The 144,179-nt window shown below is 43.8% G+C and overlaps 1 protein-coding gene across 1 annotated transcript; it reads right to left on the reverse strand.

Moving 5' to 3' along the window:
- Window positions 1–4,001: 4,001 nt before the first annotated feature.
- BTC (betacellulin) lies at window positions 4,002–113,166 on the reverse strand. Its single transcript, XM_040418112.1, has 6 exons — window positions 112,997–113,166; window positions 34,427–34,525; window positions 21,521–21,638; window positions 18,929–19,075; window positions 7,240–7,341; window positions 4,002–4,691 (listed from the first exon to the last, which is right to left on the reverse strand). The coding sequence occupies exons 1-5, from the start codon at window positions 113,031–113,033 to the stop codon at window positions 7,242–7,244; spliced, it is 501 nt and encodes a 166-aa protein (XP_040274046.1). The 5' UTR covers window positions 113,034–113,166; the 3' UTR covers window positions 4,002–4,691; window positions 7,240–7,241.
- Window positions 113,167–144,179: the final 31,013 nt, after the last annotated feature.

Raw genomic sequence — 144,179 nt, forward strand, 5'->3', positions numbered from 1 at the left:
AATGATAGGGGGGGCCCCTATGGCTAGTGGCACATGATAGGGGGGGCCCTATTGCTGGTGGCACATGATAGGGGGGGCCCTTTGGCTAGTGGCACATGATAGGGGGCCCTATGGCTAGTGGCACATGATAGGGGGGCCCTATGGCTAGTGGCACATGATGGGGGGGGCCTATGGCTAGTGGCAGATGATAGGGGGGGCCCTATGGCTAGTGGCACATGATAGGGGGGGCCTATGGCTAGTGGCACATGATAGGGGGGGCCCTATGGCTAGTGGCACATGATAGGGGGGCCCTATGGCTAGTGGCACATGATAGGGGGGGCCCTATGGCTAGTGGCACATGATAGGAGGGGGCCTTATGGCTAGTGGCACATGATAGGGGGGCCCTATGGCTAGTGGCACATGATAGGGGGGCCCTATGGCTAGTGGCACATGATGGGGGGGCCGCCTATGGCTACTGGCACATGATAGGGGGGGGCCACCTATGGCTACTGGCACATGATAGGGGGGGCCACCTATGGCTACTGGCACATGATAGGGGGAGCCACCTATGGCTACTGGCACATGATAGGGGGGGCCGCCTATGGCTACTGGCACATGTTGATGGGGGGCTCAGGCTACTGGTACATGATAGGGGGTTCCTATGGCTACTGGCACATGATAGAGGGGGCCGCCTATGGCTACTGGCACATGATAGGGGGGGGCGCCTATGGCTACTGGCACATGTTGATGGGGGGCTCAGGCTACTGACACATGATTGGGGGGCATCTATGAGGGCACATTTTACTGGCACATTATTGGGGGACATCTATGGGGGCACTTCTTACTGGCACATTATTGGTGGCACTATAGGGGCATCTACTGAGGCCACAAAGAACGGTTATTTTATATGGGGGCTCTGTATAGGGGCATTTTATACTGGGACACATTATGGTGGGTACTATGGGGAAGGGGGGAGAGGACTACTATGGGGTCATCTACGGGGGCACTGAGAAGGGGTATTTTATGCTTACAAATTATGAGGGACACTGAGGGCATCTACTGGCGCACTATATATCGGGCATTTTATACTGGTACATTATGGGGGCACTAGGGGGGAGAGGAGCACTATAGGGGCATTTACTGGGGTCACTATATAGGGGTATTTTATACTGGCACATTATGGGAGCACTATGGGGACATTAGCTCAACTGGGGGCATTACAAGGGGGTATTTTTTGCACTGTCACATTATAAGGAGAATTATTTCTACTGGGGGGGTTATGGTGGGCTTCATTACTCCCCCATGGTATGACCCCCTAGTAGAAGCACCAGCCTCTCTCTGCTCTGCTATCCCTCTGCCCCTTCTCCAAATTATTATTATGAAATCTTTCTCATTAGGATAAAACACAACATCAGCTCTGCTGAGCCCCCGGCCAAAGTGTGGAAGTGGCGTCCGAGATCCCCAAGGGCCAAGCCAAGTAACTGTAAGTTTTCATATGAATTATGTTTATGTTATACACATATAGCCTACACTGTGCCCCACAATATACAGTATACCGCTACACTGTGCCCCAAAATATACAGTTTCTTCTGTAAAAGTCATCAAGTGTCATGGGGGGGGCCCCTTATTGTTTTTCGCCCCAGGGACCCATTTCACCTAGAACCGGCCCTGGTTAAAAGGGTACAACACCTTGTGGACAAGTCGCCGCTGAAGCCAGTCATTGGCTGCAGCAGAGCAGTTGATACCGTGCAGAAAGGAAACAAGCTGAGGATCGGAAGATTATTATGGTAGCATCACATAGTGCAATCGACTGTAGCTCTGTCAATTGACTACTGATACTAAAAGTCCCATTATGTCACAGTCCTGCATTTAGAGGTCACCATTTAAACAGACGTGTATATTTGTGTTTCTTTGACAGTAATAGGATTTAATAGGCAATGGATTATCAGATATTCTGTATTGTTTGACACAGATTCAGTCTTATTTGTTATAGAAGAATATAAAACACTAAGGAAAATAAATTCATGGTTCATTTCTAGAGCAGTACAGTCCACCAGGTCCAGTAATATTCATTCAACAGGATATCATTCCATAACTAGTGATCACACCGTATAAAATAGGTGCTTGAGCCTCCACACAGCATTTGTGTACTGACAACCGAATTATGAACAGATAACAAAAATATGGTGACGTTAAATACCTTTTTTCTCTCTAAAAACTGTGCTGAATAAAGTCAAATCAGCAGCCTATACCATGTCTGCCATATGTATAAACATTTAATATACTTCCCATGATATATTATAATATACAGCCAATAAGATACTAAAACATATACTGAATGTTACCACATGCCTACTATACAGAAATAAATAAAATAAAATAGTATCTACAAATAATCAAATAGGTGTACGTATGCTTTTCTATCAACTTGTGATGAATACAATACCTCATATTTAGAAGCGGCAATAACTAAACATTGATATAAGGAGTATAATTTTATAGATTCCACTTACGAGTGAAAGGGGTTGTCCAGGCTTTTACTATTGATGACCTATCCTCAGGATAGGTCATCAACATAAGATCGGCAGGGTCCGACACCCGGCACCCCCGCCGATCAGCTGTATGAGAAGATGGTGCGCGCAGTGTTCACCGCTGCTGTCTATGGCAAAGACCATTGACAGCAGCAGTGGACAGGAAGAGAGAAGGGAAATGGCACGTGCACGTCTCCTCATACAGCTGATCGGCGGGGGGGCCGGGTGTCAGACCCCCACCTATCCTATCCTATGAGTATAGGTCATCAATAGTAAAAGCCCCTTGAACTCCATTTTTCACTAAATAGTAAAAAAAAATATGCATTTTTAGTACTTCTATTAGCAGTTTTACACCACTGATAGGAATGACATCAAAAGTGCATCATTAAAGGGGTTTTCCAGGACTAACTTATTGATGATCTATCCCTAAGGATAGGACATCAATATCAGATCAATAGGGATCCAACTCAAAACAGTCCCACTGATCAGCTGTTTACACAAGCTCTGACGCCTTTACCAGGCACCAAAACGACACAGCTCAGTACACTGGCAGCAGCGCTGCAGTAACCAGGCATAGCCACTACAAAGTGTACAGAGTGGTTTCAGCACCAGAGCACGTGTAAACAGCTGATAGGAGGGAGTGCCAGGAGTTTGATCCGTGCTCATCTGATATTGATGACCTATCCTAAGGATAGGCCATCAACAAGTTAGTACTGGTAAACAACTTTAAAACCAAACTCTAGTCAGAGGGTCACTGTACATGAAATTGTTGGGCATTGAGAGTTATATTCAGCCCTGATATTTTACCTACTAATAAAACAGTAGCTTGCTGCTTTCTTTGGGACATACTGTAGGGGTTGCCAATACTTTAAATTACCCTAATCAACCATGCTGGCTCCTATTACTATACATTAGTAATGACTTTGGGCGCACATTTATTAAGACCGACATTTTAGATGCCGGTCTTAATAAAGGCCCATAGCTAGTTGTGGATCCGCCGAAGTTATGAAGAGGCGCAGGCCTCTTCATATGTAAATTCAGCGCATCCAGCGCAAGTTCTAAATGTAACAGCTTCTGAGCTGTCTTACATTTAGACAATTTTCTACGCTTAAAACAGGCATAGAAAATTATGAATGGGACAGGCCTGGCGGCCGCCCCCTTCACTGCCCACACCACTCCCACAATTTTAGACTTGGCGTGAGCGGGGAAATGTTGCAGATAGCAGCGCAACTAACTAAAGACAAGGGGGCACTGCCTTTAACTGGAGAAGAAAAAGTTCAGTCTCTAGAAGCGTCAAAGCTTCTTTACTGTAAGAAGTGTGAATCTGTGGAATAGACTTCCTCAAGACGTGGTCACAGCAGGAACAGTGGACAGTTTTAAAAAGGGTTTAGATGAATTCTTAAAAGTAAATTACATTAATGCTTATGAAAATGTGTAGAAATCTGAGTCTCACTTCCTTCTGGGATTCACGTCCCCACCTATCATTTGGTTGAACTTGATTGACTTATGTCTTTTTTCAACTGTATTAACTATGTAGCCGTTGCGCTGACATCTGCGCCTGAAATACACCTACATTAAGCGCATTTCAGATTAGTAAATGACGCCCTTTAATTTTGAACACAGGGGTAGAGAAACGTGGTATTTTCACTTGTGTCTGCTGATACTACTGTACATACTGTAGCATTAAAAGCATGAAAACATGTCTACCAATGCAAGCCAACAGTATTTGTTGGCTCACACATGTCTGAACCAAATCTTTCTGTCCAAGGATAACGTTACCCGATGGTTTGTCTTCCACTTCCGCAGTACAGTACAGAACTTTCTAAATATTACTAGTCACACATACAAATAACATATTGGTCAAAATATAATTGGAAGTTATCAAAATCTTATATTTTCTATATACACATTCCCATCGTCCATCCAAGTGAGGATAAGTTGAATGCATTAGACATATCTTGGGCCATTTTGTTATAGAAATACTTGCCATAGTATTTGCAGTACACATCAGTTTAGCAGAAAAATGATTCCATGGTGTAAATTTTATAGAAAGTTTGTGCTATAGTCCCAATGAATGGATGTACCATCCGTTTTCCTTCACCATTATCCAAGGGTGCAGCATATTCTCTTTGGTAAAAGTAGCATGATACCTGCCTGCAGGTGTAGTAGCTTCATTGCAACCTGTGTGAACACATCAACATTGGTTATCAAGACATATGGTATGTAGATTTGGAAGCTAGTAATGATAAATTGAAATTCTTTTCATTATCTGACTTTTATGTTGTTAATATTGTCATCTATGTATGAGTTTATACTATATGGTCATACTATACACTCACCTAAAGAATTATTAGGAACACCTGTTCTATTTCTCATTAATGCAATTATCTAGTCAACCAATCACATGGCAGTTGCTTCAATGCATTTAGGGGTGTGGTCCTGGTCAAGACAATCTCCTGAACTCCAAACTGAATGTCAAAATGGGAAAGAAAGGTGATTTAAGCAATTTTGAGCGTGGCATGGTTGTTGGTGCCAGACGGGCCGGTCTGAGTATTTCACAATCTGCTCAGTTACTGGGATTTTCACGCACAACAATTTCTAGGGTTTACAAAGAATGGTGTGAAAAGGGAAAAACATCCAGTATGCAGCAGTCCTGTGGGTAAAAATGCCTTGTGGATGCTAGAGGTCAGAGGAGAATGGGCCGACTGATTCAAGCTGATAGAAGAGCAACGTTGACTGAAATAACCACTCGTTACAACCGAGGTATGCAGCAAAGCATTTGTGAAGCCACAACACGCACAACCTTGAGGCGGATGGGCTACAACAGCAGAAGACCCCACCGGGTACCACTCATCTCCACTACAAATAGGAAAAAGAGGCTACAATTTGCACGAGCTCACCAAAATTGGACTGTTGAAGACTGGAAAAATGTTGCCTGGTCTGATGAGTCTCGATTTCTGTTGAGACATTCAAATGGTAGAGTCCGAATTTGACGTAAACAGAATGAGAACATGTATCCATCCTCTGATGGCTACTTCCAGCAGGATAATGTCACAACCAGACAGCTGAGAAGCTCTGACAGAAGCCTTTCAGAACCTCCTCCTTGAGTTTTCTTTGTTTTGGTTTTCAGTTCCTCATCTCGTTAGTCTCTCTCAGCTGTCATGTAGTTGGACTGATTGCATCCCTTTAAATTCCTCCCCATAATGCATTAGTGTGCGGCTTATACAACTTCCTGGAGTGTGTGTGCATGCTGTTCCTATTTCCCAGTCTTCTACAAGATAAGTGCTGTACATTCATTTGTGATTTTCTGTTTGCTGGATCCCAGATGACCCTGACTCCCTCTGTGTCTAGTGTAGGGAGCCGGTGGTCGTGTCCCCTCACTATTGTAGGGTGTTCAGGTATTATATAGTCAAGGTACGGGGATATGTGATCATCCACCTTTGGGGTGTTCGCATAGGCTGAGCAGTCAGGGAGAGTGCCAGGTCTCATGCAAGGGTCTCCCTTTTGTTCCTTAGTTTTAGATCCAGTGAGTCATAGATTCTTTTGCATTGTCTTGTTTCCTGTACACCTTCCGTGACAGATAATGCACCATGTCACAAAGCTCGAATCATTTCAAATTGGTTTCTTGAACATGACAATGAGTTCACTGTACTAAAATGGCCCCCACAGTCACCAGATCTCAACCCAATAGAGCATCTTTGGGATGTGGTGGAACGGGAGCTTTGTGCCCTGGATGTGCATCCCTCAAATCTCCATCAACTGCAAGATGCTATCCTATCAATATGGGCCACCATTTCTAAAGAATGCTATCAGCACCTTGTTGAATCAATGCCACGTAGAATTAAGGCAGTTCTGAAGGCAAAAGGGGGTCCAACACCGTATTAGTATGGTGTTCCTAATAATTCTTTAGGTGAGTGTATATGGGTATGTATTTAGTAAATAGGTTTATACCACAGTTACAGGATTGAAAATCTAGGTTTTCAACCTATGGCATGTGCATGTCAAGGTACATGTACAGTAGACCTCAATTGGGGAGATTCGTCATTTGAATACTACTTAAATGCTACTTTTAGATGCGTGAAAATGTCGCAAACTGCTTTTTTTCAGCTTTTTCAACAGCACTTGAGCTGTATTTCTTCTCCGGGCTCGCCACATTTCTGAAAAGGGCTGGGATTGGGAAGGGCCATCAGTCCCGCTACATTTAACATTTTCTAGACCAGTTTTCTGGCATAGAAGAACAGTGAAATCTACGCCTGTCTGGAGCTGGCCTAGATTTCCGTTTAGGCATACAGACTGCCGGATGCTGCAACTAATTTATGATGAGGCATAAGCCTCGTCATAAATCAGGCGTAGCATTCGGCAGCGCGTCTGATCATAGTCTAGTGTACGCCACCAGGCTATGATATATCTGCCCCACATGCCTTGTATATGTGGACTGTCCCTGCATTGTGCTTTGATGTCATTTATTTGAGTAGGGGATATTTCACTAGAAAAAACACAGAAACATTAGCTTAGAAGAGAAGTTCTTTCCAAACAAATCTAAAACCAAAATAAGATTGGAACAGATAGGAGTGGCCACAAAATCAGCAGATGCAAATATATCCTAAAATACCTACAGATACGCAGTACCTTGGAAGAATAGAGGGAGTACTGAGCAGAATAAGCTTTATCCACAGCTATCTAGTGAACATTTAGAAGATGAAAGGAAAGATAAAGACCATTCATTTACCTTTAGGTAAAATGGGTTTCCTCCATTTTCCCTGTGGGATCATTACTGAGGCTTTCCACTTCCTTTCCTTTCATTTTTCTTATGTGTGATTTTCTGTAGTGACTGTTACAAGAATGTATTATATTAAAAGGCAGCTCCAACCACAATGCATCCTTCTCATCAAAATAACGTACATCACATTGCTAAGATAATTCTAAATATCGGATAAGCCCCAAAATTGACTAATATATTAAAAAAAAAAATCATGTTCAAGTCACCCCTTACAAACTGAAGAAGTCATGTGGCGCTATACGGATCGTGACCGCTGCAGCCAATCAGTCCTCTGGTGCAGTGGTCATGTGCCATATACCGCCATGTCACAGCTGCAATTTGTAAACAAGCAGTGGCAGAAGGACCATCCTGGTGGAACACAGAGGGCACTGGAGAAGTGAGTACATTGCGTATGACTAGATTTTTTATTTTAGCCAATTCGGGGGGGGCTTGTCTGAGGTGTTGAATTATCTCATTAATGTACCACTGTGGCAGATTTTCAATATATAAATTAAACAACACTAATAGCTATTTAATGTATAATGATGACAAACATGCTCAAAGCCAAGTCTACTAGCAGTATGAAAAAATAGCAATATTATTCAAACCTTTGTGCTTATAAGTTTAGATACCCTAAGGCAGAATTTGTAAGTGTACAATTTTTTCGGAGGTCAAACCATAAACTTTATTTAGATTCCTTCTACAGTGGCTGAAGAAGGTTGGGGTGCATGTACGGTATTAAATAGGATTGCATGATCCCTGCATATTATGTGGACTCATACAACACACTGGTGCAGATAACAAGGTGTCCAATGCTCAGAATTTTCACAGCTGGTGGGGAAAGGATTAATATGAGGGTTGTGGAAAAAACTCTTGACCCCAGGGGAATTTATTGGTTTGGATCCATAGGTGCTCATAGGCTATGAACTCTAGGTGCTGCACCTTCAGGTATGTGTTCGGCATACAGTGGGCCATGCTGGGCAGTGCCACTATAAATTTCAGGCTCTTCCAGGTGCAAGTTGCATCTCCATGCCCAAATACAGGCGACTCTGGTTTGCCGCAGTATGACCAAGGATATCAGAGACGCAATGGCGTCATGATGAGTACCATTTTTAGAAAATATGAGATCCTACAAAACATCAATGTTCATTTAGGTACCGTATATTGGTCAGCATTGTGGCTGTACTTTAGTAATTATAATGATAACCAAAAGCACACATATTTCCTTGATCATAAGTTTACATACCCTTAAGAGTGGCATGCCAAAGAGTGACACCAAGTTGGTATGGTTCACAAATAAATTAACTGGTTGTTGAGTGTTACTGGCCATGCATTTAGGTCTTGAGGTATCCACTTTGCAGGTGTGCTTATAATATACGCTCAAGTTTACAAACAGTTTGAGATGAAAAAGCATGGTATGTAGTCACACCCAGGTCCTGGTTCATCAAATTTAGTATCTGTGCATAAATAGTCCTAGGTTTCTTGTACCCTTGTACATTTCATCCAGGCTACACTGACTTTGCTGGTGACGTAACCTTACAACCACCAAGCGCCATACAGACAATGAGTGACTAGTTGCTTTCCCATGCTGAAAGAAAAGGAACCTGTCAATCATCATCCAAAGGTGGAGAAGGCCGGGGGTAGCGAGTGGCATTAGAACCATCTACAGCAGAGATCCCCAACCATCGGGCCGCAGACCAGTATGGGGCTGTGGATCATTTGGTACTGGGCCGCCGGAGTTAAACAGCGAGGACTGGAACCATTGGCTCCTACGCTATGCCGATCAACCTAGAGTTTTTCAGCCTATGAGACAGTGGTACGGTGCAAGATGGTCACAATGACTTCATTGCAACCTCCTGTGTTGGATCACGGGCGGTGTGACAACGTCATCATGCCTAGTGCCTTACGGATGATGACATTCGCGACTCCCTGCGCCATGACGTAAGCAGCCCAGGTCTGCAGCATGAGTGAGGTATTTTATATTTTACTTTTTTTTGTTTGTGGACACTATTGAGAGCACTATGGGGAGGGGTTGGGCATTATATGTACAGAGGGTGTTAACTGTGAAGAGGCCAGGGGGGGCATCATGTAAAGAGGCCACTACTGGGAGGGGATTATACGTAAACAGGCCACTACTGGGAGAAATTATATGTAAAGATGGCACGACTGGAGGGCATTATATACCGTGTACAGGGGGTACAATGAGGGGGGGGGCATTATATGAACAGCGCACTACTGGGGAGCATTATATGTACATATGGTACTACGGGGGGGGGCATTAAACAGGGGCCTAAATGAAAATTACTACTGAGTGGGACTGTGGCCTAAATAGGGATCATTACTAAGTATGGAGGCATTATTACTAAATAAGTGTGTTCTGTGTGTCAAAATATAAGAAACGGAGGAGACATCAGAGTGATCTGTGCAGGGCTAAGAAAAAAAGAAAAGAAAGAGAATAAATCCAGTCAGAGGAGACATCATCTGGAAGTCACTGAGTGGGGACCTAAATGGAATTATTAATGACTGCTCCACCATGGTCATGGTGGTGTATTATTATCTGGCCTTTATATAGTGTTATTATTGGCAATGTTGGCCACTGAACCAGCGCCGCTTCTAAATGTAAGCCAGCTTCCTAGCTGTCTTAATAAATTACCTCCCTTATTTCTAAATTACTAAAAGGTCATAAACACTTTCTTAAGCCAATTTCTAAGATAAAAATTGAGCTATATTAGAACCAGAAAAAGCTTTTATTCTGGCCCACTCACATGGCTTCAGCCGTTGCATTAAAATACAGGAGAACTCGTATAAGTTGTTAACCCAATGGTATAAGACACCTGAGTTCCTTCATAGACTCAACCCGGAAATCCCTGAGGTCTGCTGGAGGTGCGGAGCGGGCATAGGTTCTCTATCACATATCTGGTGGAATTGCCTAAATATACGCCCCTTCTGGAGCCAAGTGGAGAATTCAATTAACAAAATTTGTTCCACATCCATAGTCCTGGATCAAAAATTGATCCTACTCTGGTGTCCTAACCCATCACTCACTCCAGCCAAGTCAGATTTACCTACTATACTCATTACAGCCGCCAAACTTCTAATTCCCCTGTTGTGGAGACAAACTCTATCCCCTACCATTTCAAGATGGATGGAAAAAATAGACCAATTGTATAGGTTTGAGGAGCTGGCTCACTGGGAGTCGCATACTCGCACGAAGTTCTTCAAAACGTGGCTTCCTTGGAAGAACTTCAGATATCCTGACAACTAGAGCAGAATTCCCCCCCCCCCCCTTCCTCCCCTTCTTACCTTTGTCTCCCCATCCTTCCTTACATTATTTGTATTGCTGAGTCTCTATTTTATTTATTATGACAATGTTCATGTGCCTGGCTAGAGATGACATTTTTGCTCGTCTTTTTACCATGCAGACTGTTTTATATGGTCAACATAATGCGTTTTACTTTTGCTTATCATAATGCACTTTTTGTGTTGAACACTGTAAATGTATTTTGTCTCAATCTGCCTATGTCTTTTTATGACATGACCAATAAAAAGAGATTTGGTTAAGAATAAAAAAAAAATTCAAAAAATTGAGCTATATTGATTGTTTATAAAGTCAGAGATCAGAGATAAGGAGCCCCTCAGAACAGAGTGAAAATTCAGACACTACTAAAGAAACTCAAGACTGTTCCTGAAAAAATGAAAGTACCTCCACACTGCCCTGGTGAGTGGCAAGTAGCTACCAGCACAAGCGCTCCCCATTCTGGGTTGAGAGCTCGCAAGCAGATTACCACATCCATTACTACACCGCAATCCAGGTGGTAAGAGAATTACTGAGATGTACTGCCTGAACAAGCAGGTTCAGTCATACCTAGAATGTGGCCTCTCTCCAGTGCATACCCCTGACCCCATGCATTTCTGGGTAGGAAGACTGAAACAGTGGCCAGAACTGGCCCAGTCTACTCTCTTTGTGATCTCTTGTCCAGCCGTCAGTGTCATCTCAAAGTGTTTTCAGTGTGGTAGGTGGTGTTGGTAGCAGGGAGATGGGTCGGCACTGCGGTTTGTAAGTGTCCAGGGAAGGCGTCCCAATAGTATATAGCGAAGAAGGACCAGCACTCACTTTCTTGACGATATGAAGAAACTTTTATTCAAAGCATAATAGCATCATCAGTGACACTGCTTTGAATAAAAGTTTCTTTATATCGTCAAGAAAATAAGTGCCTGTCCTTCTTCTTAGCTCTATATTTGTAGGTGGCGTTGTCACACCCAAACGAACAAACTTGTCCTCTGCCAAAATATCTAATTTGTCAAACTAAAGGAGATATGAATCCATGAGGATTTTCACACACGTCTGGTTGAGGCTGATGAATAGATCTGCCATTGTTGATGGTGGCTACTGTCCAACGGCCTCGAAATGCCACAGCCGCTGTCTGCCTGCCTACAATCATGTTCTGTATGGCTGCTGCCACCACTGCAGCTACTACTCCCCCTACTGCCACTACTGCAAACCCTACCCATCCGCCACTACAACTACTATTATTATCCATACACAGCGGCACGAACATCTATTTCCTTGTCTGTCCCATGCTGTGCTGCTACTGTTCGCACTACTTTTGCTGCCCCATGACACTATTACCTCTACATACCTTAAACCTAACCCTTCCATATCCACACTGTACTGCTGCTGCTCCCAAAAAAAGTTAGCAGCAGCAGTACAGCAGCAAGTCTTGTTCATAACAATATTGTCACGGCCTCGGTGTGTGCCGCGACATTTTCGCCGCGCATACTGGTTGCCGGTGGCAACTTGTTTTTATGCATGTGTGTGCGCTTTCCCTTTTAGGATGTTTCCTTTGCCTTCTTTGGTGTGCACAGGGTTAAGGTGTGCTTGGTAGGTGTGGTGGGTGTGACCTCAGGCCTCCTATATGTAGGTGTGGTGGAGCCTGAGTGTCAGTTTGGTTGTTTGTCAGCTTGGTGTGGAGCTCTGCTCCTGGGCTGAATGATACTGTCTGTGTGAGCTATCCTTATTTGTTATTTTGTATTTCTTTCTTTGTCTGTTGTCCCCTCCGGTGTGTTTCTGTCATTCCTCCCCCCACCTGGTGTATGTTGTTATGGTGCGGCTTTTGCTTGGAGGTTTGATTGTTGTTTGAGGCTCCGAAAGGGGCGGGCTTTCACGGAGGGGTTTAAGCGAAGACTCGCCTGTGGGCTTTTCCAGCTTGGAGCCACCTTCCATTATGGCTACGGTAGGTAAGTGAGGATTGCATAGTTCTGTTACTGTGTAACTTACCTGCCGTACTGTTTAGCCCATGGCCTTCTATCCTGCTTGCCACAGGGCCGTTTGAGACACCATTCATCTGTGGTGTTGGATGAATGGGTGGACTCTACCCTGTCATTAGGCCTAGAGCTTTGTAGGGATAGTAGGGTCAAAGGTTGGAGAGCATGAGCCCCCTTACCTTCTGAGGCGGCTCATGCGGTAGGAGTCTAAGGTGAGTTCAGGGTTGCGCTAAGTGGTGACCTGCTCCCTGTTCCTTCCTATCTGGCATTGCAGTCTCTGCCTTTGCACGGTGGGGGGTTTTCCCCACTCCCCGGCGTGACAAATATGCTGTTTCTTCCAACACTACAATCTGTGTTTATAAATGGGGCAGGAAGATGTCCCTGTTAAAGAGAATCTGCCCCCAAATATATCTCAATAAAATCAGCAGACATGAGAGGGGAGCTGAGAAATTCGTAATTTAATAATATAAAAATGAGCCCCTAGGTGCAATGAAGACAGTGCCACTGCATTTGTTGCACCCAACTGCATTTGTTGCTCCGCTCACTTTCTTCCATGGTCGCACCCCCACCACTGACCTGACTGACAGGGCGAGGCAGTGAATGGCCCCGAAGTCTCATGCCTACATCATGCTTCAATGTTTGGCACAGGCGTAGTACATAATCTATCAGCCAAGGCACTTCTGTACTGTACTGCACCTGCGCCGAACACTAAAGTTACCGCACAGGCACAAGACTTTGGGGTCAGGTGTGATTACGTCTTCACTAACTGGCCCTGTCAGTCAAAGAGGTGTGGGAGCTTCTGGGTGCAATGAGATACAAGGCACCGCCTCGTTGCAACTAGAAGCTCATTTGCATGTTATAGAGAAAATGTATTTCTCAGCAATGCAGGCACATAACAAGACTGTCGCAACAGGGGATAGTGAGCCCTAACTCTACCCACACCATTGTCCCAACCTAACTGCATGATCCGTTCTAGGTGACTGCCCATAACTGGACGCCTGTACCTTCCTGACTAGGTGCTGAGATCCAAGGGGAAAAGGCAAGGAGAACATAATAAACAAAGTGACAGACAGGAACACTGATAAAAGAGATGCGATGCCAGAATAAAGCTGAGTTGGATGGACCAGTTCAAAACCAAGAGAGTACATTCAGAGCAAAATCAGAATCAAAGAGAAGTATACCGTAATACCGAGCTGAAGTCAAACACGAGCGGTCAAGTCAGAGTTCAAAACATCAGACGAAAGGCAGAGCAAAATCCAAGCAGAGGTCAAACCAGGAGAAACAATCAAGCAAAGGGTAGTCAGGGAAAATTCAAGATCCAAGAACCACAAAAAAGCAGTCAGTTTGCAGGCTAGTGAAGTGTAGAGACATTAGTCACAGGAAACTATGGCCTGCAGTTGCCTGCTCAAATAGGCCACACTTGCAGGTCACATGGGGCATCTACTATCATGTGACTTGCATGACATCAGGGCACCAGACATTACGACGTCGTCTCTGATTGGCTGGGGCCTCGGAACGTGCAGTCCCAGCCTGGTAACCAGGAAAAAAGAGGACACCAGCCGTGGTGCCAACAAGATACAAGACTAAAAAAAAAATTTTTTAGGAGATCCCAAAGTGTCATATACCAATTTTCAGGCCAATCGGAACACATTCAATTGGGTTAGAATCGATTCAGCTACAAATTGAATTTTTTTTAAAATTTGCCAAACCAGACATGAAATGGACAGGGTGGGTCAAAAGTCTTAGGACACCCTTTTATTTCAATTGCCGCAAAATCTATCCTTGATTCAATATAGTGGCTTTGAAGATGGAGGCCATGTTCCGGACATAGCCTTAAAGATAGGCCCCCTCACTCAGTATTCAGATATTTCATTTTCCATTTTGTTTCTAAAAGGGTGTCCTGACTTTTGACACCCTGTATTTCAAGAAGTCTGCTGATCTCTAATTTGGAATCCTCTGCAGCCTTCACTGGGTATCCCACTTGCAGACCCAAAACAGATTGCCTAATTGCCATATACCACAAATACACAGAATTTACATACAACTACACACAGTACAGAGTATTTATGTGTACCGTCAATTACTTTTTCACAGGCCTCCTCCTGCTGTACCAGGGCAGCCTATTGTGGCTACAGGTAAATCAGTACTCATGGGAAAGTATTTGCACATTTAAGACTTTGTCTAGTCTTGTATAACAAATAATATATACCTAACTCAAAATAGGTCATCAAGATCAGATCCGTGAGGGTCTGACACACCACACCCTCACTATCAGCTGTTTAAGAACGTCACTACAATATAATGGGAGCTGAACTGCAGTATGCCAGCGCCAGAATCTATACAGTCGACTGAGCCTTCTGTCCACTGTATCATTTCTGGCACCAGAAGCTGTCCGATACAAGTAATCAGTGAGGGTGTTGTGCATTGGGCCCCCACCATTCTGATACTGATGACCTATCCGAAGGAGATGCCATCAAAATCTAAGTACCAGAAAAAAACCTTTATCACATTATGTGATGGTATATCGCTAGCATATGCCATACTTTTACGACCAGTGAAGGTGAAGGTACAATCTCTGGAATCCCCACCAATATTGAGAATAAAGGAAGCTTTGCTGCATTTCCTTGCACAGCCAGATCTGTGGACCATTCATTTTCAGAATAGGTGGAGGTCCAAGATGTCAGACCTCCTCAAATCTCAGAGATGGCATAACCTAGCAACATGAGATGGGAATAAATGTTTAACCCTTTCGCTACGGCGCTGGACCGATGGAGCCCGCTCGCACATGCAGTGGGCGTCATGGCCGGCAGGTCTCTGCTGTTTGAAACCTGTGGCTAATTACTGCAACCGGCAATAATACAGTCCAACATAAGAAATGAGCAATTCTCAGTAATAAATACATTTTAAAAATACATGATTGTTCAAAATTTAAAAATTAAAAATGCATTTTGTACGCTAATATATGAGCTTCAAAATCATTACAAAAAGTTTTAAAAAAAACTTAAATAAAAATATATAAAAAAAATTAAAAATATTAAAGTTTAAATTTCCATATAATAAAAAATAAATACCTAAATAACAAAAAATATAAACATCATGGGTATCACTGCGACCGAAAACGCCCATACTATTTAAATACTATTTAAATATAAAATAATAAATATTTTTCCAATTCGGCGAATAGTGTAACGTAAAAAAGGGACAAAATGGCCAATTTGCCATTTTTTCATTGCTTCCCTTTCCCCAATTATTTTTTATAAAATGTGAAAAGTCACACACTCCAAAATGGTATCAATAAAAACTACAGATTGTCCCGCAAAAAATGAGCCCCCAAACAGCTCAGTAGATATAACTATAAAAAAAGTGATGGTGTTCAGAATATGGTGATGTAAAAGAAAATTATTTTTTTCAAAGTTTAAGGTTATTTTTACACTATTTAGACATAAAAAATGTATACTTATGTGGTATCGTTGTAATCATACTGCCCCAGAGAAGAAGCGCATGGGTCAGCTTCACAGCAAACGGTACGCCGGGGGAACAAAACCGGTAAAACGGTGGAGGAATTGCGTTTTTTCCAATTCCACACCATTTGGAATATTTTTAATCCTCCCCATACATTGTATGCCATAAATAATGGTGGCATTAGAAAGTACAACTTGTCTCGCAAAAAATAAGCCCTCATACAGCTATCTGAACGGAAATATAAAAAGATTATGACTCAAGGAAGATAGGGACTCAAAATGAAAACGCAAAAATGAAGAAAAACTCTGGTATCCTAAGGGTTAAAGAGGTTGTCCGGGTTCAGGGCTGAACCCGGATATCACCTCTTCTGTATTCACTTAGTATGTATGAGGGGAGCATTGAACCGGTTACGTACCAAGCTTCACAACACTATGCTAAGCGGAGGCTTCTGTCTAGGAGTAAGCCTGGTGACGTCACCGGCATAAATAAGCAGTGTATAGCGCTGCACTAGGCCCTTTTGGAGGCAGTACTATGCAAAGTGGCATAATGCCTGCCTCCAAAAGAGCTTATGGCAGCGGTATGCACCGCCCATCTGTGCCGGTGTCGTCACCAGGCTCACTCCTAGGCAGAAGCCTCAGCTTAGCATAGTGTTGTGAAGCCTGATACATCACCGGCTCACAACAAATAGGGGCTCACTCTGCGCGATGCAGCCAGGCAAAGGGGAGCATGGGAGCAAGGAAATGCTCCAATGATCCTCTCATACATACTAAGTGAATACAGAAGAGGTGATATCCGGGTTCAGTCCTGAACCTGGACAACCCCTTTAACTGTATGGATGACAATACCTGAAGAAACAAGAGATCTCAGTTTCACATGCCAAGGAGAAGGTTCACTACTTGTTTGTTCCTCAAACACTCTCTTATTTGTGAACTGAAGGGTTAAAAGATAAAGTGAACCTGTCATGTTGAACCCTCTGTCCTTTGTGCCGTATGTTGTAGAACAGTAGGAGCTGAGCCAATTGACATATAGTTTAGTGGGAAAACACTGAATATGAGTCCAGAGGGTAGACTGACTGTGCTCGGCAGTCTTTCCTGGAAGTAAGCATACAGAGACAGCTCTAAGTCACCTAATTGGATCGATCACTGGAATCATAAGACCAGCAAGAGCAGGGAATTGCTGTAAATGAAACGTTCTGCTAACAATCTGCACTATAACATGCTGGCCACGGATAGGAAAAGCAGGTTCAACGTGACAGATTTGCTTTATGTTTTAATCGTCAAATTCACAAACAAACTGTCTAAGGGTCACGTGAATTGGAAATACCTCAGTACATTCTGTACATTTTTAGTACATTCATAAGCAACCAACTAGTCATACTTAACATCTTTGTTAACAGGGTCGTACCTTGCATGAAAGCAGATCATGCAACAGCTATGGGGCATGTGGTGGAAGGTAGACCCAGCAATGACTTGCTTTCCCAACACAATTGCCACTAGGGGGAGCTCACCACAAGAGGTGCATACAGCTACTATTGAGTTCTAATCGAATTGTATAAATTCTTATGTATTAAGCAGCCATCCAGAGTTTTAACATTTACAATTAGAAGCAAAGCAATAAATATTTAGAGCTCAGTGGGGTAGAAAAATTGCATAAACACATTGGAAAATATACCGTCTGGGCTGAACACCATACTTTTTCCAGTATGTGTAACTGTGTCACAGAAGTGTTAACAATCTCTGTCAGTATAAAGGTGATTTAACATAGATTTAAAAAATAAAATAAAATAAATAACCACGTTTCAGGAAAATATAAAACATTCTACAAACAGTGCATTTTTTGGGACATTTTTCTTTGCTGCATTTTGGGATTTTTTCCAAATGTATAGTGTTTTCATGTGCAAGGCTTCTCTATATGACTAAAATAAGGACGTAAGAAAATAGTGAATAAAAAAGCGACCTAAAAACCACATGAAATTCATGATGTTCTCTACACCAAAAAAGAAACACAGAAAAATAACATGGGATGTGACGGAAAACAATGCCAGATCCAACTACGCCACATTAACAGACATTAAAGGGGTTCTCCGGGAATTAAGAAAATGTAAATACTTAAATATTACTTTAGTATAAATATATTCCCAAATACCATTCTTTAGTTATAATGGCTCATTTTGTCTAGGGAGCAATCATCAGGAGAATTAAAATGGCCACCGTCCTATTAGTACACACAAAACTTGTCCTAATCACACAGCAAGACAAGTTACTTCACAACATTGAGCGAAAGAGCTGCCTCATCCTCCTCACTGCTCTACTTGTCAGGGTTTATGATCCTGAATACAGATAAGATGTTCAGCTCAGTCTGTGTAGGAATGGAGTTCATGATGAGACATGAAGTACAGAGAGGACGGACAGGCTGTTGTAATGGAGACTGCATACAAGTGCTGCTGCTCATCAGCCACAACCCCACCTTCTCTCTGTACTTCATGTCTCCTCATGAACTCTATTCCTACAGAGATTCATCTGAAGATCATATTAAACTGTATTCAGAATCATAATCCCTGACAAGTAACAGAGAAAGATGGTGCAGCTCTTTAACTTGTCCTCATGTGTAATTAGGACAGGTTTTGTGTGGACTAATAGGACAGCGACCATTTTATTTTCCCTCATGATTGCTCCCCTGAGAAAACGAGCCATTATAACTAATGAAAGGTATTTGGTAATATATTTATAATAAAGTAATATTTAAGTATTTTCATTTTCTTAATTCCCGGAGAACCGCTTTAATTTTGAGGTAGAGCCCATTTGAAATTTTGATATAGGGCCCTAGGATTTCTGTGCACATCGCTGTCCGTCAGTATATTATTTCCCTATCCCTTTTAGTGAACAAACAAAAAAATTAAAAAAAATGATGAATTGGAGAACAAATATCTTACTGGGAGCAAATGCATATACAAATGATGACAAGAATGAGAGCCACCATGGCAATGATTAGGCCAATCACAACAAGTTGTCCCCTGTCTTCTTTTAAGTAAAACAGGTCCAGTCTTTCACATCTTGCCCCAGTATAGCCTTTTTCACATCTAGAAAAGAAGACAGAAAATAAGTGACTGCTATTATTTATAATGAACCTGCAAATGACTAAATCTACTCCATACAGTCATATGCTCGACCTATTTGCATGCCAGATAGTATGAGTCCTGCATTCTCTGTACAGTAGAAATAGGTCACAACTTCAAGACATCATGTTCTACCATCCAGACAGCATTAAAGAAGCACTTCCACAAACATTTTTATTCTCTGACCTGTTATAAATGTAATTTTCTTACCAGTGACTGTAAATTATAACCTCCCTTATGATCCTTGGTTGTGCAATGTGACCAGCACTATGACTTTCCAAATAACACAGCATCTTATGTGTGGGCAGGCAGCCAGTTTCTCTATGTATTCCTATGGGAGCCTCAATGTCAGTCTCATATGAATGAATAGAGAAGTAACTGACTTCCTGTCCTGTGTCAGTTGGAGATCAGAGTACTGGTCACACGACACAGCTGAGGATCAGAGGGAGGTTATAACTCAAAAATACAATCAATGATGAAAAGATTACCTTCACTACAAGTTACATCATGTAGCTTTCTAACAGGTCAGAGAATAAAAACGTTTGTGAGAGTGCTACTTTAAAGATAAGACAATTTTTAATAAGCAATAGCTGTCACTTTCTTATTAATACTGCAATGATATAATGCGTCCACCATCAGCTTCCTTGAATTGGGCAATTCTTCAATTGCTGCATTACTATTATGCAGCTAAATAGGAAAAGAAGAGAGCACATCTGGTCAGGGCCCACGTGGATGAGCTCGCAGCCTGTGTAAGTGAAGCAGAGATGGCAACATAAATACTAATTAAAGGATCCTTCTTCCAGAGGACTGATTTCCTAAAATGCCCAGAGAACCCCTTTAAGGCATGTCGTGCAATTCAGCGATCCCCAACCGCCGGGCCGCGGCCCAGGACCGGGCCCTGGAAGATTGTTTGCTGGGCCGCGGCGATCAGGGTTGTCTTTAACGTGGTACTAATGAAGCGCTTCCATAAGCGCTTCATTAGTACAGGAGGACCAGGAAGCGGTGAAGGATCTGTACTCACCGCTTCCTGGTCCTCGGTTCGGCTATCGGCTGTGCAGGGCTGCACACAGCGTGAGGTCGCTTTGTGACCTCACACTGTGCGCCGCGATACACAGCCGACAGCAGAATGAATAGGATCGCAATGGTGACCATGAGCAGGAGAGGTAAGTGTTTATTTAATTTTATTTGCACTGGGGGCTGACATAATGGCTGATGGCTGACCTGGGGGCTGACATGGGGGCTTATGGCTGACATGGGGGGCTGAAGGCTGACATGAGGGGCTGATGGCTGACATGGGGGGCTGATATGGGGGGCTTATGGCTGACATGGGGGGCTTATGGCTGACATGGGGGGCTTATGGCTGACATGGGTGCTTATGGCTGACATGGGTGCTTATGGCTGACATGGGGGGCTGATGGCTGACATGGGGGGCTGATGGCTGACATGGGGGGCTGATGGCTGACATGGGGGGCTGATGGCTGACATGAAGGGGTTATGGCTGACATGAAGGGGTTATGGCTGACATGGGGGGCTTATGGCTGACATGAGGGGCTAATGGCTAACATGAGGGGCTGATGGCTGACATGGGGAGCTGATGGCTAACATGGGGGGCTTATGGCTGACATGGGGGCTGATAGATGGCTATAGGTTGGGGGTCTGATCTGAGGTCTGATTAACATTGGGGGTCTGATTGCTGGTCTGACCTGAGGTGTAATGAAAAATATATTTTTCTTATTGTTCTACTCTAAAACCTAAATGCATCTTATAGGGCGAAAAATACAGTACAGTGCAGCAGAGACCAGTGCAGCAGAGACCAACGAACACATGCGGGTTGCCATCTTAACTCACAAGTCCGGCGATGCTCAGGTAAGCCCTTACCTGTGCCTGTGTCGGGAGCCGGTCTGAAATCAAATGCGGACACCGGGAGCAGGCAGTTCCAAGAACAGCCGCCGGGGGCCTTCATCGGGCTGTTCTCGGAACTGCCTGCTCCCAGTGACCGCATTTGCTTCAGACCGGCTCCCGACACAGGCACAGGTAAGGGCTTACCTGTGCATCGCCAGACTTGTGAGTTAAGATTGCAGGCCGCATGTGTTTGTTGGCGAACACTGCGAACTGGCCATCACTGGCAGAGACCAGTGCAGCAGAGACCCTAGTAAGTTTATATAGTCGTTATATAGTGTTATATATTTTAATATGCACCTTGTGTTTTGGTATGCGCGTGAATCAGTCAGCGCCGACTAGCACCACCTAAGCCCCACCCACCCCCTAAGCCCCGCCCCAGACCCCCCACCACCACCACCACCACCCGGTCCCTGGGAAAATTGTCTTGCATGAAACTGGTCCTTGGTGCAAAAAAGGTTGGGGACCACTGGTGTAATTGACATCTTTATAAATAAAAAAGCTACTTACATACATGAAGGCTCCTTCAAAACCCTTACAAAACGGCATTTCCCCTTTATGCAGTAATGTCTATATGACTTTGGACATCGGGAAAAATGGCCTCTCCATTTTGCTGGCTCAGAGATTCCTGCAATTAAGATTGACTGGGCATCAGTCTCCAGGCAGAAGTAATCTAACACATATCACTTTCTTTGGTAGCTCCATTATTTTTGCTAACCGTTCACAAGTATACAGGAGGGAGCAAAGAGTGCTGAGGAAACAGGGAGAAGTAGAAATGAAGCACTGGATGCACTCTATCGTTGACACTGGTTGGTGAAGGTGGACAATGTTGCCCAGACTGTTAGGATGCACTGGGGTTGGCACCAATTGGATGCACTGTCTGGCACTGCATGGGGGCTAGCAATGTTTTGGAGCATCCATGGTTGGCTCTATAGACAATTTATAAGTAAACTGAGTCTGGATATGTAAGTAAGGAAGCAATAGCATCTACAAATCAGCTAGCATGAAGCTTCCCTTCTTCTCCACAAAGATCTTCTGAGGCAGCTGAGTTATACATTATAAGGACTAATGTACCCCTACTCTAAATGATTTTATAAGGTCTCAGAATTTCTTGAGATTCCTTGCAATTTACTCTAATACAATGTAAAGAGGATGTATCAAGAATAGCTTGGAGTTCTTAATGCCTCTAAGGTGCAGTCTCCCACTGCTGATTCCAGCCCAACGCAGAGAAGACAATTTCTGGACATTTAAATGAAGGTTTTGCTAATGATGTCAGTTGTGTAAGGAGTTGCTGCTTCCTATGATGTGCAACCATGTGAGTCATGGAAGAACACACTTCATTGTAATACTAGCTTCTTCTCCCTTGGCGGATCCTCTTCATGTACATTTTCTGTAGAAGTCATTCAGTAAAACGTTTTTTTTTTTTTTTACAGATGAGCAAATTGTCATACAGTATCAGATACAAAAATTCTCAGAACAAAAATAACTTTTACAAGTTGTTAAACGGGTTGTCTTAAAGGGCATCTATTAGCAGATTTGTACCTATGAAACTGGCTGACCTGTTACATGTGCGGTTGGCAGCTGAAGACATCTGTGTTGGTCCCATCTGGGTTGCTCCTAGAGGCTCATTTGCATATATTAAAACTTATTTTTCTCACATATGAACATAGGACCAACACAGATGTCTTCAGCTGCCAAGTGCACAAGTAACAGGCCAGTCAGTTTCATAGGTACAAATCTGCTGACAGATGCCCTTTAAGATGTGAATGAATATGCTCATGATAGAAAATAAGTAACTGATTGGTGGGCGTCTGAGCTCGGAGTATGGAAATACAGAGTTCACCAAATGGATGAGCATCTCGTTCTTGTAATCAGTGGTTGGACCCCAATAATCAGATACTTATCCCCAATCCCATGAATAGAGGATAACTTTATATTTTGGGACAACCCCTTTAACAACTTTGGAGCATTTGGATGTAATTAAAGAGGTTTTCTCTCTATAGTGAAGTGTTATGCAGTTTTCCAAGTTAATTTCTGTATCAGTTCCTTATTCGTTTTAAGATCTCTGCTTGCAGTCATTCAGTAGGTGCCTTTATGTATACTTACAGTGTTTGATGGTCAAGTGATGGGGCTGTGTCTTCTAATCTAACAAGCCGTGTACAAGTATTCCACCACATGACCCAGACTGATTTATATCCACTCAAAGTAAAGGTTCCTGCAGAATATTATCAAGCAAGATACTATATACCGTAGAGCAGGGATGGCCAACCTGCGGCTCTCCAGCTGTTGCAAAACTACAACTCCCAGTATGCTCAGTCTGTCTACAGCTATCAGCCTACAGCAGGGCATGGTGGGAGTTGTAGTTTTACAACAGCTGGAGAGCCGCAGGTTGTCCAGCCCTGCCATAGAGAGTATAGGGGATATTTATCAAACTGGTGTAAAGTAGAACTGGCTTAGTTGCCCATAGCAACCAATCATATTCCACCTTTCATTTATCACAGCTCCTTTTGGAAAATGTAAGGTGGAATCTGATTGGTTGCTATGAGCAACTAAGCCAGTTCTACTTTACACCAGTTTGATAAATCCCTCCCTATAATGTTTTATTATACCAAGTATATATTTACTGAAACTAAAACAACCCTTTAATTTTTTTTGCAAATGACCTGCCAGCTGATATCTCCACTTAGCCAAGCTTCGTTGATTTTTTTTTACTGGAGAAAACACCAATTCAGATATCCATGGGCACGCTCTCTGCCAAATGTCTTTTCTAAAGTTTCTGTTGGCAATTATATCAAGTGATGAGTCACAGGGAATTCCCAGTATGAAAGGGCTGACCACATTATTCTCACAGACTTGTTTGGGTTTCATCAAGTCCGTAGCATACTCCAATAGTTAATATTTCCATCAACTCACTTTCCATGGTATGGACAGTAAAGGAAGATTAATAATAATAATTTTTTGACTATTTTTATGAACCTTTTTTATGATGTATTGGTGAAAAGAATGGGGGCTTTTAATACAACACTACAAAGTATGCCTGAAAAACAGATTTTTGTAAAGGGTTTTACAGGATGATAAAATCTGGCTCATTTTTCAGGGAGCTGACCAGAAGGTTGTGAAACCTAGGTCTTGAGAAGAGATATGCCGGGTTAATGTGCATGATAAGTGCATGTTTTTACTACTACAAACCACTTTTTATTTCTCCTTTGGAAGGCAGTTTATGCCATTTTCCTCCTGCTCCTTGCAGAGTGATCTTCTGCAGTGAAAGCATGGTGTTGATGGCCATCGGATAGATCCATCCGCTGTACAGTCTTATTACAAGCGTGTTTGTGTGCTACAAGCTGTGTGGAACCAAATCCATAAATGTTTCTGCATGGTGTGAACAAGGCCTCTTTCACACGAGCGTGTCCGGATAAGGTCCGGATGCGTTGCGGCAAACCCGCGCGAGTAGGTAAGCAATTGCAGTCAGTTTTGACTGCGATTGCGTTCCGTGGTTCAGTTTTTATCGCGCGGGTGCAATGTGTTTTGCACACGCGTGATAAAAAACTGAATCTGGTACCTAGACCTGAACTTCTTCACTGAAGTTCAGGTTTGGGTTCAAGGTTGTGTAGATTGTATTATTTCCCCTTATAACATGGTTATAAGGGAAAATAATAGCATTCTGAATACAGAATGCATAGTACAATAGTGCTGGAGGGGTTAAAAAAATAATAATAATAATAATTTTACTCCCCTTAATCCACTTGTTCGCGCAGCCGGCATCTCTTCTGTCTTCATCTGTGAGGAAAAGGACCTGTGGAGACGTCACTGCGCTCATCACATGATCCATCACCATGGTAAAAGATCATGTGATGGACCATGTGATGAGCGCAGTGACGTCATCAAAGGTCCTATTCCTCACAGATGAAGACAGAAGAGATGCCGGCTGCGCGAACAAGTGGATTAAGGTCAGTTAAATTTTTTTATTTTTTTAACCCCTCTAGCCCTGTGTTCAGAATGCTGTTATTTTCCCTTATAACCATGTTATAAGGGAAAATAATAATGATCAGGTCCCCATCCCGATCGTCTCCTAGCAACCGTGCATGAAAATCGCTCTGCATCCGCACTTGCTTGCGGATGCTTGCGATTTTCACGCAGCCCCATTCACTTCTATGGGGCCTGCGTTGCGTGAAAAACGCACAAAATAGAGCTTGCTGCGATTTTCACGCAACGCACAAGTGATGCGTGAAAATCACCGCTCATGTGAACTGCCCCATAGAAATGAATGGGTCCGGATTCAGTGCGGGTGCAATGCGTTCACGTCACGCATTGCACCCGCGTGGAAAACTCGCCCGTGTGAAAGGGGCCTAAAGGGATTCTGTCATCAAGATTTTCAATATGGAGCTGTTCATATCATCCTCTCAGTCTTCATTATCTAATAAAAAATATACTAGTTTTACCCCCACCTGTCTTTTCATTTTTGATAAAAATAGGTTTTATAAATATGCTAATTACCTTATTAATGTGCCCAAGGGGCTGTCCCTCCGGCCGTTTGTGCCCAGCCGCGCCCCTTATCTCGTAGCCCAGCGCCGCCCCACTGCTAATTATGCACTACTCTCATCGCCGATGGTGCGCCGTAAAACGGATCCGTCCCGTTTCTGTTATGCAGGAGAGGACTCTCCTGCATAACGGAAACAGGACGGATCCGTTTTGCAGCCCACAGACTTCTATTATGACGGAATGAATAACGCAATGCCTCTAAAGGCATTCCATTATGCATTTCGTCATAGAATTGCGTAATGATCCGTGGTAACGGAATCCATGACGTAATTCACCTTTTACCACCAAACGAAGCGTGAACGAATTTTTAAAATATGAAATTCGCTCATCTCTAGTTATAATGATGGAGGAGCTGAGCAGATTGAGATATAAACGTGAAAAAAAAGAAATCAGCGTAACTTGAGATTTCTTCATTTAAAACCTACTCAATTCTGGGTTTAGGACGTGGTCTTATCAGACACTGACAGTTTTTCCTGCATTAAGGGCTCTTTACATGGGCCAAGAATCCACTATATAATTGCTAACGAGTGTTCTTAGGAATGCCCGTTAGCGATTATCTGGCAGTGCAAAGGTGTCGCCGATTACCCGATGAACAAGTGAAACGCTTGCTTGTCAGGTAATCGGATCGTTTGTGCAGGCACCTAAATCGTCGTTTGCCGGCAGCAGATCACTCTGTCTAAACAGCCGGGAAACGAGTCTGCATGGGGGCGATCGATGGCATTAGCGATCGCTCCTCATCATATTGTGGTGGAGATGGCTGCATGGAAATGCAAAGGTCTCCTTCATTGACGAGCAAGTGCTTGCTGGGAAGGAACGTTTCCTTCCCAATAATCGTCTGCTGAATTGGCCAGTGTAAAGGGACTTTAGTGTACATTGAGAGATAGCTGTCAATCACTCATTAGGGCCACTAATTGCACTCCTAATACAGATTATAGAGAATCTTTTCTTAGAAAACTATCTATCAACCTGCTCAGCTCCTCCTGGTCTGTAAAATAATGCTGGCAGATGAGACTGATTTTCAGATCGACCAGTCCCTTTTCAGACTTTGTGCATGTTCTAAGTCTGTCCTTGAAGCTCAGGTGAAATTTTGGTCCATCACAATTTTAAAGGGCATCTGTCAGCAGATTTGTACCTATGACCCTGGCTGACCTGTTACATGTGCGCTTGGCAGCTGAAGGCATCTGTGTTGGTCCCATGTGTATATGTGCCCACATTGCTGAGAAAAATGAAGTTTTAATATATGGAAATGAGTCTCTAGGAGCAATGGGGGCTTTACTGTTACTCCTAGAGGCTCTGATCTCTCTGCAACTGCTGCTCCCTCTGCACTTAAACAAAGCCAGGATGTGTAAACGTGATCACGCCTGGCCTTGTTAATCGAAGTGGAGAGAGTGCAGCAGCTGCAGAGAGCAGAGTCTCTGGGAGTAACGGCAATGCTCCTGTTGCTCCTAGAGGCTAGTTTTTCTCAGCAATGCGGGTACATATGAACATAGGACCAACACAAGCCTTTAGCTGCCGTGTGCACATGTAACAGGTCAGCCAGTTTCATAGGTACAAATCTGCTGAGAGATGCCCTTATTCATCTGTGTGTAACTGTCGTAAGGGGCACTCCACATTGTTTACACAAAATTTACTATACTATTTATATTATTTTTACTATATTATTATTTTTACTATGCTTACATGGTTTTAGTCGGTCCCTTCTCAACTAGCCTTGTGTATCCAGGTTCTTCTATCCGGAGTACCCATTATCCTTACTCCACGCTAATGCTTTATGATATATTTTGTGCAACATAGTAGTTATCACTGCAATTGGTGCCTTCTACTCCTATTCCATTTTTTATTTTTCAACTGTTCTTTGACACAGGGTTTGGCGCTCGTTTTCCCTCATTTTGTCTTTGGGGTCTATACTGCAAGTGTTTGACTCTGTTCAACACGGTAGATATATCACCCTGCACACGCATATACTATCTTGTTAAGTGTCTGTAATCACAAACACTTTCTGGAGCTGCCTTCCCCTCCCTCTCCCTCATATTCTCTTTCTTCTTTTTTTCACCACCCCTGTCGGCGCCCCCGATTTTTCATTCCTTTGGGATACTCCGTGATCCCTACGGGTCTGAATTAACTTCCCCTTTTTTCTCTGTTCTTTATTCCACATGGACCGGCATGGGGACCCCCCCTTGCCGGGGCTTGGAAGAGCGGCAGACGCAGGGTGGGATTACTTCAACATGGATGCGACCAAGCTTACGCATAGAATAAAAAGAGAAATCAAAAGTTTTCTTCTCACCAAAGACATTGAAAAACTCAAGGAAACACCTAATGGAACGTGGGTGGACACTATAGTGGATCAGAGTAAGAATTGCTCCAAGGATTCCACAACCACGTTGCGAACAGAACTTAATATCCTGAGACTAATGAAAGACTTCATCCGCAACGAGGTAGATGGTTATTTTTTGACGATCTATCTCTCCTTAGGCATTATACCTAGAGGCCTAAGGTCACCAATGAAATCATCTTTTCCGGATGATATATCATTTACTAGGAACTGGCTGAAAATCAGTGATGAACTTTCCTTTAAAATGATTAAATTATTAATTACTAAACGGAAATTAATATGTTCTGACCTGGTTATACTCCTCAAAAAATTACTGTCTGGAGAATCAAATAAACAATATATAAATTATCCCCTAAAAGGAAAAAGGGAAGAGCTTAGACGCTTTGAATATGATGTCGTTAGGGAGAAAGGCAAGAAGCTCCTAAGAGATCTAACAGATTATTCCACCAATAAGATTAGGAATTGGGAACGGACTAAACTCCGCTCCCTTCGAACCCACAATAGGAATCATGATTACACTCATCATGATCCCTTATTATATTCTGAGACCCTTAAAATACCCCAAAAGGGACTTATCTTTTTCAATAGAAATACGATAAGGGACCCTAAGACGAGGATTTGTAGACCCGCCCCGCCTAGACAAATGGATTATTCAACAACATATTCTAAACCAAATCATATCACCCCACTAGGACATCCAAACCAACCGGTATCGCTGTCTGGTCCTAAGTCACGTCATGAATTAACTCCTCCTCAAATAATATCTGTAGCGGATACACATATACCAGCTTCTCTCTTACCCAAAGTAAATTCTCTTAAATCAACATCAGCTGACCAGTCTGATATTCTGCCAGTTATCAATAATCATATAGCTGAGGAACTATCCACCAATGCCAAAATTAATGCTTCACCTGACCCCGAGATCAGTTCATCACTGCCCGATACCGAATGTACTGATTTAAATTTTTCTACTCATTCTTCAACACCCACTGAATCTGACCAATTCCTAGCTCTTCCATCTAATCTGACTGAGGACACTTTTTTAGACAGAGTCTCCCCCACAATCAGAACCCCGAACCCCACCCCGCCGTCCAGAAAAATTCTTACCAGTATCCTATCCCTGAGTCCGTTCATCAGACCACTAGAAACACCACTCCCCAGCACTCCCTCCACACCCCAATCATTGAAAATAACCCACTTCTACACTCCGGTATCAAGCTTAAAGAAAAAACGACCAAACGCAGACTGAGAGGATGCAGAGGAGGCCGAAATAAATGCACCACTAAACAAGAAACCCAAACCAAAAAATACAGACAAAGTACAGAACCCTACACTAACTTGAATACTTTTGAGAAATCGAAGGGTATTTTCAACCTTTCTAAATACACACTGAACCGTAATGAAATTGAACTCCTTGGTAAAGGTTTATCATTCTGTCCTACTAACAGTCCCGATCTTTTTGAACTATTTGTAGACCTAAATCAATTTACAAGGAAACTCACATTACATAGACACTTCTTCACTAAAGCTCAAACACAACTGACTAGCATTATCGCCACTCCTTTTAACACCAACCCAGATCCTGCCACCTCCGCTATCTTAGAATCCGTTGGATCGACACCGTCTCTGATCACAACTATCATTCCATCCAATATCCAACCTAAATCCAGTTTTTACCCCATTACTAGTAGAGGCTCACATGTAGAAACATTCTACAATATGGTTCTAGCAGATCTCAAACAATACCTCTCAACCCCTGGCCTCCCGGGGGCCAATAATCTTAGCCCCAAACAAAGAATGGCCACAAAAACACTAACGGAAAATAAAGATATTGTCATTAAAAGTGCGGACAAGGGAGGGGGGGGTAGTGGTTATGGATAGTAGCTACTATATCTCTGAATCCCTCCATATACTATCTGATGAGACGTATTATATACGTTTAGCTACAGACCCTACAGCTACATACAAGAAAGAACTATATAACCTCATAGATGAAGGTTATTCCCTGGGCATTGTCGATAAGAAAATAAGAACATATCTGAAAATACCCCACCCAGCCATGGCAAAATTTTATTTCCTTCCCAAAATTCACAAGTCTCTGGTTAACCCCCCGGGTAGACCTATTATCTCGGGTATAGGTTCACTGACTACAAACCTTTCCGAATATATTGACGGTATATTACAAAACTATGTTATCCAGTTACCATCATATTTGAAGGACACATCTCATCTACTACACACTTTGGAGATGGTGAAGTGGGAAGACAAATACCAGTGGGTCACCCTAGATGTTGCTGCTTTATACAGCAATATCACACACTCCTTAGGCCTTGAAGCTATTAGAGCAACCCTCAGCTCTGACCCCAAAATGCCACCATCACAATGTCAGTTCCTAGTTAAATCTATCAATTTCATCTTACAACACAATTATTTCTCCTTTATGGACAAAATTTATCTCCAGCAAAAGGGTACCGCGATGGGGACGAAATTTGCCCCATCGTATGCTAACCTTTTTATGGGTCACTTTGAGGATAAGATGGGACTTCTCTCACATCCCAATATTCGATTATACAAACGGTATATAGATGACATTATCTTCATCTGGGATGGTGATGCAGGAGATCTATGCACTTTCGTGGAAACACTAAATAAAAACAGCTGGAATCTCTCATTCTCTTTTGAGTACAGCCAGAGAGAAATAACCATCTTGGACCTTCACTTGAGTGCAAAGGATAACTGCATCACGACCAGAACACACTTTAAGCAGGTCGACACTAACAGCTATCTCGACTATAAGAGCTGTCATCATTACCGTTGGAAAAATAATATTCCATACGGTCAAATGCGTAGAATACAGAGGAATTGTTCCGATAAAAAAACACTACAGGGACAACTAGAGACGATAGGGAAGAGATTTCTGGAAAAAGGCTATCCAAAAGGCCTTATTGCAGATTCAAAAAGACGGACCCTTGAGACCAGAAAAGAGCCTGTCCCCACAACCAATGTAGATGGAGGAAAGAAATCCACACAATTTCCTTTGAATTTTATCACTCGATACAATTCACAACACCTTGCCATCAAAAACACCTTCACGAAACATTGGCCGATCTTGTTAAAAGATCCGATTATTGGCAAAAGTATCCCTCAGGCCCCTATATTGACATTTCGGAGAGCCAGAACATTGAAAGAAATTTTAGCCCCCTCATGCCCTAAAATTGGTGACACAGACAAACTAACAACAATGGAGAGGTTTTTGGGAAACACTACCCACCCTAGCAAGGTAGGGTCTTTTAGATGTGGGAAGGCTCGGTGCAAATGTTGCGCTATGATTTCTCATAACACCAAAGTGTTATCCCTTGCCAAGTTGGAGGGTACAATCTCCTTGCGGCAAGAGATGAACTGTGGCACATCTTTCGTTGTATATTTATTGTACTGCTCTTGTGATATATACTATGTGGGTCGCACCACACAATCTTTACGCGAACGGATGAACGAACATCGTTCGAATATCCATCGCAAAGTGGTCACCCACAGTGTTTCCCGGCATTTTTCTATCTATCACGACGGGGACTCTAGTTCACTTCGTGTCACGCCTTTGGAGTGGGTACCCTACTCATACCAAACCCTCTGCCGCAAGGAGATGTTTTGGATTTTCAAATTAAATACCCTGACCCCTTTCGGGTTGAATGAATCTCTAGAACATTCCAATTATTAAAATTCCACTATCGAAATTGCGTGTTACTCGGATAACTAAAATACCGAAAACCAAAATACCAATAATAAAAATAGTTATGGATCCACTATATTCCTGTGATTTTTTGCATCGATACACTGTGTCCGTTACTCAGACCTACTGCCTAAAGTAGGTATAAATACCCAAATACCCAATGCAGAGCGCCACCCTTTAGTAAAGAAATGATAATGTGACCCGACTTTTATTCACTTATTTGTACATGTTATTAAGTTTACTAATTTTATACTTACTAATTAATTCTTTATTCATTATCCATTAATATGTTATTAAGTTTACTAATTTTATACTTACTAATTAATTCTTTATCCATTATCCATTAATATCTTATTTTTTCCTTTTTATCATTTTATTTTAGATTTCATCAGTGTTTCATTTACTATTTATTAATTAATTATTCATTACTAATACTATTATTATTATTATTTCCACTTATATATTTTATTTCATATGTATATATATACGTATATGTATATTTTTATAGAAAGAGTCTTTTATACCTACTTTTATATATATATGCATGTTTCCATGCCCATTGTATACCATATTATTATATCTGTGCATTACTGGCATTTTTATATGCCACTTTCTTCCTTTGGCATCAATTGCTAAACATCATGGGTCTTTTTTGACCCGCACTGTGCGTTCCGCCGGAGCCTTGATGTCACGGACCGGAAACCCTGGCTCCTGTCTCTGTTGGAGCGCATTAGGTGCGTTCCACAGAGCGGAAGTCGGGTACACTTCCGGTCCGGACCGTCCTGTCCCGACGCAACAATTCACAGGACTTTTGAATATTCCGGCAAGTAATCCCCACGGTTAGATAGAGGAACTTGTAGTATTTGTAGATATTGCCACCGGACCCCTGTCTCTGGTCCCTGGTGGAGCGCATCTCTTTGCGGTCCACAGAGCGGAAGTCAGGGGCATTTCCGGTCCGATATATCTGAGTTGCTAGACATAGTTCTTCCATACAAAGGGCAACTCTGGATATATCTAGCTCGTTTTGTATTACACACTACATTACTTGATGTTTTACCACTATTATTCAAGATGCTTTATTTGTATATGGTACGCATATGCGTTCCAAATACCAGAAGCGGCGTCATACCACTTCCGGTCTTTTGAAAAACGCGCCCTTTTCAGGGTTATCAAGGTATAAATTCTTTTACTTTATTGTCATTTGGTTATGTAATGCTCCTGAGGAAGGGGAATTGTTGTCCCCGAAACGCGTCGAGCCACATATGCATATTAAAGGTGATTGATCAGAAGCACTGGATTTTTGCTGCCTTCCATCACTACGATTCTACATGCGATCCTGGCCGGGGGGGTTCAAGTCACAGGTGTATTATGCTTATCCTGATGACTACCCCCCAGTGAAGTGAGTTTTATTTATTCATCTGTGTGTAACTGTCGTAAGGGGCACTCCACATTGTTTACACAAATTTTACTATACTATTTATATTATTTTTACTATATTATTATTTTTACTATGCTTACATGGTTTTAGTCGGTCCCTTCTCAACTAGCCTTGTGTATCCAGGTTCTTCTATCCGGAGTACCCATTATCCTTACTCCACGCTAATGCTTCATGATATATTTTGTGCAACATAGTAGTTATCACTGCAATTGGTGCCTTCTACTCCTATTCCATTTTTTATTTTTCAACTGTTCTTTGACACAGGGTTTGGCGCTCGTTTTCCCTCATTTTGTCTTTGGGGTCTATACTGCAAGTGTTTGACTCTGTTCAACACGGTAGATATATCACCCTGCACACGCATATACTATCTTTAAATAAAAACACACATGAACCGCACACACAAAAATAAATATGTGTGGATATCCCTATTCAGTATATAAACATATGTAAGTGTCACTGTCATGATGAGGGAGGAAATGTGATGACATAACAAAAAAGCTATACTTACAGGGGTTTCAGGGATTTTAATATTGATGACCTATCCTCAGGACATGTCATCAATATCAGATTGGTGGAGGTCTGACACCCGGCACCCCCGCCGATCAGCTGGTTGAAGAAAAAGCCGTGTTTTATGCTAGCGCAGCCTTCCCTTCATTGTTTACCTGCTCGCCGTCGACACCCCAGCGGTAAAAAGCTGTAATTACAATATGTCCCATTCACTTCTATGGTGCAGCTTGTTCCTATACACTTGAATAGGAAGGAGCCATCCCATAGAAGGGAATGGGACATATTGTAATTACTTTGTACACGTGCTCATCGCTGCGCTGTCGACTGCGAACAGGTAAACAATGAGGAGAAGGCAGTGTTCGCACAGAGCGTGGCCTTCTCTTTAACCAGCTGATTGGCGGGGTACCAGGTGTCGGACCCCCGCCATTCTGATATTGATGACCTATGCTGAGGATAGGTCATCAATATTAAAATCCCAGAAAACCCCTTAACTGTTAACACTCCAGCACCGGAGTTCCAGTGCCCGTTGTTTATGCCTGTATACTCACATGACGACTTCACCCAATCACTGGCCATAACAATCTTGTGCTGAATCCAATGATAGGCTGCAGCGGATCACGTGAGTATACAGGCACATCATTGGTACAGTGAAATAAACCGAAGTGACAGCGTTGGAGTGGAGGGGAATTTTACAGGTAAGTGTAACTTCTCTTATTATTTTATCACATTTGCTTCCTTTGGTGATTTTTTTTTATTGTCTCAGAAAACAGTTTTCAGTTTTTGGTCCACCTTAAACATTTTATAAATGTTTTCCCCATTCACTCATCTGAATATTATTGTCATTTAGACACCAGGAAATTCCAGTTAAATTACCTGAGCAGTTTTCTATGTAGTCGCGGCATGGAAAACTTCTTGTTTCAGGTTGTGAAGTTGAATTTCCACCTGAACTCATCCACGGGAAAACGATAAACCCTTATAAAAACGAAACAAAGCAGAAAGACAGCATTTTACTTCCAGTCTGAACTACAGGATTCTTCATTTTACAAATAGGTTAAAGGATCCTGATATCGATTACCAATCCTCAGGTCATTAATATCCAAGCATGGAGGGTCTTATCCCCTGCTCCCATACCAACCAGCTGTACCCTGCAGCCTCCTGCACTCTGAATGATACAGGAAGCACTGCTCCATTCAAAGTGTAGTGGCCATGCGGGGTTACTGCAGCTCAACTCCCATTCACTTGAGTGGGAGCTTACGCTGCAGTACCCCAGCATGGCCACTACACTTTGAACAGAGCTGTTCTTCCTGTTTCATTCAAAGTGCTAGTTCCAATGCAGGAGTTTGCAATGAACAGTGGGGATGCGGCCTCACCAATCAGATCTTAGTGACCTATCCTGAGGATCAGTAATCAATATTAATGTTGAGCGCAAATATTCGAATAGCAAATTTTTATTGCGAATATCGCCACTTCAAGAATTCGCAAATATTAAGAATATAGTGCTATATATTCATTATATCGAATATTCAGAATTTTCTTCCATCTGAACACATGACTCCTCTCTGCTTCTTGCTTGTGGGCAATGAGAAGGAAGCAATGTCAAGTTCACAACAATACATAGTGCACCAATCAGTAATCTGTAGTCAGACTTGCTAAAATGTGAAGATGCACGTAGTGCGATAAAATATTCTAATCACTGCCGATTAGCGCAATCGCGAATATATTGGAGCACTTGCATGAGGCCTTAGGGATATAGTGTTTGTCCACTTTAAATGTTGTAGTGGTGTGTAATATGACGTTTCTGATCATACTGTATTCAGTGCAGTGTTTATATGGGGGCGATAAATTACTCACTGGTACATACGAGCCAAAACAAAATGATGTCCACTCATGTCACATGGCTTTCTATTTTTGTGGCTCTGCTAAGTAGTGAGTTTGGCAGCTGTTTTGTGCATCAGTTTCTAAAAGTAACTTCGTGATTATTAGATCTCTTCTAGTAATACAGACTGACAGAAAGATGGCAGCATTATTTACTGCACATGAAGTCGCTGGGAGAGGAAGTCATGTCTTTGCCTTATCTTTCTCGCAATAAGGGAATATTATTTCAACCAGGTTTTTATGATAAATATGTTTTTAAAGGTTTTTCTTTTTCATTATATGACTGTCCTTAGAAAACAACTATGAAATTTGACCAGCTAAGAGAGGCCATTAGCTTCACTAACTGGGACAATGTCCTCAAAAATAAAAATGCAGCCACAAAATAGGATATTTTTAAAAGCATCCTTAACTCTAATTGTGAGTGGTAGATACCTTATGGGAATAAAGGGGTGAGGAACAAGAAAAAAACTATCTGGATAAATAGAAAATGTAAAGGAAGCAATAAATGACAAAAATAAAGCATTTAAATCACTAAAACAGGAAGGTAGCGAGGATGCATTGAAAAACTAAGGAAAAAATTGAATATGTAAGAGACAGATAAAAGCAGCCAAGATGGAGACAGAGAGACTTATTACCAAAGAGTAAAACTAACTCTAAAATGTTCTTCAATTATATAAATGGTTTAAACCTGAAAGTGTTGGCCCAAGGAGTTGTAAAGAGCGATGAGGAGAAAGCGAATCTATTATATATTTTTTTCTCCACCGTATTCACTGAGGAATATGAACTGGCAGATAAAATGCAGAGTGTAAAAGTAAATTCACCATTAAAAGTGCCCTGTCTGACCCAGGATGAAGTGCAGCAGTGTCTCAAAAAGATGAAAATAGACAAATCACAGGACCAGATGGCATATGCCCCTGTTTAATAAGAGAATTAAGTAATGTCATAGACAGACCCTTATTTCGGATAGTTTTCCACAGAAATAGCGCTTAGCAAATCTGGTGCCAATATTAAAAAAAGGGGTCACAAACAGAGCCTGGAAACTATAGTCCAGTAAGTTTAACATAAGTTGTGGGTAAACTGTTTGAAGGTATTCTAAGAGATGCTATCTTGGAGTACCTCAATGAAAATAAGTAAATAACACCATATCATCATGGCTTTATGCGGGATCTGTCATGTCAAAGTAAGTTCTAGACTTGACCGCGGAAAATCAAAGGATGTCATATATCTTGACTTCTCCAAAGCATTTGATACTGTACCACATAAAAGGTTAGTATATGAGAATGCTTGGACTGGGAGAAAATGTCTGTATGTGGGTAAGTAACTGGCTCAGTGATAGAAAATAGAGGGTGGTTATTAACGTTACACACTCAGATTGGGTCACCGTCACCAGTGGGGTACGACAGGGGTCAGTATTGGGCCCTATTCTCTCCAATATATTTATTAATGATCTTGTAGAAGGCTTGCATAGGAAAATTTCAATCTTCGCAGATAACACTAAACTGTGTAAAGTAATTAACACTGAAGAGGACAGTATACTGCTACAGATGGATCTGGATAGATTGGAGGCTTGGGCAGAGAAGTGGCAGATGAGGTTTAACACTGACAAAGGTTAAGCACATGGGAAGGAATAATGCAAGTCACCGGTACATACTAAATGGTAAAACACTGGGTAACACTGACATGGAAAAGGACTTAGTGTCAGGCAGCCGCTGCCAAGGTGAATAAGATAATGGGTTACATCAAAAGGGGCATAGATGTCCATGATGAGAACATAGTTCTGCCACTTTACAAATCACTAGTCAGACCACACATGGAGTACTGTGTACAGTTCTGGGCTCCTGTGAACAAGGAAGTCATAGCAGAGCTGGAAAGGGTTCAGAGGAGGGCAACTAAAGTAATAACTGGAACGGGTGGACTACAGTACCCAGAAAGATTATCAAAATAAGGGTTATTCAGTTTAGAAAAAAGACGACTGAGGAGAGCTCTAATTACTATGTATAAATATATCAGGGGCAGTACAGAGATCTATCCCATCATCTATTTATTCCCAGGACTGTGAATGTGACGAGGGGACATCCTCTGTGTCTGGAGGAAAGAAGGTTTCTACACAAACATAGATGAGGATTCTTTACGGTAAGTGCTGTGAGACTATGGAACTCTCTGCCTGAGGAGGTGGTGATGGTGAATTTGCTAAAAGAGGGGCCTGGATGTATTTCTGGAGTGTAATAATATTACAGGTTATAGCTACTAGAGAAGGGTCATTGATCCATGGAGTTATTCTGACTGCCTGATTGGAGTCGGGAAGGAATTTTTTTCCCCTGAAGTGAGGGGGATTGGCTTCTATCTCACATGGTTGTTTTTTTTGCCTTCCTCTGGATCAACTTGCAGGATGACAGGCCTTACAAACTATTGGGGTCATTTATCAAACTGGTGTAAAGTAGAAGTGGTTTAGCTGCCCATAGCAACCAATCAGAGTCCACCTTTCATTTTCCAAAGGAGCAGTCAAATATGAAAGGTGGAATCTGATTGGTTGCTATGGGCTGGCCCGGTGTTTTGCGGATCTGTGAATGGACCCTAAGGAAAGATCGGTGTTCTGTAGATTGTATTATTTTCCCTTATAACATGGCTATAAGGGAAAATAATAGCATTCTGAATACAGAATGCTTAGGCCTCATGCACACGACCGTTGTGTGCATCCGTGGCCGTTGTGCCGTTTCCGTTTTTTATTCGCGGACTTATTGACTTTCAATGGGTCCGTGGAAAAATCGGAAAATGCACCGTTTTGCACCCGAGACCGTTATCCGTGTATCCTGTCCTATTTTTTTGACGGACAACGGTTCACGGACCTATTCAAGTCAATGGGTCCGTGAAAGAACACAGATGCACACAAGATTGGCATCCGTGTCCGTAATCCGTGGCCGTAGGTTACTTTAATACAGATGGATCCGAAGATCCGTCTGCATAAAAGCTTTTTCAGAGCTGAGTTTTCACTTCGTGAAAACTCAGATCCGACAGTATATTCTAACACAGAGGCGTTCCCATGGTGATGGGGACGCTTCAGGTTAGAATATACTAAAAGAACTGTGTACATGACTGCCCCCTGCTGCCTGGCAGGTGCTCTCAGGCAGCAGGGGGCAGCCCCCCCCCCTGTAGTTAACACATTGGTGGCCAGTGCGGCCGCCCCCCCCCCCTCCCTCCCCTGTAGTTAACTCGTTGGTGGCCAGTGCGGCCGGCCCCCCTCCCTCCCCTGTAGTTAACTCGTTGGTGGCCAGTGCGGCCGGCCCCCCTCCCTCCCCTGTAGTTAACTTGTTGGTGGCCAGTGGGCCCTCTCCCCTCCCTCCCCCTCCTAATTAATATCTCCCCCCCTATCATTGGTGGCAGCGGAGAGTACCGATCGGAGTCCCAGTTTAATCGCTGGGGCTCCGATCGGTAACCATGGCAACCAGGACGCTACTGCAGTCCCGGTTGCCATGGTTACTTAGCAATTTGTAGAAGCATTATACTTACCTGCGAGCTGCGATGTCTGCGTCCGGCCGGGAGCTCCTCCTACTGGTAAGTGACAGGTCTGTGCGCGCATTGCTTAATGACCTGTCACTTACCAGTAGGAGGAGCTCCCGGACGGATGCAGACATCGCAGCTCGCAGGTAAGTATAATGCTTCTACAAATTGCTAAGTAACCATGGCAACCGGGACTGCAGTAGCATCCTGGTTGCCATGGTTACCGATCGGAGCCCCAGCGATTACACTGGGACTACGACCGGTACTCTCCGCTGCCACCAATGATAGGGGGGGAGATTTTAATTAGGAGGGGGAGGGAGGGGAGAGGGCCCACTGGCCACCAACGAGTTAACTACAGGGGAGGGAGGGGGGGGGGCGGCCGCACTGGCCACCAACGAGTTAACTACAGGGGAGGGAGGGGGGGGCCGGCCGCACTGGCCACCAATGTGTTAACTACAGGGGGGGGGCTCCCCCCTGCTGCCTGGCAGCACCTGCCAGGCAGCAGGGGGCAGTCATGTACACAGTTCTTTTAGTATATTCTATATTCTAACCTGAAGCGTCCCCATCACCATGGGAACGCCTCTGTGCTAGAATATACTGTCGGATTTGAGTTTCACGATCTAACTCATATCCGACAGTATATTCTAACATAGAGGCGTTCCCATGGTGATGGGGACGCTTCAAGTTAAAATATGCCATCGGATTGGAGAAAACTCCGATCCTTTGGTATATTAACTCCTGACTTTACATTGAAAGTCAATGAGGGACGGATCCATTTGAAATTGCACCATATTGTGTCAACGTCAAACGGATCCGTCCCCATTGACTTGCATTGTAATTCAGGACGGATCCGTTTGGCTCCGCACACGGCCAGGCGGACACCAAAACGATCCTCCAAAAATCAAGGAAGACCCACGGACGAAAAAACGGTCATGGATCACGGAAAAACGGAAACCGTTTTTGCGGACCGCAAAAAAATACGGTCGTGTGCATGAGGCCTTAGTAAAACAGTGCTGGAGGGGTTAAAAAAAAAAATAATAATAATTTAACTCACCTTAGTCCACTTGATCGCGATTCCGTCATCTCTTTCTGTCTCCTTTGCTGAACAGGACCTGTAGTGAGCGTCCATTACAGGTCAAGGACCTTTGATGACGTCACTCTGGTCATCACATGATCCATCACCATGGTAAAAGATCATGTGATGGATCATGTGATGACCGGAGTGACGTCATCAAAGATCCTGTTCCTGTATTTAATGCTCACCACAGGTCCTATTCAACAAAGGAGACAGAAGGAGATGCCGGGCTACGCGATCAAGTGGACTAAGGTGAATTAAATTATTTTTTTTAACCCCTTCAGCGCTGTTTTACTATGCATTCTGTATTCAGAATGCTTTTATTTTCCCTTATAACCATGTTATAAGGGAAAATAATAATGATTGGGTCTCCATCCCGATCGTCTCCTAGCAACCGTGCGTGAAAATCGCACCGCATCCGCACTTGCTTGCGGATGCTTGCGATTTTCACGCAACCCCATTCACTTCTATGGGGCCTGCGTTGCGTGAAAAACGCAGAATATAGAGCATGCTGCGATTTTCACACAGCGCATAAGTGATGCGTGAAAATCACCGCTCATGTGAACAGCCCCATAGAAATGAATGGGTCGGTATTCAGTGCGGGTGCAATGCGTTCACCTCACGCATCACATCCGCACGGAATACTCGCCCGTGTGAAAGGGGCCTTAGGGTTTAACCCAAAGCAAAACCAGTTAGGCTACTTTCACATATTAAACTATCTGGCACAGGAACAGCCTGACAAGTTCATCATATCTGACATAGCCCTGACACCGCCAAACCCCATTTACTATAATATGACACAGTGGGGATACAGCCTGTTTCCGGCATTAGTGGCGTGATTCAGCCGGCCAAAAAAACAGAGTTTGCACTAGTTTTTGTCCAGACAAATCCCAGCAGTAATGCCGGAAACCAGCTGGATCCCCAGCAGTTCCCATTATAGTAAATGGGCTCTGGCGGTGAACGACATTATGTGGCTATGCCGGATACAATGAACTCCAGCAGGATGTTCGTCTGCCAAAACATCCTGTGGGATAGTTTAAACGCATATGTGAAAGTGGCCTTAATTGGCACAGTGGATCCATACCCACTGATCCATGACAACACTAACCCCATTCACACGTCCTTTGTGAATTGTGGATCCGCAATACACATGGGCCGGCACCCCAATGCCTATTCTTGTCCGCTATTGTGGACAAGAATAGGACATGTTCAATTTTTTTTGGGAGTCGCGGACCGGAAGATCGGGGCCGCACACCGGAAACGCGGATGCGGACAGCACACTGTGTGCTGTCCGCATTTCTTCCGGCCCCATTGAAAATGAATGGGTCCGGATCTTTTCCGCAATGTTGCGGAACAAATCCAGACCCATTATACGGAGGTGTGAATGGAGTACAAGTATTTCACCATTCCTATATTTTTTTTTACTGCCTACTGTTTTACTGCCTAACCCTTTAAATTGATTGCTGAGAAACAATGAAGAGTATTGTTATATAATAGGGAGAGACTTCTAATAAAGAACAGATAATTGTAATGTATGTTTATCTTGGCAGACAAGATTGCCTCAAGCATAGTACATGTGAAAAAGGTCAACACATCCAAATATATTTCATAGGGAAAGCTACTACTATAAAATATAACTGGCTATATGTATGCAAGAAAGTGTTGTTTAGCCACATTAAAGAGGTCCTGTCACCAGTTTTTTCTTTAAAAAAACAATACCTCATACTGTAGTCTAGGTTCAGGAGATGCCATCTCAGTATTGTATTCCATCATCCGCTCCTCTGTTGCCTCACTATGCCCCCTGTTCGGTTTTGGCGCCTGTATTGTAAGGGTATTTTTAAGTACTGATAGTTTCTGTCCCCTTTAATTTTGTCTCTTTTATATTACTTTTAGTATTCTGTGTAAGATATTCCTTGTTATATAGTGGGTCAGGGATACCCCCCCCCCCCCCCCCATTTTGTTGATAAGACCACATTCCTGAGTAGTGATCTCAGAGACACATCTCAGGACATGCGTGATGCACGCTGGGGGCGGGGCCGAGGTGTATAACTCTGGTTACGCACATACATTAGTGGGGACTCCACTTGGAACTTCCTCCTAGGTAGGATGCAAGTATTGATTTGCCCTATCTCTTGTACACCCTGGGGTGTCGGTCATGTGTACAGTCATGGCCAAAAGTTTTGAGAATTACATAAATATTGGAAATTGGAAAAGTTGCTGCTTAAATTTTTATAATAGCTATTTGCATATAGTCCAGAATGTTATGAAGAGTGATCAGATGAATTGCATAGTCCTTTTTTGCCATGAAAATTAACTTAATCCCCAAAAAACCTTTCCACTGCATTTCATTGCTGTCATTAAAGGACCTGCTGAGATCATTTCAGTAATAGATCATAAGATTTGGTTAATCTCGCAAGAACAGGCTACTGTATGTAAGTGAGTACAGCAAGTACCATGCTCACTTACATAGTCTGTTCTCGTGAGATTTACCAAATCTCATGAGAACAGCTCCTGGACAGCGTCACAGTCAGGGAGAAGGAGACGCCCACTGAGAAAAGCTGATGTCTCCTCTTTCCTGTATTATATTATTTAGCATATCAGGCACCAAAACCAAGTGAGAGGCATAACGGCACAACGGAAGAGAGGATCATGAAAAAAAAACAGCGAGATGGCATCTCCTGAACCTGAACTACAGTATGAAGTATTACTTTTATAAAGAAAAAAAATGGTGAAAGGTCCTCTTTACATACAGATGTAGCAGAGTTAACAGTCACAGTCATAACGCGTTAACTAGATGTGATAACTCACCAAGAGTGTGTGTTTATTCTGCTGTATTTGTATAGACTTGCATATTACTTTATGAAACATATGAATGAAAAGCACGGACCCAAAAGTCCATGAACGCACTTCCGAGTGTTTCTATGGGCTTCTGATCCGTGCCTCTGCTCTGCAAAAGATAGGATGTGTCCTATCTTTTGCCAAACTTTGCGGATCGCTGACCCATTCAAGTCAATGGGAACGCATCAGCAGCACAGAGTTCACACGGCCGGTGCCATAAGGTCGTTTAAATAAGCCCTTAGGTTATAAAAAAAATATCCCAAACTCACAGAAGCATACCTATAAAAATATATTTTTATTGATATATAGATATAAAAAACATCATAAGTCTAATTTTATAATTCACAAAAATAATTGCCCCTAAACATAACATTACCCATATCTACAATCGTAGTCAGCTAACCCCTTGAAAAATAGGAGATTACTAACTTGAGAATTGATTTGTCTCATAGGTTCCAGGTTTTATTTTTTGTACGTATTTTTTGCACTAAGTTTCTCATTCGGGGTTAGCTGTAGATTTTTGTTGTTGTTCAGCTATATTGGCAGCTTCCTGTCCGTATACCACGGACCCGTGACTGCAAGGCTAACCAACGATTGTAGATATGGGTAATGTTATGTTTAGGGACAATCATTTTTTTAACTTTTGAATTATATTTAGGACTTTTCTATATCTATGTATCAATAAAAATATATTTTTATATGTATGCTTCTGTGAACTCCTGAACTAGCTAAAGGTAAATATATCCGTATTCAGTCATATCTTAATGGAAGAGTGGCAAGAAAGCCATTTTTGAAAGCAAGCCACAAGAAAGTCCCATTTGCCAAGCCATGTAGGGGATACAGCAAACATGTGGAAGTAGGTGCTCTGGTCAGATGAGACCAAAGTTAAACTTTTTGGCCCAAATGAAAAATGCTATGTGTGGTGGAAAACTAACACTGCTCATCACTTGAAACACAACATCCCCACCGTGAAACATGGTGGTGGTAGCATCATGCTGTGGGGATGCTGTTCTTCAGCAGGTCAGGGAAGCTGGTCAGAATTGATGGGAAGATGGATGGAGCTAAATACAGGGCAATCCAGGAGGAAAACCTGGTAGAGGCTGCAAAAGACTTGAGACTGGGGCGGAGGTTCACTTTCCAGCAGGACAACAACCATAAACATACAGCCAAAGCTACAATAGAATGGTTTAGAGCAAAGCATATTTATGTGTTAGAATGGCCCAGACCTAAATCCCACTGACAATCTGTTCAAGGTGTGAAAATTGAGGTTCACAGACGCTCTCCATCCAATCTGACTGAGCTTCAGCTATTTTGCAAAGAAGAATGGGTAAAAATGTCAGCCTCTAGTTGGGAAAGGCTGGTAGAGACATAACCCAAAAGATTTGCAGCTGTAATTGCAGTGAAATGTAGTCCTACAAATGCATGCCAAACTTTCCAGATTTTTATTTATTAAACTACCGTATGTACCATTTCTCTTCACATCACACATACTGCCTACTTTGTGTTGGTCTATCACATAAAATCCCACATTTAAGTTTATGGGTGTAATGTGAAAAAATGTGAAAAAGTTCAAGGGGTATGAATACTTTTTCAAGGCACTGTACATATCTCTCCACCTACTCATTCATAGACAAAAAACACTTTGCTTTTTGGCCTATGTCATGGGCAAGAATGAACAATGAGCAGACAGTGTGGGCAGCCTACTGTGCTATTGGATAGGGAGAGGGAACTCATTTAAGACTGTAAGGCCTCTTTCACACTTGCGTTGTCCGGATCCGGCGTGTACTCCACTTGCCGGAATTACACTCCGGATCCGGAAAAACGCAAGTGTACTGAAAGCATTTGAAGACGGAACCGTCTTCCAAATGCTTTCAGTGTTACTATGGCACCCAGGACGCTATTAAAGTCCTGGTTGCCATAGTAGGAGCGGGGAGCGGGGGAGCGGTATACTTACAGTCCGTGCGGCTCCCGGGGCGCTCCAGAATGACGTCAGAGCGCCCCATGCGCATGGATGACGTGATCCATGCGATCACGTGATCCATGCGCTTGGGGCGCCCTGACGTCACTCTGGAGCGCCCGGGGAGCCGCACGGACGGTAAGTACACTGCTCCCCCGCTCCCCACTACACTTACCATGGCTGTCAGGACTTTAGCGTCCCGGCAGCCATGGTAACCACTCTGAAAAAGCTAAATGTCGGCTCCGGCAATGCGCCGAAACGACGTTTAGCTTAAGGCCGGATCCGGATCAATGCCTTCCAATGGGCATTAATTCCGGATCCGGCCTTGCGGCAAGTGTTCCGGATTTTTGGCCGGAGCAAAAAGCGCAGCATGCTGCGGTATTTTCTCCGGCCAACAAACGTTCCGTACCGGAACTGAAGACATCCTGATGCATCCTGAACGGATTACTCTCCATTCAGAATGCATTAGGATAATCCTGATCAGGATTCTTCCGGCATAGAGCCCCGACGACGGAACTCTATGCCGGAAGACAATAACGCAGGTGTGAAAGAGCCCTAAGAGGTTTTCTGGAAGTACAATATGACCTATCTTCAGGATAGATCATCAATATTTGATTAGTGGAGGTCCGACACCTAGCACTGCCACCGATAAGCTGTTTATAGAGGCTGCGGTGCTCTGGTGAGCGCTGTGAGCTCCTCACAGCACATCAAGCACAGGTTCGTACATTGTATAGCGGCTGTGCTTGATATTGCAGCTCAAACCTATTCCCTTAAATTGGACTGCACATACATAGTAACATAGTAACATAGTAGTAACATAGTACATAAGGCCGAAAAAAGACATTTGTCCATCCAGTTCGGCCTGTTATCCTGCAAGTTGATCCAGAGGAAGGCAAAAAACCCTGTGAGGTAGAAGCCAATTTTCTCCACTTTAGGGGAATAAAAAATTTCTTCCCGACTCCAATCAGAATAACTCCCTGGATCAACGACCCCTCTCTAGTAGCTATAGCCTGTAATATTATTAAGCTCTAGAAACACATCCAGGCCCCTCTTGAATTCATTTATTGCACTCACCATCACCACCTCCTCAGGCAGAGAGTTCCATAGTCTCACTGCTCTTACCGTAAAGAATCCTCTTCTATGTTTGTGTACAAACCTTCTTTCCTCCAGACGCAGAGGATGTCCCCTCGTCACAGTCACAGTCCTGGGGATAAATAGCTGATGGGATAGATCTCTGTACTGACCCCTGATATATTTATACATATTAATTAGATCTCCCCTCAGTCGTCTTTTTTCTAAAGTGAATAACCCTAATTTTGATAATCTTTCAGGGTACTGTAGTTGCCCCATTCCAGTTATTACTTTAGTTGCCCTCCTCTGAACCCTCTCTAGCTCTGCTATGTCTGCCTTGTTTACAGGAGCCCAGAACTGTACACAGTACTCCATGTGTGGTCTGACTAGCGATTTGTAAAGTGGTAGGACTATGTTCATATCACGGGAATCTATGCCCCTTTTGATGCAACCCATTATCTTGTTGGCCTTGGCAGCAGCTGCCTGACACTGGTTTTTGCTGTTTAGTTTGCTGTTTATTAAAATTCCTAGATCCTTTTCCATGTCAGTGTTACCGAGTGTTTTACCATTTAGTATGTACGGGTGACTTGCATTTTTCCTTCCCATGTGCATAACCTTACATTTATCAGTGTTAAACCTCATCTGCCACTTATCTGCCCAAGCCTCCAATCTATCCAGATCCCTCTGTAGTAGTATACTGTCCTCTTCAGTGTAAATTACTTTACACAGTTTAGTGTCATCTGCGAAAATTGATACTTTACTATGCAAGCCTTCTACAAGATCATTAATAAATATATTGAAGAGAATAGGGCCCAATACTGACCCCTGAGGTACCCCACTAGTGACAGTGACCCAATCTGAATGTGTACCATTAATAACCACCCTCTGTTTTCTATCACTCAGCCAGTTACTTACCCACATACAGATGTTTTCTCCCAGTCCGAGCATTCTCATTTTATATACTAACCTTTTATGCGGTACAGTGTCAAATGCTTTGGAGAAGTCCAGATATACGACATCCATTGATTCGCCGCTGTCAAGTCTAGAACTTACCTCCTCATAGAAACTGATTAAATTAGTTTGACATGACCGATCCCTCACGAAGCCATGCTGATATGGCGTTATTTGCTTATTTCCGTTGAGATGCTCTAATATAGCATCTCTCAGAAAACCTTCAAACAGTTTACCCACAACAGATGTTAAACTTACCGGCCTATAGTTTCCAGGCTCTGTTTTTGGCCCCTTTTTGAATATTGGCACCACATATGCCACGCGCCAATCCTGTGGGACATTCCCTGTCAGTATAGAGTCTGCAAATATCAGAAATAAGGGTCTGGCTATGACATTACTTAATTCCTTTAGGATACGGGGGTGTATGCCATCCGGTCCTGGCGATTTGTCTATTTTAATCTTTTTAAGCCGCTGATGTACTTCTTCCTGGGTCAGACAGGACACTTTTAATGGGGAATTTATTTTTGCATTCTGCATGTCATCTGACAATTTATTTTCCTCAGTGAATACATTGGAGAAAAAAATATTTAACAGCTTTGCTTTCTCCTCGTCGCTCTCTGCGACTCCCCCCTCATTACTCTTTAAAGGGCCAACACCTTCAGCTTTATACTTTTTAACATTTATATAATTGAAGAACATTTTAGGGTTGGTTTTACTCTCTTTGGCAATTAATCTCTACGTCATGTGACTAATGAACTTGATGTCACTGGCCTAGGAAGAGATGATGGCACACCGATCAAACAGCTGATTGGTAGGGGTACTGCAGTCATGCCCTAACCGATCAGATATTGATGACTACTTCCAGAAAAGACATTTAACCCCTCAAAGGTTTTTTCTGTTAATCTGGTATTGATGGTCCATCCTTACAGTATGCCAATAATATCAGATTGGTAAAGGTCCAACTCATGGCACCTGCAGGATCAGTTGATTGTAGGGGCAACATTGCCCCAAAGAGTGCTGCATCCCCTTCTTTTATGGATGTAAATTTTGTAGCTGCTGTGCCTAGCACTACAGGTCTTTTCAACTCAGTCTGATTCAGGTTAATGGCCCTGAGCTGCAATACCAGACACAGCTGACACCCAACGCAGCTATGGGTACTTTCACATTAGCATTATTCTTTTCCGGTATTGAAATCCGGTAAAGGGTCTTAATACCGGGGGAAAAAAGCATCAGTTTTGTCCTAATGCATTCTGAATAGAAAGCAATCTGTTCACTATGCATCAGGATGTCTTCCGTTCCGTCCCTTGTACAGTATTTGACCGGCCAAAATACCGAAGCATGCTGCAGTATTTTTTCCGGCTAAAATCCCGAAACAATACCGAACTTGCCGGATATGGCATTAATTTCCATAGAGATGTATTAATGCCGGATCCGGTACCAAGTGTTCCTGGAAATTGCCAGATCCCGTTTTCTGGTCTGCGCATGCGTCGGGACATAGGAAGAGCTATTTTTTGCTTTTGATCTTTGAAAAAAATGAAATACCGGATCCGTTATTCCGGATGATACCGGATGAGACGGATCTGGTATTTCACCTAATCCGTCTAACGGATCCGGAAAAAAATCCTTTCCGTTTGTACACTGCTTGCCGGATCCGGCGGTCAGTTCCGTTGCCAGAACTGCCTGCTGGAATCAAAAAACGCTAGTGAGAAAGTACCTTTAGACTGGTGAACAATGAAAGGGGTGCAGCTTTTGCCAGAGTGCAGCAGATCCTTTAATGAGCTGATCTGCAAGGGTGCAGGGAGTAAAAGACACCCACCAATCTGATACTAATGAGCTATCCCAAGGATTAAGTTATCAGTATCAGACTCCACGAAGAGCCCCTTTAAGGACCCCCTCACAGAGTCTTTTGGCACTGATTTTGGCATGTTTTTCATTATTAGAATCAGCGGCAAAAAAAGACTCCAAGCAGTCCATTCATTTCAATGAAATGCAGCACTTATTTTGGGGCAGAATTCACTCTGAACCTCTCATTGAGAAGATTGGCGCCAAAAACGGCTAGCTGTAAATGTAGTTTTGCATTGCAGTATACACCGCTCAAAATCCACATGTCCAAAACGCGCAAAAGACATGCTTTTAAAATCAGTGCGGATTCAATGCTGATTTTGGTGGCAGATTTTCAAAATCCATCTTCTCAACATAACTTAAGGATACTGTCTCTCTGGCGTTCTGTGTCCATTGGGCAGGCGCATGCGTCGCTCTCTCTGTGTGAATTAGGATTAGAGCTATGTGAAGTTTCCTTCAGCACTTAGAGAGTTAAAGATTTCCCCCTGCCCCTGTCCAGGTGCTGGTTAAGTTGCTGATCAGCCTCCCTATTTAGCTGGGCTGTGGTTCCATCTCCTTGCCTGAGCTTTGAGGTTATTCCTTGCCAGTACCAATGAAGGTGATCTCATCTGGATATCCGTGTACCAAACCTTATTTGTCTTGCGATTCTGATCCTTGCTGCCTGCCCCAACCTTGGAGCTGTGACCTGGATTATGCATGTACTCATAGAATGTGTCGGCAGATAAGAACCATTTGGCCCATCCAGTCTGCCCAATATACTAAATACTATGGATAGCCCCTGGCCCTATCTTATATGAAGAATGGCCTTATGCCTATCCCATGCACGCTTAAACTCCTCCACTGTATTTGCAGCTACCACTTCTGCAGGAAGGCTATTCCATGCATCCACTACTCTCTCAGTAAAGTAATACTTCCTGATATTGCTTTTAAACCTTTGCCCCTCTAATTTAAAACTATGTCCTCTTGTAGCAGTTTTTCTTCTTTTAAATATTCTCTCCTCTTTTACCTTGTTGATTCCCTTTATGTATTTAAAAGTTTCTATCATATCCCCTCTGTCTCGTCTTTCTTCCAAGCTATACATGTTAAGGTCCTTTAACCTTTCCTGGTAAGTTTTATCCTGCAATCCATGTACCAGTTTAGTAGCTCTTCTCTGAACTCTCTCCAAAGTATCAATATCCTTCTGGAGATATGGTCTCCAGTACTGAGCACAATACTCCAAATGAGGTCTCACTAGTGCTCTGTAGAGCGGCATGAGCACCTCCCTCTTTCTACTGGTAATGCCTCTCCCTATACACCCAAGCATTCTGCTAGCATTTCCTGCTGCTCTATGACATTGCCTGCCTACCTTTCAGCCTGTCCTGAACTTGGAACTGCTATTTGGAATACGCAAGTACTCAGCCTTCCCCAGACTACGCTTTTGCCTGTATAGACAGCCAACTATACCAGGACTACTCCAGGAGGTAGCAGCCTGGTTGGTTGCCTGCAGAAAAGTCTAGATCCCTGTAAAGGAGTTAAAGGGTGAATACCAGGGAAATGCCAGGACAATGCCCTAAGGTTTAGCCCAAAGCCAAACTGGTTAGTTGGCACAGTGGTCCTACACTCACTGTACGTAACAGACACAACCTATTAAGGCTCTTCATTATGCGTTTTTTTTTTACACAATTCTCACTGTATGTTAACTTTCTTCAGTATGATTATAAGGACACTAAAACAGCATCACTTTTAGGCCTCATGCACACGACCGTTGTGTGCATCCGTGGCCGTTGTGCAGTTTTCCGTGGACCCATTGACTTTGAATGGGTCAGTGGAAAAATCGGAAAATGCTCCGTTTTGCAGCCGCATCCGTGTTTCCTGTCCGTCAAAAAAATATGACCTGTCCTATTTTTTTGACGGACAACGGTTCACGGACCCATTCAAGTCAATGGGTCCGTGAAAAAACACGGATGCACACGAGATTGGCATCCGCGTCCAAGGCCGTAGGCTACTTTCACACAGACAGATCCGCTGATCCGTCTGCATAAAAGCTTTTTCAGAGCTGAGTTTTCACTTCGTGAAAACTCAGATCTGACAGTATATTCTAACACAGAGGCGTTCCCATAGGGATGGGGACGCTTCTAGTTAGAATATACTTTGAACTAGGGCTGCAGTAAACGAATATTTTAGTAATCGAGTATTCTATCGATTATATTTCTCAATTCATCGAGTAATCTAATAAGAAAAACCTTCTTAAAATAATGTATTGCTTTATAAAAATGTCCCCCTTTCCCAGTGCCATCAGTTCAGCAGCCCCTCCATGCCATGTTCCCCAGTGCCCCCATGATGGCACTGCCATCAGCCCCTCCATCCAGATTGCCATGATGTCCCCCTTCCCCAGTGCCTCCTATGCCATACGCCATGTCCCCCAGTGCCATCAGATCAGCAGCCCCTCCATGCCATGTCCCCTAGTGCCCCCATGATGGCACTGCCATCAGCCCCTGCATCCAGATTGCCATGATGTCCCCCTTCCCCAGTGCCTCCTATACCATCCACCATGTCCCTCAGTGCCATCAGATCAGCAGCCCCTCCATGCCATGTCCCCTAGTGCCCCCATGATGGCACTGCCATCAGCCCCTGCATCCAGATTGCCATGATGTCCCCCTTTCCCAGTGCCTCCATGCCATCCACCATGTCCCCCACTCCCCCAGATCAACCTTCCGAGTGCCTAATCACAGGTGCCCCCCACCAATACTTTTATACATGGCAAATCATAGGTGCTCCCATTAACCCCTCTAACGCCAATAACTTTATACATGCCAAACCACAGATGCCCACATTTCCCCATGCCAAATCACAGGTGTCCCCGTTTTCCCCAGCCCATGCAAATACACAGGTGCCCCCATCTCCCCATGCCAAATCACAGGTGCCACCAATTTACCGCATATTTCGTCAGTGCAATACTTATCTATGCCTGTATATTTATGGCACTGCAGTATTATTTTCCGACTGCCAAATCACAGGTGCCACCAATTTACCGCCGCCACTCCCCCCTCCCCCCGCTAACTTTATACTTACCTTTCAGTGCAGAGTGCGCCGACACACGGAGTCCGCAGGAGACGCGTCTTCATCCCAGCATGCACTGGGGACCTGACGTCACACACAGCGTCATCCAGCGCGCTGACGATGTGTCAACGCAAGGTCCTGCAGCGCAGTGCCGACGGGAGGCCACGGAGCGGTGAGTGAGAAGCTTAATTTCACTCACGCTCCGTGGTCATGTGATTTAAACGAATCCTCGATGCAGAAAAACTGCATCGAGGATTTTTTTGCCTAGATTACATCGATTAAATCGATGAATCGTTTCAGCCCTACTTTGAACTGTGTACATGACTGCCCCCTGCTGCCTGGCAGCACCCGATCTCTTACAGGGGGCTGTGATCCGCACAATTAACCCCTCAGGTGCTGCACCTGAGGGGTTAATTGTGCGTATCATAGCCCCCTGTAAGAGATCATGTGCTGCCAGGCAGGAGGGGGCACACCCCCCTCCCTCCCTTGTATTTAACACATTGGTGGCCAGTGCGGTGGGCCCCCCTCCCTCCCCTGTAGTTATCACATTGGTGGCCAGTGCGGCCGGCCCCCCCTCCCTCCCCGCTCCGATCGGTAACCATGGCAACCAGGACACTACTGCAGTCCTGGTTGCCATGGTTACTTAGCAATTTTTAGAAGCATTATACTTAACTGCGAGCTGCGATGTCTGTGACCGGCCGGGCGCTCCTCCTACTGGTAAGTGACAGGTCTGTGCTATAAGCAATGCGCCGCACAGACCTTTCACTTACCAGTAGGAGGAGCGCCCGGCCGGTCACAGACATCGCAGCTCGCAGGTAAGTATAATGCTTCTAAAAATTGCTAAGTAACCATGGCAACCAGGACTGCAGTAGCGCCCTGGTTACCGATCGGAGCCCCAGCGATTAAACTGGGATTCCGATCGTTACTCTCCGCTGCCACCAATGATAGGGGGGGAGATTTTAATAAGGAGGGGGAGAGAGGGGGGGCCCACTAGCCACCAATGAATCTACAGTACTACAGGGGAGGGAGGGGGGCCGCACTCGCCAACAATGAGTTAAATAAAGGGGGCAGTCATGTACACAGTTCTTTTAGTATATTTAGTATATTTTAACCTGAAGCGTCCCCATCACCATGGGAATGCCTCTGTGTTAGAATATACTGTCGGATCTGAGTTTCACGATCTAACTCAAATCCGATGGTATATTCTAACATAGAGGCATTCCCATGGTGATGGGGACGCTTCAAGTTAAAATATACCATCAGATTGGAGAAAACTCTGATCCGATGGTATAAAAGGAACTCCTGACTTTACAATGAAAGTCAATGGGGGATGGATCCGTTTGCAATTGCACCATATTGTGTCAACGTCAAACTGATCTGTCCCCATTGACTTGCATTGTAATTCAGGACGGATCAGTTTGGCTCCGCACGGCCAGGCGGACACCAAAACCACTTTTTTTTTCATGTCCGTGGATCCTCCAAAAATCAAGGAAGACCCACGGACGAAAAAACGGTCACGGATCACGGACCTACGGACCCCGTTTTTGCGGACCTTAAAAAAAAAACGGTCTTGTGCATGAGGCCTTATAGTGTACAAAAGCTATTAATTTTCGACTTTTTACACCTCTCGCCACTTTTGAAAAGTGGCGGGACAAGTGTGCAGGGTTTAGCAGGAGTGGGTGGGCCCTACTACGGGCCGACAGATTGCTATCATGGCGTAAATTATAGCATAAGTCTACTGCATTTTACATTATTAAGTGAAGTTATTAATACATTTTGGGCATTTTCCTTAAACATAGTATGAATTGGAAGATTGGAATGTATAACAGTCTTAAAGTCTGTCACCTCCCTCAAGCACTGTTAACTGCAGTACTGTAGTACTACTGACAATGATTCCGAATCTCTAGTTTGCATGAGTAAACTCCCCCACCTCCCTGGCAACTCCGTTATGCTGCTGTAAACTGCGCTTGCGTTTTGGAGGTCCTCTCCGTTATGTGCGCAAGATTCACCAAACACTGCAAGCTAGATCAAGAATACTCCACAAGACCTGCTGTTTTTGAGATGCTCTGGCCCATCACAATTTGACCATTGTTAGAGTTGATAAGATCCTTATGTTTGCCAATTTTTCTTACATAGAAACATAGAATGTGTCGGCAGATAAGAACCATTTGGCCCATCTAGTCTGCCCAATATACTGAGTACTATGGATAGCCCCTGGCCCTATCTTATATAAAGGATGGCCTTATGCCTATCCCATGCATGCTTAAACTCCTTCACTGTATTTGCAGCTACCACTTCTGCAGGAAGGCTATTCCATGCATCCACTACTCTCTCAGTAAAGTAATACTTCCTGATATTACTTTTAAACCTTTGCCCCTCTAATTTAAAACTATGTCCTCTTGTAGCAGTTTTTCTTCTTTTAAATATTCTTTCCTCTTTTACCTTGTTGATTCCCTTTATGTATTTAAAAGTTTCTATCATATCCCCTCTGTCTCGTCTTTCTTCCAAGCTATACATGTTAAGGTCCTTTAATCTTTACTGGTAAGTTTTATCCTGCAATCCATGTACCAGTTTAGTAGCTCTTCTCTGAACTCTCTCCAAAGTATCAATATCCTTCTGGAGATATGGTCTCCAGTACTGAGCACAATACTCCAAATGAGGTCTCACTAGTGCTCTGTAGAGCGGCATGAGCACCTCCCTCTTTCTACTAGTAATGCCTCTCCCTATACACCAAAGCATTCTGCTAGCATTTCCTGCTGCTCTATGACATTGTCTGCCTACCTTCTTGCTTCCAACACATCAACTTCCAAAAAGACCTATTTGTTGGCTTCTGAATATGTCCCTCGCTTACATCCCACAAGAAAATGTGAGTGCTCAGCCTATTATCAGTGATTGGCTGAGTGATCACATTCTGTGTTGAGAGGGACCAGGAAAAGCAGATACTGTCAAGAGACATGGAGACATCAGAGAATCAGTCAGTATTACTTTTTAAGACATTCAGAGCCATTGTTCTACTGTTCATCGACCCCTGCACAAATTTGGCATTCATGCAAGAGTCATCAGAAGAAAGCCTCTCCTGCATCCTCACCACAAAATTCAGCATCAGAAGTTTGCAAAAGAACATCTAAACAAGCCTGATGCATTTTGGAAACGAGTCCTGTGGACCGATGATGTGAAAATAGAACTTTGTGGTCACAATGAGCAAATATTTTTGAAAAGAACACCTCTCCCAAAGGGGTTATCCAACGTGTAAAACATGCCCCCCAATGCCCGGGCCCCTCAACCACAGCACTGGCTGTGTAAGGAAGAGGAGCTTTGCGGGTGCTGGGTAGGGGGGTAAGTATAATTTGTGGGGCCCAGGCATTGGGGGGCATGCTTTATATGCTGAATAACCTCTTTAAGTATGGGAGTGGATTAATAATGCTATGGGGTTGTTCTGCAGCCAATGGCTCAGGAAACATTTCACGAGTAGAGGGAAGAATGGATTCAATGAAATTCCAGCAAATTCTGAAAGCAGACTGTCACGGGGGGAACAAGTGAACCCTAAATTCTATGTGCATCTCTGCGCCTGCCTACTTGCACGACCACCATAAGTGGCAAACCACAACTGGTTGACGGTCCCTGCTTATTTACGTGCTAGGCGAGAAAAGGAAAGCAGAGGGGAAAAAACAAAGCAAAGCAACAGGCAGGCACACAAAAACTGAGAAAAACCCAGAACCAAAGTACTCAAAGTCAAACGTACTAGATCCAAACCAAGAGAGAACAATGAAGCCAAATCAGAAAACAGATCACTAAACAATACCATGTCAAGGTCATACACAAGCAGTCAAGTCCAGGTCCAAATATATCAGGCAGAAGTGAGCCCAAGAACCAAGCCAGGGTCAAACCAGAAGATGCAGAAAAGAATCCAAGAATCAGTGTCAAGAGGAGTAGCCAAAGTCAGAAGTCAGGAGGTCAAAACACTAGTGAGGTATATTGAACCTCAATTTGTGACCAGCAGATTGCCTCTTTAAATACTCTGCACTTCCTAGTCAAGTGATGCACTGCTTGGTCAAGTGACACGCCCGGCTCATGCGACCTATGATGTCAGAACACCTGACGTGGGAGATCAGACTGTCTTCCTGGCAACTGGCTGTCGGCAGGTTCACAAAGAATCGTGTCTGCTGGCGCTGGTAGTGACCCAAACATAACACCAACTGTAAAAAAGCTGAAGTTAAAAAGAGGATGGCTTCTACAAATGGATAATGATCCTAAATACACCTCAAAATCCACAATCCCACTACCTCAAAAGGCAGAAGCTGAAGGTTTTAGCATGGCCCTCACAATCCCCTGATCTGAACATCACTGAAAATCTGTGGATAGACCACAAAAGAGCAGTGCTAGACAGCCCAGGAATCTCAAAGAACTGCAAGACTTTTGCAAGGAAGAGTGGATGAAAATCCCTCAAACAAGAATTGTTGTATACTTGCCAAAAGGGGTGCTACTAGGCACTAGCCATAGAGGGTGCCCAAACTTTTGCTTTGGGTCCTTTTCCTTTTTTGTTATTTTGAAAATGTAAAAGATGAAAATAGACATAGAGAATGTGTCATCTTTAACGTTATGCCTTTTGGAGATAATTTCATCTTCAACTTGCTTAACTGTTCACAGTAACAGTAGTTTTGACCAGGGGTGAGCAAACTTTTGTATGCCACTGTAGCTTTGCAGTCTCTCTTTGTCAATGCCTGCCAGTTTCTGCTCACTTCTCCCCCTCCCCTCTACATAGACTTGAACTGACATGTGTAATATGTTTCTCCTGCAGAGACGGTCCATCCTGATCGGTGATAAGGGTGTTGCCACGGGCATAGGTAAGCAGGGTAGGTGGCTGTTACAGGTAAACAGCTGGTAACAGGAGAACTAGACATTTCTGTCTGAGAATACATATTAGACAATATTACAGAAGAAATATTACAAAGTTTACTGTGGTCGCTTGTGCTATCGATTTATGCAATCAATTTATGTTTTGTAACCTGTATGCCTCTGCTGTGACCTATGACTTAAAGGGGTTGGCCCATCTCACACATTGGTGGCATATTATAATAATCTTTATTAATATTGCACCAACATATTCCAAAGAGCTTTACAATTCAGGAGTTCATGTACAAACAGTCATACATAGCTTAGCAACAGACAAGTCAATAATTAGAACAAGAGGAATGAGGGCCCTTCTCGCAAGAGCTTATAGTCTATGAGGAGATAGGGGTGACACAAAAGGAAAAAGTGCTTTTTTTGTGCCATGGCCCAGCCATGTTGGGAAAATTTGGGAGTAGAAATAAAGCTGCATAAGCCAGTCACCAGGCGATATTCATATGTATTGCTTCTGGGTGCATGGGTGTGGTGGAGAGTTTGGTGAAGGATCAGGTTCATAAAAATTATGATAAATGGGTTATATATGGAGAGAAGTTAGATCAGGTGATGCGATAGGCCAAAAAAATCACTGAAAAAAGATACTAAATATCCTGCACAATATGATAGTAAATATGCGGATGTGTATGGCTACATTTATAAAGTCACGAAAAATAATGCACTAAAACAATAGATGCAAACATAATACAAACCGGATTCCAAAAAAGTTGGGACACTAAACAAATTGTGAATAAAAACTGAATGCAATGATGTGGAGATGGCAAATGTCAATATTTTATTTGTAATAGAACGTAGATGACAGATCAAACGTTTAATCCGAGTAAATGTATCATTTTAAAGGAAAAATACGTTGATTCCAATTTTCACGGTGTCAACAAATCCCCAAAAAGTTGGGACAAGTAGCAATAAGAGGCTGGAAAAAGTAAATTTGAGCATAACAAAGAGCTGGAAGACCAAATAACACTAATTAGGTCAATTGGCAACATGATTGGGTATAAAAAGAGCTTCTCAGAGTGGCAGTGTCTCTCAGAAGCCAAGATGGGTAGAGGATCACCAATTCCCACAATGTTGTGCAGAAAGATAGTGGAGCAATATCAGAAAGGTGTTACCCAGCGAAAAATTGCAGACTTTGCATCTATGATCATCAACTGTGCATAACATCATCCGAAGATTCAGAGAATCTGGAACAATCTCTGTGCGTAAGGGTCAAGGCCGTAAAACCATACTGGATGCCCGTGATCTCCGGCCCCCTAAACGACACTGCACCACAAACAGGAATGCTACTGTAAAGGAAATCACAGAATGGGCTCAGGAATACTTCCAGAAACCATTGTCAGTGAACACAATCCACCGTGCCATCCGCCGTTGCCAGCTGAAACTCTACAGTGCAAAGAAGAAGCCATTTCTAAGCAAGATCCACAAGCTCAGGCGTTTTCACTGGGCCAGGGATCATTTAAAATGGAGTGTGGCAAAGTGGAAGACTGTTCTGTGGTCAGAAGAGTCGCGATTCGAAGTTCTTTTTGGAAATCTGGGACGCCATGTCATCCGGACCAAAGAGGACAAGGACAACCCAAGTTGTTATCAACGCTCAGTTCAGAAGCCTGCATCTCTGATGGTATGGGGTTGCATGAGTGCGTGTGGCATGGGCAGCTTGCATGTCTGGAAAGGCACCATCAATGCAGAAAAATATATTCAGGTTCTAGAACAACATATGCTCCCATCCAGACGTCATCTCTTTTAGGGAAGACCCTGCATTTTTCAACAAGATAATGCCAGACCACATTCTGCATCAATCACAACATCATGGCTGCGTAGGAGAAGGATCCGGGTACTGAAATGGCCAGTCTGCAGTCCAGATCTTTCCCCTATAGAGAACATTTGGCGCATCATAAAAAGGAAGGTGCAACAAAGAAGGCCCAAGACGATTGAACAGTTAGAGGCCTGTATTAGACAAGAATGGGAGAGCATTCCTATTTCTAAACTTGAGAAACTGGTCTCCTCGGTCCCCAGACGTCTGTTGAGTGTTGTAAGAAGAAGGGGAGATGCCACACAGTGGTGAAAATGGCCTTGTCCCAACTTTTTCCCTTAAAATGGTACATTTTCTCAGTTTAAACTTTTGTTCCGTGATTTATGTTCTATTCTGAATAAAATATTAGAAGTTGGCACCTCCACATCATTGCATTCAATTTTTATTCACGATTTGTATAGTGTCCCAACTTTTTTGGAATCCGGTTTGTATATGGAATAAGCCCTCACTCTAATGATAAAATCTGAGCTGCTCCTAGTTACCTCTGTGTACACCAAGCAACCAATGAGAGGAGGAACACACACCTATATGTACCACCTTAATCAATGGAATGGAGGGTGAAGGAAAGATATCACTAGGATATGCCACCAATATCAGATATGTGCAGGTCCCACCTCTGGGATCTGTACCTATCTCTAGAACAGGGCCTCTGAATTAAACCAGTGCGCACTGCACAAGCGCGGCCACCCTTCAGTCACTTGTATGGGAGTAACGCAAATAGCCAAGCTCTGAATGGAGAGGTGGCTGCACTTGTGCAGTGTGCTCTCCATTTACTTCTATGGGACTCAGCCCAGAGGTGAGTCCTGCACCTACAAGACATATCCTAGTGATTTGCCATCAATGTGTGAGATTGGCCAACCCCTTTTTCTGTTATATACTGTATAAAGGAGCATAATTCTTACTATTCCCTCCCTCGCCTACATGATCCAAAAGAGCTACAGATTTGCTACTGCGGCTCCAAATCGGCAGTGTTTTGCTGCAGCATAAAATGACCTGCGGTGCGGATTTAAACATTTGCAGCATCAACTGACATGCTGCAGCAGCAAATCCGCATTAAAATCAATCACAAATCCACAGGTAACACGCGCAGATTTGTGCTGCAGATTCGGTATGGATTTTGCATGAAAATGCAGCAAATCTGCAGTGGAACTTCGGCCCCATGAGGCTGTACCCTTAGGCCTCTTTCACACAGGCGTTGCGGGTGACGTGCGGGAAAATGCTTGATTTTTTCCCCTCGCGTGCAAAGCGTTTTTTTTTTGTTTGTTTTTTATTTTAAAAATGTCTATTTAAGTAAATCATCATACAAATGAATAGGGAGGATGCAACCTCCTAGTGAAGTAATTAATAAACATAAACGTCACATTGGAAAGCAAGTCTTAATGCAGGACTAACAAATTTTTTACAATATGTTGTCGGATGGAGTCAGATCAATGATGAGGCAGGAAGGATGCAGCTAGTGTACGAAGGGGGGGAATGGAATGGAGTCCTGTCAAGGACTATAAATGTATATAGGCTGGGGAGAGAGTGCAAAGCGTTTTAATGCATTTTGCACGCGCGTGAGAAAAATCGGCTTGTTTGGTACCCAGACCCGAACCCGGACTCACCTCATCCACTTGTTCGCGCTGCCCGAGTGTGCTTTATAGTTTACTAGTGCCCACCATATAAAGGGCTTGTGTCACCTCAGACTTTGCTAGGATATGCCAGTAATGTCAGGTGTGAGTACTACCTCTTTTACCCGCTCCTATTTTAAACAAAGGAGCCCCCAAAGTGAAAGGACCATGTTATAAGGGAAAATAATAAAGATCGGGTCCCCATCCCGATCGTCTCCTAGCAACCATGCGTGAAAATCGCACCGAATCCGCACTTGCTTACGGATGCTTGAGATTTTCACGCAGCCCCATTCACTTCTATGGGGCCTGCGTTGCGTGAAAAACGCACAATATAGAGCATGCTGCGATTTTCACGCAACGCACAAGTGATGCGTGAAAATCACCGCTCATGTGCACAGCCCCATAGAAATGAATGGGTCCAGATTCAGTGCGGGTGCAATGCGTTCACCTCACGCATTGCACCCGCGCGGAAAACTCGCCCGTGTGAAAGAGGCCTTACTGTGCCAAAAGAGATAAACCAAAAAGGTCTTCTCTTTATGCAATACAGCTACTCCAGGTAATACTCTATGTTCCTTTCCATAATCAGACTGGTATACTGTTATCACACATTTCTTTTTTTCACTGGATTTCTCACAATTTTTCATTTTGGGCCAAGAGTGAGAAGTCACAGTCACTAGTAATGGTCAGTGATGCATTTGATGTACCACAGGACCCATTTTGGCATTGTCATCCCACCTCACCCTAATTTTACCAGCTGGCTCACATTCTTATTGTTAGAGCCTTCCATTACGATCAGAAATCTGTTCTCCAAATCCACATCTTGAAGGGCTTTACATTAACACATTGGTTACAGAAAGATACTGACGTCTAGCATGTCCTCAAATGTTCATAACTCTCCAGCAATTACAGCATGACAGTATAGACTTCACAGCTGAGTCTTTTCAGCAGAGACAGATGCATCATAATCATATCAGATTATCTCACCCATGCAGTCATCGTATCCACTAACACCCAGAGCACGAAATGAGTATACGTAAAGAAATCTCTACACACCCTTGTATTTTCCACTGACATATTTGATAAAATGCCCACAATTTTTGTAGGCTCACCCTCCTGACTAAGGGAAGTAGATGTTAACAGGGATTTTGTGTGGTCCAGAAGAAAAATGCTTAAAAAATTTGATGCATTTGAAGTATACAGATTCCTGCAAAGCCCTATATCCCACTGCTAATTAGAAAAGAAAGGAAGATTTTCATTATTTAAATTCCTTTTTTTCCAAGATTCAATATATATTGTATGTTACCAGATACAACTAAAATCCACATTGCGTAGTGTTGAGCAAGAACTGCAGTCAACTGGCCCTAAAATCTGAACATTACTGGGTAACATGTATGAGAAAACTGAGTTAAAGAGGACCTGTCACCACTCCTTACATGCTTATTTTAATTGCTTCATGCATTCCCCGTGTAATAACAATTCTGGAACATCTATTCTTATGGCTCTATGTTGTGCCATTCCTTTATTATTTCTACTAGAAGTTATGAATGAAGTGCTAGCAGTCTGCAGTAATGGTACAGAGGGGAGGTAACCAGTTGGGGGTGTGTACCTGCACAGTCTGAAAATGGTAGCACTGATTGGATAGAGTGAGTCTGTGCAGGGACACACCCCCAAGTACACCCCTCTGTACCCTTACTGCAGACTGCTAGCAATTAATTCATAACTTCTAGCAGGAATAATAAAGGAATGGCACAACATATAGACATAACAATAGATGCTCCAGAATTATTATTACATGGGGAATGCATGAAGTTATTAAAACAGGAATGTCAGGAGTGTTGAAGGGTCCTCTTTAAGAGGAGTTACTTTGCAAGGGCCTCACAGTGAAAAACCTATGGTCACTGGTTATTTACTTTCCTTTGAGGGAATCTGTCAAATTGCGGATCTGCAATACACCCGGCCGGCACCCCCATAAAAAAAGCCTATTCTTGTCCGCAATTGCGAACAAGAATAGGACATGCTCTATTTTCTTGCGGAGCTGCGGACCGGAAGATCAGGGGCGCTCTCCGGAAATGCGGATGCGGAGAGCACATTGTGTGCTCTCCACATCTCTTCCGGCCCCATAGAGAATGAATGGGTCCGCACCCGTTCCGGATAATTGCCGAACGGATGCGGACCCATTCTACGGAATTGTGAATTGAGCCTAAAACAGCTATTCTGCGGTTCTCCACAGTAACCGTGGAGCCACAGTTATAAAGGAAAGCAGCTCCTGTCTCCCAACTTTGCCAGGCTGAAAGGCCACGACTGCCATATGTTCGTCGGGCCAATAGAAGCAGTGACATTGATACTTTTCAGTACAGATACCACTTAGTATGATACAAGCAAAGAACAAACCAATGAATGAAGACAGGATGTACACAAGCAACTCCTCATGGAGTCATAACATCATTCATACAGCTCATGTGTTTCTGTCCTGTCAGGATGTTCTGATGAACGGCTATGCAAGAGTGTTATATTTTTTATTCTTGGCATAAAGAGGTTATCCCATCAGGGAGCCTGCAGGGCAAATGATCAGCCGATGGCAACTTCCTCCAGCAAAATCACCTGTTTGCCAAGGATCATGGGAGCCTTTTACATAATAGGCCCAGGCCATTTACCCCCTTCCTGACCAAGCCTAATTTTGCGAATCTGACGCGTCAATTTATGTGGTAAGAACTGTCTAATGCTTTTACTTATCGAAGCCATTATGAGATGTTTTTTGTGACACATTGTACATCATATTAATGGTAAATAAGAGTCAATATGTTTTACTTTTATAAAAAAAAAAGTTTACTAAGAAATTGGAGAAATTCACTATTTTTGAAATTTGAATCACTCTGCTTTTAAGATAGATAGTGATACCTCATAAAATAGTTATTCATTAACGTTCACCATATGTCTAATTTATTTTGGCATCATTTTGATAATTATATTAAAAAAATTTAGGATGTTAGGCTTAGAATTTTAGAAGCAATTTTTTAAATTTTCAAGAACATTTCCAAAATCAACTTTTTATACATCAGTTCAGTTCTGAAGTCACTTTGAGGGGCTTACATAATAGAAACCAACCATAAAAACCCATTTTAAAAACTACACCCCTCAAACTATTCAAAACTGATTTTAGAAATGTTCTTAACCCTTTAGGTATTCCGCAGGAATAAGAGCACAATGGAGGTGAAATTTCAAAATGTCAAATTTTTTTGCAGATTTAATTTTTTTTTCCAGTAACACATCAAGGGTTAACAAAAAACAAACCTCAATATTTATTACCCGATTCTGTAGTTTACATAAATACCCCATATGTGGTTGTAAACCCTTGTATGGGCACATGGCATGGCGCAGAAGGCAGGAGCGCCATATCGTTTTTGCAAGGCAGATTTTGCTTGAATGGTCTTTGGTAACCATGTTGTATTTGAAGAGACCTTGAGGTACCCCTACAGAAGTATTGTAATGAATTGTAAAGGGGATCAGACCCCCAAAAGTTGAAGTGCCAGAGTGGGAGAAAACAAAAAGTAAAAAAAAATAAAAGTAAAGCTTTAAGTAAAAAAAAAAAAGCATCCTTTTCCCCAAAAAAAGTAAAAAAAAAAATATTTGTAAAAGAAATAGGGAAAAAAAAGAAAAGTAGACATATTAGGTATCGCCGCATCCATATCAACCGGCTCTATAAAAATATCACATGACCTAATCAGATGAACACCGTCCCAAAAATAAAATAAAAACTGCAAAAATATTTTTTTTGGTCAACTTACATCACTAAAAGTGCAACACCAAGCGATCAAAAAGGCGCATGTCCCCCAAAATAGTACCAATCTAACCGTCACCTCATCCTGCAAAATATGAGCCCCTACCTAAGACAATTGCCCAGAAAAAAATATATATATATGGCTCTCAGACTATGGAGACACTAAAACATGATTTATTAAATTCAAATATGCTTTTATTGTGTAAAACATAAATAAATAAATAAAAGTATACATATTAGGTACCGCCGCGTCCGTAAGAACCTGCTGTATAAAAATATCACATGAACTAACTCTACAGATGAACACCATAAAAAAATAAAAATAAAAAAAGTGTAAAAAAAGCTATATTTTGTCACCTTACATCACAAAAAGTGCTATAGCAAGCGACCAAAAAGTCATATGCACCCTAAAATAGTACCAATGAAACTGTCGTCTCATCCCGCAAAAAATGAGCCCCTACATGACAGTAACCCAAAAAAAAATAATATATGTCTTTCAGAATATGGAGACACTAAAAAACTTTTTTTCCAAAAATGCTTTACTATGTAAAACTGAAACAAATTTGGTATTGTCGCGTCCGTAACAACCTGCTCCATAAAAATAGCACATAACCTGTCAGATGAACGTTGTAAATAACAAAAAATAAAAACGGTACCAAAACAGCTATTTTTTGTTACCATGCCTCACAAAAAGTGTAATATAGAGCAACCAAAAATCATATGTACCCTAAAATAGTACCAACAAAACTGCCACCCTATCCCGTAGTTTCCAAAATGGGGTCACTTTTTTGGAGTTTCTACTCTAGTGATGCATCAGGGGGTCTTCAAATGTGACAAGGCTGCTTAAAATTATCCCAGTGAAATCTCCTTTCCAAAAACCATATGGCGTTCCTTTCCTTCTGCACAATGCCGTCTGCCTGTACAGCAGTTTACGACTACATATGGGTTGTTTCAGTAAACTACAGAATCAGGGCAATAAATATTGAGTTTTGTTTGGCTGTTAACCGTTGCTTTGTTAGGCCTCCTGCACACGACCGTTGTGTGCACCCGTGGCCGTTGTGCCGTTTTCCGTTTTTTTTCGCGGACCCATTGACTTTCAATGGGTCCGTGGAAAAAACGGAAAATGCACCGTTTTGCAGCCGCATCCGTGATCCGTGTTTCATGGCCGTGAAAAAAATAGGACCTGTCCTATTTTTTTCACGGCCAACGGTTCACGGACCCATTCAAGTCAATGGGTCCGTGAAAGAACACGGATGCACACAAGATTGGCATCCGTGTCCGTGATCCGTGGCCATAGGTTAGTTTTTATACAGACGGATCCGAAGATCCGTCTGCATAAAGCTTTTTCAAAGCTGAGTTTTCACTTCGCGAAAACTCAGAACCGACAGTATATTCTAACACAGAAGCGTTCCCATGGTGATGGGGACGCTTCTAGTTAGAATACACTACAAACTGTGTACAAGACTGCCCCCTGCTGCCTGGCAGCACCCGATCTCTTACAGGGGGCCGTGATCAGCACAATTAACCCCTTCAGGTGCAGCACCTGAAAGGGTTAATTGTACTATCATATCCCCCTGTAAGAGATCAGGGCTGCCAGGCAGCAGGGGGCAGACCCCCCCCCTCCCCAGTTTGAATATCATTGATGGCCAGTGCGGCCCCCCCCCCCTATTGTAATTATTCGTTGGTGGCACAGTGTGCACCCCCCCCTCCCTCCCTCTATTGTAATAATTCGTTGGTGGCACAGTGTGCGCCCCCCATCGGCCCCCCCCTCCCTCTATAGCATTAACAACATTGGTGGCCAGTGTGCGGCCTCCCATCCCCCCCCCCCCCATCATCATTGGTGGCAGCGGAGTTCCGATCGGAGTCCCAGTTTAATCGCTGGGGCTCCGATCGGTAACCATGGCAACCAGGACGCTACTACAGTCCTGGTTGCCATGGTTACATAGCAATAGTACAATAGTAGAAGATTCATACTTACCGGCTGCTGCGATGTTCGTGTCCGGCCGGGAGCTCCACCTACTGGTAAGTGACAGCCTCAGGTCTGTGCGGCGCATTGCTAAATGAACTGTCACTTACCAGTAGGAGGAGCTCCCGGCCAGACACGAACATCGCAGCTCCCAGGTAAGTATGAATCTTTTACTATTGTACTATTGCTAGTAACCCGCTGCCACCAATGATCGGGGGGGGGATAGGCCGCACACTGGCCACCAATGTTAATGCTATAGAGGGAGATGGGGGGGGGGGCACACTGTGCCACCAACGATTTATTACAATAGAGGGAGGGGGGCGGGGGGGGCGCACACTGTGCCACCAACGATTTATTACAATAGAGGGAGGAAGGGGGGGGGGCGCACTGGCCACCAATGATATTCAAACTGGGGAGCGGGGGGTCTGCCCCCTGCTGCCTGGCAGCCCTGATCTCTTACAGGGGGATATGATAGTACAATTAACCCCTTCAGGTGCGGCACTTGAGGGGTTAATTGTGCTGATCACGGCCCCCTGTAAGAGATCGGATGCTGCTAGGCAGCAGGGGGCAATCATGTACACAGTTTGTAGTATATTCTAACTAGAAGCGTCCCCATCACCATGGGAACGCCTCTGTGTTAGAATATACTGTCGGAAATGAGGTTTCACGATCTAACTCATATCCGACAGTATATTCTAACATAGGGGCGTTCCCATGGTGATGGGGACGCTTCAAGTTAAAATATACCATCGGATTGGAGAAAACTCTGATCCGATGGTATAAAAGGGACTCCAGACTTTACATTGAAAGTCAATAGGGACGGATCCGTTTGAAATGGCACCATATTGTGTCAACGTCAAACGGATCCATCCCCATTGACTTGCATTGTAATTCAGGACGGATCCGTTTGGCTCCGCACGGCCAGGCGGACACCAAAACGACTTTTTTTTCATGTCCGTGGATCCTCCAAAAATCAAGGAAGACCCACGGACGAAAAAACGGTCACGGAAAAACGGGACCCGTTTTTGCGGACCGCAAAAAAATAAGTTCGTGTGCAGCAGGCCTTAGTGGAATTTTTTTTTATTAAAATCGAAAATCTGCCAAACAAGTGAAATTCTGAAATTTCATCTCCATTTTCTATTAATTCTTGTGGAACACCTAAAGGGTTAACAAAGTTTGTAAAATCAGTTTTGAATACCTTGAGGCGTGTAGTTTCTAGAATGGGGTAATTTTTAGGTGGTTTCTATTATGTAAGCCTCACAAAGTGACTTCAGACCTGAACTGGTCCTTAAAAAGTGGGTTTTGGAAAATTTCTGAAAAATTTCAAGATTTGCTTCTAAACATCTAAGGCCCCTTTCACATGGGCGAGAATTTCGCGCGGGTGCAAAGCGTGAGGTGAACGCATTGCACCCGCACTGAATCCGGACCCATTCACTTCAATGGGGCTGTTCAGATGAGCTGTGATTTTCATGCATCACTTGTGTGTTGCGTGAAAATCGCAGCATGTTCTATATTCTGCGCTTTTCACGCAATGCAGGCCCCATAGAAATGAATGGGGATGCGTGAAAATCGCAAGCATCCGCATGCCAGTGCGGATGCAATACGATTTTCATGCTTGGTTGCTAAGGAGACGAGGGATGAGTTACCCGGGACCCCATTTACTTTATTATTTTCCATTATAACATGGTTATAATGGAAAATAATAGTATTCTTTAATTCTGAATGCTGAGTAAAAGGTCCATTGTGGGGTTAAAAATAAAAAAAATTTTAACTCCCCTCCTCCACTTAATCGCGCAGCCGGGCTGGTCTTCTTTCTTCTTCTTCTTCTTGCAGGACGGACCTGGCTGGAAAAGGACCTTCAGTGATCTTCTATCTTCATTCAGCAGGACCTGCGCTGACTTCACCGCTCTCCACGCGATGACGTCCCTGAAGGTCCTTTTCCAGCCAGGTCCTGTAAGAAGAAGAAGAAAGAAGACCAGCCTGGCTGTGCGATCAAGTGAATGAGATGAGTTAAAAAAATATATATTTTTAACCCCACAATGGACCTTTCACGTAGCATTCAGAATTAAAGCATGCTATTATTTTCCATTATAACCATAAATAATAAAATAATAAAATATACAGAATACCGATCCCAAAGCCGAACTTCAGTGAAGAAGTCCGGGTTGAGGTCTGGGTACCACAGTCAGTTTATTATCACGCATTGCACCAGCGCGATAAAAACTGAACATCGGAACGCAATCGCAGTCAAAACTGACTGCAATTGCGTACCTACTCGCACAATTTTCCCTGATCGGAGACGCAACGCATCCGGACCTAATCCGGACACGCTCGTCTGCAAGGGGCCTAAGCATTCTAACGTCCCCCCCCAAAAAAAAATGACATTCACAAAATTATCTAAACATGAAGTAGACATATGGGGAATGCAAAGTAGTAACTATTTTTGGAGTTATTACTATCTATTATAAAAGTAGAAAAATTGAAATTTGAAAATGTGCTAATTTTTCAACATTTTTGGTAAATTCTGTATTTTTTTTATAAATAAAAATTCCATTTTTTTAACTCAATTTTACCACTGTCATGAAGTACAATATGTAACGAGAAAACAATCTCAGAATGGCCTGGATAAGTAAAAGTGTTTTAAAGTTATTACCACATAAATTGACAAGTCAGATTTGCAAAAATCGGCCTGAGATTTAAGGTGAAAAGTGGCTCGGTAGTGAAGGGGTTAAGAGCCATAGTGTTTTTATTTTTTTGTTGACTGAACAGTGTGAGGGCTTATTTTTTGTAGGACAAGCTGTAGTTTTTATTGGCAACATTTTGGGGGTACATTTGGCTTTCTGATTGGTTTTTTTTGGGACGTGAGGTGGGCAAGAATTGAAATTCTGTCAGTGTTTTTTATGAGGTTCACCTTGTGGTATGTATGATATGATAACTTTATTCTGCAGGTTGATACGATTATGGTAATACCAAATAAATTATGGTTTTTTTTTTCATGTTTTACTACTTTTGCATAATAAAATCACTTTTTTCACCATATACTAACATCTATAACATTAAATTTTTCTGCCAACGTAAATGTCCAATGGATGGACTGTACTTTTTATCAGTACCATTTTGGGGTACATAAGACTTTTTGATGATATGTGTTTTGGGAGGCGAGGTGACAAAAAAAAGCTGTTTTGGTGTAAGTTTTTTTTTTAGAGGTCATCTGATGGGGTAGGTCATGTTATATATTTATAGAGTGGGTCATTATGGACGCGGTTTTTTTGTTTAAGTTTTAGACAATCAGAGCATTTTTTGGGGGAAAAAATCATGTTTTTGTGTTGCCATTTTCTTACAGCCATATTTTTTTACATTTTTCTGGCTATGGTCTTGTGTAAGGGCTTGTTTTTTCACAGGATGAGGTGACTCTTTCATTGGTACCATTTTGGGGTACATACAACTTTTTGATCGCTTGACTTTATGGGGCACATTTATTAAGACCGGTGTTTTAGACACCGGTCTTAATAAAGGCCCATACTGTAGCTTACGGTGGATCCGCCAAAGTTATTAAGAGGCGCCGGCCTCTCCATTACTTTGGGGCATCCAGCGGCAGTTCTGAATGTAAGACAGCTTCCTAGCTGTCTTACATTTAGACCATTTTCTACGTCTGAAACAGGTATGGAAAATGGTAAATCAGACGGGCCTGCTGACCCTTCCCTAATTTAGGCGTATTTCAGATGAGTAAATGACCCTCTGTTTTTTGGGAGATGAGATGACTAAAAAATAGCTGTTTTGGCATAAATAATTTTTTTTTTTAAAGCGTTCACCTGATGGCATAGATCATGTGATATTTTATAGACCCGTAGTTTCGGACGAGCTGATCATAAATGTCTATTTTTTTTATTTTTAATATTTTTAACAATTTTTATATGACTTAATTGGGGAAAAGGGCATTTTTTTACATGTGAAACATTTATTTTTTATTTATATAAAGCACTTTTTTATTTTTTTATTCTTAATTTTACAGACAAGATCTCTGGAGGATATTTAACAAAACTTTTTTTTTTTGCTATTGATTTAACCACTTCCCATCTGGGCCATTTGCCCCCTTCCTGACCAGGCCAAATTTTGCAAAACTGACATATCTCACTTTATGTGGTAATAACTTTGGAACGCCTTTATTTATCCGTCATTCAGAGATTGTTTTCTCGTGACACATTGTACTTCATGATAGTCATAAATTTGAGTCAAAATATTTCACCTTTATTTATGAAAAAATCCCAAATTTACCCAAAAATTTAAAAAATTCGCAATTTTCTAAATTTCAATTTCTCTGCTTTTAAAACAGAAAGTGATAACTCATAAAATATTTATTATTTAACATTCCCCATATGTCTACTTTATGTTGGCATCATTTTGGAAATGTCATTTTATTTTTTTAGGACGTTAGAAGGCTTAGAAGTTTAGAAGCAATTCTTCAAATTTATAAGAAAATTGCCAAAACCCACTTTATAAGGACCAGTTCAGGTCTGAAGTCACTTTGTGGGGCCTACATAGTGGATACCCCCATAAATGACCCCATTGTAGAAACTACACCCCTCAAGGTATTCAAAACCGATTTTACAAACTTTGTTAACCCTTTAGGCGTTCCACAAGAATTAAAGGAAAATGGAGATCAAATTTTTAAATTTCACTTTTTTGGCAGATTTTCCATTTTAATCAATTTTTTTCTTTAACACATCGATGGTTAACAGCCAAAAAAAACTCAATATTTATTACCCAGATTCTGCGGTTTACAGAAACACCCCACATGTGGTCATAAACTGCTGTATGGGCACACGGCAGGGCGCAGAAGAAAAGGAACTCCACATGGTTTTTAGATGCCATGTCCCATTTGAAGCCCCCTGATGCACCCTTACAGTAGAAACTCCCAAGAAGTGACCCCATTTTGGAAGCTAGGGGATAAGGTGCCAGTTTTATTAGTACTATTTTTGGGTACATATGATTTTTTGATCATTCATTATAACACTTTATGGGGCAAGGTGACCAAAAAATTGGTTGTTTTAGCACAGTTTCTATTTATTTATTTTTACAGCGTTCACCTGAGGGGTTCAGTCAAGTGACATTTTTATAGAGCAGATTGTTACGGACGTGGCGATACCTAATATGTATACTTTTTCTCATTTATTAAAGTTTTACACAATAATAGCATTTTTTAAACAAAAAAATTATGTTTTAATGTGTCCATGTTCTGAGAGCTATAGTTTTTTTATTTTTTGAGAGATTTTCTTATGTAGGGGCTCATTTTTTGCGGGATGAGGTGACGGTTTTATTGGTACTATTTTGTGGGACATACGCATTTTTGATCACTTGGTGTTGCACCTTTTGTGATGCAAGGTGACAAAAATTGCTTGTTTTGAAATTTTTTTTTTTTTTTTTTTTTTACGGTGTTCACCCGAGGGGTTAGGTCATGTGATATTTTTATAGAGCTGGTTTTTACGGACACGGCAATACCAAATATGTCTATTTTATTTTATTTTTTCTATTTTTAATTTTTTTTTTTTATTCCTAACTTGGGAACTTTTTTTTTTTTACATGTGAAACTTTATTTTATTTTTTCAACCCTTTATTTTTTTTATATTTTTTTACACTTTTCGTCCCCCATAAGGTCATACAAGACCTCTGGGGGACATTTGCTTCACTTTTTCATTTTTTTTTTTCACAGTTGATTTCTCCTGTAACTGGGGCTGACATAGTAGCCCCAGTTACAGGACAAATACACCACTAAAGAGGCTGTACAGCAGCAATCCAGCGCTGTACAGCCTCAGAGCAGGGCTGATCGAGGTCTCTGAGAGACCTCACACAGCTCCTGCACACTCCGGTCACGGCGGTCACATGACCGCCGGGCCGGAACAGGAAGCGCACAGCGCTTCCTGCTCTGCAGACACAGCGCTCGGTGAGCGCTGTGTCTGCAGATCGTGAAGGCAGGGACACCTGGGAACTGTCCCTGCCTTGTCTTAGGGTTGCCCTGCTGTCACTGACAGCGGGCAACCCGATCAGCAGCTGCACGATTAGCGTGCAGCTGCTATTTCTGACAGGACGTTTTAAAACGTGCTGTCAGAAATAGACGTCCACCCATAGGACGTTTATAGTCTATGGGCGGACGTGAGGCGGTTAACATAGTAGCCCCAGTTACAGGGGGCATATAACCCCCAGAGAGGCTGTACAGCATTATACTATGCAGTACTGCCTAACTGCAGGGCTGATCGCGGTCTCAGGCTAAGGCCTCATGCACATGACAGTATTTTTTCACGGTCCGCAAAACGGGGTTCCGTTGGTCCGTGATCCGTGACCGTTTTTTTATCCGTGGGTCTTCCTTGATTTTTGGAGGATCCACGGACATGAAAAAAAAGTCGTTTTGGTGTCCGCCTGGCCGTGCGGAGCCAAACGGATCCGTCCTGACTTACAATGCAAGTCAATGGGGACGGATCCGTTTGACGTTGACACAATATGGTGCAATTGCAAACGGATCCGTCCCCCATTGACTTTCAATGTAAAGTCAGGAGTTAATATACCATAGGATCGGAGTTTTCTCGAATCCGATGGTATATTTTAACTTGAAGCGTCCCCATCACCATGGGAACACCATGGGAAACTCATATCCGACAGTATATTCTAACATGGTGATGGGGACGCTTCAAGTTAGAATATCCTACGAACTGTGTACATGACTGCCCCCTGCTGCCTGGCAGCACCTGATCTCTTACAGAGGGCTGTGATCAGCACAATTAACCCCTCAGGTGCCGCACCTGAAGGGGTTAATTGTGCTTATCATAGCCCCCTGTCAGAGATCAGGAGCTGCCAGGCAGCAGGGGGCAGACCCCCCTCCCTTCCCAGTTTGAATATCATTGGTGGCCAGTGTGCGGCCCCCCCTCCCTCCCTCTATTGTAGTATCATTGGTGGCTAGTGTGCGCACTCCCCCCCGGCCCCCCCTCTATTGTTTTAATATCATTGGTGGCCAGTGTGCGGCCATCCCTCTCCCCCCCCCTCCCCCCGATCATTGGTGGCAGCGGAGAGTTCCGATCGGAGTCCCAGTTTAATCGCTGGGGCTCCGATCGGTAACCATGGCAACCAGGACACTACTGTAGTCATGGTTGCCATGGTTACTTAGCAATATTAGAAGCATCATACTTACCTGCTGCGCTGTCTGTGACTGGCCGGGAGCTCCTCCAACTGGTAAGTGACAGGTCTGTGCGGCGCATTGCTTAATGATCGGTCACTTACCAGTAGGAGGAGCTCCGGCCGGTCACAGACAGCGCAGCATGTAAGTATGATGCTTCTAATATTGCTAAGTAACCATGGCAACCAGGACTACAGTAGTGTCCTGGTTGCCATGGTTACCGATCGGAGCCCCAGCGATTAAACTGGGACTCCGATCGGAACTCTCCGCTGCCACCAATGATCGGGGGGGAGAGGAGGCCGCAATTGGCCACCATTGAAATTAATACAATAGAGGGAGGGAGGGCCGGGGGGGGGGCGCACACTGGCCACCAATGAAATTAATACAATAGAGGGAGGGAGGGGCGGCTGGGGGGGCCACACTGGCCACCAATGAAATTAAACTGGGGAGGGAGGGGGGTCTGCCCCCTCCTGCCTGGCAGCCCCTGATCTTATAGGGGGCTATGATATGCACAATTAACCCCTCAGGTGCAGCACCTGAGGGGTTAATTGTGCGGATCACAGCCCCCTGTAAGAGATCGGGTGCTGCCAGGCAGCAGGGGGCAGTCATGTACACAGTTCGTAGTATATTCTAACTAGAAGCGTCCCCATCACTATGGGAACGCCTCTGTGTTAGAATATACTGTTGGTTCTGAGTTTTCACGAAGTGAAAACTCAGCTCTGAAAAAGCTTTTATGCAGACGGATCTTCGGATCCGTCTGTATGAAAGTAACCTACGGCCACGGATCACGGACGCGGATGCCAATCTTGTGTGCATCCGTGTTCTTTCACAGACCCATTGACTTGAATGGGTCCGTGAACCGTTGTCCTTCAAAAAAATAGGACAGGTCCTATTTTTTTGACGGACAGGAAACACTGATCACGGATGCGGCTGCAAAAACTGTGCATTTTCCGATTTTTCCACGGACCCATAAAAGTCAATGGGTCCGCGAAAAAAAACGGAAAACGGCACAACAGCCACGGATGCACACAACGGTCGTGTGCATGAGGCCTAACCCGGCAGTTCCTGCAGTCTCCTGGCCCCGGCGGGCATAGCGCTTCCTTAGCTGTATACACAGCGTTCCTTTAGCGCTGTGTTTACAGTGATCTAGAAGGCAGGGTCACTGAGGAACGGTCCCTGTCTTCTCTATGGGGTGCCCTGCTGTCACTGACAGTGGGCCCCCTGCTCAACAGCTGCACAATTAGTTTTAGAATGTCCATTCAGAGATAAATCCCGACTCACAGGACGTTTATTACCTGTTATCGGGAACAGGTTAATAGAGCTGCAACACCAAACTGCAGCTCAGGTGTGGTTCTGCTTTTGGAAGAAGCCAGGCATGTTTTTTAATTAAATGATGTAGAATCACTTTAAACTATGAGGGTGGTTTCTGGCAATCCAATATAGTTTCCCTCTGGCAGCTGGTAAAAATATATCAAAAACACTGATTGCAGTTTTTTTTTTTATCCAGTATGTTAACAGGTCCCTTAACCCCTTAAGGACCGGGCTCATTTTCACCTTAAGGACCAGGCTCATTTTCACCTTAAGGACCAGGCCATTTTTTGCAAATCTGACCAGTGTCACTTTAAGTGCTCATAACTTTAAAACGCTTTGACTTACCCAGGCCGTTCTGAGATTGTTTTTTCGTCACATATTGTACTTCATGACACTGCTAAAATTGGGTCAAAAAAGTTAATTTTTTTGCATAAAAAAATACCATTTTTACCGTAAATTTTGAAAAATTAGCAAATTTCAAATTTTCAGTTTCTCTACCTCTGTAATACATAGTAATACCCCCAAAAATTGTGATGACTTTACATTCCCCATATGTCTACTTCATGCTTGAATTGTTTTGGGAATGATATTTTATTTTTTGGGGATGTTACAAGGCTTAGAAGTTTAGAAGCAAATTTTGAAATTTTCAGAAATCTTCAAAATCCCACTTTTTATGGACCAGTTCAGGTTTGAAGTCATATTGTGAGGCTTAGATAATAGAAACCTCCCAAAAATGACCCCATTCTAGAAACTACACCCCTCAAGGTATTCAAAACTGTTTTTTCAAACTTTGTTAACCCTTTAGGTGTTCCACAAGAGTTAATGGCAGATGGAGAAACAATTTTGAAATTTATATTTTTTGGAAAATTTTCCAATATAATCAATTTTTTCCAGGAGTAAAACAAGGGTTAACTGCCAAACAACACTCAAAATGGGTTGCCCTGATTCTGTAGTTTGCAAAAACACCCCATATGTGGTCGTAAACTACTGTTTGGCCGAACGGTAGCACATAGAAGGAGGGGAACACCATATGGGTTTTGGAAGGCAGATTTGGCAGGACTGGTTTTGTTTATACCATGTCCCATTTGAAGCCCCCTGTTGCACCCCTAGAATAGAAATTTCAAAAAAGTGACTCCATCTAAGAAAGTACACCCCTCAAGGTATTCAAAACTGGGTTTACAAACTTTGTTAACCCTTTAGGTGTTCCACAAGAGTTAATGGCAGATGGAGAAACAATTTTGAAATTTCTATTTTTTGGAAAATTTTCCAATATAATCAATTTTTTCCAGGAGTAAAACAAGGGTTAACTGCCAAACAACACTCAAAATGGGTTGCCCTGATTCTGTAGTTTGCAAAAACACCCCATATGTGGTCGTAAACTACTGTTTGGCCGAACGGTAGCACATAGAAGGAGGGGAACACCATATGGGTTTTGGAAGGCAGATTTGGTAGGACTGGTTTTGTTTATACCATGTCCCATTTGAAGCCCCCTGTTGCACCCCTAGAATAGAAATTTCAAAAAAGTGACTCCATCTAAGAAAGTACACCCCTCAAGGTATTCAAAACTGGGTTTACAAACTTTGTTAACCCTTTAGGTGTTCCACAAGAGTTAATGGCAGATGGAGAAACAATTTTGAAATTTCTATTTTTTGGAAAATTTTCCAATATAATCAATTTTTTCCAGGAGTAAAACAAGGGTTAACTGCCAAACAACACTCAAAATGGGTTGCCCTGATTCTGTAGTTTGCAAAAACACCCCATATGTGGTCGTAAACTACTGTTTGGCCGAACGGTAGCACATAGAAGGAGGGGAACACCATATGGGTTTTGGAAGGCAGATTTGGTAGGACTGGTTTTGTTTATACCATGTCCCATTTGAAGCCCCCTGTTGCACCCCTAGAATAGAAATTTCAAAAAAGTGACTCCATCTAAGAAAGTACACCCCTCAAGGTATTCAAAACTGGGTTTACAAACTTTGTTAACCCTTTAGGTGTTCCACAAGAGTTAATGGCAGATGGAGAAACAATTTTGAAATTTCTATTTTTTGGAAAATTTTCCAATATAATCAATTTTTTCCAGGAGTAAAACAAGGGTTAACTGCCAAACAACACTCAAAATGGGTTGCCCTGATTCTGTAGTTTGCAAAAACACCCCATATGTGGTCGTAAACTACTGTTTGGCCGAACGGTAGCACATAGAAGGAGGGGAACACCATATGGGTTTTGGAAGGCAGATTTGGCAGGACTGGTTTTGTTTATACCATGTCCCATTTGAAGCCCCCTGTTGCACCCCTAGAATAGAAATTTCAAAAAAGTGACTCCATCTAAGAAAGTACACCCCTCAAGGTATTCAAAACTGGGTTTACAAACTTTGTTAACCCTTTAGGTGTTCCACAAGAGTTAATGGCAGATGGAGAAACAATTTTGAAATTTCTATTTTTTTGAAAATTTTCCAATATAATCAATTTTTTCCAGGAGTAAAACAAGGGTTAACTGCCAAACAACACTCAAAATGGGTTGCCCTGATTCTGTAGTTTGCAAAAACACCCCATATGTGGTCGTAAACTACTGTTTGGCCGAACGGTAGCACATAGAAGGAGGGGAACACCATATGGGTTTTGGAAGGCAGATTTGGCAGGACTGGTTTTGTTTATACCATGTCCCATTTGAAGCCCCCTGTTGCACCCCTAGAATAGAAATTTCAAAAAAGTGACTCCATCTAAGAAAGTACACCCCTCAAGGTATTCAAAACTGGGTTTACAAACTTTGTTAACCCTTTAGGTGTTCCACAAGAGTTAATGGCAGATGGAGAAACAATTTTGAAATTTCTATTTTTTGGAAAATTTTCCAATATAATCAATTTTTTCCAGGAGTAAAACAAGGGTTAACTGCCAAACAACACTCAAAATGGGTTGCCCTGATTCTGTAGTTTTCATAAACACCCCATATGTGGTTGTAAACTACTGTTTGGCCGAACGGTAGCACATAGAAGGAGGGGAACACCATATGGGTTTTGGAAGGCAGATTTGGCAGGACTGGTTTTGTTTATACCATGTCCCATTTGAAGCCCCCTGTTGCACCCCTAGAATAGAAATTTCAAAAAAGTGACTCCATCTAAGAAAGTACACCCCTCAAGGTATTCAAAACTGGGTTTACAAACTTTGTTAACCCTTTAGGTGTTCCACAAGAGTTAATGGCAGATGGAGAAACAATTTTGAAATTTCTATTTTTTGGAAAATTTTCCAATATAATCAATTTTTTCCAGGAGTAAAACAAGGGTTAACTGCCAAACAACACTCAAAATGGGTTGCCCTGATTCTGTAGTTTGCAAAAACACCCCATATGTGGTCGTAAACTACTATTTGGCTAAACGGCAGGACATAGAAGAAGGGGAACGTCATTTTTGGAAGGCAGATTTTGCTGGACTGGTTTATTGACACCATGTACCCTTTCAAGCCCCCTGATGCACCCCTAGAGTAGAAACTCCATAAAAGTGACCCCATCTAGGAAACTACGGGATAAGGTGGTTGTTGTTTTGGGACTATTTTTGGGGTAAATTTGATTTTTGGTTGCTCTATATTAGTCTTTTTTGAGGCAATGTAACAAAAAAATGTAATTCTAAAATTGTTTCTACATTCACTATTTGGTTTTGTGGAACACCTAAAGGGTTAACATAGTTTGTAAAGTAACTTTTGAATACCTTGAGGGGTGTAGTTTCTTAGATGGGGTCACTTTTTTGGAGTTTCTAGTCTAGGCTACATCAGGGGGGGCTTCTAATGGGACATGGTGTCAAAAAAAAAACTGTCCATCAAAATCTGCCTTCCAGAAACCATATGGAGTTCCCTTCGTTCTATGCCCTGCCGTGCGGCTATATAGCCATTTACGACCACATATGGGGTGTTTCTGCAAACTACAGAATCGGGGCAATAAATATTTAGTTTTGTTTGGCTGTTAACCCTTGCTTTATTACCGGCAAAATGGATTCAAATTGAAATTTTGCCCAAAAATTGGTGTTTTGGCACAGTTTTTATTTTATATTTTTAACACCGTTCATCCGAGGCGTTTGGTCAAAAGTTATTTTTATAGCGACGACTTTTACGCACGCGACGATGCCCAATATGTATGGCTCTCAGACTTTGGAGACACTAAGCAGGCATCCTAAAACTGCGGCCCTCCAGATATTGTAAAACTACAATTCCCACCATGCCCTGCATTATCAATTGCTTCAGGGAGTATCACACTTCCATGGAGTACTAAATTTTTATAATCCTCAACAGTCCACTAGAGAACATAAAACACTATGGCTCTCAGACTTTGGAGACACGGAAACAATTTTTCTTTCCCCAAAAAATATTAGTTTTAGAGCAGGCATCCTCAAACTGCGGCCCTCCAGATGTTGTAAAACTACAATTCCCACCATGCCCTGCTGATGGCTGTAGGTTGTCTGGGCATGCTGGGAGTTATAGTTTTACAACATCTGGAGGGCCGCAGTTTGAGGATGCCTGCTCTAAAACTAATATTTTTTGGGGAAAGAAAAATTGTTTCCGTGTCTCCAAAGTCTGAGAGCCATAGTGTTTTATGTTCTCTAGTGGACTGTTGAGGATTATAAAAATTTAGTACTCCATGGAAGTGTGATACTCCCTGAAGCAATTGATAATGCAGAGGCCCGGATGATCGGGGCAAGTGTCACATTGAGTAGTGGTGTCCTTCCGTATCCCCCTCTTGTGACACACTCTGCACTTTTTTTGGGTTCGTCCCTTCTTTCCAGTATGGGGGACCACACCTGGAAAGTGTTGGCCAGGGACGATCCGGGCGCCTCCAATTCCCGAAGTACTCCGGCCTGCTCTTTCCCGGTCCGAAAAGATCAGGTCTTTGAGGACTGCCTCATAGAACTGGAGGAATGTCCCTGTGCTGCCAGCGCTTCGGGATAGTACAAAAGAGTTGCACATGCCAACCTGTACCAAGTAGACCGCAACTTTTTTGTACCATGCCCGGGTTTTGCGCATGGCGTTATATGGCGTGAGGACTTGATCAGAGAGATCAACTCCTCCCATATACCGATTGTAGTCGACGATACAATCGGGCTTGAGGACCGTTGCCGCGGTACCTCGCACAGGGACAGGGGTGGTGCCGTTACCGTGGATTGTGGACAGCATAAGGACATCCCTCTTGTCCTTATACCTGACCAGCAACAGGTTTCCACTGGTAAGGGCACGGGTCTCACCCCTGGGGATAGGTACCTGGAGGGGGTAGGCAGGGAGGCCGCGTTGATTTTTCCGCACGGTCCCACAAGCGAACGTGGATCTGGCGGCAAGGGACCTGAACAAGGGAATGCTGGTATAAAAGTTATCCACGTACAAGTGGTAACCATTATCCAGCAGTGGGTACATAAGGTCCCACACGAGTTTCCCGCTAACACCCAGAGTGGGGGGACATTCTGGGGGTTCAATACGGGAATCTCGCCCCTCGTACACACGAAATTTGTAAGTGTACCCTGAGGCACTCTCACAAATTTTGTATAGCTTCACGCCATACCTCGCCCGCTTTGTGGGAATGTATTGGCGGAAACTGAGTCTCCCCTTGAACGCAACGAGAGACTCATCAACCGCGACCTCCCTTCCAGGTACGTAGGCCTGCTGAAATGTGGCCCCAAAGTGATCGATGACCGGCCGTATCTTATACAGCCGGTCATAGGCAGGATCACTTCGGGGGGGACATGCTGCATTATCGGAATAATGCAGACATTTCCGGATGGCCTCAAACCGGTGACGTATCATGACCATACTGTACAGTGGGGTCTGGTATAGGACGTCCCCACTCCAGTATTGCCTGACACTGGGTTTTTGGACTAGACCCATATGCAGCACGAGGCCCCAAAATGTCCTCATTTCGGCTGCACTGACCGGCGTCCAGCCACCGGGTCTAGCCAAAACTGAGCCTGGGTTTTGAGCGACGAACTGTTGGGCGTACAGATTCGTCTGCTCCACCATCAAATTCACCAGTGAGTTACTGAAAAAAAAACTAAAATAGTCTATTTCAGTAAACCCCACTGTGGGAATCTGGATTCCAGGATTGCCAGCAAAATCCGGAATCTCAGGCTCAAAGTCCACTGGGGGACACCAGCTAAGTTCATCGGCAGGGGGCTCCGGTGGACTTATTTGGTGGGCCGGGAAACCAGTACGAACCCCAGGGCGGCTCGTACTAGGGTGGGCCACAGGATCCCTAGCATGTGGGGCCCCTGGCTCCGCCTGGCGGCGTCTCCGCCGCCTTGGTGGCTCATCGTCATCAGATGATGATGAGGAGGATGCGGATGACAAAAGGAATGTGGGGTCATCCTCATCCTCACTGGGGCTCTCAGAGTCGGAGGCAATCTGGGCGTATGCCTCCTCGGCCGAGAACATCCGGTGGGCCATGGGTGTGTGTGCGTGTAGGTGTGCGTGTGTGGCAAACTTTATTATATGTGCGTGTGTGTGGGGGCAACGGGTGTTCGCGTACTAAAAAGTCCAGGCAAAAAAATGGGCAAGTGTTAGAAAAAAAAAAAGTTAAAACTTGCTGATCAGCGGTACAACGCTGATCAGCAGTCGGTGGGGTGGTGGGGCGGGCGATGCGCTAACAGTGGACGGACGCTAAAAAGTGCCGGCCAGTCAGCGCACGCAGAAAAAAAAAAGTGGTGGTGAGTGGGGGGTGGGGGGTGCTGGTGGGGGGGGGGGGGGGGGGGGGGGGGGGGGGGGGGGGGGGGGCAAGTGGCAGGAGGGGTCTGGGTTAGGGTTAGATGGAAGTTTGGAAGTTTGGAATAAAAGTACTTTTTTTTTTTTTTTTCTAACTTACTTTTCCCTTCTTTCCCTGCCTAACGGTGCCTCTCCCTCACTGACCCTAACCTACCTGGGTGGCGATGGGTGCAGGAGGGTGATGGATGCCGATTAGGGGGACACAGGAGCTCGTTCTGGACGGTGCTGCACGGTCAGGGTGCTGGACAGGAAGAGGAGGGGAGAGAGGAGCGCAGGAAGTTTGAATCTCGCGCCTCTCTCCCCTGCACCAATCAGCACCCTGGACAGCGGCATTCAGCACCAGGGCCAGCACCGCCTCTCCAAATCCTCGGACTGCGATAGGTGGTGTATAATTACGCCACCGATCGCAGTCTTTTTCCGGTTCATCGGGTCACAGGACACCCGAATGGACCGGAAACGCAGAAAACCGCAGGTCTGAATTGACCTGCGGTTTTCTGCGATCGCCGATACGGGGGGGTCAAATGACCCCCCCCTGCATTGTTACGGGATGCCGGCTGAATGATTTCAGCCGAAATCCCGTTCCGATTAACCCCTGCGGCGCCGGAGTTCCGATTTTAAGTCAGGACGTACCGGTACGTCCTCGGTCCTTAAGGACTCGGGAAATAGGGCGTACCGGTACGTCCTAGGTCCTTAAGGACTCGGGAAATAGGGCGTACCGGTACGTCCTAGGTCCTTAAGGGGTTAATGTGTCCCATATGAGTCAATGGTGTCACGACTAGCACAATTATCATCAGGTCTGTCTGGCTCTGGCATAAGACAACTGTACAGATATAACTGATATATGAACCCAGCCAGAACTGTGATAGAAATGTGGCAGAAATAGACCAAGATTTTTTTGTGGTATTGTTTGTGTTTCAGTAATTTTCTACACTTTTTAATGGTTATACCTGGCTTTCTTAAAGGGAACCTGTCACCGGGATTTTGTGTATAGAGCTGAGGACATGGGTTGCTAGATGGCCGCTAGCACATCCGCAATACCCAGTCCCCATAGCTCTGTGTGCTTTTATTGTGTAACAAAACGATTTGATACATATGCAAATTAACCTGAGATGAGTCCTGTCCCTGAGATGAGTCGACCGGACTCATCTCAGGTTAATTTGCATATGTATCAAATCGGGTTTTTTTACACAATAAAAGCACACAGAGCTATGGGGACTGGGTATTGCGGATGTGCTAACGGCCATCTAGCAACCCATGTCCTCAGCTCTATACACAAAATCCCGGTGACAGGTTCCCTTTAAATCAATTACTGCTACAAATTTCGGAGATTCCCCTTTTATGCCCCTTTGTTCTTGAGTTCACCTTTTTTTTTGTGAACATCCACTAAAGTCATTATAGCCAAGTTTTATGGTTCACATCTTGCACTGTTTTCTGACGCCCCTTTTAATATTTTATGGCAGATGAGGGCACCTTTGTATTATCAGGAAAAATACAAACCTTTTCAACCAAAACTTCTCCCTTATCACAAATTATGGCACATATATCAGTTACGCATGGCCAGCTGTTTTAGGCCAGGAGCTGGACATACATATACATGTGCACTGCACTTCAGTGCACAGACCCAGTGTCTATAGACTGACAGCCCTGGAGCCATAAGTGATGCACCAAATGTACAATGCATTTGGAAAGTCTTCAGACCCTTAGGCCTCATGCACACATACATTGTTTTGGTCCCCATCCGAGCCGCAGTTTTTGCGGCTCGAATGCGGACCCATTCACTTCAATGGGGCCGCAAAAAATGCGGACAGCATTCCGTGTGCTGTCAGCATCCGTTGCTCCGTTCCGTGGCCCTGCAAAAAAAAATCTAACCTGTCCTATTCTTGTCCGTTTTGCGGACAATAATAGGCAGTTATATCAATGCAAATTGCGGAACGCACACGGAGGCCATCCGTGTTTTGCGGATCCGCGCTTTGCGGACCGCAAAAAACAGAAAGGTCGTGTGCATGTAGCCTTACACTTTTTCAAGTTTTCCCTATCATTCTGCACTAAATGCCTCTTTTTACTCAGGACTTAGATGAAACAACTTTAGCAGTGATTATAGCTTTCTTGGGTATGATGCCACAAGGTTTGCACACCTGGATTTGGGGATTTTTTGCCATTCTTCTCTGCAGATCCTTTCAAGCTTTGTCAAATTAGATGGGGACCATTGGTGGACAGCCATTTTCAGGTCTCTCTAGAGAATTTTGTTCAAGTCAAGTTATGGCCGGACTGAAGGGCGTAGCCTTAGGGGAGGGCATCATGACAGGGGTTTGGTTTAGGGAGACCCCTGGTAGTGGGGTTAGTGAAGATGGGAGGATGAATCTGGGTAAAGGGGGATTGGGTGGTTTGAGTGTAGGGGTGTGGTCAAGGGGTTAAATAGGGGAGCAGTGAGGAAGACAGGGGCCATTTTGTGGAAAATCTGAAGCGAACTGGTACCTGTACTCTGCAGCATGGACCAGCTTGAAGAGACCATCGCTAAACTGCGGGCAGCGGCGGAGGTCTGCGGCGCCGAATGGATAGAAGCGCAGGTGCAGCAGATGCTCCAGGGGGCGGCAGAGGCTCCAGCTGGGCCTCAGCCAGTATCAGTCCGGCCGCGGCGGGCCAGGCCGCCGGCGCGCTACAGCCCGGAGGCGTCTAATACGTCTCAGCTACAGCCCGGAGGCGTCTAATACGTCTCAGCTCCGGAAACGGAGCCCCTCTAGGGAGGAATCCGGTTGGGAGGCGGAGCCTGCGAGGTGGCCGGGCCCGGTCACCTCGGCCTTCAACTGTGGACGACGGGGGAGAAGGACCAGGTGCGGGGGTCTCCAGCCCAGGATCGGGGGCAGAGACCTCCCGGCGTGCACAGGACGGCGTGAGGAACGGGGCTGCTGCAGTTGCCATGGTGTCCGGCGGCAGGCCCCTGTCTTCGGTGGTCGGGATGCAGGGAAGAAGAAGCTCCGCCCACTCTGCTGCAGCCGGTGAAGATGGAGGTCCTGACGTCTCTAGCCTGGGGCTGGCTAGGAGACTGGATGAAGAGGCGGCATCGCGGAGGAGTGATCTACTGGATTCCGGATCTTCGGCTGGTGGGGACACAGCACCCAGGCAGCCAGGTGAGGCCTCTTGGGGAACTTTAGCGCAGATTGTTGGGGGGGCTGGGGGTGTTGGGGGGCCCCCCGTAGATGTTAGCAGGGGTTTGGGACAATTGTTAGGCGGACTAGCAGGTTTGCTTGCGGGCTGGGGGATGCGTCTCCGTTACCAGCGTGCGGGGTGTCTGGTTTTTCTGGTGGCGCGAGTGGGAGTGGGGGAGCCAGTTCAGGGGTAGGGTCTGCGGTAGCATCAGTGCAAACGCAGGCGGGGGGTGCGGCGGAGGACGAGACGGTGCGGATGGATGATAGGGCGAGAGGGGAGGTTTATGTCTGCTTTGAAGGCCCTTTGGGGGCGCATTTGAAACAGGAGGTGAGGGAAAAGATTTGGAAGGGGGAGTATGTGGAGATTTTTTCTCTGCTTCCCTTAGACAAGTTTAACCTGGATAGGGTGAGACGGGAGGAGGGTAAGAAGGAGGAGGAAGAGAAGCGGAGGTACCGGCTGATACCGCGGACGTTTACAAACTGGCTACAGGCGTTCGCAATATTAGCAAGCGTAATTGGGGAGAAGGCGCCGGAGTGCTGTTCGGCGTTATTTTGTTATTTAGATGCTGTTGGGGAGGCGTACAGGGTGTATGGGGGGGTGGCGTGGCTGCGGTACGACGAACAGTTCCGGCAGCGGAAGGCGGTGCGGCCCGAAATAAAGTGGGACCATAAGGATATCGCGCTGTGGTTAAAGGTTACGGCGCCGGTGAGACAGGGCCAGTCCTTTCGGGGGGATGCAGGAGGTTGAGGGCAGTCCAATGTCGCGTCGGCATCAGCGAAAGGGCTTTGTTTCGGATTCAATGATGGGACATGCAAATTCGGAGCGAAGTGTAAATTTAAACACGAGTGCTCAGTGTGTGGAGGGTCGCATGGGGCCGCGCGGTGTTTTAGGGGTAACAGACAGAGGGGGGGGATTTTAATAGCAAAGGGGGAGACGCCAGTACGTCTGGGAAGGATGGGCCCGTTTCTAGATAGATATCCAGATAGGGATGCGGCAGCTTTATTGCAGGAAGGTTTTTCGGTTGGTTTTCGGATACCGTTTGTTCAGGGTGATGGGTTGTTGATTAAGAGAAATTTGAGGTCGGCGTTGGAGCATCCGGAGGTGGTAGCGGAGAAACTTAGCAAGGAGGTCAGTCTAGGCAGGATGGCGGGACCATTCGTGGACCCACCTTTGCCGAATTTGCGAGTGTCGCCGTTAGGGGTAGTGCCGAAGAAGGAGAGGAATAAGTTTAGGCTTATTCACCACCTGTCTTTTCCGAAGGGTTCGTCGGTCAATGACGGTATAGACCCCGCCTTGTGTTCGGTGGTTTATACCTCGTTTGATGCGGCAGTGCAGTGGGTTAGGAAATTTGGAAGGGGGGCGCTATTAGCAAAGACTGACATCGAGGCTGCGTTTCAGTTGCTGCCGGTTCACCCGGATTGTTTGCATTTGTTGGGCTGTTTTTGGGGGGGGGGAGTTTTTTGTGGATAGATGTTTGCCTATGGGCTGTTCCCTGTCCTGTGCGTACTTTGAGGCGTTTAGCTCATTTTTGGAATGGGCGGTGGCGGATTCGGCGGGTTGCGAGTCTATTATTCATTACCTAGACGATTTCCTATGTATTGGTCCGTCGGGGTCCAGGGTGTGTGCATTGTTGTTGCATACATTAGAGTCGTTGTTTGGAGTTTTTGGGGTCCCGTTGGCCTCGGAGAGGACGGTTGGGCCGGTCACGGAGTTGAGTTTTTTTAGGTATTGTGATTGACACGGTTAGGATGGAGTGTAGGTTGCCCTTAGATAAGTTGGAGGATCTGAAAGGGGAGGTAGCGAGGGCGTGTCGTTTGAAAAAGCTGCAGTTGAGGGAGCTACAGTCGCTGCTTGGTAAACTTAATTTCGTGTGCCGGATTATGCCTATGGGGAGGGTGTTTTGTAGGAGGTTGTCTATGGCGACGGCGGGGGTGGTCGCACCACATCATTATGTTCGGTTGGGAAAGGAGTTGAGAGCGGACTTGAAGGTGTGGGGTTCCTTTTTGGATTGTTATAACGGTCGCTCTCTGTTTATGGGTGATGTGGTGAATTCGTTTGATTTTGAGTTGTTTTCGGATGCAGCAGGGAGTGAGGGTTTTGGGGTTTATTGCCGGGGGCAGTGGTGTGCGGGTCGGTGGCCTGACAGCTGGGTGGAAAGAGGTTGAGTAATGAATGTGGCTTTGTTGGAACTTTTTCCTATTGTGGCGGCGGTGGTGTTGTGGGGGGAAGTGTTCCGTGACAGAAAAGTTCGGTTCCACTGTGACAATTTGGGAGTGGTGCAGGCGATAAATGGGTTGTCAGCCTCGTCAGGGTTGGTGGTGCGGTTGTTACAACAGTTGGTGTTGGAGTGCCTGTTGATCAATGCGTGGGTGGTGGCGGTGCATGTGCCTGGTGTAGAAAATGGTATAGCTGACGCTCTTTCTCGTTCACAGTGGGACCGGTTCCGGCAGTTGGCTCCAGACGCAGAGGAGTTTGGGAGGGAATGCCCGAGTTGTCTATGGGAGGTACTGGAAGAACGGTAGCAAGTCTCATTCAGGCATCGCTGGGGCCTAGGACGTGGGAGTTGTATTTAAAATCGTGGCAGTACTGGGAGGATTGGTGCAGTCAGTTGGGGGTTGGGGAGGGGGACCTTGAGGTTCCTATGTTGTTGTTTGTGGGTCACTGTAGGGAGGAAGGCTGGTCTGTAGCAAAAATGAATAGTTGCATGGCCGGATTGGCGTTCGGCTTTAAGTGTAGACAGCGGCCGGATGCGACTAAGTCATTTTTGGTGATGCGGGCGTTGAAGGGGTGGCGCAGGGCGGGTACAGGGTGTGATGGCAGGAGACCTGTGTCCTTCGGGTTATTGTTAAGACTGGGCGAGCAACTGGGGGTGGTATGTACTTCCGCCTCGGAGGTTCGTTTGTTCCGATTAGCTTTTTCGTTGGCGTTTTTTGGGGCATTGCGGGTGGGGGAATTGGTTAGTCCAACGGTGCGTAAGGCAGGGGGGTTGCAGAAGACGGATGTGGAGTTATTTCAGGACAGGCTAGAGTTCGTTATTCGCCGGTCTAAGACAGATGCGGAAGGACGGGGGCGCAGGGTAGTGTTGTTTGGGGTCCCGGAGTGCGCTATGTGTCCGGTATTGAGCTTGCGTGAATATTGGGGAGGTAGGAGGAGCGATACGTTGCCGTTGTTAGTGCATGGGGATGATTCCTTTTTGTCGAGCTTTCAGTTTGCGGTGGTTTTTTCGAAATGTCTAGTTCGGTTGGGTTTGGGGCCTGACGGGTATTCGAGTCATTCATTTAGAATCGGGGCGGCAACGGAAGCGGCGAGGTGGGGGTTGGGGGATGAGATTATAAAAAGGATTGGGCAGTGGGAATCTGTTCGGTTCAGATCATATATTCGTTTGCATAGCTTGTAAGGGAACGGCCGGGGGGGCTGGTAGGGGAACGTTTTTTCTGTATGCAATGTTATTATTGGTTGGTCTTGGTTTGTTTTCTTTACTGATGCAGTGCCGGCCCTAGTGTGGATCCTCGGACATTCTTATGTCTTTTGGGGGGCTGTCCGGGCAGCGGTTCGGCCGGATGGTCAGCAGCTGGGGTTCTCGAGGTCCGTGGCGGTGGTGAGATGGCTAGGGCGGAGAGGTATGGTTTGGGCCGGGGTGTTGCCGGAGATTCACAGGTTTGTGAGGCAGGATAGGGCACCCGAGGTGTTGGTTTTGCATGTGGGGGGTAATGACCTGGTAGCGCGGCCATTTAGGGAGTTGTTGCAGGGCATTAAGTTTGACTTGCTGAGGATATGGGCGTTGTTCCCGCGGATGGTGACGGTATGGTCTGATATAGTGCCTAGGATGGTGTGGAGGGATGCAAGGTCCGTGGAGGGCGTAAACAGGGCCCGTGTTAAGGTGAACCGGGCGATGGGTTGGTTCATGGCCAGGAATGGGGCGGTGGCAGTGAGGCATATGGAGCTTGAGAAGGGTGTGGGGGGGGGGTTTTGGCGGGCTGACGGAGTGCACTTAAATGCGGTTGGTTTGGACATGTGGTGCTTGGCAATCCAGGAGGGCATTGAGGTGGCCTTGCGTTTGTGGAGGAACGCTCAGTCTTAAGGCGGTCAAGTCTTCGCGTCAGTGGCGGGGGGAGGTCCTTGAAGTTGGTCATATTCACAGAGGAGGATGCTGGGAGGGCTCCATGGTGGGGGCTGGACTCCCAGTGGTGACGGATTTTAAAGGGGCCATTCAGTGGTGCTTCTGAGCTGGAGGGCAACGGCTGGAAGCAAGATGGCTCATTCTGCGGGGTTTCTTGCAGTTATTTGGGGGCTTCAAGGACCTCCCCTCGGGGGGGGAATTGTTATTTATAAATTGTTATGTTTATTTGTTAATAAAAGACGGCTGCTGTGGCCGATTTATTCCAAGATCGGTGTCTGTGTGTCATTTTGGGGTCAGGTTGAGTCGAGAGATGGGTGGAGTTAGGTTCAGGATTTTGGTGAATAAAAGGGAGTGTTGGGGGTCGAGCGGCAGATAACCAATACCCCTGTCAAGTTATGGCCGGACTGAAGGGCGTAGCCTTAGGGGAGGGCATCATGACAGGGGTTTGGTTTAGGGAGACCCCTGGTAGTGGGTTAGGTGGGGTTAGTGGAGATGGGAGGATGAATCTGGGTAAAGGGGGATTGGGTGGTTTGAGTGTAGGGGTGTGGTCAAGGGGTTAAATAGGGGAGCAGTGAGGAAGACAGGGGCCATTTTGTGGAAAATCTGAAGCGAACTCCCGCCCACCCTCCCCTTTTATTTTGTTATAGATTTAGGGGAATGAGTTTTAGTGTGTAGAAGGCAGGCAGGGTTGTGTAGGTGTCACGGTGGCTGTGGCGGGGGGAGGTCCTTGAAGTTGGTCATATTCACCGAGGAGGATGCTGGGAGGGCTCCATGGTGAGGGCTGGACTCCCAGTGGTGACGGATTTTAAAGGGGCCATTCCGTGGTGCTTCTGAGCTGGAGGGCAACGGCTGGAAGCAAGATGGCTCATTCAGCGGGGTTTCTTGCAGTTATTTGGGGGCTTCAAGGACCTCCCCTCGGGGGGGAATTGTTATTTATAAATTGTTATGTTTATTTGTTAATAAAAGACGGCTGCTGTGGCCGATTTATTCCAAGATCGGTGTCTGTGTGTCATTTTGGGGTCAGGTTGAGTCGAGAGATGGGTGGAGTTAGGTTCAGGATTTTGGTGAATAAAAGGGAGTGTTGGGGGTCGAGCGGCAGATAACCAATACCCCTGTCATGGTATTCAGAGTTCTCCCTAAACCACTCCTGTGTTGACTTGCCTGTGTGCTTAGGGTCATTGTCTAGCTGATAGGTGAACCCTTGCCCTGTCTGAGGTACAGAGCACTCTGGATCAGGTTTTCACTAAGAATATCTCTGTACTTTGCTCCATTCAGCTTTGCTGAAACCCTTACCTGTCTTCACCGTCCCATCAAATGAAAAACAACCCCACAGCATGAGGCTGCCACCAGCATGCTTCACTGTAGGGATTGTATTGGGCAAGTGATGAGCAGGCTTTCATGTGTCTTTTACTGAGGAGAGGCTGTTTTCTGGCCACTCTGCCATAAAGCCCAAACTAGAGGAGTGATGCAGTGATGGTTGCCCTTCTGGAAGTTACTCCTATCAGTACACAGGATCTTTGGAGCTCAGCCAGAGTAACCATTGGGTTCTTGATCATCTCTCTTACCAAGGATCTTCTTCCCTAAATACCTAGTTTGGTGGTGCAGCCAGCTCTAGGAAGAATCCTGGTTGTTTTCCGAACTTCTTGCATTTAAGAATTATGGAGGCCATTGTGCCCAAGTGTTTGAACCTTTCCCCAGATCTGTGCCTCCACACAATTCTGTCTCTGAGCTCAGTTCTTTCCTCCTCATGGCTTGACGATTGCATCGCCAGCTGTGAGACCTTATATAGACAAGGGTGAGTCTTTACAAATCTTGTCCAATCAACTGAATTTAGCACAGGTGGACTCCAAACAAAGTGTAGAAACAACAACATCAAGAGAAACGTCTATGTAAAATTTTAGATTTTTCTTTTTAATAAATTAGCAAAAATTTATAAAATTTTGTTTTCACTTCCTCACTATGGGGCACTGAATACAGGCTGATGGGGAAAACAAGATTTTTTTTATTTTAGTACCACGCTGCAAAATAACAAAATGTGAAAAAAGTGGAAGGGTCTGAAGAATTTACTCTACTGTATGTCAACTATCCCACTGAAAACTTTTATTACAGTTCCAAAAATAATAAGCACTCAGGTATTTTGTGAACTCCCATGGAAGTGAATGTACTACCAACTCTCTATTTACATCAACACAAGATGGAGCATGGCCCTTGAGATAAGAGTGGATCTCAAAGCTTGGACACACACCTTTTGGACATTTATCTCATATTTTGCGGGGATGCCATAAGTGTAGAAATTGGAATACCCCATTAAAGACACTTATGTGAAGCAAATGCATGTACACTCATATACAGACATATACACATTTTTCCATATTTGGATTCCCAATAAGCTCAGATAAATGAGGCCTACAGCAAAGGGAACACCAGAAGAAAGTGTGATCACACCCACATACTGAGCGCCACACTCTTCCTCTTTTGCAGCCAAATCAAACTATCTGCACCTATAAAAGCTACTTCTAAAGATCTCTATAAAGCATGATTAAAAAAAAGACTAAAATCATTTAGGAAAATATTAAAAACTGATTAGATTACGTGCTGAGAGTGAGGCAATTTGTTATGGGAAGCAATTTGTAAGGTGACGGCAGCTAATTCAATGGTGATGTATTTGACACCTATGTAGACCTCTAATTTTAGGTTTGGTTTCAATAAATATCACTTTACTGTACCTTGATTTAAGAGCTCTCTACGAACATACCCGAAAATTAAAGCCTGTCATATACCCACTGGAAATTCATCGTTATATGGTATGGATGTAAGTTGGCATCATGTTACCCTGCTCTATAGATGATGCCAATATATACACCATTTGAATCTTCAGTGTAGTTACACTCGTTCTCACACCACTTTTGTGACTATTTGGCAGTATATCAAGCCTGTAAGCCAACGCCTAATGTTTAGGACTTGGCAAATATTTAGCATAATAGCCCCAGACGTGCCTATGGTAGAACAATGTTCCAAGTTTTATGTGCTTTAGATATTAGATGGAAGGCTTGCTGTTTTCTCAGGTTTTTTTCGTGTTAAAAAGAATTCATGCTATAAGAAAATGTTTTGTAACTTACAGTGTAATCTGCTAAGCTTTTTTTATGGGCAGCTGTATGGACTGCTGGTACAGTTAAAGGGGTTGTCCAAGTAATATTTATTGATGACCTATCATCAGGATAGGTCATCAATATCAGATCTGCTGGGGTCCGACACCCCTGCCGATCAGCTGTTTGAAGAGAAGGAGCGCGCTGTGCCAGCGCCGCCTCCTCTTCACTGTTTACCTTCTCGCTGTTGCATCTGCAGCGGTGAGCAGGTGTAATTACACCCAAGCCGTCCAATTCATTTCAATGGTACGGATCGCTCCTATACAAGTGTATGGGAACTATCCGTCCCATTGAAATGAATGGCACGGTTAGGTGTAACTACACCTGCTCACCACTGCAGATGCAACAGCGAGAGGAGGCGGCGCTAGCACAGTGCTGAGGATAGGTCAACAATAAATATAACTTGGACAACCCCGTTAATGGCTGGTTTTCCATGCTCTGCTGCCGCTTCACTCTAGCAGCATATCCTAGCACTGCATCACCAATGTCTGGCTGGTTTTTCATTTTTTCTGTCACTCTCCTGATTTTCTGTCAAACATCGGTTTCACCAGTTAACCAAGACTGAGTGATATACCTATGTTTTTTTTAATTAATAGAATGGTTCATCAATCCAAATGGTTAAAATGAAAGACTATCAACAGGAAAAAATAAAAGCTGTTAACGTTAAGTTAACCACCTGCCATCTGGGCCATTTGCCCCCTTCCTGACCAGGCCAAATTTTGCAAAACTGACATATCTCACTTTATGTGGTAATAACTTTGGAACGCCTTTATTTATTCAAGTTATCCAAGATTGTTTTCTCGTGACACATTGTACTTCATGATAGTCATAAATTTGAGTCAAAATATTTCACCTTTATTTATGAAAAAATCCCAAATTTACCCAAAAATTTGAAAAATTCGCAATTTTCTAAATTTCAATTTCTCTGCTTTTAAAACAGAAAGTGATACCTCATAAAATATTTATTATTTAACATTCCCCATATGTCTACTTTATGTTGGCATCATTTTGGAAATGTCATTTTATTTTTTTAGGACGTTAGAAGTTTAGAAGCAATTCTTCAAATTTTTAAGAAAATTGCCAAAACCCACTTTTTAAGGACCAGTTCAGGTCTGAAGTCACTTTGTGGGGCCTACATAGTGGATACCCCCATAAATGACCCCATTGTAGAAACTAAACCCCTCAAGGTATTCAAAACCGATTTTACAAACTTTGTTAACCCTTTAGGCATTCCACAAGAATTAAAGGAAAATGGAGATCAAATTTTTAAATTTCACTTTTTTGGCAGATTTTCCATTTTAATCAATTTTTTTCTTTAACACATCGATGGTTAACAGCCAAAAAAAACTCAATATTTATTACCCAGATTCTGCGGTTTACAGAAACACCCCACATGTGGTCATAAACTGCTGTATGGGCACACGGCAGGGAGCAGAAGAAAAGGAACTCCACATGGTTTTTAGATGCCATGTCCCATTTGAAGCCCCCTGATGCACCCTTACTGTAGAAACTCCCAAGAAGTGACCCCATTTTGGAAACTAGGGGATAAGGTGCCAGTTTTATTAGTACTATTTTTGGGTACATATGATTTTTTGATCATTCATTATAACACTTTATGGGGCAAGGTGACCAAAAAATTGGTTGTTTTAGCACAGTTTCTATTTATTTATTTTTACAGCGTTCACCTGAGGGGTTCAGTCAAGTGACATTTTTATAGAGCAGATTGTTACGGACGTGGCGATACCTAATATGTATACTTTTTCTCATTTATTAAAGTTTTACACAATAATAGCATTTTTGAAACAAAAAAATTATGTTTTAATGTGTCCATGTTCTGAGAGCTATAGTTTTTATATTTTTGGAGAGATTTTCTTATGTAGGGGCTCATTTTTTGCGGGATGAGGTGACGGTTTTATTGGTACTATTTTGTGGGACATACGCGTTTTTGATCACTTGGTGTTGCACCTTTTGTGATGCAAGGTGACAAAAATTGCTTGTTTTGACACAGTTTTTTTTTGTTTTTTTTTACGGTGTTCACCCGAGGGGTTAGGTCATGTGATATTTTTATAGAGCTGGTTTTTACGGACGCGGCAATACCTAATATGTATACTTTTTTTTATTTGTTTCACTTTATCACAATAATAGCATTTTTGAAACCAAAAAAATGATGTTTTAGTGTCTCCATGTTCTAAGAGCTATAGTTTTTTTTACTTTTTGAGAGATTTTCTTATGTAGGGGCTCATTTTTTGCGGGATGAAGTGACGTTTTTTTTGGTACTATTTTGTGGGACATACGCGTTTTTGATCACTTGGTGTTGCACCTTTTGTGATGCAAGGTGACAAAAATTGCTTGTTTTGACACAGTTTTTCTTTTTTATTTTTTTTACGGTGTTCACCCGAGGGGTTAGGTCATGTGATATTTTTATAGAGCTGGTTTTTACGGACGCGGCAATACCAAATATGTCTATTTTATTTAATTTTTTCTATTTTTAAAAAAAAATTTGATTCCTTACTTGGGGACTTTTTTTTTTTACATGTGAAACTTTTTAAATTTTTTTTATTTTCAACCTTTTATTTTTATTTTTTTTATTTTACACTTTTCGTCCCCCATAAGGTCATACAAGACCTCTGGGGGACATTTACTTCACTTTTTTTTTTTCACTGTTGATTTCTCCTGTAACTGGGGCTGACATAGTAGCCCCAGTTACAGGACAAATACACCCCTAGAGAGGCTGTACAGCAGCAATCCAGCGCTGTACAGCCTCAGAGCAGGGCTGATCGAGGTCTCTGAGAGACCTCACACAGCCCCTGCACTCTCCGGTCACGGCGGTCACATGACCGCCGGGCCGGAACAGGAAGCGCATAGCGCTTCCTTCTCTGCATACACAGCGCTCGGTGAGCGCTGTGTCTGCAGCGATACAGAAGGCAGGGACACCTGGGAACTGTCCCTGCCTTCTCTAAGGGTTGCCCTGCTGTCACTGACAGCGGGCAACCCGATCAGCAGCTGCACGATTAGCGTGCAGCTGCTATTTCTGAAAGGACGTTTTAAAACGTGCTTTCAGAAATAGAGGTCCACCCATAGGACGTTTATATCCTATGGGCGGACGTAAAGCGGTTAAAGAATGACTACAATGAATAGTTCTCTGGAGTTACCGTGATCTTCAGGCAATTATATCCTCAATATTTCAGGAAAATCTTCCTATTATGGGACCTAAAGAAGGCAGAAGATTGCTGCTAAGGTGAACATAAATAGGGTCATTTATCAAACTGGTGAAAAGTAGAACTGGCCCATAGCAACCAATTAGATTCCACCTTTCATTTTCCAAAGGAGCTGTCAGAAATGAAAGGTGGAATCTGATTGGTTGCTATGGGCAACTAAGCCAGTTCTACTTTACACCAGTTTGATAAATGACCCCCAAACTGTCTACAATTTAGGTGGTCATACACCTAAGATAGTGGTCTTGTCCAACTTTCATAAAAACATGTATGCTCATATAATTTTTCTTACGAAGCAAGTAGTACTGTAATAGGATGCCACCATTGTAACAAGTCAGTTCATGACATTTCTTCTCTCCTAGATATTCCACAATCAACTGTGAGTGGTATTATTGTAAAGCGGATGCGTTTAGAAACTAGTGTTGGGCGGGAATATTCGAATAGAAAATATTACTCGCGAATATCGGCACTTCGAGAATATTTAGAATATAGTGATATGTATTCGCAATTTCGAATATTCTAGTTTTTCTTTTTATTAGTAGCCTCCCTTCTTGTTGTGGGCCAATGAGAAGGCTGCAGTGTCTTTGTCAGAGCTAGCAACCAATAGGAAATTGCCTACCCCTTACTATATAAGAACCTCCCCAGCAGCCATTTTCTACAGTTTTTTAAGGCCTATTGCACACGGACGTTTTTTTTTCCCGTTTACTGGACGTTTTTTGCGTTCCGTATACGGTCCGTATACGGAACCATTCATTTCAATGGGTCCGCAAAAAAAACTGAATGTGCTCCGTATGCATTCCGTTTCCGTATTTCCGTTTTTCCGTTCCGTTTTAACATAGAACATGTCCTATTATTGCCCGCAAATCACAGTCCGTGGCTCCATTCAAGTCAATGGGTCCGCAAAAAAACGGAACACATACGGAAATGCATCCGTATGTCTTCCGTTTCCGTTCCGTTTTTTGCTGAACCATCTATTGAAAATGTTATGCCCAGCCCAATTTTATCTATGTAATTACTGTATACTGTATATGCCATACGGAAAAACGGAACGGAAAAACGGAACAGAAACGGAAACACAACGGAAACAAAAAACGGAACAACGGATCCGTGAAAAACGGATCGCAAAACACTGAAAAAGCCATACGGTCGTGTGCAATAGGCCTAACAGTTGTGCTCTGTGCTTTCCACACTACATTAGATAGATAGTTAGATAGCTTATATATATATATATATATATATAATACAGATAGTCAGTGTAGGTTATATCCTGATATAGTGTAGCTGTTGCAGTGCAGGGTGTTAGGTAGTGTGATAGGTTCTGCTGTCCATACATACATGCAGACCTGCGAAAATGTGAAGTTTCACGTATTGTGCCAAAATATGCGCATCATTAGTGCCGATTAGGGCAATCGCGAATATATTGGAGCACTCTAACTGCATATAAAGCCATTTTTAATGTTCTGCCGTGCCAACCATTTTCTCCAGTCTCAGGAAACTTCTAGCAGCTTGGAAAATGTAGCAAAAGTGACCCATGCCTGTATTTTGCGCGCATTCCATGAATATTACATTGCCGATTTTTCGTAATCAAGAAAATAATCTCGGATTCGTGAATATATGACGAATATTCGCCCAAATATTTGGGAAATATCGCGAATTCGAATATAGCGCCTGCAGCTCATCACTATTAGGAACCACAGCAACTCAGTCACAAAGTAAAAGACCACGTAAAGTTATGGAGTGGGGTTGCCAAGTGCTAAGGCACCTAGTACATAAAAGTTGCCAATGCTCTGCTGACTCAATAACTGTAGAGCTCCAAACCTCCTCTAGTATTAATATCAGCACAGGAGCTTCATGACATGGGTTTCCATGGCCAAGCAGCTACATGCAAGCATCAATAAGAACAATGTCAAGCGTTGCGTAGAGTGGTGTAAAGCAGGCCACCACTGGACTTTAGAGCAGTGGAAATGGATCCCTGTTCTCTATCTGGCAGTCTGGTGAAGTCTGGGTTTGGCGAATAGTAGGGAACATTAACTGCATGACTGAATTGTGCCAAATGTAAAGTTTGGCATAGGAGGAATAATGAGATAGGGTTGTTTTTCAGGCCTGTTAGTTCCAGTGAAGGAAAATCTTTGAGGAAAAAAATTAGATCAACCTCAGTTGATCACCCCAAAAATATGGAAGAATGCTCACCCAGCATTTCCTAGCAACTAATTGTGTAAAAAATGGATGCTATCCATTTTTTCACGGATTCACTGACTTGAAAGAGGAGTCTAGCATGAGAATCAGACAAATATAGTGCATGCTGTTATTTTCTATGCATGGAATGATGGTCCGTGAAGAGAATCAGACGTGAATTGGCCTACTGACTATAGCATAGGAGTGTTCAGTCTTTGTGCTATACAGATATGAAATTCGAAAGAGGTACTTGAGGTAAGACTGATACTGTGCACTGTGTTATCAGAGAGATTAAGAGACAGCCACTGCTTTATACAACCCTCAACCCTATTCTAGGCATAAAACAGTGTATCAGTGTTGTCCAAATTCCTATGAAAAGTAACTATACTTTACATAAATGTTTGATATGTCATTTTGGGCTAAAAATCATTGTTTCAATTGGTTTTTTTTTTTTATGTTGAGCCGTTCTGACCCAAAAGGTTCATTTATCTGTGAATATGTACTTTTTACTTTCACTTTGTGCCAGTCATCTAATAAACCTTATCTCTAAATCACTAAAACCTCATACACATTTATTTAAAGCGGCTCTGTCACCCGGATCAACCCTACCCTACCAGGCTATATGCCTGACGCCGATTAAAATGATATCTGTCATATGTCTGTCAGTGGTATCGTTGCAGAGAAAAATGAACTTTCAAAATTATGCAAATGAACAGGAGGCAGGTTTATGCGGTTCGAGCGCTGCTCCAGCGACGCCCCTATGCTTTTCAACACGCCCCCTGCCCTAAGGGTACTTTCACACTAGCGTTGTTCGGATCCAGCAGGCAGTTCCGGCAAACCGTATGCAAACGGAAATATGTTTTTTCCGGATCCGTTTCATCTGGAATAACGGATCCGGTATTTAATTTTTTTCAAAGATCAAAAGTAAAAATAGCTCCTCCTATGTCCAGGCGCATGCACACACCAGAAAACCGGATCCGGCAACGCGCCAATTTCCTGAACACTTGGTACCGGAATTAATACATCTCTATAGAAATTAATGCCGGATCCGGCAAGTGCGGTAGTGTTCCGGGATTTTGTCCAGTCAAATACCGTACAAGGGCCGGAACGGAAGACATCTTGATGCATACTGAACGGATTGCTTTCCATTTAGAATGCATTAGGACAAAACTGATGCGTTTTTTTCCGGTATTAAGACCCTTTACCGGATTTCAATACCAGAAAAGAGTAACGCTAGTGCGAAAGTACCCTTCGATTGACAGCGCTAGTCTGCACTCGTGGCCAGTACGGCGCATGAGCACAACATCTTCGGCTTCATCCCGAGGAGCAAAGATGTTGTGTGCACATGAGATTTGCACACAGTGGGGGAGATTTATCAAGACTGGCGCTTTCTGCGCCAGTCTTAATATCCCCAGTGCTGCCAGAGGATGCGCCTAATTTATGACGAGGTTCATGCCTCGTCATAAATTACGGACATTCTCCTACAGTCCGTGCGCCTAACCAGAAATCTACAATAGCTCAGAGCTGCCGTAGATTTCTGGCTTCATTTACGCATTTGGCGTAAATGAAGTCAAATTTGTTGCTGCAGCTGGTCAAGCCCTCTTCCCGTCCTTGACGCACCCCTTTTTAGAAAAGTGGCGAGTATGGCAAAAAAGGGGAGATGTGTTTAGGCGTAAAGGGAATGATAAATCTCCCCCAGTGTCTTCATAGCGATGTCATACTGCCCAGTACAACAGTGTTACCCCCTAAATAGTAGCAGCAATGAGCCCCCTTTTAGTGCCAGTCACAGCATCCCCATTAGTGCCAATGATGTTCCTAATGTCTGCCAAAGCCCCTACATTAGTGCCAGTAACAGCACCTTTATTTGTGTCATCACACAGTCTCTTTAAATGCATCAACACAGTTCCCACAATAAGTGCCACTTTCCACAGCACCTTATCAGTGCAACCCACGATGGTGCCCAGGGGCGGACTGGGAACTTAAAGTGGCCCTGGAAAAAATACGAAAAGTGGCCCCGATTTGTAGTTGGGTCCAAATTGATGGAATGCAGAGCCAGCAATACCATATTGTGGCCCATTATACCACCCCAACAGAGCCAAATACCACAGTCCATGTAGCCTGTAGCACAAAATACATTCCAAAAACTACCACTGTCCGGCCCACTGGGCATCAGCCCACCGGTAAATTTCCCTGTAAGGTCTATGGCCATTCTGCCCCTGATGGTGCCCCTGTTAGTGTAAGCAGCCAACTTGATACTTACCTTGCTTCTGAACTAGTCATTTGACCAAGGAAGTGCAAGACCTAGAAGATGCATCCTCAAGCAGCCCACAGGCATCTAATCAAGCATGTCTGTTTGATGGTTACAAGACACATATGTTATGCACCTCTCTAGAGGTTTGCAATGTCACCAAAATAAAGGACAAACTTTAATGGATTGGGGTTGTTCTGGACACAAATGTGGACAGCAACCAAAGTAGTCAGATGTCAATTGGAAGTGTACTGCGGTGAAGCCTTGATAAGCTAGATGGACATTCCTTCATTGCATCTCTGTTTCTACCACCTGTATGTCGACATATGACCATAAGCCTATGAAATTATAAACGCCAAATCACGACTGACACAAACCTTCATAATGATGATATCATAATGGAGCTGGCATTTCTTGAGAAATCTAGGTCTGGATGTAATTAGTATGGTAATTAATGTGAGCCTGAACCAAACACAATTTATAGGATGACTGGCAAATTAAATCTGATACCTAAGTAGGGAGTTCCTGGAACCACAGGTATTCAGAGGCAGGTGCATTCCTGAGCATAAAAATGCCCAACCTCCGTTCTCACACTGTTTAATAATAGACTCTTGTGATTTTCAAGTGCCTCAAGACAAAAAAACACCTTGTTTAGGAAGTGGCTGTTAAAAATGTCATGGTTATAAGAGGACTAAGTAGATCCTCCTCACACTATCTCCTAGCTTGTCTTATACATGAATTAGCAGGATTAGGCCTCATGCACACGACCGTTGTGTGTTTTGCGGTCCGCAAAACAAGAATGGCGTCTGTGTGCAATCCGCAATTTGCGGAACGGCACGGACAGCTATTAAAATAACTTCCTATTCTTGTCCGCAAAACGGACAAGAATAGAACAGGTTATATTTTTTTTGCGGACCACAGAATGGAGCAACGGATGCGGACGGCACACGGAGTGCTGTCTGCATCTTTTGCGGCCCCATTGAAGTGAATGGGTCCGCATCCAAGCCGCCAAAACTGCGGCTCGGATGCGGACCAAAACAATGGTCGTGTGCATGAGGCCTTACTTGAATACTATCGTATATGTTTGGATATAAATGCCTTGACATCTTTACACTAGGGCTTAGCTGTGATATCGCACCCGACCCATAGACAAGACTAACACTGCTTCTGGGAGATTTACAATAAAAAAAACTGAGAAGCATACTTAAAGAGGACCTTTCACCTGAAAATGAAAGTCAAACTAAAGATATAGCCTTACTTACATGCCCCGGTATTGCTTATTGATGGCACTGGCTCCGGATGGATGAAATCGCTCCAGTTCTCGCGAATCTCGCGAGAACTTGAGCGTCTTCTTCCTGGCTAAGAGCGGAGCGCGCTGATTGGATGCGCTCCGTGCCAGGGAGAAGAATGACACGCCCGGGAGAACTTTTAAAGGCCCGTCCAGTTGAGCCGAATAGCTCATTAGCATACAAGGCGGCAAATAGTCCGGGGGATAGGGCGGACAAACGGGGGCACTGATTGAAAAATGAATGACTGAATAAGCAATACCGGGGGCATGTAAGTAAGGCTATATCTTTAGTTTAACTTTCATTTTCAGGTGAAAGGTCCTCTTTAAAGGGGTTATCCGAGGCTGGAAAAGCCCACCACCGCACCCATATTCCCGGGCCCCTCACACTGATTCTACTTACCGGGCTCCCCACTCCTTGCACCGCTCCTGGTCTTCGCACCGCCACCGCTGCTTCTCCCCGTGCGCGGATGAAAACATCCGGTGTCAGGGGAGGGGGTTTGGGCGCAGGCAATGGCAGGTGGTGACAGGAACGAGCCTCCCTAGCATCACCCTGACTTCCACAGCAACTTGAATTAACTACATGGTGCCTTTTGGTCTGACTAACAAGCCAGCAGATGTATGGGAAAGGACCTGTTAATTGCATCACCTGCGGATTGCATTAGTCCCCCTGCTGTGTATTAGGAGCCGTTCAGCCTGTCTGAAGTGGAAAAGCAGTGTCACCATAATGACATTATGCAGTTTGATTGAACTGACAACCAATGATGGAACAGCCACGATTATCTCCCACCAATCCTGTGGGGGCCAATGGCAGCTGAGGAAAATAAAAGGGTGACTGTCCCTGTCATCAGCGGCTATTCTACAGGATGTCAGCTTAGGGACTACAGTTCCAGTTGGTGGACGTCAGAACTGCTTTTCTGCCCAACCTCGAGCCTACGGGTTCGATTGAAGGGTCCAGGTTGGGACGATCAGTTTACCTGGCAAAATGCCTCGCTGTGCACAGCCAGCTCCCTAAGCTTGCTGCTACCTCCTCTCGGTGGGTGCCCGTCCAAAGCAGGTGATATTGGCTGGGGTAGTTGGTCCTGGGTCCCCTGAAGTCACAGAGGTTTTGTCGTATGTGCCATCCTGTGTCCTTGCTGGGACTGTACTATATGATACTGACTGATGATTGTCCAATAAAGTCTTCCTGGAGCGTTGTCCCCTCGCACTGTGTTGTTTGAGTAGTGTTCCACCCACGTGAAAGGAGCACGGGCGTTCGGTGGTATAAGCTCTGGCCCTGCGCGGTCTTTATAAAAATAGTCAGGCCGGCGGACGAGAGTACCCACTGACCCTTGTGTCTCCACAAGTCTATCACCCAGTTAAGCCAGTACTCTCTGCTCTGCACTGATGAGGTACAATCACCCTGAAACAGCTGTCTGCAGATGAGGTCCTGGCTTATTTAATATCAGTCATGTCTCAAGCCCTATTTAAAGGGAACCTGTCATGTGGATATTTGATTATAATCTAACTAATTATATACAATCATTAACTACTAAAAAGTACCTTAGATGTATTCACCCACTGGTGTGACAGATGGTTACCTCATAATATACACACAAAGATGCCACATGCCGCATGCTAGTTTTATGGTGTCCTAACTAAGGGCAACAGAAATAAGTGACTAATTCTCTTAGCACAATGCTGGGTCACTTTCTTTAATTGACCCAGTCAATCTGCCAACATCTTGTATTGAAAAGCTCCAGCTCATAATGATGAGTCCTGAATATTTATGAGCTCCTGACTCTCCCCTGCCCACCTGCTGCTGATTCATATGGAAAATAACTGTCAATCAGCAGCAGCTAGGCGGGGAGAGTCAGGAGCTCATAAATATTCAGGACTCATCATTATGAGCTGGAGCTTTTCAATACAAGATGTTGGCAGGTTGACTGGGTCAATTAAAGAAAGTGACCCAGCATTGTGCTAAGAGAATCAGTCACTTATTTATGTTGCCCTTAGTTAGGACACCATAAAACTGGTGACAGGTTCCCTTTAAAGGATCGAACATTGACTTATAGGATAGCTGCCTTACACTGGTGGCATTAGAGGCAGGGCTTGTCAGGAGCTCATTTGCATCCCTTTCTTCCCAGAATTCCAGAGGAGCATGTATGGCCTGTAAGTCTCCTCAAGCCTATTAAGGCGCTCTCTCCCCAAGGAGAGATAGTTCTCCCAAAAAAAGCAAAATTAAGACATTTAAGCCCCACCACCAGGAATGCATCAAAAACACCCACTTTTGGGTGGGGTTTACATAAGCCCCACCCATTCTGTGGCTCGGTTCATGGGACTGCCACTGAAAAAGGTTTGTGAACTGTTCACATGCTGATGTGGTGTGAGTGTATTGTGAGTAGACAAATGGTAACACTGCGAATAAACGACATGGAAACTGTGGAGCACCATGCGTGAGGGGTGAACATCAGCTACAAAGGTGCACAAGGGCAGACCGACATGCTACAGCGAAGCAGGTCACCACCAAAATGAACCAGGGGGCTACCAGACGTGTCTAAAGCAACAGTTCATTGAACCCTAGTGCGTATGGGGCTTCGAAGCAGACAAGTGGTGACTAGCAAAGTTGCATCAACAGAAAAAGCTTCTATTTTCACTGAGTATTGGAAATGGATCTCTGATGATTGGCAAATCATGTTTTCTGCTTGATGGAACAGATGAACATTGGCGTGTCAGGCGAGAAACATCAGAGAACAAACACCCTGCAAACATTGCTGGAAGAACACAAGCTGGTGGTGGCAGCGTTATGGCTGGGGAATGTTTTTGTGGTATTCTCTGGGACCACTCATCCATGTGGAAGGCACTCTCAACCAATTTGGGTATGAATCCATCCTTGCAGATCACGTACACCCATACACATTCCCTGGGGCAGATGGGATATCCAGCAAGACAATGTGACATGTCACACAGCTAGAAATGTCCAACATTGGTTTGAAGAGTATGACCAAGACTTCCATGTACTACCCTGGCCCCCTAATTCCACAGATTTTAACCCAATTGAGCATCTGATTGTTGTGTTGGTTCTCTGGATCTTTGCTCACGCACCCTCCAGCAGCTATTGGATGCATTGCAGTCAGATAGCTCCGGATACCTGTGACAACCTACCAGGACCTTAGTGAGTCTCTCCCAGCTGCAAATGTGACTCGACTATGTACATACAAGTATAGGCAAATATTAAAAGGGTAACTGGGGGCCAGGAAAGTGTATATAAAAAAACTATTAAACCTATTGTAAGGAGGTACAAGGAATCATCGTGGATGATAGGTACGTGTCACCGAGGTTCCTAGCCTCGGTGGAGTAAGAGTCGGTTTTTATGTGTCAGCAGCAGTTGCTGTTTGACACCTTGGTACTTAGAATGGCTGTACTAGCTGATCCGGGACAGCTCTTACTGGGAGTAGTCAAAGTGCTGGGTGGGTGACTACTCCCCACGTTCCAGGCCGGGTTTTGCCAGGCATAAAAACCAGCCAGTACTGCCAGGTGGAGAGGATTACCTCTGTCTGACAGTTGAGATCAGAAGGTCTGTGTGCTGGGATCTGGGGTCTGTGCTGGGCGGGAGAGAGGAAACCCGTGTGTCAGGGGAACAGGCCGCCTAAAGCCTGTATTTGAACTTTCTGAGGCAGAACTGCCACCAAGGTGACTTTTGTTTTATTAACTTGCCATTGGGTGTGAAGTAACACCAACACTGCAAAAGTGAAGTTTTGTTATTGGCATAATGTGTGAATAAACACTGAAGTTTGAATTACGAACTTGTATTTTGCCTCTGAACTGCGGTCGCTTATCCTAACTACCAGAGCGAATCCCCACACTATTAAATGACGCTCCGTCCCAGCACCAAGGCTCCCGTCTGTGCATCCCATCTATGGTCACATGCACTGCTGCAGCCACTCGCTGGTCTCAGCAGTGACATCCCCAAGTATCCTGGCGGTCAAGTGTCGATTGGAGACATGTCAACACTGAGACCTGTGAATGGCTACAACAATGCATGTGACCACGAATAGGATGCAAGACTTTGTTGCGCCGGGGACCAGAAGGTGCAAGGATAGCAGTCTCAGAGCTGGAATGGAGTGGCATTCAGTACCTTCATGTTTTTTTCTTAATTTGTTTTATACACTTTTCGAGTCCTAAAATATTTGTAGGTTGGACCCCTTTAATTATTCCCTTGTTGGTGCTCAGTTACTTTACAATTTGCCACTTCTCGAGTCCAGATAGACATCCCTGGATGGAAAGTCTGTGTGTACATGCAAGTCCATTTCCATATGCTCTTACGAAAAAAATAGAAACTGATAGGGCAGTTTGGATTTATATGTATGCAAGTGTACAAGCACTTAGGTTTTTATTTGATTGTCATTGATCTCAGTGTAATTAAAGGACCCATCCTACCATAAGTATTTATTATCTATCCATAGGACAGGTGACAAAAGGTGATCGCTAGGGGTTCAGGTTCACCGTTTATGAGCATGGCCTAGAAAAGAAAGTGATGGGTGCTCCTCAAATCCAATTTACTTACCAAATCCAGAGCTATAGTAGTTGCTAAGGGACCCCCTGACCTTTAACGCCAGATTATACTCAGCCCACCCCTGCATATAATTCTTCACTGGTCATAGAACCAGTTGCACTCCTTGCTGATTCAGACTCTGTTAGTTATAGCCCCCTTCCCCATTCAGAATGAACCATAGTGGGAATCAGAAATCGGCTTCAGTGATTGCTAAGGTTTAATGCATTCGGAAGACTTCAAACATGTTCACATGTACGCAGGAGGCTCTATAGTAGTTTACATTTATAATAGAGCATCCTTCAATGAGTAAGAAGAGTCGTCATATCTATTCAGCTTTTACTCATCAATATAATAATACAAAGCATACCAGAGGAAGATAAAAGTACTTAAAGTACTCAATAGAACAAGGTGAGTAACAATGGTCATAGCAGATGTCGCCACAAGAAGGCAATAGCCATCTGGTACACTGGAGGAACCAGAAAACTGACTCTTATCGGGGCAGGAGAACAATATTTTAAGAGAAGATGACAAAATATAGAAAGGATAAAGTACATAAAGGAGACTGAAAAAATATAATGCATAAGTCCTCCAGTATAAAACAAGGGCCTCACACAGCAGCGTCAATGAAAAAAAAAATTGTTGGTCACTTAGGCCCTTTCAGGCCTGGTAATTAAAGGGGCTGTCCAGCTTTTAGTGGCAGTGCCGGAGTACTGCAGCTTAGTTCCCATTTACTTGAATGTAAGCTGAAATGCAGTACACCGCCACGGAAGATGCCATCCACTGTTATGTTTCTGGCACCAGCTGCTGCTGTGAAGAGCTGATCATGGGGGTGCCGGGTTCTCCCCATTGAAAGCACATGCACGCTCAGCCGAACTGAGCATGTATGTGTACAGGAGAGATTGTTTTATTATTAAGCATTCATGTGAACAGCACATTCGTGGCTAACAGTGGGCGCTGTAGTACTTCAAGGGGTTGTCTGAGCTAATTACAAATACTGTACTAGCCCTGCATACCGTATGTATTGTGGAATCCGCAAAATACGGATGACATCTGTGTTGCATCCGTCTTTTTGGCGGACCCATTGGTGACCCATTTTGCAACCAAGTATAAGATATGTTCAGTCTTTTGTGGAATAGGCATATGGATGCGGAAAGCACACAATGTCTTCCGTGTGCTGTCCGCATCCGTATGTCCTATTCTTGGCCGCAAATACAGACCATGGACCTATCGAAGTCAAAGGGTCCAGAAATATAAAAAAAAAAGAGATGCAACACAGACGTCACATGGATTTCATCTGTATTTTGCGGATCTACGTTTTGCAGACCACAAAATACATAGGGTATATTTGCGGACCCATTGACCAGGCATAGCTACATTTTATAGCGGCTGTACCTCGTACTGCTGCTCGGTCCTACTCACACCAGAGTCCGGTGAGCACTGCGGCCTCCTCACATCATCCCGAGCACAATGCCATACACTGTACAGCGGCTGTGCTTGGTTCTGCATCCCAGGCCCATTCACTGAGCTGCACCTAGGCCACGTGACAGATGAACGTGACGTTACTGGCCTAGGAAGGGGCCACAGCGCTCCCTGGACACAATGGCCTCTTCTGATCGACAGGGGTGCAGGGAGGTGGACCACCACTGATAAGATACTGATGACTTATCCTGAGGAGAGACCATCAATACGGTACTCCTGGAAAAACCCCTCTAATTTTATTGCTTATCTGACTTTTTTCAGAGCACTAGATGCAATCCCTATTCACACTAGAATATTTTCACTTTCCAGTGGTTGTTCTGGGGAGCACTAACCGTGTAGTATAAGGAATTTATATGTGGATGATATGGCTGGCGTGATAACCATCACTATGAAAACAGTAAATGACTCCCCGGCCGTGTTGTATTGTATTACCTGCAGAAGCAAAACCTAGAAGAAAAGAAGGCGTGGAGTAAGAATCCTTGGATGTGCAGGGATTACACTGCCTTCACCGCTGTATACATCAGTATGACAACATCCGCCACAAACATATAGTGTACTTTCCCTGTACCGTAGGCATTGCTACATACCGTACAATAATGACAGGAACTCATAGACTAGTACTTAACAAAATAAGGACACAAGACCCAATCCATACAACATATGCCATGACTAGCCTGCGAGGGCGCTGGAATCTACACTAATATACTAGGAATGGCTGAGATAACAGTATACCGACATGTCACAGGGAGGCTGAAGGGAAGTAACAGGACAGCCTGTAGCTCCCTACACAGAATGCAGGCTGCCATCAGCTAGAATGCCATAAGATAATAGACAGACAGATAATAGATAGATGATAGATAGATAGACAGAGATATAGATAAATAGATATTAGATAGACAGATAGAGAGATAGATAAATAGATATTAGATAGACAGATAGATAAATAGATATTAGATAGATAGATAGATAGATAGATAGATAGATAGATAGATAGATAGATAGAAAGCTCCATACATTACATATACAGGCAGTGCAGAATTATTAGGCAAATGAGTATTTTGACCACATCATCCTCTTTATGCATGTTGTCTTACTCCAAGCTGTATAGGCTCGAAAGCCTACTACCAATTAAGCATATTAGGTGATGTGCATCTCTGTAATGAGAAGGGGTGTGGTCTAATGACATCAACACCCTATATCAGTTGTGCATAATTATTAGGCAACTTCCTTTCCTTTGGCAAAATGGGTCAAAAGAAGGACTTGACAGGCTCAGAAAAGTCAAAAATAGTGAGATATCTTGCAGAGGGATGCAGCACTCTTAAAATTGCAAAGCTTCTGAAGCGTGATCATCGAACAATCAAGCGTTTCATTCAAAATAGTCAACAGGGTCGCAAGAAGCGTGTGGAAAAACCAAGGCGCAAAATAACTGCCCATGAACTGAGAAAAGTCAAGCGTGCAGCTGCCAAGATGCCACTTGCCACCAGTTTGGCCATATTTCAGAGCTGCAACATCACTGGAGTGCCCAAAAGCACAAGGTGTGCAATACTCAGAGACATGGCCAAGGTAAGAAAGGCTGAAAGACGACCACCACTAAACAAGACACACAAGCTGAAACGTCAAGACTGGGCCAAGAAATATCTCAAGACTGATTTTTCTAAGGTTTTATGGACTGATGAAATGAGAGTAAGTCTTGATGGGCCAGATGGATGGGCCCGTGGCTGGATTGGTAAAGGGCAGAGAGCTCCAGTCCGACTCAGATGCCAGCAAGGTGGAGGTGGAGTACTGGTTTGGGCTGGTATCATCAAAGATGAGCTTGTGGGGCCTTTTCGGGTTGAGGATGGAGTCAAGCTCAACTCCCAGTCCTACTGCCAGTTTCTGGAAGACACCTTCTTCAAGCAGTGGTACAGGAAGAAGTCTGCATCCTTCAAGAAAAACATGATTTTCATGCAGGACAATGCTCCATCACACGCGTCCAAGTACTCCACAGCGTGGCTGGCAAGAAAGGGTATAAAAGAAGAAAATCTAATGACATGGCCTCCTTGTTCACCTGATCTGAACCCCATTGAGAACCTGTGGTCCATCATCAAATGTGAGATTTACAAGGAGGGAAAACAGTACACCTCTCTGAACAGTGTCTGGGAGGCTGTGGTTGCTGCTGCACGCAATGTTGATGGTGAACAGATCAAAACACTGACAGAATCCATGGATGGCAGGCTTTTGAGTGTCCTTGCAAAGAAAGGTGGCTATATTGGTAACTGATTTGTTTTTGTTTTGTTTTTGAATGTCAGAAATGTATATTTGTGAATGTTGAGATGTTATATTGGTTTCACTGGTAAAAATAAATAATTGAAATGGGTATATATTTGTTTTTTGTTAAGTTGCCTAATAATTATGCACAGTAATAGTCACCTGCACACACAGATATCCCCCTAAAATAGCTAAAACAAACTAAAAACTACTTCCAAAAATATTCAGCTTTGATATTAATGAGTTTTTTGGGTTCATTGAGAACATGGTTGTTGTTCAATAATAAAATTAATCCTCAAAAATACAACTTGCCTAATAATTCTGCACTCCCTGTATATAACAGTGGCAGCACTGTACACTAGCTCCATACATGACATATAGAGTAATGTCAGCACTGTACACTGGCTCCATACATTTTTTTATATATATATATATATATATATATATATATATACACTGCTCAAAAAAATAAAGAGAACACAAAAATAACACATCCTAGATCTGAATTAATTAAATATTCTTCTGAAATACTTTGTTCTTTACATAGTTGAATGTGCTGACAACAAAATCACACAAAAATTAAAAAATGGAAATCAAATTTTTTAACCCATGGAGGTCTGGATTTGGAGTCACACTCAAAATTAAAGTGAAAAAACACACTACAGGCTGATCCAACTTTGATGTAATGTCCTTAAAACAAGTCAAAATGAGGCTCAGTAGTGTGTGTGGCCTCCACGTGCCTGTATGACCTCCCTACAACGCCTGTGCATGCTCCTGATGAGGTGGCAGACGGTCTCCTAAGGGATCTCCTCCCAGACCTGGACTAAAGCATCTGCCAACTCCTGGACAGTCTGTGGTGCAACGTGACGTTGGTGGATAGAGCGAGACATGATGTCCCAGATGTGCTCAATTGGATTCAGGTCTGGGGAACGGGCGGGCCAGTCCATAACATCAATGCCTTCGTCTTGCAGGAACTGCTGACACACTCCAGCCACATGAGGTCTAGCATTGTCTTGCATTAGGAGGAACCCAGGGCCAACCGCACCAGCATATGGTCTCACAAGGGGTCTGAGGGTCTCATCTCGGTACCTAATGGCAGTCAGGCTACCTCTGGCGAGCACATGGAGGGCTGTGCGGCCCTCCAAAGAAATGCCACCCCACACTATTACTGACCCAATGCCAAACCGGTCATGCTGGAGGATGTTGCAGGCAGCAGAACGTTCTCCACGGCGTCTCAAGACTCTGTCTCGTCTGTCACATGTGCTCAGTGTGAACCTGCTTTCATCTGTGAAGAGCACAGGGCGCCAGTGGCGAATTTGCCAATCTTGGTGTTCTCTGGCAAATGCCAAACGTCCTGCACGGTGTTGGGCTGTAAGCACAACCCCCACCTGTGGACGTCGGGCCCTCATATCACCCTCATGGAGTCTGTTTCTGACCGTTTGAGCAGACACATGCACATTTGTGGCCTGCTGGAGGTCATTTTGCAGGGCTCTGGCAGTGCTCCTCCTGTTCCTCCTTGCACAAAGGCGGAGGTATCGGTCCTGCTGCTGGGTTGTTGCCCTCCTACGGCCTCCTCCATGTCTCCTGATGTACTGGCCTGTCTCCTGGTAGCGCCTCCATGCTCTGGACACTACGCTGACAGACACAGCAAACCTTCTTGCCACAGCTCGCATTGATGTGCCATCCTGGATAAGCTGCACTACCTGAGCCACTTGTGTGGGTTGTAGACTCCGTCTCATGCTACCACTAGAGTGAAAGCACCGCCAGCATTCAAAAGTGACCAAAACATCAGCCAGGAAGCATAGGAACTGAGAAGTGGTCTGTGGTCACCACCTGCAGAACCACTTCTTTATTGGGGGTGTCTTGCTAATTGCCTATAATTTCCACCTGTTGTCTATCCCATTTGCACAACAGCATGTGAAATGGATTGTCACTCAGTGTTGCTTCCTAAGTGGACAGTTTGATTTCACAGAAGTGTGATTGACTTGGAGTTACATTGTGTTGTTTAAGTGTTCCCTTTATTTTTTTGAGCAGTGTATATCAGTGGCATCACTGTACACTGGCTCCATACATTACATATATATAGTAGTGGTAGCACTGCACACTGGCTCCATACATTACATATAGAGTAGTGTCAGCACTGCACACTGGCTCCATACATTACATATAGAGTAGTGTCAGCACTGTACACTGGCTCCATACATTACATACATATAGTAGTGGTAGCACTGCACACTGGCTCCATACATTACATATAGAGTAGTGGTAGCACTGCACACTGGCTCCATACATTACATATATATAGCAGTGGTAGCACTGTACACCGGCTCCATACATTACATACATATAGTAGTGGTAGCACTGCACACTGGCTCCATACATTACATACATATAGTAGTGGTAGCACTGCACACTGGCTCCATACATTATATATATATAGTAGTGGTAGCACTGCACACTGGCTCCATACATTACATATATATAACAGTGGCAGCACTGCACACTGGCTCCATACATTACATATATATAACAGTGGCAGCACTGCACACTGGCTCCATACATTACATATATAGAGTAGTGGTAGCACTGCACACTGGCTCCATACATTACATATATATAACATTGGCAGCACTGCACACTGGCTCCATACATTACATACATATAGTAGTGGTAGCACTGCACACTGGCTCCATACATTACATACATATAGTAGTGGTAGCACTGCACACTGGCTCCATACATTACATATATAGAGTAGTGGTAGCACTGCACACTGGCTCCATACATTACATATATATAGTAGTGGTAGCACTGCACACTGGCTCCATACATTACATATATATAGTAGTGGTAGCACTGCACACTGGCTCCATACATTACATATATATAACAGTGGCAGCACTGCACACTGGCTCCATACATTACATATATATAGCAGTGGTAGCACTGCACACTGGCTCCATACATTACATATATATATATAGTAGTGGTAGCACTGTACACCGGCTCCATACATTACATATATATAACAGTGGCAGCACTGCACACTGGCTCCATACATTACATATATATAACAGTGGTAGCACTGCACACTGGCTCCATACATTACATATATATAGCAGTGGTAGCACTGCACACTGGCTCCATACATTACATATATATAGTAGTGGTAGCACTGTACACTGGCTCCATACATTACATATATATAACAGTGGCAGCACTGCACACTGGCTCCATACATTACATATATATAGCAGTGGCAGCACTGTACACCGGCTCCATACATTACATACATATAGTAGTGGTAGCACTGCACACTGGCTCCATACATTACATATATATAGTAGTGGTAGCACTGCACACTGGCTCCATACATTACATATAGAGTAGTGTCAGCACTGCACACTGGCTCCATACATTACATATATATAGTAGTGGTAGCACTGCACACTGGCTCCATACATTACATATAGAGTAGTGTCAGCACTGCACACTGGCTCCATACATTACATATATATAGTAGTGGTAGCACTGCACACTGGCTCCATACATTACATATATATAGTAGTGGTAGCACTGTACACTGGCTCCATACATTACATATAGAGTAGTGTCAGCACTGCACACTGGCTCCATACATTACATATATATAGTAGTGGTAGCACTGCACACTGGCTCCATACATTACATATATATAGTAGTGGTAGCACTGCACACTGGCTCCATACATTACATATAGAGTAGTGTCAGCACTGTACACTGGCTCCATACATTACATATAGAGTAGTGTCAGCACTGCACACTGGCTCCATACATTACATATATATAGTAGTGGTAGCACTGCACACTGGCTCCATACATTACATATATATAGTAGTGGTAGCACTGCACACTGGCTCCATACATTACATATAGAGTAGTGTCAGCACTGCACACTGGCTCCATACATTACATATATATAGTAGTGGTAGCACTGCACACTGGCTCCATACATTACATATATATAGTAGTGGTAGCACTGCACACTGGCTCCATACATTACATATAGAGTAGTGTCAGCACTGCACACTGGCTCCATACATTACATACATAGAGTAGTGTCAGCACTGTACACTGACTCCATACATTACATACATAGAGTAGTGTCAGCACTGTACACTGACTCCATACATTACATATATATAGTAGTGGTAGCACTGCACACTGGCTCCATACATTACATATATATAGTAGTGGTAGCACTGCACACTGGCTCCATACATTACATATATATAACAGTGGCAGCACTGCACACTGGCTCCATACATGACACATATAGCTGTGCACTGTATATTTAGAGTCAGTGTCGGCTCCTGTCACACAACTCTTCCATGTACAGCACACTAGGTGCCCACACTTCACCCCACTACACTGCACGGCTGTGGTGCGCACTTACCGAGTACGAGAGGCAGCAGCAGCAGCGAGGTGTCCATCAATGTAGCCTGCCTGGCACATGGGGTGAGACCTTCCACAGTCCAGCGGCAGATAGGGAGGTGACCCGCCGAGCTCTTCTATCCCGGCGACGTGCCCCTCCCCTGTGTAAAGCCCTGCCCAGTACTGGCCACCACCGGCTCCCGCTCTACTCTATGCACATTCTTCTGCACAGTGCAGGTGGCTGCTGACAGACTGCACAGTGCAGGGACATGTCACCAGAGTCCTCACACTATTTATAGGGTGTCTATGGTATCAAAACAAATGGCTTCAGTCACTGTGAACAGGTGGGCAGGCCATGGACCTTACCACTGGCCCCATGCCAGGAACGTCAGGTGCTGAGGTACCTGGCCGGCTGCCATGCTGTGGCATGTAATGGCTGTTCATTCCCCTAGGTCACTAGTCCAGAGACCTATGAAGTAATGTACGAACGGACAGATGAGACCGTGGCATGGAATAGGACTCAAATGGGTATATACAGTGGGTAGGGGCTGCTGGTCATAGACCCTAGGGAAATAACGAGGCTGAAGTTGGTTTCTTATTCGTCCAGTTTCTTATTCACTGAAGTTCGTTTCTTATTCGGCAGTTTCTTATACATTACTATGACAAATAAACCTTTTTTTCTCTTATTCCTCTGCAGTAAATCTGTTTTTTTCTACATAAATGTTAAATATTATTTGTGAACAATCAGATTAATAAAAAAAATCTAGATTATTTGTGTTTTTACAAAAAAAAAACGATTGATGAAAAAATATGCATTTTGAATAAGTAACTGAGGAATTTAAGGGGTTAAACGCTGTTGGGCCACTGATCTAAGGGTGGAAATATAAAGAGTAAGGACCCCTCCATAATACCCAACTGTACCCAGCCTGGCCCAAACTGTGGATTGGCATTAAAATAGGTGCCAACCTTGCCAACTATATACATTTTCAGCATTTAGAATAAGTAACTGAGGAATTTAAGGGGTTAAACGCTGTTGGGCCACTAATCTAAGGGTGGAAATATAAAGAGTAAGGACCCCTCCATAATACGCAACTGTACCCAGCCCGGCCCAAACTGTGGATTGGCATTAAAACAGGTGCCAACCTTGCCAACTATATACATTTTCAGCATTTTGAATAAGTAACTGAGGAATTTAAGGGGTTAAACGCCATTGGGCCACTAATCTAAGGGTGGAAATATAAAGAGTAAGGACCCTTCTATAATACCCAACTGTATCCAGCCTGGCCCAAACTGTGGATTGGCAGAAAAACAGGTGCCAACCTTGCTAATATACATTTTCTACATTTTGAATAAGTAACTGAGGAATTTAAGGGGTTAAACGCCATTGGGCCACTAATCTAAGGGTGGAAATTTAAAGAGTAAGGACCCCTCCATAATACCCAACTGTACCCAGCCTGGCCCAAACTGTGGATTGGCAGGAAAACAGGTGCCAACCTTGCCAACTATATACATTTTCAGCATTTTGAATAAGTAACTGGTGATTTTAAGGGGTTAAACACTGTTGGGCCACTAATCTAAGCGTGGAAATATAAAGAGTAAGGACCCCTCTATAATACCCAACTGTATCCAGCCTGGCCCAAACTGTAGATTGGCATTAAAATAGGTGCCAACCTTGCCAACTATATACATTTTCAGCATTTTGAATAAGTAACTGAGGAATTTAAGGGATTAAACGCTGTTGGGCCACTAATCTAAGGGTGGAAATATAAAGAGTAAGGACCCCTCCATAATAGCCAACTGTACCCAGCCTGGCCCAAACTGTGGATTGGCAAGAAAACAGGTGCCAACCTTGCCAACTATATACATTTTCAGCATTTTGAATAAGTAACTGAGGAATTTAAGGGGTTAAACGCCATTGGGCCACTAATCTAAGGGTGGAAATATAAAGAGTAAGGACCCTTCTATAATACCCAACTGTATCCAGCCTGGCCCAAACTGTGGATTGGCAGAAAAACAGGTGCCAACCTTGCTAATATACATTTTCTACATTTTGAATAAGTAACTGAGGAATTTAAGGGGTTAAACGCCATTGGGCCACTAATCTAAGGGAGGGAATATAAAGAGTAAGGACCCCTCCATAATACCCAACTGTATCCAGCCCGTCCCAAACTGTGGATTGGCATTAAAACAGGTGCCAACCTTGCCAACTATATACATTTTCAGCATTTTGAATAAGTAACTGGTGATTTTAAGGGGTTAAACGCTGTTGGGCCACTAATCTAAGGGTGGAAATATAAAGAGTAAGGACCCCTCCATAATACGCAACTGTATCCAACCTGGCCCAAACTGTGGATTGGCAGGAAAACAGGTGCCAACCTTGCCAACTATATACATTTTCAGCATTTTGAATAAGTAACTGGTGATTTTAAGGGGTTAAACGCTGTTGGGCCACTGATCTAAGGGTGGAAATATAAAGAGTAAGGACCCCTCCATAATACCCAACTGTATCCAGCCTGTCCCAAACTGTGGATTGGCAGGAAAACAGGTGCCAACCTTGCCAACTATATACATTTTCAGCATTTTGAATAAGTAACTGAGGAATATAAGGGGTTTAACGCTGTTGGGCCACTAATCTAAGGGTGTAAATATATAGAGTAAGGGCCCCTCCATAATACCCAACTGTATCCAGCCTGGCCCAAACAGTGGATTGGCAAGAAAACAGGTGCCAACCTTGCCAACTATATACATTTTCAACATTTTGAATAAGTAACTGAGTAATTTAAGGGGTTAAACGCTGTTGGGCCACTAATCTAAGGTTGGAAATACAAAGAGTAAGGACCCCTCCATAATACCCAACTGTATCCAGCCTGGCCCAAACTTTGGATTGGCAAGAAAACAGGTGCCAACCTTGCCAACTATACACATTTTCAGCATTTTGAATAAGTAACTGAGGAATTTAAGGGTTAAATGCCGTTGGGCCACTGATCAAAGGGTTAAAATATAAAGAGTAAGGACCCCTCCATAATACCCAACTGTACCCAGCCTGGCCCAAACTGTGGATTGGCATTAAAATAGGTGCCAACCTTGCCAACTATATACATTTTCAGCATTTAGAATAAGTAACTGAGGAATTTAAGGGGTTAAACGCTGTTGGGCCACTAATCTAAGGGTGGAAATATAAAGAGTAAGGACCCCTCCATAATACGCAACTGTATCCAGCCTGGCCCAAACTGTGGATTGGCAGGAAAACAGGTGCCAACCTTGCCAACTATATACATTTTCAGCATTTTGAATAAGTAACTGGTGATTTTAAGGGGTTAAACGCTGTTGGGCCACTAATCTAAGGGTGGAAATATAAAGAGTAAGGACCCCTCCATAATACGCAACTGTATCCAACCTGGCCCAAACTGTGGATTGGCAGGAAAACAGGTGCCAACCTTGCCAACTATATACATTTTCAGCATTTTGAATAAGTAACTGGTGATTTTAAGGGGTTAAACGCTGTTGGGCCACTGATCTAAGGGTGGAAATATAAAGAGTAAGGACCCCTCCATAATACCCAACTGTATCCAGCCTGGCCCAAACTGTGGATTGGCAAGAAAACAGGTGCCAACCTTGCCAACTATATACATTTTCAGCATTTTGAATAAGTAACTGAGGAATTTAAGGGGTTAAACGCCATTGGGCCACTAATCTAAGGGTGGAAATATAAAGAGTAAGGACCCTTCTATAATACCCAACTGTATCCAGCCTGGCCCGAACAGTGGATTGGCAAGAAAACAGGTGCCAACCTTGCTAATATACATTTTCTACATTTTGAATAAGTAACTGAGGAATTTAAGGGGTTAAACGCCATTGGGCCTCTAATCTAAGGGAGGGAATATAAAGAGTAAGGACCCCTCCATAATACCCAACTGTATCCAGCCCGTCCCAAACTGTGGATTGGCATTAAAACAGGTGCCAACCTTGCCAACTATATACATTTTCAGCATTTTGAATAAGTAACTGGTGATTTTAAGGGGTTAAACGCTGTTGGGCCACTAATCTAAGGGTGGAAATATAAAGAGTAAGGACCCCTCCATAATACGCAACTGTATCCAACCTGGCCCAAACTGTGGATTGGCAGGAAAACAGGTGCCAACCTTGCCAACTATATACATTTTCAGCATTTTGAATAAGTAACTGGTGATTTTAAGGGGTTAAACGCTGTTGGGCCACTGATCTAAGGGTGGAAATATAAAGAGTAAGGACCCCTCCATAATACCCAACTGTATCCAGCCTGGCCCAAACTGTGGATTGGCAGGAAAACAGGTGCCAACCTTGCCAACTATATACATTTTCAGCATTTTGAATAAGTAACTGAGGAATATAAGGGGTTAAACGCTGTTGGGCCACTAATCTAAGGGTGTAAATATATAGAGTAAGGGCCCCTCCATAATACCCAACTGTATCCAGCCTGGCCCAAACAGTGGATTGGCAAGAAAACAGGTGCCAACCTTGCCAACTATATACATTTTCAACATTTTGAATAAGTAACTGAGTAATTTAAGGGGTTAAACGCTGTTGGGCCACTAATCTAAGGTTGGAAATACAAAGAGTAAGGACCCCTCCATAATACCCAACTGTATCCAGCCTGGCCCAAACTTTGGATTGGCAAGAAAACAGGTGCCAACCTTGCCAACTATACACATTTTCAGCATTTTGAATAAGTAACTGAGGAATTTAAGGGTTAAATGCCGTTGGGCCACTGATCAAAGGGTTAAAATATAAAGAGTAAGGACCCCTCCATAATACCCAACTGTATCCAGCCTGGCCCAAACTGTGGATTGGCAGGAAAACAGGTGCCAACCTTGCCAACTATATACATTTTCAGCATTTTGAATAAGTAACTGAGGATAATAAGGGGTTAAACGCTGTTGGGCCACTAATCTAAGGGTGTAAATATATAGAGTAAGGGCCCCTCCATAATAGCCAACTGTATCCAGCCTGGCCCAAACAGTGGATTGGCAAGAAAACAGGTGCCAACCTTGCCAACTATATACATTTTCAACATTTTTAATAAGTAACTGAGTAATTTAAGGGGTTAAACGCTGTTGGGCCACTAATCTAAGGTTGGAAATACAAAGAGTAAGGACCCCTCCATAATACCCAACTGTATCCAGCCTGGCCCGAACTTTGGATTGGCAAGAAAACAGGTGCCAACCTTGCCAACTATACACATTTTCAGCATTTTGAATAAGTAACTGAGGAATTTAAGGGGTTAAATGCCGTTTGGCCACTGATCAAAGGGTTAAAATATAAAGAGTAAGGACCCCTCCATAATACCCAACTGTATCCAGCCTGGCCCAAACAGTGGATTGGCAGGAAAACAGGTGCCAACCTTGCTAATATACATTTTCTACATTTTGAATAAGTAATGGAGGAATTTAAGGGGTTAAACGCCGTTGGGCCACTAATCTAAGGGTGGAAATATAAAGAGTAAGGGCCCCTCCATAATACCCAACTGTACCCAGCCCGGCCCAAACTGTGGATTGGCATTAAAACAGGTGCCAACCTTGCCAACTATATACATTTTCAGCATTTTGAATAAGTAACTGAGGAATTTAAGGGGTTAAACGCCGTTGGGCCACTGATCTAAGGGTGGAAAAATAAAGAGTAAGGACCCCTCCATAACACCCAACTTTACCCAGCCTGGCCCAAACTGTGGATTGGCAAGAAAACAGTTTGGGCCAGGCTGGATACATTTGGGTATTATGGAGGGGCCCTTACTCTATATATTTACACCCTTAGATTAGTGGCCCAACAGCGTTTAACCCCTTATATTCCTCAGTTACTTATTCAAAATGCTGAAAATGTTTATAGTTGGCAAGGTTGGCACCTGTTTTCTTGCCAATCCACAGTTTGGGCCAGGTTGGGTACAGTTGGGTATTATGGAGGGGTCCTTACTCTTTATATTTCCACCCTTAGATTAGTGGCCCAACAGCGTTTAACCCCTTAAATTCCTCAGTTACTTATTCAAAATGCTGAAAATGTATATAGTTGGCAAGGTTGGCACCTATTTTAATGCCAATCCACAGTTTGGGCCAGGCTGGATACAGTTGGGTATTATAGAGGGGTCCTTACTCTTTATATTTCCATGCTTAGATTAGTGGCCCAACAGCGTTTAACCCCTTAAATTACTCAGTTACTTATTCAAAATGCTGAAAATGTATATAGTTGGCAAGGTTGGCACCTGTTTTCCTGCCAATCCACAGTTTGGGCCAGGTTGGATACAGTTGCGTATTATGGAGGGGTCCTTACTCTTTATATTTTAACCCTTAGATTAGTGGCCCAACAGCGTTTAACCCCTTAAAATCACCAGTTACTTATTCAAAATGCTGAAAATGTATATAGTTGGCAAGGTTGGCACCTGTTTTAATGCCAATCCACAGTTTGGGCCGGGCTGGGTACAGTTGGGTATTATGGAGGGGCCCTTACTCTTTATATTTACACCCTTAGATTAGTGGCCCAACGGCGTTTAACCCCTTAGATTCCTCCATTACTTATTCAAAATGTAGAAAATGTATATTAGCAAGGTTGGCACCTGTTTTCCTGCCAATCCACTGTTTGGGCCAGGCTGGATACAGTTGGGTATTATGGAGCGGTCCTTACTCTTTATATTTTAACCCTTTGATCAGTGGCCCAACGGCATTTAACCCCTTAAATTCCTCAGTTACTTATTCAAAATGCTGAAAATGTGTATAGTTGGCAAGGTTGGCACCTGTTTTCTTGCCAATCCAAAGTTTGGGCCAGGCTGGATACAGTTGGGTATTATGGAGGGGTCCTTACTCTTTGTATTTCCAACCTTAGATTAGTGGCCCAACAGCGTTTAACCCCTTAAATTACTCAGTTACTTATTCAAAATGTTGAAAATGTATATAGTTGGCAAGGTTGGCACCTGTTTTCTTGCCAATCCACTGTTTGGGCCAGGCTGGATACAGTTGGGTATTATGGAGGGGCCCTTACTCTATATATTTACACCCTTAGATTAGTGGCCCAACAGCGTTTAACCCCTTATATTCCTCAATTACTTATTCAAAATGCTGAAAATGTATATAGTTGGCAAGGTTGGCACCTGTTTTCCTGCCAATCCACAGTTTGGGCCAGGCTGGATACAGTTGGGTATTATGGAGCAGTCCTTTACTTTTTAGATTTTAACCCTTTGATCAGTGGCCCAACGGCATTTAACCCCTTAAATTCCTCAGTTACTTATTCAAGATGCTGAAAATGTGTATAGTTGGCAAGGTTGGCACCTGTTTTCTTGCCAATCCAAAGTTTGGGCCAGGCTGGATACAGTTGGGTATTATGGAGGGGTCCTTACTCTTTGTATTTCCAACCTTAGATTAGTGGCCCAACAGCGTTTAACCCCTTAAATTACTCAGTTACTTATTCAAAATGTTGAAAATGTATATAGTTGGCAAGGTTGGCACCTGTTTTCTTGCCAATCCACTGTTTGGGAAAATTTCACTGATACAACTGGTATGAGGTATACGTTCCACCTATCAAAATTATATCACTGTCGTTTGGAACGCTATATTACTGTTAAAACTAATATTTTATTGATTCAACACAAGAAAAGGAAAAGGGAACTACCTATATTAAAATACTAGAGCACCATCTAACCAGTGTACGGTCGATGATATGGACCTATGGAGCCGCAGATTGCGGTACATGCGGCTATAGATGGGGTCACTAGAAGTGCCGCAACTAGTGCTATACTACAAGCTGGATCATAAGGCCATGGGGCCGTGCTAGATCCAATCCACCAGAAGTAGGCACTGTGGCGCGGTCAAAAGTGCTCTGAACCAATCCCAGCTAATAGTGCCCTAAACTAAATTTAAGATGGACTAATCCATTGATAAACATCTGCCTGCAGAAGCCGACCTCACTGGAAACCATCCGTTCAAGGTGAATCAGATGTCTGAGTGTCGGCTCTGCAGGCACGAATCAAGGGACACTAGGCTAAGCTGGGTGGAACAGAAAGCTTGATTGCATTTGCTCATCAGCTGCAGAGGGCTGAGAACCGCAGACCTCAACTGCAGTGTGAGCACAAGCAAGCAGTGTGATCATTAATTTATCCCCACACCACGCTCGACGCGTTTCACCATATTTGGCTCGTCAGGAGCATAATTCTGTGGTTACATGGACAAATGGTCAAAGCTGCTAAGCCTCCGTGACAGAGGCTGCAGCTGTCAGTACGAGGTGGCCGAACGCGGCCGCTCAAGTGCACGGAATATAAGGAGAGTCCTCCTCCCCTCTACTGAGTCACGCCTTCAGGGCGGCCAATGAGATTGCAGGAGGCGCGGCACCGCCGCATCATCCGTCCCGCCCCCATTGTACCGCCCCCTCTATGAGGCGGGCCCAGATGAATGTCACAACATTCATACATTAAAGATAGAGCTGATGCATACGGCGGCTCACTGATCCAGCGGCACAGTACAGCAGCGATCGGGATGAGGGCTGCTGAGTGGTCATCAGTTCCTCCTGTTGAGACACAGGGATCTACTTATATTAGTACCCCTGCTGCACTGTCATGGAGGTTAGAGAAAACACGCAAAGGAGTTATATTCATTCAATCCATGAGGTTGAAGCGCATACAGGCGGTAGATCCACTGTGTCTCTTTTTGCAACAGACGCCTATCAAAGTCGCCTCCTCTTGGCGATCTTCTAACCACCTCCACAGCCTGAAATTTAATGGCATCCGCATCACTGTTGTGTGCAGTTGACATATGTCTGGTGATAGGGGTATCAGCCCCATTGCGGATGTCATTTAGGTGTTCTGCTACTCTTCTGCGGAATTCCCTTGTGGTTTTACCCACATATTGTTTTCCGCACACACAGGTGGCCAAGTATACCAGGCCTCTCGTCTTACAATTTACAAAAGATCTAATAGTAAATCTCCGTTCAGTGACGCTGCAAATAAATGTCGCGCCAGTCCGAATTGCAGGGCAAGCCACGCACCCGCCACAACGGAAGGTCCCTTTGAGGCTGGTACTCAGCCAAGTAGATGTAATAGGACCCTGAAAGAAGCTGTGGACCAGGCGATCTCTCAAACTGCGTCCACGCCTGTATGTAATCAATGGCGCGTCGCCTATCATATCTCCAATATCTGGGTCTGATTTTAAAATACCCCAATAGGTCTTCAACAGCTCTCTCACTGTGTTATGTGCTTCATCATATGTGGCTATGATGCGCAACTGCTCTGTTCCCAATGATCCTGGCTTAGGGGTAAGAAGGGCATCCCGATTTTGGGCCAGCGAGTGATGGTACGCCTTGGCTAATACATGTTGCGGGTACCCCCTACTCCTAAACCTGGTTTGTAACTCAATAGATGCCGTTCTGAAATCCGACATACTAGAGCAGTTGCGCCGTACCCGAAGGTATTGCCCTTTTGGAATTCCCCTCCTCAGGGGCAGGGGGTGGCAACTGTCCCATCTAAGGAGGCTGTTGGTCGCAGTCTCCTTGCGGAACAATCGTGTGCCAATGTTGCCCATCCTGTCCCTGAAGACGGTCAAATCCAAAAAATTGATTTGCGATTCCTGGATTTCTGATGTGAAGAATAGTCCCATAGAATTTACATTCAGGTCTGAGACGAACCGATTAAAGTCCTCCACAGTCCCCGACCATAAAATCAGCACATCATCTAAGAAGCGTAACCACAAATTAATGTGGTCAGCCCATCTCTGATTATCCGCGAACACAACCTCCCGTTCCCACCAGCCCAGGTAGAGATTGGCGAAGGTCGGTGCACAAGGGCTCCCCATCGCCACTCCCCTGAGCTGGTGGTACATGCGATGGTCAAAAATGAAACAGTTGTGCTCGAGGATAAACTTCATTAGCTCAAGAACAAATTCGTTATGCTGCCAGCAGTGGGTGCCACGTTGACTAAGAAATGAGGCCACAACTCCACACCCCCTATCATGGGGTATGGAGCTGTAAAGGGCCTCAACATCCAAGCTGGCCAGCATAACGTTCTCACCAAGATGAATTCCCTCCAGTTTTTTGATCACATCCATCGAATCACGTACATACGAGGACAGGGACACCGCAAAGGGTCGTAAAATCCTGTCCACGTATGTACTGATTGGATGCGTCAAGCTCCCAGTCCCTGAAACAATGGGACGTCCCTTTAATGGGGAAAGTCCCTTGTGCACCTTGGGTAACCCATAGAAGCAAGGGATCTGGGGATGTTTGGGGAACAAAAAATCTAATTCAGACCTACTAATAAGGTCATGCTCGTGTGCTGTATCCAAGAGATCCTTCAGTAGCCTCCTGAAAGTCTCAATTGGATTCATTTCCAGCACACGGTAACATAAACCATCACTGAGAATGTTAAGACACATGGTCTTATACTGTTCACTGTTCATCACGACAATATTCCCTCCCTTGTCCGATGGTTTAATGACAAGGGAGTTGTCGCGTTCCAGCGAGATTAGGGCATCAGTCTCCCTCTTCTGGAGATTGGACCCAATCCCTCTGGATGTGTCCAACATTCTCAATTGATCTGTGACGACCTTAAGAAAAATGTCAGGTGGTGTTCCATCACTTAGGGGTGGGTTTTTGGTGGAGGGAAGTTTGAGATCCGTGAATGGACCCTCACCAACTTCCCTCTCCCCTTCTTCCATAAGGGATACCAGTAATTGGATATCAGGCAGGTCCTGAATATCAACCCCCAATTCCTTGCATTGTTGTTGATTATGTGTCGCAAAGAATTTTTTCCATTTCAGTCTCCTTACGAATAGGGTCAAATCCTTAACCCATTCGAAGGAGCTGAAAGAACAAGTAGGAACAAACGATAGGCCCTTACTAAGTAGTTCCAATTCTACCTCCGTAAGGGACCTATCAGATAGGTTGATAATTTGTAATTTGTCCCTGGACCTGTCTATCACAGGAGTGTCCCCAGTCTGATGACCACCTGCACCCATCCTTAGATGGTATGCTATTGGTTTTTTCTGTTTCTTAGACTGTAGGGTCTCGTGGTCTGATTCCCTAAACAGCGTTTAACCCCTTAAATTACTCAGTTACTTATTCAAAATGTTGAAAATGTATATAGTTGGCAAGGTTGGCACCTGTTTTCTTGCCAATCCACTGTTTGGGCCAGGCTGGATACAGTTGGGTATTATGGAGGGGCCCTTACTCTATATATTTACACCCTTAGATTAGTGGCCCAACAGCGTTTAACCCCTTATATTCCTCAGTTACTTATTCAAAATGCTGAAAATGTATATAGTTGGCAAGGTTGGCACCTGTTTTCCTGCCAATCCACAGTTTGGGCCAGGCTGGATGCAGTTGGGTATTATGGAGGGGTCCTTACTCTTTATATTTCCACCCTTAGATCAGTGGCCCAACAGCGTTTAACCCCTTAAAATCACCAGTTACTTATTCAAAATGCTGAAAATGTATATAGTTGGCAAGGTTGGCACCTGTTTTCCTGCCAATCCACAGTTTGGGCCAGGCTGGATGCAGTTGGGTATTATGGAGGGGTCCTTACTCTTTATATTTCCACCCTTAGATCAGTGGCCCAACAGCGTTTAACCCCTTAAAATCACCAGTTACTTATTCAAAATGCTGAAAATGTATATAGTTGGCAAGGTTGGCACCTGTTTTCCTGCCAATCCACAGTTTGGGCCAGGTTGGATACAGTTGGGTATTATGGAGGGGTCCTTACTCTTTATATTCCCTCCCTTAGATTAGTGGCCGAACTGCGTTTAACCCCTTAAATTCCTCAGTTACTTATTCAAAATGCTGAAAATGTATATAGTTGGCAAGGTTGGCACCGGTTTTCCTTCCAATCCACTGTTTGAGCCAGGCTGGATACAGTTGGGTATTATGGAGGGGCACTTACTCTTTATATTTCCACCCTTAGATTAGTGGCCCAACGGCGTTTAACCCCTTAAATTCCTCAGTTACTTATTCAAAATGCTGAAAATGTATATAGTTGGCAAGGTTGGCACCTGTTTTAATGCCAATCCACAGTTTGGGCCGGGCTGGGTACAGTTGCGTATTATGGAGGGGTCCTTACTCTTTATATTTCCACCCTTAGATTAGTGGCCCAACAGCGTTTAACCCCTTAAATTCCTCAGTTACTTATTCTAAATGCTGAAAATGTATATAGTTGGCAAGGTTGGCACCTATTTTAATGCCAATCCACAGTTTGGGCCAGGCTGGGTACAGTTGGGTATTATGGAGGGGTCCTTACTCTTTATATTTCCACCCTTAGATCAGTGGCCCAACAGCGTTTAACCCCTTAAATTCCTCAGTTACTTATTCAAAATGCATATTTTTTCATCCATTTTTCACTTTCGTTTTTTTTTAGTAAAAACACAAATAATCTAGATTTTTTTTATTAATCTGATTGTTCTCAAATAATATTTAACATTTATGTAGAAAAAAACAGATTTACTGCAGAGGAATAAGAGAAAAAAAGGTTTATTTGTCATATTAATGTATAAGAAACTGCCGAATAAGAAACCAACTTCAGTGAATAAGAAACTGGACGAATAAGAAACCAACTTCAGCCTCGTAGGGAAATATACCGGTGGGCCGATGCCCAACCAAGCCCTCCTCACAGCTGCTGGATGTAGAGGTAGCAGTCGCTGTCCAGGAGCCTGAGGGTAGAGTTGCCACCTGGCCAGTATCTCACAGGCAGGGACAGTATTTAGTGCCCCTGCTTGCTCCAGCACTAATGGGGGGCATTATCAATTTTGGGGGGCTTTAATGGAGACATTAATATTACTGGCTGTACTACTGGGGGCATTAATATTATTGGGGGCACTAATGGGGACATTATTAATTTGGGAGGCACTAATGGAGGCATTACTTTTACTGGGGGCACTAATGGGGGCATTACTATTACTAGGATGAACTACTGGGGGCCTTAATATTATTGGGGGGCACTAATGGCGGCATTACTATTACTGGGGGCATTATTGATTCTGGGGCACTATTAATTCTGGGGGGCACTAATGGATGCATTACTATTACCGGTGGCACTAATGGGGGCATTATCAATTCTGAGAGGCACTAATGGAGGCATTACTATTCCTTTGGGTCACTAATAGGGGCATAATTGATTCTGGGGCAGTATTAATTCTGGGGGGCACTAATGTGGGCATTATTAATTCTGGGGGGCACTAATGGATGCATTACTATTACCGGTGGCACTAATGGGGGCATTATCAATTCTGGGGGGCATTAGCCATTCTGGGGGGCACTAATGGAGGCATTACTGCTACTGGGCTGCACTACTAGGGGCATTAATATTATTGGGGGAAACTAATGGGGACATTATTAATTCTGGGGGCACTAATGGGGACATTATTAATTCTGGGGGCACTAATGGAGACATTACTATTACTGAGGGCACTAATGGGGGCATTATTGATTCTGGGGGCACTAATGGAGACATTACTATTACTGAGGGCACTAATGGGGGCATTATTGATTCTGGGGGCCAGGGCCTATGGGGCCAGGGCTGCATGAAAAATGCAGAATATAGAACATGATGCGATTTTCACGCAACGCAGAACTGATGCGTGAAAAACAACGCTCATGTACACAGACCCATTGAAATGAATGGGTCAGGATTCAGTGCGGGTGCTATGCGTTCACGTCACGCATTGCAACCGCGCGGAAAACTCGCTTGTGTGAAAGGGACCTAACGCCCTAAAAAAAGGCATTTACCAAATGATTCCAACATAAGGTAGACTTAACCCCTTAAGGACTTATGATGTACCGGTACGGCATGGTTCCCGAGTTTTAAGGACCCATGATGTACCGGTACGTCATGTGTATTTCCGATCACCGCCGCCCGGCGGGTGGTGATCGGAACCCGGTGCCTGCTCAAGTCATTGAGCAGACACCTTGGCTAAATGCGGGGGGGGGGGGGGGGTCGCCCCGCGCATTTACAGAAGTATTGGAATACCCCCAAAAGTAAAGTGAAAAGAAAAGTTGAAAAAATAAAGTTTTCCCCCCAAATTTAAAGTTTAAAGTAAAAATAAACAAAAAGGTCATTTTCCCCAAATAAAGTTAAAAAAAATTGGTAAAAAATAGGGGGGGGGGGGTATACATATTAGGTATTGCCGCGTCCGTATCGACCGACTCTATAAACATATCACATGACCGAACCCCTCAGATGAACACCGTATAAAATAAAAACTGTGCTAAATAAACCTTGTCCCCTTACATCACAAAAAGTGTAATAGCAAGCGATCAAAAAGTCACACGCACACCAAAATAGTGCCAATAAAACTGTCATCTCATCTCGCAAAAATCATACCCTACCCAAGGTAATCGCTTAAAAACTGAAAAAATTATGGCTCTCAAATCATTGTGTAAAACTTACATAAATAAAATAAAAGTATACATATTAGGTATCGCCGCATCCGTGACAACCTGGTCTATAAAAATATCACATGATCTAACCTGTCAGGTGAATGTTGTAAATAACAAAAAATAAAAACGGTGCCAAAATAGCTATTTCTTGTTATCTTGCCTCACAAAAAGTGTAATATAGAGCAACCAAAAATCATATGTACCCTAAACTAGTACCAACAATACTGCCACCCTATCCCATAGTTTCTAAAATGTTGCCACTTTTTTGGAGTTTCTACTCTACGGGTGCATCAGGGGGGCTTCAAATGGGACATGGTGTCAAAAAAAACAGTCCAGCAAAATCTGCCTTCCAAAAACCGTATGGCATTCCTTTTCTTCTGCGCCCTGCCGTGTGCCAATACAGCTGTTTACAACCACATATGGGGTGTTTCTGTAAACTACAGAATCAGGGCCATAAATATTGAGTTTTGTTTGGCTGTTAACCCTTGCTTTGTTACTGGGAAAAATGGATTAAAATGGAAAATCTGCCCAAAAAGTGAAATTTTGAAATTGTATCTCTATTTTCCATTCATTCTTGTGGAACACCTAAAGGGTTAATGACATTTGCAAAATCAGTTTTGAATACCTTGAGGGGTGTAGTTTCTTAGATGGGGTCACTTTTATGGAGTTTCTACTCTAGGGGTGCATCAGGGGGGCTTCAAATGGCACATGGTGTCAAAAAAAAACAGTCCAGCAAAACCTGCCTTCCAAAAATGTATTTTTTTTACTTCATTTTTCCAGTGTCATGAAGTACAATATGTGACGAAAAAACAATCTCAGAATGGCCTGGATAAGTCAAAGCGTGTTGTCAGATTTGCAAAAAGCAGGGGTTAAAAGCAGAGAAAGCAGAAAATTGTGTTTTTCCAAATTTCTAGTAAATTTTGAACAGTTTTTTATATCAACTCAAATTTACCACTAAAGGCTGTTTCACACGAGCGAGTCCATTGTGGGAATCACGCTCCGTGTGCGAGTGTGATCCTCCGCTCTGGACTTGCAGGAGCGCACGGCATGATCATGATTTATAATGCTATGTCTCTCTGCTTGACCTTATTTCTACAGAATCACACTGACAGATTTATGTCGCTATGATTCTGTGGAAAAAAGGTCATGCAGAGACACATAGCATTATAAATCATGATCATGCCGTGCGCTCCTGCAAGTCCAGAACGGAGGATCACACTCACACATGGAGCGTGTTTCCCGCAATGGACTCGCTCGTGTGAAACAGACCTAACATGAAGTACAATGTGTCATGAGAAAACATTCTAGAATGGTTTGGATAAGTAAAAGCGTTCCAAAGTTATTACCTAATAAAGTGACTAGGGATGAGCGAATCGACTTCGGATGAAACATCCGAAGTCGATTCGCATAAAACTTTGTTCTAATACATAAATCAGACAACCCCTTTAAGTGGGCACAATGTGGACTTTTTTTTTTATTAGGGTGCTTATGTTTTTTAAACTTATGGGGCACTGTAGAATATTTTTTTATTAGGTGCAGTGTGGTAATTTTTTTTTTATTTAGTGCGCATTGTGTGGGAATTGTGTTATTCAGGGGCAAAGTGGGCATTTTTTTTTTCAAGGAGCACAACACAATGTGAATATTTTTTGGGGACCATAGTGTAGTTTTTTTTTTTAAAGGGGCACAGTAGGGGGCATTTTTTTATTTAGGGTTTCCCAGTGTGGGACGTTATCTTTTTGGTAGTGTTATATTCATGTGGCATAGTGTGTGACACTGTTATTTTGGGGATCACAGTGTGTGTATGTGAGGGGACTATTTTAATCAGAGGGAACCATGTCCTATAGGCCTCATGCACACGACCGTAGTTATTCACTTCAATGGGGCCGCAAAAGATGCGGACAGCACTCCGTGTGCTGCCCGCATCCTTTGCTCCGTTCCGTGGCCCCGCAAAAAAAATCTAGCATGTCCTATTCTTGTCCGTTTTGCGGACAAGAATAGGCATTTCGCTCCATTGTCAGCCATTCCTTGGTTGTCCACCCAGGTCCCATTGGAGGCTCGCCTACACCCAACAATAGGCCCCTCCTTGAAAGCCTTAGCCTGCATTCAGAATCGCCCGAGTATCTCTCCATCCCCCTCTCCCATGTTCCCTATTTTGGGGAACCCTCAATTCCCCCCAGGGTTAGAGCGAGGTCCTTTCAAAGAGCTAGTGAACTGCAACAAATTCAGGGCCCACCATCTGATTACCTCGGATCAATGGCTCACCCCATATCACGGTCGGCGTGGCTATCACATACGTGACACAGAGGGAGGGAACGAGGAAGGCCCTGCCCAAGTGAGAGGGAAGATGGTGACCCCTGACTCACCTGGCGGCTGGCACCTGGCTGCCCTGACGTCCCTAGACGGGTTCCTCACCCGTACGCCGATCACGTGCCTAAAGCCCTGGCTTTCCCTGAGCTGAGCCCTAGGTAGTGAACAGGGCGATGGGAACACTAGTCCGCACCACTAACTCTAAGGGAAAACACCAAGGGGAGGACAGACAACACAGACTCAACATATATTCCCAGGTGGGCGACAACAGGAGACAACAATAAGCCAAACAGGGATCCGGAGGGTAGCACACAGGAACAACAACCAGGATTAACCACTCCAGTGGGTCAGTATAGATGTCCAGGCAGGAAGCTCTATAACTGGCAACTAGAGAAGTGTGAGGGGAGAATATAAGGAGGTAGGGAGTGGCAGACACGAAACAGCTGAGGAGGAGAAGCTACGGATCCCTGAGAGAGACAAAAAGGATAGCAAGGCAAACACAGAAAACAATAACTAAGAAACACCATGATCTTTAGATATAGAGCGCGCAGCCACCCGCTGCGACTTCCTGACCCCGGGTATAACGGAGTCAGACGTGGCTCTTGATACCCTCGTGACACCCCACAACAGATCTCAGAGACGGTGGGACTGCCTACCCTCAACCCCTGGCAGTCTAGACAACTCACACACTTCCTGTCTACACTTCCTCCTGCGACTACATACGTCCGTGCCAAGACAGATTTTGAGGCCCTCTGTGAGCAGTCTGGAGTGACTAGACGTACCCTTTCCCGCACATATAGTTTGCTAACATCCCCCCCGGACCAACTTCCCCCTAATTTTATCTCCCAATGGGAAACTGACTTAGAAATAACTCTTTCTTCAGAACAACGGTTGAGATTATACACATGCATTCACAAATCATCTATGGCCAGCAATGTTCAGGAGGCGGGTTTCAAACTCATGTCACGTTGGTACAGGGTCCCAACTAGACTCAACTCCATCTTTCCATCTACCTCGCCCATGTGCTGGCGTTGTGGCTCTGAGAGGGGTACATTATTACATGTATTCTGGTCTTGTCCCCTTCTCTCGGCATTCTGGGATTCTGTGTGGGGGATCACATCGAAGTTTACTACATACACCCTCCCGAAGACGCCGGCCTTTTTCCTGCTCCATCAGTGCGAGATTCCTCTGACATCCTACATCAAATCTGTGGTAAGACATTTGGTGAACGCGGCGAGAGCTTGCATCTCGTGCCTATGGAGGCAGTCTTCTGCTCCCTCCATATCAATGTGGATCAGTAGAGTCCAGGAGATTATGAGAATGGAGGATCTCACTTCTTCACTGAGACACACTGAGAAAAGATTCTCCAAAACGTGGAGTCACTGGTTGATCTTTTATGAATCGGCTGAATGTAAGGCGCTACTGGCACCTGAGTGAAAGTAAAGGTTTGCGAATGCTGTCCCCCCTTTCCTTTACCCCTCCTCTCCTTTCTCCATCTTCCCTCCCCTGTTTCCCCCTCTTCGTGTCTACATTATGTTTGTATTCAGTTTGCATAATACTGTTCCACAGTCGGTTGTGGTTTTTCCAGTGGGGGTCTATAATTGTACGACCCGTCATTTATTTTACCTATGCTGTGTTACTGAGATTTATTCAACATCAGTCTCATTGCTTGTCATGCTTTGAGGTCATTTATTTTACCTATGCTTTGAGGCTGAGATGTATTCAACATCAGTCTTATTGCTTGTCATGCTTTGCTCTATTGAAAATTGAAAAATTTAAATAAAGAACTTACAAAAAAAAAAAAAGAATAGGCATTTCTACAATGGGCCCACGGGCGGCTTCCGTTTTTTGCGGATTGGCGGTTTGCGGACTGCAAAAAACGGAACGGTCGTGTGCATGAGGCCATACTATGATAAAAAGCCAGGAGCTGAAGTCATCTGAGCAGCAATCTCTGTAGAGATGAGTTATGTCCAGAACAAGTTATCCTGGTGGTCTGGGTTGGATTGGGAATAAGCAGAAGGAGGACTACCTGTAAATCAGTGGATGTCATTCTGCCTATTACTGTCTGATGAGTACTGTATCCGCTGGTATATCCTTCAGTATGATAGGGGATTCCATTCTTGTTTGTGAAACAATTCCCACCTTAGCATTGTTGAGGTTAAGGTCATATCATATGGTGAGGTGTGCAAGTACTTTGCAATAGATCGCTTGGCTTTGATACAGATTTGGTAATCTACATATGTGATTCTGGTACCATATTTATGTACTGAGCTTAGTTTTGGCACTGTATATATAATATGAGCATGGTTCAGGTGCTGTATGTATAATATGAGCATGGTTCAGGTGCTGTATGTATAATATGAGCATGGTTCAGGTGCTGTATGTATAATATGAGCATGGTTCAGCTGTATTTATGTTATGAGTTTGGTTTGGGTTCTGTAATTATATTATAAGCTTGGTTTGTCTGCTGTATTTACAGTATGAGGTTGATTCGGTGTTCTCTTGTATGTACCGTATGTAATGAGCTTGGTTTCAGAAACATACTATAGTATACTATATACTGTATTATATACACTCACCTAAAGAATTATTAGGAACACCTGTTCTATTTCTCATTAATGCAATTATCTAGTCAACCAATCACATGGCAGTTGCTTCAATGCATTTAGGGGGGTGGTCCTGGTCAAGACAATCTCCTGAACTCCTAACTGAATGTCAGAATGGGAAAGAAAGGTGATTTAAGCAATTTTGAGCGTGGCATGGTTGTTGGTGCCAGACGGGCCGGTCTGAGTATTTCACAATCTGCTCAGTTACTGGGATTTTCACGCACAACCATTTCTAGGGTTTACAAAGAATGGTGTGAAAAGGGAAAAACATCCAGTATGCGGCAGTCCTGTGGGCAAAAATGCCTTGTGGATGCTATAGGTCAGAGGAGAATGGGCCGACTGATTCAAGCTGATAGAAGAGCAACGTTGACTGAAATAACCACTCGTTACAACCGAGGTATGCAGCAAAGCATTTGTGAAGCCACAACACGCACAACCTTGAGGCGGATGGGCTACAACAGCAGAAGACCCCACAGGGTACCATTCATCTCCACTACAAATAGGAAAAAGAGGCTACAATTTCCATGAGCTCACCAAAATTGGACTGTTGAAGACTGGAAAAATGTTGCCTGGTCTGATGAGTCTCGATTTCTGTTGAGACATTCAAATGGTAGAGTCCGAATTTGGCGTAAACAGAATGAGAACATGTATCCATCCTCTGATGGCTACTTCCAGCAGGATAATGCACCATGTCACAAAGCTCGAATCATTTCAAATTGGTTTCTTGAACATGACAATGAGTTCACTGTACTAAAATGGCCCCCACAGTCACCAGATCTCAACCCAATAGAGCATCTTTGGGATGTGGTGGAACGGGAGCTTCGTGCCCTGGATGTGCATCCCTGAAATCTCCATCAACTGCAAGATGCTATCCTATCAATATGGGCCAACATTTCTAAAGAATGCTATCAGCACCTTGTGGAATCAATGTCACGTAGAATTAAGGCAGTTCTGAAGGCAAAAGGGGGTCCAACACCGAATTAGTATGGTGTTCCTAATAATTCTTTAGGTGAGTGTATATTATTTACATTTGCATCAAGCTTGATTCTGGTGCTGTATTCATGATATGAACTTGCTTCTGGTCTTGTATTTGTTATAAGCCTAGTTTTTGGGCTGTATTTAGGTTATTATGAGCTTGGTTCTAGGTCTGTACTGATGTTATGGCTGTGGTCAGTGGTGTATCTAGAACGGACTGGGCCTCACAGAAATTTTTTGAATGGGCACCCCATCCCCAGTAACCCCCTCCTCCCATGCAACCTTCAATCCTGCGGCTAGTCAAGATAGCTGTCTCAGACCAGGCCAGGCAGCTGCCCCGCCTATTTCCTACACATATTTTATACTGTATGTCATGTCACTGTATATAATGTATTGTTTAATACTGTTGAGGGCGCCCTGACAATAAAATCTTTCAGTCCTCCTCCTGTGCAGGCCCCCATAGCAGCTGCTTTCACTGCTTCAACTATAGCTACACCCCTGGCTCTGTTATGAGCTTGGTTCGTGGAGTATATTTATGTTATGAGATGGGTTTTGATGAGCATAGTTTTTGTATTTTTTTCCCCAAAATTACACCACTGGACCTCAGTATTGGTTGCTGGGTGACTGGATTCCTATTCATTTATTTCGAATTTATGTGTATTTTTTGTATTATTGGAATTCCTGTATTGAAGTATTCATGTAGCATGTGCAGGATTTTTGTATAGTATCTTCAATATTACAGCTGGGAAAGCCGAGATCCATGTAGACATCAAAATCCTATCCATCTATATTACCAAATTCCTGCAACTATGGAAATGTTAAATTCCTAAGAAACTACAATAATAATCTTGGCTAGTTTATCCACTTTACCCTACCCAGGACTATAAATTCTTGGTGAAACCCTTCAGCCCTAATTTACGTGATTAATAGCAGAGCTATGAAATTCTCATTAAAGTTTGTGTTAATTATAAACTTACGCCCAGCAACAGACGGGCAGTCATGCTGAAAATGCCAGCCTGTAAAAACAAAGTTCACAAAATGTACGTCTGCACCAAGGATCCAAATGTTACACTTCGCTCAGCTGTAGGAGGGGTTGCTCCTTCTCTAACTATCCTCCTCCAGGTAACAGCTGCTCTCTTTTTATGGGTCATGCAGTGGAGAAGAGGTTAGCGGTGTAGTCATTTCCTGGTTTTCATTATTGCTGGCAATGCTCCCAGGCTGCAAGCTGATAGTATCCGTCTCCATAGCTGGCATGGGCAGTCCTAGCAGCAGCAATAAAGGTGAAGAAGTTCCTACAAGGAAATCTCTTCTGTAGCACACAGAAGACAGTATTTGAAATATAAAATATGTAAGGGTTTGTTTTTCACAGGATGAGTTATAGTATTCAGTGTTACCAGTATGTTGATTACTGTATACACATTTTTGGAGGGGTGAATAAGAAAAAAAGCAATCCTGGCATTGTTTGTGGTTTTATTATGGACATTGGCCATGTTGACTTTCTACTTTGGGTTGGTGTCAATGTAGCAACATGAAACATTTCTATTTGTATAAGAGTACATAGGCGATAAGGCTTTAGAATACTATCAGTATTATTAATATTTTTTATTATAGCGCCATTCATTCCATAGCGCCGTACATATGAAAAGGGGTATACATACATAATACAGACAATTGCACTAAGCATAAACAAGACGAGTTACAAACTGGTACAGAAGGAGAGAGGGCCCTGCCCGTGAGGGCTTACAATCTACATGAATTAGGCCTCTTTCACACGACCGTATGGCTTTTTCAGTGTTTTGCGGTCCGTTTTTCACGGATCCGTTGTTCCGTTATTTGCTTCCGTTGTGTTTCTGTTCCGTTTATCCGTTCCGTTTTTCCATATGGCATATACAGTATACAGTAATTACATAGAAACAATTGAGCTGGGCATACGGAACGTGATTTGCGGGCAATAATAGGACATGTTCTATCTTTCAACGGAATGGAAATACGGAAATGGAATGCATATGGAGTACATTGCTTTTTTTTGGCTGAACCATTGAAATAAATGGTTCCGTATATGGATCGTATACAGAACGCAAAAAATGGCCCGTAAACGAGAAAAAAAAACGGTCGTGTGAAAGAGGCCTTAAACTGACTGGCAACCTATTAGACCATGCCTTAAAGGGGTTTTGTCTCTTCGGCAAAGTAGCATTTATCATGTAGAGAAAGTTAATACAAGGCACTTACTAATGTATCGTTATTTCCCGTATTGCTTCCTTTGATGGCTAGATTCATTTTTCCATTACATTATACACTGCTAGTTTCCATGGTTACGACCACCCTGTAATCCACTTGTACACTATAGGTGCTAAAGTGCTGGCCTCTCTGGTGACTGGGACCGTGGGAGCTCACATAGGCTGGTGCAAGCATGACCACCGCTGATAGATTGCAGGGTGGTCGTAACCATGGAAGCAAGCAGTGCATAATGTTAATCCAGCCAGCAAAGGAAGCAATATGGATAATAACAATACATTAGTAAGTGGCTTGTAATAATCTTCTCTACATGACAAATGCTATTTTCTTAAGTGACAAAACCCCTTTAATAGGTAGTGATGAGCGGCAGGGGCTATATTCAAATTTGCGATATTTCGCGAATATTTAGTAGAATATTCGTCATATATTCGCGAATTTCGAGACTTCGAGATAATTTTATTGAATGCGAAAAATCGGCAATGTAAAAATCACGTAATGTGATTTCGTAATGTGAAATACCGGCATGGGTCACTTTGGCTATATTTTTCAAGCTGGTATAAGTTTCCTGAGACTGGAGAAAATGGCAGAACATTAGAATAGCTTTATATGCAGATAGAGTCAAGTGCTCCAATATATTTGCGATTGCGCTAATCGGCAGTGATTAGAAGGTCTGACTACAGATTACTGATTGGTGCACTAAGTATTGTTGTGAACTTGACATTGCTTCCTTCTCATTGGCCCACAAGCAAGAAGCATCATGTGTTCAGATGGAAAAAAAATGCCAAATATTCGATATAACGAATATATAGCACTATATTCTAAATATTTGCAAATTCTTGAAGTGGCGATATCCGCAATAAAAATTCGCTATTCGAATATTCGCGCTCAACACTATTAATAGGCAGATAATGATAGCATGCCAGCAACCATGGCAACCACCAGTACCCATGATTGTGACACAAGGAGCCAATGGGCTGGCAATAGGAGCCTCCTCCCTCTGTCAAACACATAAGACCCCATATGTATGTTTTTTTTATTTTTTTTATGACTCTGAGGACCCACCCTATAGTTGCATGCAAATATTGCAAATTCATTTTTTCAGACTTCAAAATGCTGTGGTGGTTTTTTTTAGCTTTTTTGTCATAGCAACTTAAGATCCATCATTTTTATTTTGCTACTGACATAGCTGCGCTAGAGCTAGTTTATTTCATATTTTACTAATTTTGCAGTGCAAAAGCATGTTTTATGGAAAAAGCTAATTTTTGTGTCATCACAAAAAATATGTCTATCAATGTTACCAAATGAAGGCTTGTTGATTTTGTGGGACAAGTTACAGCTCTTATTAGCATTATTTGGGGATACATCTCTGTGTTCTACCATGCTTTTTGTACCATACTTTATTTGTCTGCGATGCACACGCACACACACACACACACACAGCTCTGTAATACACACACAGCACTGCCATACACAGATACAGCTCTGCGATACACGCACAGCTCTGCTACACACACAGCTCTAATACACACAAATACAGCTCTGTTACAAACTGAACGCACATTGCCAGTGTCCGTGGATCCACAAAACACACACGGATGTGTGAATGGACCCTTAACTCTTAAGGACACAGCCTTATTTCACCTTAAGGACCAGGCCATTTTTTGCAAATCTGACCAGTGTCACTTTAAGTGGTGATAACTTTAAAACGCTTTTACTTATCCAGGCCATTGTGAGAATGTTTTTTCGTCACATATTGTACTTCATGACACTGGTAAAATGGAATTTAAAAAAATCTTTTTTATTTATAAAAAATACAAAATTTGCCCAAAATTTGGAAAAATTAGCAAATTTCCAAGTTTCAATTTCTCTACTTCTACACTGCTCAAAAAAATAAAGGGAACACAAAAATAACACATCCTAGATCTGAGTTAATTAAATATTCTTCTGAAATACTTTGTTCTTTACATAGTTGAATGTGCTGACAACAAAATCACACAAAAATAAAAAAATGGAAAATAAAAATTTTTTAACCCATGGAGGTCTGGATTTGGAGTCACACTCAAACTTAAAGTGGATAAACACACTACAGGCTGATCCAGCTTTGATGTAATGTCCTTAAAACAAGTCAAAATGAGGCTCAGTAGTGTGTGTGGCCTCCACGTGCCTGTATGACCTCCCTACAATGCCTGTGCATGCTCCTGATGAGGTGGCGGACGGTCTCCTGAGGGATCTCCTCCCAGACCTGGACTAAAGCATCTGCCAACTCCTGAACAGTCTGTGGTGCAACGTGACGTTGGTGGATAGAGCGAGACATGATGTCCCAGATGTGCTCAATTGGATTCAGGTCTGGGGAATGGGCGGGCCAGTCCATAGCATCAATGCCTTCGTCTTGCAGGAACTGCTGACACACTCCAGCCACATGAGGTCTAGCATTGTCTTGCATTAGGAGGAACCCAGGGCCAACCGCACCAGCATATGCTCTCACAAGGGGTCTGAGGATCTCATCTCCGTACCTAATGGCAGTCAGGATACCTCTGGCGAGGACACATGGAGGGCTGTGCGGCCCTCCAAAGAAATGCCACCCCACACCATTACTGACCCAATGCCAAACCGGTCATGCTGGAGGATGTTGCAGGCAGCAGAACGTTCTCCACGGCGTCTCAAGACTCTGTCACGTCTGTCACATGTGCTCAGTGTGAACCTGCTTTCATCTGTGAAGAGCACAGGGCGCCAGTGGCGAATTTGCCAATCTTGGTGTTCTCTGGCAAATGCCAAACGTCCTGCACGGTGTTGGGCTGTAAGCACAACCCCCACCTGTGGACGTCAGGCCCTCATATCACCCTCATGGAGTCTGTTTCTGACCGTTTGAGCAGACACATACACATTTATGGCCTGCTGGAGGTCATTTTGCAGGGCTTTGGCAGTGCTCCTCCTGTTCCTCCTTGCACAAAGGTAGCGGTCCTGCTGCTGGCTTGTTGCCCCCCTACGGCCTCCTCCACGTCTCCTGATGTACTGGCCTGTCTCCTGGAAGCGCCTCCATGCTCTGGACACTACGCTGACAGACACAGCAAACCTTCTTGCCACAGCTCGCATTGATGTGCCATCCTGGATAAGCTGCACTACCTGAGCCACTTGCGTGGGTTGTAGACTCCGTCTCATGCTACCACTAGAGTGAAAGCACCGCCAGCATTCAAAAGTGACCAAAACATCAGCCAGGAAGCATAGGAACTGAGAAGTGGTCTGTGGTCACCACCTGCAGAACCACTCCTTTATTGGGGGTGTCTTGCTAATTGCCTATAATTTCCACCTGTTGTCTATCCCATTTGCACAACAGCATGTGAAATTGATTGTCACTCAGTGTTGCTTCCTAAGTGGACAGTTTGATTTCACAGAAGTGTGATTGACTTGGAGTTACATTGTGTTGTTTAAGTGTTCCCTTTATTTTTTTGAGCAGTGTATAATACATAGTAATACCTCCAAAAATAGTTATTACTTTACATTCCCCATATGTCTACTTCATGTTAGGATCATTTTGGGAATGACATTTTGTTCTTGGGTGACGTTGCAATGCTTAGAAGTTTAGAAGTAAATCTTGAAATTTCTCAGAAATTTTCAAAAAACAACTTTTTAAGGACCAGTTCAGGTCTGAAGTCACTTTGTGAGGCTTACATAATAGAAACCACCCAAAAATGACCCCATTCTAGAAACTACACCCCTCAAGGTATTCAAAACTGATTTTACAAACGTCGTTAACCCTTTAGGTGTTCCACAAGAATGAATGGAAAATAGAGATACAATTTCAAAATGTTTCCATTTTTTTTTCCCAGTTACAAAGCAAGGGTTAACAGCCAAACAAAACTCAATATTTATTGTCCTGATTCTGTAGTTTACAGAAACACCACATATGTGGTCGTAAACTCCTGTCCGGGCACACGGCAGGGCGCAGAAGGAAAGGAATTCCCTACGGTTTTTGGAAGGCAGATTTTGCTGGACTGGTTTTTTGACACCATGTCCCATTTGAAGCATCCCTTGAGTAGAAACTCCATAAAAGTGACCCCATCTAAGAAACTACACCCCTCAAGGTATTCAAAACTGATTTTACAAACATGGTTAACCCTTTAGGTGTTCCACAAGAATTAATGGAAAATCGAGATACAATTTCAAAATTTCTCTTTTTTGGCAGATTTTCCATTTTAAGATTTTTTTTCCAGTTACAAAGCAAGGGTCAACAGCCAAACAAAACTCAATATTTATGGCCCTGATTCTGTAGTTTACAGAAACACCCCATATGTGGTCGTAAACTGCTGTACGGGCACACAGCAGGGCGCAGAAGGAAAGGAATGCCATACGGTTTTTGGAAGGCAGATTTTGCTGGACTGGTTTTTTTGACACCATGTCCCATTTGAAGCCCCCCTGGTGCACCCCTAGAGTAGAAACGCCAAAAAAGTGACCCTATTTTAGAAACTACGGGATAGGGTGGAAGTTTTGTTTGTACTAGTTTTTTTTTGTTATTTACAACATTCATCTGACAGGTTAGATCATGTGGTATTTTTATAGAGCAGGTTGTCATGGATGCGGTGATACCTAATATGTATATATTTTTTTTAAAACAAAAAAAATCATGTTTTATTGTCTCCATAGTCTGAGAGACATAGTTTTTTCAGTTTTTGGGCGATTATCTTGGGTAGGGTCTCATTTTTTGCGGGATAAGATTGCACTATTTTGGGGTGAATATGACTTTATGATCGCTTGCTATTACACTTTTTGTTATGTAAGATGAAAAAAAAGGCTTTTTTTACACCGTTTCTTTTTTACTATGTTCACCTGAGGGGTTAGGTCATGTGATATTTTTATAGAGCCGGTCGATACGGACTCGGAAATACCTAATATGTATACTTTTTTTTTATTTATGTAAGTTTTACACAATGATTTCATTTTTGAAACTAAATAAATCATGTTTTAGTGTTTCCATAGTCTGATAGCCATAGTTTTTTTCAGTTTTTGGGCGATTATCTTGGGTAGGGTATGATTTTTGCGGGATGAGATGACGGTTTGATTGACACTATTTTGGGATGTGTGTGACTTTTTGATCGCTTGCTATTACACTTTTTGTGATGTAAGATGACAAAAAATGGCTTTTTTTTTACACCGTTTTATTTTTTACGGTGTTCATCTGAGGGGTTAGTTCATGTGATATTTTTATAGAGAAGGTTATTACGGACGCGGAGATACCTAATATGTATACTTTTTTTATTTATGTAAGTTTTACACAATAATATCATTTTTGAAACAAAAAAAATATCATGTTTTAGTGTCTCCATAGTATGAGAGCCATAGTTTTTTCAGTTTTTTGGCGATTATCTTAGGTAGGGTCTCATTTTTTGCGGGATGAGATGACGGTATGATTGGCACTATTTTGGGGTGCATATGACTTTTTGATCGCTTGCTATTACACTTTTTGTGATGTGAGATGACAAAAAATTGCTTTTTTTACACCATTTATATATTTTTTTTACGGTGTTCATCTGAGGGGTTAGGTTATGTGATATTGTTATAGAGCCGGTCGATACGGATGTGGCGATACCTAATATGTATACTTTTTTTAAATTTACTTAAGTTTTACACCTTAACAGCTTTTTTAAAACCAAAAAAATGATGTTTTAGTGTCTCCATATTCTGAGCCATAGTTTTTTTATTTTTTGGGCGATTGTCTTAGGTAGGGTCTAAATTTTTGCGGGATGAGGTGACGGTTAGATTGGTACTAATTTGGTGGGCATACGTCTTTTTCATCGCTTACTGTTGTACTTTTTGTTAATTTTTACTTGAAACTTAAAATTTTTTGGGGGAAAACTTTATTTTTTCAACTTTTTTTTACTTAAATTTTTGTCCCACTTTGGGACTTCCACTTTTGGGGGTCTAATCCCTTTTTTTCAATGCATTCCAATACTTCTGTATTGGAATGCATTGGCTGTATGAGTAATACTGTGTGTATTACTCATACAGCTTCCGGCCTGTGAGATCCAGGGGGCTGGATCTCACAGGCTCGTCACCGGAAGGCAGCGCAGATGCCTAAGGAAGGCATCGCGCTGCATTCCATGCCATCGGGTCCCCCCTATAGCTGCATGGGGACCCGATGGCACCGCCGCCCGCCGGATAAGGTAAAACCGCAAACCGCAGGTCTGAATTGACCTGCGGTTTGCGGCGATCGCCGACACGGGGGGGTCACGGGACCCCCCTTCGCATTTAGCCAAGGTGCCTGCTCAATGATTTCAGCAGGCACCCGGTTCCGATCACCGCCCGCCTAGCGGCGGTGATGGGAAATACACAGGGCGTACAGGTACGCCCTGTGTCCTTAAGTGCCAGGACATAAGGGCGTACCTGTACGCCCTGTGTCCGGAATAGGTTAAGGGATGAGGCTTGTGCCTGGATGAAGGCATGCGACCTGTTTGGGAAAGAAAGGTCGACTAAATCCTGGACTTAAACTTTGGTGTGGACTTGTCTGCAAAGTGTGAACACACGCCTGTACTTTTGGACTTGGACTCTTTATGCGGGACCTGCAGCATGGTGTGAACTGAACGCCAGGACTTTTAACTAAGGTGAAGCTGTTTGCTGAGCTGTTAAACCTACTTGTGTGAATAAAACACTGGAGTCTGATTATAAACTGTTTTTTGGTGCCTCTGTTCTGCTCACCCTGCCTTCCAGAGCGAATCCCCACAACACATACAGCTTTGCTACATACACACAGCCCAGCTACACCCAAACAGCTTTGCTAAACCTATACAACTCTGCTACACCCATACAGTTCTGTTACACACATACAGAACTGCTACACACACGCACACACTTATCATCTGCAGCGCTGCTGGGCTTTGTAGCAGGGGTGTGCATGCACTGGAATCTGCCTGTGCGCTCCTCCTACACAGCCCAGCAAGTGTGACCGCATTGTGCCTGCTAAGGAGCGCAGGAGGTTCTCCGATCATCAGGGGAACGCCTAGGTGAGTATTGAGTGTTTTATTTTAGTAAAGGGGGGCATAACTACTGTGAAAGGTGGACTAATGAGAGGGGGGCACAACTATTGTGAAGGGGCCACAATGTGGGCTTAACTACTGTACTTTGTGGGGGCACAAAGGGGAAAAATTACCATGTGGGTTCACTAAGGGGACTGGGAGGGATAGGCAGGGGCAGAATGGCCATAGACCCTACAGGGAAATTTCCTGGTCGGCCGATGCCTAGGGGGGCCGCACAAGCCCTCCTCACGGCTGCCAGCCAGGCACATAATAATCTCTCCCATGCACCTGGTCAGCGGGTGCAGGTGCCCTCCTGACTTCACCTGTATCGCCGTTCTCAGGACAATGATACAGTTTCATACTGTGGTGTGGACAGCTGTATTCTGTGCTGCACTGTGGTATTTGCTTCTACTGGGACGGTAATTTGTTCTGCACTATGGTATTGCTGGCCCCTCCTACTTCTGTTGGCCCTGCCTTCTGTCAGTTTGGACACCTACAACATGGGTCCAATTTTAGGTTTTTCTCCAGGGACACTTTAAGCTCCCAGTCTGCCCCCGCCTGTGGCAAACTGCGAACGGGATTTCTTAAAGGGTTTCTGTCATCCCCATTTTCGCTATTAAAGGGAACCGGTCACCTCAAAAATGCATCTACACCTGCCAGCAGTACCTCATAGTAGCCCGCAGCCTGTTAATAATCATATGTTTTATCCTACTGTCCGTTGCTGCGTAAGTTCAAAAAACGCTGTTTTATTCTCCATCATATAGTGCCGGCCAGCTTGAAGTCAAGGGGGCAGCGGCCTCCTTGCTTCAAGTCAAGGTAACCATGCCCCCTAACCGTCCCCTCTTGCCTAAGAGTGACAGCATGAAATGTGGCCGCGATTCCCCAAGTCTCGCGCATGTGCGGTGTGCTCTAAAGTAATGAGCTATCCCATCTCCTGCTGCCGCTGTTAGCCGGGTTTCAGCAGCGCAATGCACATGCGCAAGACTTGGGGAATCGCGGCCCCACTCTCAGGCTGTCACTCTCAGGCAAGAGAGGACGGTTAGGGGGCGTGGTTACCTTGACAAGGCCGGCACTATAGCGCTGATGGAGAATAAAACTGCATTTTTTTAACTTGCGCAGCATTGGACAGTAGGATAAAACATATGATTATTAACAGGTTGCGGGCTACTACGAGGTACTGCTGGTGGGTGTAAATGCATTTTTGAGGTGACAGGTTCCCTTTAAACAGGCTGACATTATGGATGTGAAAATGTCACCTGAATTTAACTTTGCATTTCTTTTATTTAAGTATGCCCCTGTTTTCATGTAATTTTAACTTTTATTATATGCAAATGAGCCTCTAGGAGCAGGGGGGGGGCGTTACACCTGCTCCTAGAGGCTCCGTTCGCCCACCTCATTTCCACGCCCTTCTGTCTTGATTGACAGAGCCAGGCCAGCGTTGGTTCTCCTGCTGGCCCCATCTGACGTGTAAATCTCGCGCCTGTGCCGCCCCATTCAGTATTCAGCGCAGGCGCAGTGAGAAAGCCGGCTGCCGGCGGGTCTAGTGCTGATATCCTGCACCTGTGCACTCGCTTCCATGATGGCATGTGCACTCTGGACATACACATAAGCCGGGAAGGAAGGAAAAGATCCAGTGCACACGCGCCAGCACGGATGCGAGTACGCAGGCTCGGGATATCAGCGCTAGAGCGGCAGGTCTAGC

The sequence above is a fragment of the Bufo bufo genome, chromosome 2, assembly GCF_905171765.1.
Source record: "Bufo bufo chromosome 2, aBufBuf1.1, whole genome shotgun sequence".
Classification (NCBI taxonomy): Eukaryota; Metazoa; Chordata; class Amphibia; order Anura; family Bufonidae; genus Bufo; species Bufo bufo.

What these genes read in the sequence shown, in the direction of transcription:
- BTC (XM_040418112.1), bottom strand. Translation starts at nt 113,033, where the DNA reads ATGGACACCTCGCTGCTGCTGCTGCCTCTCGTACTCG. An exon ending in GCTGCTGCCTCTCGTACTCG is followed by an intron (nt 34,526 to 112,996) that starts GTAAGTGCGCAC and finishes CGTTTTTATAAG; the next exon opens with GGTTTATCGTTTTCCCGTGG. An exon ending in TTGAAGGAGCCTTCATGTAT is followed by an intron (nt 19,076 to 21,520) that starts GTAAGTAGCTTT and finishes CTTCTTTTCTAG; the next exon opens with ATGTGAAAAAGGCTATACTG.